Source organism: Bidens hawaiensis, unplaced genomic scaffold, assembly GCF_021521415.1.
Source record: "Bidens hawaiensis isolate Kalapana, Puna unplaced genomic scaffold, B.hawaiensis_p1.1 tig00002477_1, whole genome shotgun sequence".
In the NCBI taxonomy this organism is placed as follows: Eukaryota; Viridiplantae; Streptophyta; class Magnoliopsida; order Asterales; family Asteraceae; genus Bidens; species Bidens hawaiensis.
This window is the reverse complement of record NW_027491136.1, coordinates 724,366-838,646: the sequence shown is the minus strand read 5'-3', so window position 1 is coordinate 838,646 and position 114,281 is coordinate 724,366. Positions and strand designations below refer to the sequence as shown.

The 114,281-nt window shown below is 36.8% G+C and overlaps 6 protein-coding genes and 2 pseudogenes across 8 annotated transcripts; 4 read left to right on the top strand and 4 right to left on the bottom strand.

Annotated features, from left to right (window-relative positions):
- The first annotated feature begins 11,586 nt into the window (after positions 1 to 11,586).
- Positions 11,587 to 15,768, top strand: LOC143619580 (M phase phosphoprotein 10-like). The gene is made up of 12 exons (XM_077091471.1): positions 11,587 to 12,282; positions 12,415 to 12,473; positions 13,229 to 13,403; positions 13,512 to 13,625; positions 13,721 to 13,927; positions 14,018 to 14,059; positions 14,209 to 14,277; positions 14,379 to 14,450; positions 14,537 to 14,590; positions 14,698 to 14,839; positions 15,099 to 15,158; positions 15,558 to 15,768. Exons 1-12 carry the CDS (start codon positions 11,653 to 11,655, stop codon positions 15,572 to 15,574), a joined length of 1,641 nt encoding a protein of 546 aa, XP_076947586.1. The 5' UTR covers positions 11,587 to 11,652; the 3' UTR covers positions 15,575 to 15,768.
- A 435-nt stretch (positions 15,769 to 16,203) lies between these two features.
- On the bottom strand, positions 16,204 to 18,415 carry LOC143619579 (glutaredoxin-like). The gene is made up of 4 exons (XM_077091470.1): positions 18,299 to 18,415; positions 17,682 to 17,770; positions 16,445 to 16,543; positions 16,204 to 16,359 (listed from the first exon to the last, which is right to left on the bottom strand). The coding sequence occupies exons 1-4, from the start codon at positions 18,403 to 18,405 to the stop codon at positions 16,265 to 16,267; spliced, it is 390 nt and encodes a 129-aa protein (XP_076947585.1). The 5' UTR covers positions 18,406 to 18,415; the 3' UTR covers positions 16,204 to 16,264.
- Positions 18,416 to 21,694: 3,279 nt separating this feature from the next.
- LOC143619508 (zinc finger BED domain-containing protein RICESLEEPER 1-like) lies at positions 21,695 to 24,579 on the top strand (annotated as a pseudogene). The gene is made up of 4 exons (XR_013151196.1): positions 21,695 to 22,513; positions 22,601 to 22,932; positions 23,349 to 23,488; positions 23,565 to 24,579. The product of XR_013151196.1 is annotated as a zinc finger BED domain-containing protein RICESLEEPER 1-like (transcript).
- Positions 24,580 to 29,227: 4,648 nt separating this feature from the next.
- Positions 29,228 to 38,014, bottom strand: LOC143619662 (uncharacterized). Its single transcript, XM_077091542.1, has 12 exons — positions 37,700 to 38,014; positions 35,707 to 35,842; positions 35,460 to 35,602; positions 35,170 to 35,371; positions 34,580 to 34,936; positions 34,332 to 34,476; positions 33,369 to 33,511; positions 33,122 to 33,291; positions 32,125 to 32,418; positions 31,420 to 31,475; positions 31,124 to 31,335; positions 29,228 to 30,530 (listed from the first exon to the last, which is right to left on the bottom strand). The coding sequence occupies exons 1-12, from the start codon at positions 37,970 to 37,972 to the stop codon at positions 29,332 to 29,334; spliced, it is 3,330 nt and encodes a 1,109-aa protein (XP_076947657.1). The 5' UTR covers positions 37,973 to 38,014; the 3' UTR covers positions 29,228 to 29,331.
- Positions 38,015 to 43,566: 5,552 nt separating this feature from the next.
- Positions 43,567 to 43,932, bottom strand: LOC143619507 (uncharacterized). The gene has a single exon (XM_077091418.1). The coding sequence runs from the start codon at positions 43,930 to 43,932 to the stop codon at positions 43,567 to 43,569; it is 366 nt and encodes a 121-aa protein (XP_076947533.1).
- Positions 43,933 to 71,367: 27,435 nt separating this feature from the next.
- On the top strand, positions 71,368 to 76,707 carry LOC143619661 (protein MICRORCHIDIA 6-like). Its single transcript, XM_077091541.1, has 19 exons — positions 71,368 to 71,667; positions 71,749 to 71,823; positions 71,925 to 71,959; positions 72,071 to 72,149; positions 72,608 to 72,697; positions 72,789 to 72,864; positions 72,960 to 73,038; positions 73,137 to 73,271; positions 73,353 to 73,451; positions 73,918 to 74,010; positions 74,098 to 74,244; positions 74,333 to 74,424; positions 74,849 to 74,901; positions 75,000 to 75,111; positions 75,188 to 75,477; positions 75,573 to 75,625; positions 75,717 to 75,772; positions 75,917 to 75,959; positions 76,490 to 76,707. The coding sequence occupies exons 1-19, from the start codon at positions 71,391 to 71,393 to the stop codon at positions 76,586 to 76,588; spliced, it is 1,983 nt and encodes a 660-aa protein (XP_076947656.1). The 5' UTR covers positions 71,368 to 71,390; the 3' UTR covers positions 76,589 to 76,707.
- A 1,932-nt stretch (positions 76,708 to 78,639) lies between these two features.
- LOC143619660 (protein MODIFIER OF SNC1 1-like) lies at positions 78,640 to 86,578 on the bottom strand. The gene is made up of 10 exons (XM_077091540.1): positions 86,496 to 86,578; positions 84,330 to 84,406; positions 84,141 to 84,221; positions 84,005 to 84,049; positions 83,564 to 83,918; positions 83,360 to 83,459; positions 82,637 to 82,717; positions 81,413 to 82,520; positions 81,142 to 81,337; positions 78,640 to 81,051 (listed from the first exon to the last, which is right to left on the bottom strand). Exons 2-10 carry the CDS (start codon positions 84,359 to 84,361, stop codon positions 79,051 to 79,053), a joined length of 3,999 nt encoding a protein of 1,332 aa, XP_076947655.1. The 5' UTR covers positions 84,362 to 84,406; positions 86,496 to 86,578; the 3' UTR covers positions 78,640 to 79,050.
- A 2,838-nt stretch (positions 86,579 to 89,416) lies between these two features.
- Positions 89,417 to 91,513, top strand: LOC143619578 (putative apyrase 7; annotated as a pseudogene). Its single transcript, XR_013151205.1, has 2 exons — positions 89,417 to 90,560; positions 90,965 to 91,513. The product of XR_013151205.1 is annotated as a putative apyrase 7 (transcript).
- The last annotated feature ends 22,768 nt before the right edge of the window (positions 91,514 to 114,281 follow it).

The following is a 114,281-nucleotide window of genomic DNA, read 5'->3' as shown; positions in this document are numbered from 1 at the left end:
AGAACACATGCCCGGTGGTGCTTCTACCATCATCCTCATCTATGTTGTGACTACTATCACTATACCCGACAAGTCGTCTTGGCCCGTTCTTCCCATACTTGATCCCGTAACTTGTAGTTTTCTTCAAATATCTCAAAATGTGTCGTATTGCTGTACCATGAGATTCACGTGGACTTTGCATGTATCAATTAACAATACCCACAGAGTACGCCATATCCGGACGAGTGTGTAATAAATACCGTAAGCAACCCACCATCTTTCGATACTCGGTTGCATCGAGTTCGACTTCATTCTCGGCTTTTGAATATTTCACACCATGATCCATTGGGACTTGAGCCGGATTACAGTTTTGCATGCCGGTCTCCTTCAAAATTCGCTTGGCATATCCTTCTTGTGAAATTACTATCCCGTCCTCTAGTTGGAATACTTTGATTCCAAGATAGTAGGTTAACTTCCCGAGATCCGACATTTCAAACTTGGTCGACCTACCCTTCTTGAACTCGGAAATAATACTCGAGCTTGTACCTGTCACAAATAGATCATCAACATAAACGACTACAATTAAAAAATGTTTCCCGCTCGAATTTCGATAAACCGACTGTTCGTTGGAACATTTTTTAAACTTCATGTCTCTTAGGATGTTATCGAGCTTTGTGTTCCAAGCTCGAGGAGCTTGCCTCAACCCGTACAAGGCCTTTGACAACTTGTAAACTTTTGCCTCCTCGCCTTTCTTTTCGTATCCTTCGGGTTGTGAAATGAACACAACTTCTTTCAGTTCACCATGCAGAAAAGCCATTTTCACATCAAGATGGTGGATTTCCCACCCATTAGATGCAGCTAATGCGATTAGTAGCTGAACAGTCTCGATTCGGGCTACCAGAGCGAAAACATCATCAAAATCGATCCGGGTTGTTGCACGTAACCCTTTGCAACCAACCGAGCTTTGTACTTGTTTATCGTTCCATCCGCATTTCTTTTAATTTTGAATACCCACTTCAACCCGATACATTTAGCACCCTTTGGAAGTTCAACTAACTTCCACGTCTCATTTTTATTTATCGAATCGATCTCGGCATTCATGGCACGGACCCATTCTTGGTTCGACTTAGCCTCAAAATAGTTACTCGGTTCACCACTTGTCGCTAAGAGTATTTGCTCATAATCAGAACTAACCTGTAGCACGTGATCTTCTTGCAACCTTCTTGGTAAAACCGAAACTCGGGTTTTAACGCCTTAGACCCGTTTGGACCTCGGTTTCACCCGAATGGACTTGCGACCCATTACTCATCGACTGAACTTGCGAGTTAGCTGAGGAAGCAGGCTCGTTATGACTCGGCTCAACTGAACCGCTGAACTCGGGTTGAACCGATGATGGAGTTTCGGAGCTTGGGCTATTCGGGTTGCTTCCAAACGTGTCTTCAAAAGTGGGTTCGATTTGACCATTTCCATTGTCAACCGCACCCCCCCAAACCATAGTGAACATACCCGGCTCGTAGTCATTCGTCTCGACTTTCTTTACCCAATTCCACCCTCTATTTTCATCAAACACAACATCCCAGCTAACAACATTTTTTCGAGTGTTCGGGTCGTAAAGACGGTAAGCTTTTGAACCCGTCTCCGACCCGAGATAAACGAGTTGTCTCGACCTGTTGATGCTAGACTGACGCTCTCTAGTCAAAAACAATATAAATCAGTGTCCTAATCACCTTAAACTAGTCAGGGTAAGTAGGGTGTCCAACCACGAGGAGTATGTGGTCAGTGTAAAGTGTAAACGATTCCTAACATTATGAAGTGAATTCTATCAAAGTGCTGATCACACTAGCAAACAATTTAGTTGTATAAGAAACGAGCAAGTACTCAAGATTCAGTCAATCAAATAAAACAAATCACACCCGGGAATCCAAGTAAACAATCAAACAACAATCTCATGCAACTTAACAGATTAACTATCTTGTGTCAACTATAGACTGACTAACCGGTTAAACCTTAGGCATCCACACTCGCTAACACACGACACTGTTATCAAACGGTCCCTGCCATTGTGACTCAACTCAGGGCAAACGTATGCTTTATTGCAATTAACAGGTCAAACAATCCTATGAGCAATTATTATAGCAATCGACAAACTAATCGTTCTGATCGAAATAAACCTAAACCAACTGATTGTACGAACATACTAAACATCAATACTCATAGATTAACATCAAAACAATTACAATTAGTTGTTCTAGTACATGAGAAATAAACTGAAAAATTACAAACTATACATCCCGGGTATGACTTGAAGGAACTAGCCGCGCATCGGCATCTCTCGGGCTTCGGTTATAATCTGGTAGGCCATGTATGATGCTTAGAGATGATTGGAAGTGAAGGGGGCTCTCCTTGCTGCTCTGAAAATCGCCTGGAAGGTCAAGAATGGCGTCTACAGTCGTCAAAACGAATATAACATGCAAACCCTAACTTTCCTGTCTACGCGATGGTCCCCTCCTCTAGTCCATCGCGCTACGCGATGGACCAAAAGTCAAAGCATCATTAAATCAAGGGCATCGCGTAGCATGATGCCCTGCCTCCCACACCCATCGCGCTACGCGATGGGTCACTTCAGTCAGCAAGTCCACATAAGTGCCTCGGTAAGCGTGCTGGACATCGCGGGTCTTCATTCCATGCTCGTACAGGTCCAAATTAAGCGCGTTAAGTACCTGTGACCTGAAACACAATAAACATGTATGAAGTACCATAGTTCCTAAACTAAACGAGTAAAACGGGTAAGTTAACACATATAAATATTAACAAATAAACCGAACATCACCTGTCATCATGTTTCTTTAGGTGTACACTATCAACCTTAGCATACGCCACACACCCAAATACTCGAACGTGCTCAATAATCGGTTTCTTTTTCTTGAAACGTTCATAGGGCGTTTGATCGACTAGTGCTCGGGTTGGGACCCGATTAATTAAGAATGTCGAATGTCGGGCCGATTCTCCCCACATATAATTCGGAACCTGCATCGCCTTTAGAATACTCCGCACCATCCCCATTAAAGTTCAGTTTCATCTTTCTACCACGCCATTTTGTTGTGGCGTGTACAGAGCGGTTAAATGCTGAATAATTCCACTTTCATCGCAGAACCGATTAAAATCATGTGAAGTGAATTCTCCTACCCTATCGGTTCGGAGAGTTTTCATTGGTAAACCCGCCTCCATCTCGATTAGGGATTTAAACCTCTTAAAACTTTCAAACACTTCACCTTTCTCCTTCAATAAAAATGTCCACATATATCATGAGTAATCCTCTATAATAACAAAGACATACCTATTACTGGAGATAGTGGATGGGGTTATTGGACTGCACAAATCACCATGAACCAACTCCAAAGGTCGGGATGCTCTAAACGAGGTTGTGGTGGAAACGAACGCCTCGTTTGTTTACCCACCAAACACGATTCACACAACTGATTTTCGTGGTCAACATGTGGTAAACCTCGTACTAGATCCTTCTTAGCCATCGATTTCATTAACTCGAAATTTATGTGCCCAAGTCTTGCATGCCAACGCCATGCGTCATCTTCGATCTTTGATTGCAAACACACGGGAGTTCCAATCTTCATTCGTATCTTATAGAGCCGGTTTGCGGATCTCGTGACCTTAATGAGTAACCTCTCGTTCTCATCGTGCATGGTCAAAAGATCATGTTTCATCCGAATGTCACCTCCGGACTTTGTTGCTTGACCGAGACTCATTATATTATTTTTTAACTCCGGAATGTAATAAATCTCGGTTAGCAAATCTTGTTCGCCCGATTTTCCTTGAAAAAGAATCGACCCTTTTCCCTTGATTTTAACGTATGACCCATCTCCGAACTTAACCCTCCCGGTTATGTTCTCGTTCAATTACAAAAAGTATGACCGGTTTCCCGTCATATTATTACTCGCCCCATTATCCAAATACGATACATCATCTTCGACCGGTTCAGTCTCATATTTCTTCGGTATTAGGTTTTGTTCATTTAAGAACACAACTTGATGCATATACGCTGCATCATCATTATTTTCACGGGCTTCGGTTTTGTTTGCTTCTTGAATCTTACAAACTCGATCTGGGCAACTAGATGCAAAGTGACCCAAGTTGTCACATCGGTAACATAGAATCTTTGGTCGATCCTTTTTCACCTTTTCTTTTCCCCGACTTGATGACCCTTGTTCGGTGCTAGGGGTGCGGTCTTGATCATTAGTTCGGCCTCGACCACGACCTTAACTTCCTCGTCCTCGCCCCCCCACCCGATTCAAAATTCCTATATTTAGATGACTCATAATTACCGAATAAAAGTTTACCTTGGTCACCCCCTTGAATATCTTCTTCTCGGATTCGCTCCTCATAGTCCCGGAGTCGGCCTACAACATCTTCAAATCCCGTCTTATTGAGATCTAACATTTGCTCAAGCGAAGTAACCATCTGAATATACTTCGATCTCGGGAGGCTTTTGAGAAACTTCTTTACCAACCTCGCTTCATCTATAACTTCGCCAAGAGCCGCGGATTTCGAGGCAATGCTCGATAACTTGCTCGCAAAGTTATCTATGGAATCCGACTCGTTCATCTTCATGTTATCAAATTCCATCGACAAGGTTTGGAGACGTGCTTCCCTAACCCATTCGGCACCTAAGTGTCGGGTTTTAATTGAATCCCACATGGCTTTAGCAGTTTGTTGATCTCCAATTTGCATAATCAAGGCTTCGGGTACGGATTGAAACAACAAGGCTGTAGCTATGTCATTTTTTTCTTCATCGGAGACACCCGGGTCGATGGTGTCCCAAACTTTGTGAACTCTTAGGACTACTTTCATCCTCATAGCCCACACGGTATAGTTTGTTGAAGTTAGCATCGGACACTGAATAGAAGACGACCCGTTCTCTTTTCCCTTTGGAGGCGGTGGAGTCACATATGAACTAGACATGTTTCTTATCTTTTCTTTTTTTTGTTCTTGAACTTAAAAGAAAACAACCAAAAGAAACTTCCTTGCAAACTTTTTTTTATGGCCACACAAAAATAAAGAAACACTCCAACCTTATGCTTCCTGGACACGAAACAGGACCCACAAAAGTCAAACCTTCACCATTTTTTTTGTTTTCTTCCTTGTTCAACCAATCACCGCAAGCAGACAACACCTCCAGAAAATCTTTCATTCGGATGTAGATACGGACAACGGAGATCGAACCTGACTCATTCAATCGAAAGCAACGACAACTCGGTTTCTCTCCTTCTTGACGGCGACGGACTCGCGATCGACCCGGATGCTCGGTCGATGATCGTAGGTCGGCCGGCGGCGGCAGCTTGGATCGAAACACCTTCTTCGTTGACTGATTCGTTAATTATCGCGATCTTGAACCGGGCTCTGATACCAATTCAAGATTGATAAACGATAATTAACGAAAAATATAGAGTAATCTAGCTTTTATTATAACCAGGAAAATATAACTCAAGAAACCTGTTTACAATAACTTTCATAATTCATAACCCTAACTTGGTTGATGTATTTATAGTGCTAACCCAACTTGGCTATCAAGACATCTTAATTAAACCCTAAAGCCCCTTAACCCCATACAACTTAATGAGATACTTAGGCCCGACTCGGTTAATTAATTTCCAACAACAACGATAATTGCATGCCACCAATGTCTTTTATTTCCCAGTGAGTCGTAACTATATATTCTTCATGTGTAACTTACTTCACCAACATAGAGGTGGAAACATGACAAGTTGCTCATGTGCTACTTGGGATTGGCTCGTTATAAACTTAAATCAAGCTAAGCTTAAACGACCTTGAGGTTGAGCTCAAGCTTTTATAAAATGCATTTAATAAATGAGCTCAAGCCCTAGCTTCACACATATTGAGCACAAGCTAGCTCGTGAGCCTAAACAAATTTTTTTTATTTATATAGCTTTTATTTAATTATATTATAACTATTGTTATATACGTACATTTGATAAAAATAATTAAATAATATATATTTTATTATATATAAAGTTGTAACTATTAATATATACACACACACTAGCTAATATCCCGTGTGACACACAGATCGAAATAAAACATTTTTGAACGTATTAATAAACATGATGTATGTACTTTTATTAATCAAATTAACATATAACCAAGTTAAAGTACAATGTTTGGAAATGTGTCGGTTCTATTTTATATATGATATTTTGTGAACACCAGTTTCAATTTAGTATAATGTTCAGCAAATAAAAATCCACATCTACCGTTTTAGTATAATGTTCAACAAATAGAAATTCACGTAGTGTGATAAAATTTGTAAAAAATGAATTTGATATTTTGAATCGGTTAAGAGATGAGTTGAAAGTAAATTGCTATTAACAAACATAATAATAAATGTATTTAACAAATTGAGGAAAAATGAAAAAACAAAAAAATAAATATTAAGTGTTGCTTAAAATAATGAGAAAAATAATAGTTAAAGCAAATTAAAATCCCAATAAATTATTGATAAAACACATTTTTTATAACGTTGTTTCGTCTTCCATGAAATATGAATACATAAGGCGGTCTCAACTCTTAGATCGGATTCATCTTCTTTAAATCTTCATTATCCAGGTGAGTAACAGATTGTAAAGTGTGTTGTTGTGACATTCGTCAATTTCGGGTCTTGTTTGTATTCGTTTTTGTATTTGTTTATTATGCAAACCGACCCGATTTGTAAACCGAAGCTTATGTTATAATCAAAATGATGGATTTATGTTACAATATTGTTTCACACTTGTTGGGTCTTGAAAACATCCTATTTTTATTTTTATTTATTTATTTATTTTTTTTTGTTTTGTGTTTTTGTCTTGATCCATTTTGCATGAAAACTCTTGTGTCTCACACCCATATTTGACCACCAACATTACCCTATATATAAACCACATTTCCTCTTCATTTTCCCTTGCTACAACTCCAAAAAAAAAAAAAAACTCTCTCAAACATCAAAGATTCAATGTTATATTCTTAAGTGTTCTTGAAGGATTTTGGTCTTTCATCTTAATTAGTTTATGTAGCCTTATTAATACTTGTTTATGGTTGTGCAACATATATATAATATACACCCCTTGTTTACCTTTGGTAGTTACTTCTCCGATTCCGGTTGGTGAGGTTTCGGACCCCATAAGGCAAGGCTTCATGGAAGACTTCGTGTCCTTGATATATATACATCTATCTAACTTGTTCATACATATTAATCTTGCTTATTTTAGTTTGTTGGTCATGTTTACAAGTTCCATGGTTATAGGTTTTTAAGAGTCTATGCTTCGGTTTAACCGTAAATAGCTCTAAACCGTAAACCGAACTTTGTTACTAGTTTTGTTTGTTTAAACATACTTAGTGTTAGATCTAAGTTTCTAAAATCATTTTTACAAATTTTATGGTTATGGGTTTGTAGAATCTTACCTCGGTCTTAACCCGAAACACGATCCGAACCGAAAACCGAACTTTTGTTTAAAGACTTTATTGTTAACTTTTGGTATTTTTTTATTTGTACATTATTATACAAGTTCTTTAGTGTTTGGACATGTGGAAACCATCTATGAACTTGTTGTGAGATGGAAACCGAACCAAACCGATTCTTGCTCGCTTAAGACACACAAGTGTGTTTTTTTAGCCATCAAGACTTGTATATTTCTTTAAAAATAGTTACAAATTGATTTTTAAATATTTTCTTAAGTACTTGGAAATGTTGGATCCAACTTGATCTCATAACAAAGTTTGGACCGACAAAACCGAACACTCGCTTAACGTGCGTTGTTAGTTCTAAAATAATGGAACTACATACTTGGTTAAGTCTTATTAAATTTTATTGAGTTATCTCATAACATTCAATATTTTGGAAAGTTGACTTTGGGTTTGACCAATTATCAAGACCCGAACCGACAACCCGAACACTCGATAAAAAAAAACCCGTTTTAGTATCTTTATTCCAAAGGGATTTGCATTCTTGCATTTTACCCACCTTATTACTTAACATAGGTTGAGTAAATATTAAGGTTAGATACTTTAACCCGGTTTCGAGTAAACTTACATTTTTAAAGGGTTATTATTATAAATTCTTAAATAGTCACATTTTAAACCTTGAACTTTAATTATTTAAATTTCTCAACATTTATTTTGTTTAAAGACCTTCAAGACAACCTTTCTAAATTCAAGACTTCTTTTCTTTTTAGGCATTGTGCGTTAAACTCGTCGTTCCGACAAATCTCCAAATTATCATCTTTCAAGTTTACCACTTGAAGGTGAGTACTTCATACCCCATTTTCCATCTTTTATTTTGGGGGTGACATTTCATACTTATTCAACAAAATGCTTTATATTTGAATCTTAAACCACAAACGTAGTTGTATACTTTACCTAAATAATTGCTCGATTTGGTGTTCTATGCTTATATGCCTATGTGTTTATCGCTTTTGGTTGGTGGAACTATAAAATCCTATACTATTTGGCATCCCCTTATAGCAAGGTGTCGTTAACGTAATGCAATTAACGATAACTATAAAATCCTAGACTATTTGGCATCCCCTTATAGCTAAGTGTCGCTAATGTGTTTAGCGAAATCTATTTATCCAAATTACCACTTTTATTTATCGTTTCGTATGCAAGTTTTGTGGCTATCTTTATTATATACTACTATGATTAAACTTATGAATTGCTCACCGACCTTTGTGTTGACAAACTTTATTTTATGAAATGTTGCAGGTTTGCATCTTGGTTGATTTATGATTGTGAAGAAAACGACATCAAAGACCTTAGGATATTAGTAAAAATGAACAATATCAATTTGCCATATTTTGTGATATCTTGTTTATGGTTATTTTATGGATAATTGTTATGTGACATTTTCGATGTTGTGAAATGAAATGAGTTTATTAAATACTGTCACTTTAATTAGTGTCATGTGCTTATGAACAATCGTTACACCTCGGCATGTTCCGCCGCCTTTGGTCGGGGTGTGACAGTTGTTAATTTAGGCTAAATTATGTTGAAAGTTGTTGGTAAACATCATCATGATTAAGATTATTTAAGGTGTTTAAAGTTTAAGTATATGATATGTTTATGTAAATTATGGCTTACAAATAGTTGATTGTAGATTACATAAAATTTTTTGTTGATCAAGTATTTTTTCATTTTTGAATTAATGGATATATGGCTTCAACAACTATATCAAATCAGGGCATAAGAATATTTGTATTAATTTTATTGCATATGTGTTTCTTTTTTATATAAGTTGAAAATTAAATAAAGAATATATTTGTGTGTAAATAATTATAAAAATATACAAAGGATTAAAATCATAAATAAATAATAAGGGAGTCAAACTCAAGCTTTAGAAATACAACTCTAATCAAGTCAAGCTTTAGAAACCATTAGTCTATAGGTCTTTGCATATGTTATCAACAAATTCATTTACTTAACAAATTTTTCTAACATAGGATAAGATACATCTATGTTATGACGAGAGAAAATTATAAAATTAAGTTTCTTTTGGCCTCTTACATGATCAAAAACTAAAGTAATTTTTCTTTGTCGGTTCTTATCTGTACTTGACCGTGTCAAAAATCTTTTAACTCTAAAAATGTACTAAGAATATATTTTCAAGTCAACTAGACTCTAGTACCAACCAGACACATCTTAGTTGGTGGCACAATGTCATTCTTTTAAATGTTTCGTGAATCACTTATTATACGTAAATAACACATAAAAAACAAGTGTTAAATACTATATAATATAAATAGGTGTTCTATATGTCCCCCCCGCCCCCCCCCCCCCCCCCTTTTCCTAATTCTAGCTTTAGAAACACAACAGTTCAATTTGATTTTGTTTTAATTTTCAATGGTTTGATTTTGGTTTTTGATGATAAAAACCATTGCGTATTTACGGGTTGGCAAAAGACCCTAAAACCGAATCTCGAACATCCTAACATGAATGCAGTTAATTAGTTACCAAGAGGGTGTTTGGGATTGAGTTTAAAAAATGCTTATTGGCTTTTTCAAGAAGCCAATAAGCAAAAAAGGTGTTTGGCAAATGTAAAAGCCCCTTTTGTTTTGGCTTTTTTATTGGCTTGAAAAAGCACTTTTCCAAAAGCCCCAATTTGGGGCTTTTCGAAAATGCTTTTGGTTTTTTGATTGGATTTTTACTAATCTACCCACCCTTTACCCTTTTTGGTCATTTTATGTAAATAAGCTAAGCCAAACATTTTTTAAAAAGTGCTTATGGCTTTTCCAATCACATAAGCTAATCCAAACACTTTTTTAAAAACCCCTTTTCAAAAAGCCAGAAGCTAATAAACACTTTGACAAAAAAACACTTTTAAAGTTAAATAAGCAATCCCAAACACCCTCTAAAGGTCTTTGCAAAAGAATTATTCTTACCTTTGGTTTGGTACAAAATTAGCGTCATACAAACTATAACATTATAAGACCACCATTGACCTGGTTGTAGGGGTGCCACTTTTACCCGACACCTAACTCGAAAAAAACCGTACAGAACCCGAACTAATCCAACCCGAAAAACCCAAACCTGAACCAAAGTAATTCGAGTTGGTTAATGGGGTTGATTTATAAGTTTCGTGTCAACCGAAAAACCCGAATAAACTTTTAGTTTGGAAACTAAATATATTTTTAGGTATAATAAGCCACTTCTTAGCCACTAAAGCTGCCATAATTGACAGTTGTTATTCCAAGTATTATCTATCGATTGTTTATTGTTAATTTATGTTTTTCGTTTATTACTAATAGTAGCAACCGTAATCGAAAAACTAAATCACGATGATTGAAGACGATTATGGTTCGAGTTTGTTTTACTCTTCGTTTGAATTGTTTTATCAAGTTATGTTGGTTTATTATTTGATTATTTACGTTACGAGCAAAGAAAAATATGTTGTTTCAACTTTCGCATAATTTTGAATTTTTTTTCTAGGATACTCGAAACCCAATTAACCCAACCCGAATTACCCGTACCCAAAAAACTCGTGAGAGATTTAGGTTGAGTTTCGGGTGAAGATTTAAAAATTTGAAACCCGAACAACCCAAAAAACGTCCCTACCTGGTTATGTGAGGAAAACGGGCTTTAAAACTAACCCAAGTTATGTTTTGGTGTTAACCACAAATAAACAAATTGCATTTACCTCTTAAATTAACCATTAGCTATTAATTATTAAATAAAGCCGGAATTGTTACGTATTTTTATCATATCGCCGTCCATAACCCATTTTAACCCCTTTGTCACAAACATAAAAACCGGTTAACCTAAAAACCGGTTATTAAAAAAAAAAAAAACCGGTTAACCTAAAAACCGGTTATTAAAAAACCGGTTAATAAAAAAACCGGTTTATTAACCGGTTCTAACCGGTTTCTAAACCGGTCCTAACCGGTTAGACCGGTTAGGGTTTTGACAGAAAAAAACCGGTTATTAACCGGTCCGGTTATTAACCGAACCGGTTTTTTCCGGGCCAAAAAAAAACCGGTCCGGTTAATAACCGAACCGGTTTTTTTAAAAAAACCGGTTTGTGCACCTCTACCTTTGTGTACTAAAACCCTAACATCTGGTCAAAACCCCTCTTTTGCTCTGCTCAATCAAATAACCACCACCGGCCGATTAGCTATGGCGGCGACATCTTCCGCCGGAGTAGAAGCACTCCACCGGCTGAAACAAACCGAGCCGACGATGTACCTAACGCCGTCGTCCGACATTGCAACCATCGCTCGTACCGCTTCCAAGCACCTATTCGCTTTACTCAAACCCTACACTCCCAAATCACCGTTCGAACGCCTCCTAGTGGACGACAAGTTCGACGCCGAGCAGATTTGGCAGCAGATGGACCTCCAATCTCAGCCGTTGATCTCCGCCTTACGCCGTCAGGTTAATAAGCTCGAGAAGGATCCGAAGGAGGTTAGAAATATGTTTAAAAGTGATGAGAATGAGAAGGAGGTAGTTTTAGAGGAAGAGAGTGAAGAATATGATGATATGGAAGAAGAAGAAGAAGATGATGATGATGAAATTGAAAATGGAGAGAAGGAAGAAGTTACAGAGAGAAAGAAAAGTGGAATTGAGGATGAGTTTTTTGATTTGAAAGAGATGGAGTTGATGCATGATCATGAGGATGGAAATTTTGGAATTAATAAAAAGGAAATAGTGGCGAAGAAAGCCGGTAGAAAGTACGAGGACGACGATGAAGAAGAAGAAGAAGATGATGATGAGGAAGATGAAGATGAAGATGAAGATGATGATGAGGTAGAATGATTACTTTTTAACTAAAGTTTGTTAAGAAGTTAATTTAGTTTGTTTAATTATGGTTTGAAGTTGGAATTAACAGTTTGCGTTAATTATGTTGAATAATTTGATTGTTTATTTGTGTTACTGCAGTTTGGAATTCTGGATATGGCAGGGGATGATGCTGATGATTCAGAAGCTAAAGAGATGATGTAATCTTTTCTATGCATTAAAGTCTCTGTTTTTTACCAGCAATCCATAAATAAAATATAAGACCAGTTTTCACAACTCAGCCAGGAGCTGAAACGAACCAACATATATTACATAGTAGCTAGCTTATACAAACCTTTGGCATGAATCTACTGCCATCACTCAAGGAGACGAGTCGAGGAGTGCATTACTCCAACACCTATCTGAGTTAGCATTTGTATATGAAACGCGTGCCATCAATAAACAATCCTTTTTCTTAGCATTGGCACACTGTTCCTTTTCCTTTATTTTAGTCATCTTGAAAACTTCCAAGCTAAGGTGTTAAATGGCATTCTCTTTTGTTATTCTATTAGATATCAGCTCTTCCTCCATTTTGAATTTTCTTTTCCACCTTCTGTCTTTTATTTTGAATTTATTGTGTAGAATGCTTAACTGAATCCAGAATCATACCCCCCCCCCCACCACAGAGAAACACACACCACACGAAGAGATGCCCTTCACTAAAAACGTAACGTAAGATCGAATATTTAAAGTTTTAAATGCATCACGCTTCCAGAACCCCTAACACACAGCAAACGCGTGCACACTTTTACTCACTTGTTTGTGCAATACTCACACACATCAATTTGAAGTCTTGTAAATGATGATAAATTTACATGTTTTTTTCTACCTATTCCTTTTGTATATGCATTCCAGGTTTTTCTTTGCATCAACTGCTAACATTGAGTTCTGAATATTGTTGCTTTTTTTTTGGCAGGTACCATGACTTTTTCACATCCAATAAGAAAAATGACCAAAACAAGAAACCTAAAGTGAACAAGGAAGTTGAAGATTTGAACATGAGTGATGAAGAAGAATATGAGGATTCAGATACAGGTGATGAAGACAGCGATAAAGAAGAAGATGACGCTGATGTGACATCTGATGAGGAGGTATTGTTTATATATTTCTAACACACTTTTATACAGTATTGTTTTACTGTTAGATACTAGAAAGATTTGAGTTAGGCAAATTTGTTTATATATTTCTAACTTTTGTAGCCAAAGAAAGAAAATCTTTCTACATACGAGAAGCAGCTTTTAGAACAACGTGCCAAAATAGAGCAAGTGGAGAAGCAAAGTTTAGAAGCAAAGGAATGGACTATGCAAGGAGAGGTACATAATCTTAATTATTAATTATTATTTGTGTAACTTTGGGACAGGTAGTTTTTAGTAGCAATTTGTTTGTTTACTTGGGTGTATTGTGACAGGTAACTGCTACTAAAAGACCTAAAAATAGTGCGTTAGAAGTTGATTTGGATTGGGAACGCAATGCAAAGCCGCCACCTGTCATCACAGAGGAGGTTTCTCAGTCGATTGAAGAACTAATCATGAAACGTATAGCCGAGGGGCACTTTGATGATGTTCAGAAAGTTAATAAGTTACCTTCTAAAGCACCGAGGGAAATGAAGGAATTGGTAAAACATCATACTGGTTTTTAATTTATTATGTTTTGTTGGTTTTATGTATGCCTGTGAGGATATAAATCTTGAATGTTAACTTTGCAGGATGAGAATCAGAGTAAGAAGGGCCTTGGTGAACTATATGCGGTTAGTATCGTCTGCTTTAAACGTCTTTTGGCTGCTTTGTTTAATACTCATGCTCTATTTTGTATTGCATAGATATCACATAAAGAAAATTACATTTGTATATGTGATGTCATATATTAATGTTTTGTTTACTTGTTATCTAATTGCAGGATGAGTATGCACAAAAAACTGGACTGGTTTCACAAGCATTGTCTTTCTCTGATGAGCAAAAGAAGGAGGTGCTTCTTTTTCTCATATTATGTGTAGTTACTGTTATATTTTTATTATTTTTATAATTTTAACATACGTTTCATATGGATATTTCATTTAATGTTGTTAGGCGAGTCTTCTTTTCAAGAAACTATGCTTAAAGTTGGACGCGCTCTCACATTTCCACTTCACTCCCAAACCAGTATGAATCCATTATCCGTACACATCTTTGCTTTTTGCCCCCCTTAAGTTTTAATACTAACACATAAATGAAATATTTGTAAATAGGTGATTGAAGACATGTCTATTCAAACAAATGTACCTGCTCTAGCAATGGAAGAGGTATTCATTTCTCTACATTTTATTTGCCTCATCATGCTTAATCTATGCTCTTCATATTTTGTGTTGGTTATATTAATTAAATATATGATGCTTTTCTATGGATGCAGATTGCCCCGCTGGCGGTGTCGGATGCTGCCATGCTGGCACCTGAGGAGGTATTTTCTGGTAAAGGTGACATTAAGGAAGAATCAGAGTTAACACAGGCAGATAGAAAGAGAAGGAGAGCTAGCATTAAAAGGAAATTTAAAGGTAACCCTATTTATATGAATCTGTGAAAAGTTTAACCGATGTATATGAAAATCAGTTGATTTGCTTTATTATAACTAGAAAAAACTTGGCTAAATGGATTACGGGTTGAATGTAGTCCATATCATAGTCAAGTGTTTATAACCTCTGAAAATCCTTCCACTAAAAACAAGCTTGATCAATATTCTAATGATGGTTTGTTTTAGTCATATTTAATATGTTAAATGATTATCTCATTGTTTGATCTGAATGATGATGACAGCTGAGAACGCGAAGAAGGCGGCGAAGAAGCCACGAGAAAACACGCAAACAGCCATTGATGGTGAGGACCTTAGTTTTCTTATATATCCTTTTAAAAGTTACATATTTTAATATATATGATATATCATAATTTCATAGCACCTTGTCAACAAGTCTTCAATAACATTTTTCATTACACAGCAAATAAAATGAAAAAAATGAAGTTAGCTTAGTAGTTATGAAAATACATTTCACTGAATAATGGACATGGTACAGAACAAATCATGTGAATCATTTTGACTGATAATGTTCTCTTGGTTTATAGACTTTACTCTGGTAAGTAACCGATTTTGTTTTATTTAGTAAAAATGATAGTTTTAGTATTATCAAATTTGGAAGGACATATATGAAACTGACCTGAAACATCAACTCTGTGTTGCATAGATATTTATTAATTAGTTTTGTTCCCTATAATACACAGGAAAGGTAGAATCCTAATTTCAGGCTCATGTTTGTCTGAGAATTGACATACGATGGTTTTGATTCTGTGCGTATGGGGAAGATGCAGTGCTCAGAAGACCAAACAGTTTTGTTATAAGTGTTATTTTATGATTGCCATTAGTCAGTTGGAGAAGTTTTGTTTTGAATGTTACTATAGATGTAAAAAAAATGAATATATGATTTGGGTATTGATTTTGAAGATGAGAAACTGATTTTGAAGATGAATCTGTTTTCTAAATGCACACATACTGCAATTGAATTGAGTTATAATGTGTGATCATTTTGCAATTAGTAATTGCACATAATCGTTAAAACTCAAATGCAGGTTGTGGTTTTAAAAAAATATTTATATTAGGAACTATCAATCAAATTACGTTGTGGTTCTAAAAATATTATATTATTAGACCGTCTTTGAACGAATAAGAAACAAGGGGTTAGATGAACCTGTTAATGGGTGAAAGCGACTCGTGAATAACATATGGTAAGAAATTTGTCAAGTGAAAGTGAATAGTAAATAAACAAAGACCAACTGTGATGTGAAGTAATAGAAGATCACACATGATTAAATGTCATATCATATTTAAAATTCTATCATTATATCATATGAAATATGATCAACACACTAAACAAAACATTCATCCAAATCACAACCACTTCATATTATTACAACACACCAATCTTTAACATTCATATGCTGGAAATCTGAGCAGACTTACTAGCAATTGCACCTGCTTCAGTCAGCAACGGCACCAGCTTCCCGGCTCGATGCTTCTCCATACAAGCTGCAAACAAAGACCATATCATAAAACTTAATCCACCATTAACAAAAAATCGAAAACGGACATAAAATGGTTAAAAAGAACTCACCATCTGAGCCACCAATATGCTTCCCACCGATGAACACATTAGGAACAGTACTCTGACCAGTCCACTCCTTTAGAGCAGATTGAATTTCACCACCATCACCTTCAACATCCATAAATAATGTCATATTTCTAAAAGCTTTCAGTAGAGGTGGCAATCTTGACCCAAACCATTTCAAATGGGTCAATTTGGGTTATTTTAAAAATCATATGATTGGTTTGGGTCATAGATTTTAATAAGATGGGTCAAAATGGGTCACTTAAAATTCCATCTTCTTATTTTCGGGTTGAAATGGGTTTTGGATTGGAATGAGTTCGGTTTAGGTTTCGAGCCGACACGAGTTTTCGCACTGGACGGGTTGGATTTCGGTTTCCTTTGTTTCTTTTTGGTCGGTTTCGGAGCACTGGACGGGTTGGTTTTCGGTTTCGTTTGTTTGTTTTTTGTCAGTTTTGGATTTGTTTTCAGCCTTTTGTTTCGTTGTGGTCATTTTTTTCAGTTTCATTTCTTTTCGGTTTCAGTTTTTTAGTTTCGTTTTGATTGATTTTTTCAGTTTCGATCAATTCGGTTCAGTTTTGGTTTATGTTTCGTTTTTGCCGACTTACGGTTTTAGTTCATTTCTCTCTTTTTTTCTTTTTTTAAGAACGAGGCCAACGGCGGAAACGTTTTTCCCTCAACCAAAATTCAAAAAAATTAATAAAAAAATCATAACTCAAAATATAAATCAAAAACGAAAAATGTAAAAAAAAAACTAAAACGTTTCCGCCGTTGTCCTCGTTCTTAAAAAAAAAGAATCCGAAACCCTTTTTGACCCGTTCCAACCTTGACCCATTCCGACCCGGACCCGTGCTGACCCGAACCCGTTCCGACCCGAACCAAAACAACCCTTTTTTAGTTGACTCATTCCGACCCTAACCCGTTCCAACCCATGACCCGTTTCGACCCAACCCAACCCACCCCTAGCTTTCAGGTATGTGGTAATATTATTATCATTAGTGTGTAAAGATGATGACAATATAAACCTTAAGCAAGATCAATACATTATTATTATTTTTTTGTTACTATGTTTATTTCGAAAGGTTCGGCAGGTAATTGGACAACAAGTTGTGCCGCAAACCCAACCCAACCTTTTTGAATGGTAAAACCAATCCTTTTGAAAAGTAGGAGTGCTATAACTAACTAACAAAACAAACTGTAGACTATATGGATCACGGAGCAATTAATGAAAGGATTCAGAACTTACTTTCTTCATCCAATTCGATAACCTTGTATGTCACGTTAAGCTCCGAGAACAGTTTCTTCACGCCCTTGCAATATCCGCACCAGGTTTTGCTGCCAAAATCAAGTCAAATTTCTTAATTACTGATCAGAGAGATTAGCGATGACGAACACAGCATTATTCAGCGAGAAAACCGATTGTATTGATAAACAACAACAAAATTAAGCGATTAGGTTTAAGCTAGCAGCAAACCTAAACAATTAGGCTCAATCTAGCAGCAAAACTAAGCCATTAGGTTCAAATTAGCAGCAAAATTAAACTAGGTTCAGTGTAGCAGTAAAACTAGCAATTAGGTTCAGTCCAGCAGCAAATTTAAGCAATAAGATTCATATTAGTAGCAAAATAAAGCAATTAGGTTCAATTAATTAAGCAATTAGGTTTGAATGTAGCAGCAAAAGTAAGCGATTAGGTTTAAGAGTTGAATAAGTCGAAGATGAACGAACAATAGCAAAACGAGAAATACGATAGGGCAATAGACGATGAAATCTTCAAATAAATTATTATATGCGAAAATAAATAAAAAAATCTCAGAACGAACAAATCAAACAATCTGATAAGATATAGTGAATTTGTAATCGGACCTGAAGACGACGACAGGATTATCGGAAACGAGTTGCTTAGCTTTGGAAAGAGCCATTTCTGTTTCTTCTTTCGATGCCTGTCTTCCTCCGCTCCACACGGTTCCCATTTATATAATTGTTGTCCAACCTAACCTAACCTAACCATGTGGATGCAGCCGGCGTATGCTCAGTGTATTCACACCGCGTGTACAAAATGACTCTGACTTCATCTGGAACGCCGTTACTCAACCGTTAGTTTGATAGATAAGAATCGATGACGCAAGGAAAGTTGTAGAAACTTCTTTTACAAAGTAAATAAACTTTTTGTTTGTTATAAGATAGTCCGTTCACATTGTATGGATGGAGTCGTCTGGAATATCGACTTCTAGAACAACTGATTTATTTAGTAAAGTAATACGACTCCTCGAAAGCGACCTCGAATTAGTTTAGTTGTAGTAAACCTTTTCGTACGGTTCATAACACCTTTGACAAATCAAACATTCTTTTGTTTTAGTAACATGAGAGATAATGGGTTATAAGAAATTTACCATCTCAAATAATACGTTTTTGGTGCAATGATTGTGGATGAGTTGAGAACCCCATGGTTAAGTGTGTTCAAGTAGAGATGATCTATAGATGAGTGACGTCATTAGAAGTCTCCACCCACAACCAGGCAATTAAAAATAAATTTCCATGCTTCTCATGAGCAAAATGGACAATATATGTGGTAAGTGAGACTAGATATTAAAGAATCAGTCTAATCTACTATTATAATAAACAAAAACCTTTGTTGTACCACATGACATCTAATTGTCCCATTTTATGTCAAGTGACATCATTATTGTTCAATTTTGAAAGTTATAACTATCTAATTAAAACAATTAATAAATATTCTAAACATTCCATATTAATGATATATTTATAATTTTTTAATACTAAATAAAGTAAAAAAAAGAAATAAAAAAATGTATGTATAACTTCTGAAACTCATTTTTGTGTGTGTAAATTTGTGTTGTATGTTTTTGGTTTGTTAGTGACCGGTTTAGAATGTGCCACGATTCGTCTTTACTCTAAGCAATACGAAAATGGTTCATCGCATTTGATTATTTTTTACTATTAATTCTATATATTAAATTTTTTTATTTGTATTGATAACTTTTGCTAAAGTGACATAATTTAGCACCCACGGATAATAGATTGATCATGGTGCATATAAGCACTCTTTCTTTTAAATCTAATAATTATGTGCATTTTTTTGTCACATGTTAATGAATAGTGAGATTTATTATGCTTATTCATTGTCACAAACTTGCATCAAATATAGTTTTGGACCAAAGTGATATAGAAAACGACTTGTTTTGATTCCTAAAATAGAGTGGTGTCATGGTGTATTTTGTTTCCTTGATATGTTTATATCCATTTGTTTTCATGAAGCAAGACATTGTGTTGTCAGTTATTGACACAACACTCATTTTTTTTTAATTTCAAATATTGCAAGTTAAAGCCATAAAGTATACTTGAATATTGTAAATGATAAGAAAAATGGTTGTAATTATGGGTGTTGCAAAACGATTTTGTACAAAATCATTGTAAGAAGTAAAATCATGAGCAGGGTGCTAAAAATACTAATTTGTTTATTTTAAGTTGGTTGTTTGTTATTATGATTTGCTTGTGTTCTATCTTTATATGAGAGTCTAAAAATTGTTTGATATATGAGAGAAATGATAGTTTGGTTTTCAGTGAGATACTTATTTGTTATAAATAAAACATTTCCAACTGTTTTTTTTACTCTAATTTACGTAATGGGTCACAACAAGTTCCACTTGAAACAGACCCACTTTTAGTATGACTTGGAACATTTCGGGCAGTTCAACTTTATTCGACCTTTAAGTAAATGGGTCAAATTTGCTACCTGTGTTCTCTTATAACTGGCAAAACGGACGGGTCGTGCCAATAGGCGCAACACATAAGAACCGGTTTGGTCGCTACAAGCTAGGGTCAAAACTGGCCATTTTAAGAAAAATATTACTTTTGGTTCAGAACATATGTTCTTTACTCTTTTTTGTTTTTACTTTTACACGCAAATATAAAATTCACTATAAATGTTTAGCAAAATGTGTCAAGATCATCTAAAATTAAAAGTTCAGTAAAATGGCATGTTTGAAACAAAAAAAAAATTGTAATAAAATGCCAATAACTTTATTATTATTACACTTTCTTTACTGATATTACCAAATATGCAGCTGCACTTGCTTCTAATTTTATAACCTAAGGTATGAGTTAGAAAAAAAGACATGAAGTAAGCCACACAAGTTTATTATTTGTTGGCTGTGGATGGTTAATAATTTAATATCATTAAACCCTCAATTTGAATCCTTTGGAAATTTACTAAATTTTTTTTATTGATAGAAACTCCTGCAGTTGTTAGTTCAGTAACAAGATATGTTGAAACTAACACAACAATATACTTAGAAGCAGTTTGTTTACATTTTTCAGCTCTTGTAATTTTTCAAGAGTTTCGATGTGTTTTTTGTATATGATTATTACAACTAGGGGTGTAAACAAGCCCAGTGGCTCACAAGCTACTCGAACTCGACTCGGTTAAAAGCTCGAACGAGCCGAGCCTAATCAAGCTCGAGCCCGAGCTCGAGCCTGAGTTATGGCTCGTTTAATTACCGAGCTTGAGCTCGAGCTTTTTAGACAAAGCTCGTTTGAGCTCGCGAGCCTTATCGAGCCCAACGATATTATATTATTTTTTATTTATTTATTATGCTTTAGCCCATATGTAGTCACTCCAGCCCAAAGCCCAATATATTTCTTTTACAGTTTTACTCCTTAAGCCTTTAACCATAATTTCTTACCAACTGCCGCTGCAGGGTAAGGCGATTCAGATCAATTCTAGGGTTCATCCCCACCACTCATCAATTCATCATCCCTCATCTCTGTACGTTGGCTCATGACAAGTAAAAAGTAAGTGGAAAATCAATTTAGTGTAATATAGTTAATAGTTGATTGCTCTCACTGTAAAACTTAATAATAGTTAACATCTCAATTGGTTGTTTTATAATAAACAAATCATGTTGGGCTTCATGGGTATATAATATGAGCATATCTTATCAATAATTAAATTCTTTAAACAACTAGAAGAGGAGATGCTTGGAATCTCTACATGTTTTATGAATAATATTGAGTATTGCTAAAACTATGTTCAACTTTGGCTTAATACTTAAATGTTCAATATATGGCTTGTTTCCAACTGATGTTGCTAAAGTGCACATTTACTTCATTTTAAATATCTTACTTGCAGCAATACTGTTTATATGAATAAAAAGGGTGGATGTCATTTTTAAGTAGTATTGTTTATATGTTATAAGTAATATTGTTTATATGTTTATATGTAATACTGTTTATATGTTTCTTTGTTAGGTCATTTTTAATGAATAAAAAGGGTGGAAAAAATCCAGTTAGTCCAATGCAAGGCTCAACGTCAAATATGGGTCAACAAGGAGGTGAACACGAGTCACCTCAACCACATGAGCACATTGACGTTGACATTGAAGAAAATAATGATGAAACAAATGATCAAAATATGAACGAAGCGGGAAGTGTGGAAGAGAAAAATACTCAGAATGTGAATGAAGATGGCGATGAAGATGACGTGGAGCTAAATAGTAAACGACAAAATACCTCTATTGTGTGGGGTGACTTTAAAGAAGTCACTCTAAAAGATGGAACAAAAAAGGTTCAATGTCTTCATTGCAATAAACGTTTGGCTATACAAAAAAGCAAGTCGACAACAATTTATAAGCGACACAGAAATAGTTGCACTAAACGCAAAGAATACTTGAGAACTCAACGATTGCTAAATTTTCAACCAGTCGATGTAGACAATGGATTTAAGTCACCTCCATTGATCAGACCCGATGCAAAGTATGATGCCAACAAGATGTGGGAATCAATGGCTCATTGGGTGATGGCAACTGAGCAACCGTTTACTATCGTGGAAGATGACATGTTTGTATACATGATGAAGACAGCAAATCCTATGTTTGAGAGGATAAGTAGAGCGACATTAAAGTCAGATTGCTTTAAGGTGTTTGAAAACGAGAAGAAAAAACTAAAAGCTCTCATAAATAATGCTTCAAATATTAGTTTGACAACTGATTGTTGGAAGTCATCTCATCAAAGAGTTGAGTATATGGTCATCACCGGACATTTCATTGATCAAAACTGGAGGTTAACTTGTATTTTATTTTTTTAGTCATGTTTATTTTTCTAATATTTTATTTGACTAAATTTGAAATTTGTATTTGTCTAACACAGATTGCAAAAACGTGTGCTGAGTTTTGTTCATGTTCCTCCTCCACGTACCGGGCTTGATATTGCTGATGGCATTTACAAATGTCTAAAGGATTGGGAAATTGAGCGGAAAATCTTCTCTATCTCAGTCGATAATGCCTTGTATAATGATAGGGCCCGTGAGTTCGTTGAAAGACAACTTTTCTAGGGTGAAGAAACTTCCTTGTGGTGGAAGACTATTTCATGTTCGGTGTTGTGCACACATACTTAACTTGCTGGTCAAAGATGGCCTTTCGAACATTGAGAATGTAATTGAAAATGTTCGTGAAGCTGTAAAATATATTAATCATTCGGAGGCAAGGCGATTAGCCCTGCTTGTGGTGCGCACATATGATGTATATATGTGTGAACCCTCGGGTGGGCAAAAGTGAAATTGCACTAATTTTGACGTTATTTTACTAATCTCGTGAAAATAACGTTAAAAGTGACGGACGGTTAATCAGGCATCATGTAGTGGCGTTGATAGCTGAAAGACAAGGGTACATGCACCGATCAGCCGGTGTCCCGATGATTGAGTGCTATGTGCCTTATGTCCAAGGCTTGATGCAAAACTACTATCGAGCCGGGGGTCTCACCGAAAGCAGCCTCTCTATCCTTATAGGGTAGAGGTAAGGCTGTCTACATCTTACCCTCCTCAGACCCTACCATAGCTTTGCTATTGGTGGGATATACTGAGTACGATGATGATGATGATGATGATGATGATTCGGAGGCAAGGCGACAATCATTTTCTAAAGTTGCACATCAACTTCAAGTACGTGATAGAAAGTTGTTGATTGATGTTCCAACAATATGGAATTCAACATACGATATGTTGTCTTTGGCTAAAAAGTTTAAAGATGTTTTTCCAAGGTATATGTTTCTTTCTTGTGCATCAATTAATATTAAAAAAAAGTCATTTTTTAATAACATTTAATTGTTTTTTTAGATATGCAGAGTATGAACCACATTTCAAACATCTGCCAACCGAGTAAGACTGGGAAAATGTGGAAAGTGTTTGTGAATATCAGAAGGTTTTTAAGGTGTGCACAAATGTCATAACTGGAAGTGATTATCCAACATCAAATTTGTATCTTATAGAAGTGTACAAGATCAAAGAAACATTAGACAAAGGTGTAACATCTGAAAAGAAGTTTATTCGTGATATGATCGCAAAGATGAAGATAAAGTTTGACAAGTATTGGGGGGGGGGATGCCACCTATTGATGTCCATAGCTGCGGTTTTAGATCCTAGATTAAAAAAGTCGATCATTGAATTCTGCTACCCACAAATATACTCACCAGACGTAGCTACAATCAATATTCAAGATGTCTTAAATGCACTTGAACTCTTGTATAATGAGTATTTGGAGATGCATGATGCGTCGATCAAGGAAAGTGCAAGCTATAAAACTGGATCTTCTAGAGGGAGCACTAGTTCAAGAGCTAATGAAGACTCGGCTGGATCAGGATGGGACGCATTTGGAGAATATCTTAAAGAATCAGATGTTGTTACCCCAAATAAATCTGAACTACAAATGCATTTGGAAGAAGGTGTACTTACAGGCCATGGAGGAATGAATTTTAATGTCTTAGATTGGTGGAACGTTCACAAGCTCAAATATCGTGTTTTGTCAAAGATGGCAATAGATATACTTGCGGTTCCGATTTCAACTGTTGCATCTGAATCAACATTTAGCGCCAGGGGAAGAGTTATTGATCCATATCGATCTACATTGGCGCCTAACACGGTAGAAATGTTGATTTGTGGAGGGGATTGGATTAAACAGATTTATGGATTGAAGAAGAAACTCAAGGTCCACTTAATTTTTTTTAAAGATTATTGTGAATTTGTATTTCATTGTTTAAAAATATTAAGTTTGTTTTCGCAGAAGGATGAGATGCCATTTGGGGTTTTATTACCTGACGGGGATCAAAGCTAAAGTGAAGGTGCACATCTTTATTAAAATTGAATCAAATCTTTATTAAAATTGAATCACTTTGATTAAAAGTATTTGCATCACATTGACTTTAATCATGCCATTGATGTTTCAGGTCTACTTACTTTTGTGGAAATTGGCTTATGTTGCTAACTGTGGAAATTGGGTTATGTTAGAAGACGAGATATTTTGGCTATGATATTTTTTTGTATGGTTAAACTTATTATATTCTCGTCTCGTGACTTTGTCTGTTTTAAGCATACTTTTGTCAGTTTTTATTTGCGCTATGGACTACAGACCCATGATGAATATTTTGTGTTATTTATGTATGGCTTATAATTCACCAATTTGTATCAGTATGATAGTTTTGTATTTAGTAGACTATTTGAAATTTGTGTACCTTTTAAAGAGGTATAACACAAGGGCACTGTTGGGCTGAGCCTTTTCTCATTGACAACTCATCATATTATCGAGCTCGAGTCGAGCTTTGGCTCAAACTAGGCTTGCTTCATACTAACTCGAGCTAGTTCGAGCCGAGCTCGAGCTTTAAGATTTTATTGCGAGCCGAGCTCGAGCCTAACAAAGATGAACTCGACCGAGCCGAGCTCGAGCTCGAGCTTCAGTAATATTAGCCGAGCCGAGCTTTTACATTGCAAAGCTCGGGCTCGGCTCGGCTCGTTTACACCCCTAATTACAACTTGAAAAACCAAAATCATATAATAAAATAATGAATGAGATTTAATTTTTCAAACCCGTGTAATACACGGGTTTATAACCTAGTAACATTTTATATAAGAATGCATCGCAATACTAGTGATGCGTGTTGATTGTGAAATATATATTTGACCACAATCTAATGTCTCTTAGGTGGGTCTCGAGACAAACAAAAAAACTAAACTAAAAAGACTTCACTAACAATATAAACAATCTTGAGCTGAGTTAACACAAAATACTATAGAGTTCAAAGTGTCTCAACTAACAAAATCTTGAGATCATGCTAGGGATAAAGGAGATAGATCATCCGTAGGAACCATACGGTCCATACCACTTTAAATTTTTATGAATTTTACTCCCTGAAAATTAGTGAAACCTTAATTTCTCTGGCGTTGAACTCTCCGTCCTATTCTTGTAACGAGTGATACGAAGTATATCACTAAATTAACTTGGCTCAACGGTTTTGGGCCTCACACCCATGTAATTATGTAAATCCAAACATATATGTTTCCCATATACAGACATTTCACCTTCTCAAAATGATCATCTTCTCTCTTAACGCAACACTTGTATTATCTATAAATCTATGGTAGAGGATATAGATATACGTATCAATTATTTGTGTGTTCGTTAGAAGGGTGGTCAAAGACTCCGGTCTCTGACCCCTTCTAACTACATGTTTTGCATATCTAGAATAAGATAGAGAAGACAAAGTGTGGCTATTTCGTCTTTTTAGTTATCGTAGAGGTCTGGAGCTCTATCAGTCCATCCTGGCGAATCCGTGTAGCAACACAATGCATCCTAAATGTCTCTAGCGCCGAACACCCTCTCTCTCTTCAATTCTTTTAACGAGTAACAAGACAACCCGCAGTCGATGGCATGTCATTTGTGACAAGGATGCAACATTATTACTGTTTGTCTTTGACGATAGAGACTTGAATGGTTCGTCCCAACGACCGTTATCCGTTATCCATTCATTTTGAAATAGCCAATATATATATATATTTGTATATATAAAAAAAATATAACCAACATGGTTTTTCCTAAATTAGTTACGAAAAGAAAAATATAGATAATAAAAGAAAATGAGAAACAATGATAACTACAACTTGACTGAAAATCTCTCTCTATCCAGATGTCAAATACATTTTCCTCAGAAGTTACTATCAGATGTTCACTCATTTTCTATCATAAACAAATTAATAAATAAAAGAAAGAAAATCTTTTACCATCTCATTAAACAAAACATCATCATCATCATCATCATCATCATCATCATCATCATCATCATCATCATCATCATCATCATGCGTCAGACAATATCTTGAGATCATAGGCTGAACATTAGACCATATATTGAGAGCATAGCTTGAACAGTTCGCAAGGTATTTTCAAAGACTTCCTACAATACGTAAAGGAATACCTATTATAAAAAGAACCAAACACACCTCGCTCGTAACTCCGGAACTCTTGAGCCATACCCAAATGCTTCCGGAAATACTTTTAATTACCTCCTCCGACAAAACCCTCTTGGTAAAATAAACACCAAACTAAACCCACCTCAGTCGTTCTCCACTCCGAGTTGTTGCTCGCTGGCCAAGGAACAACACCACGCATCCTCTCGTCGTCGCTTCACACATTTCACCGGTGACCGTGACGAGCCCTCCAGCCATTACCTTTTTATACAAAACCGACACAACCACTAATCATCTCCACAGCGTGCCACCTCAGCCGACAATCGGAAGCACAACAGACGCCGCCGACTTCATTGCATATTCCCACTGCCGCTGCACACCGTTGCTACTGTAGCCACCACCATCGCCAACATCTACCAAAGGTAGCCGAAACCCTCCGCGTGTCTTCATATTACAAACTACTTCTAGTTCGAATACGATTTAATTCGGACTTGGAAAGTCGTTCTCTAATGATAGAAAATAAACAGAACGATGGTCTGGAGTCTGTAAGAGGATTGATTTGTTAGCTCATGTTTTTAGATTTTACTAAATCCATTTTGAATACCACCCAGTTCGGTTTTCTTTTATATATTGTTGCTCATGTTACATAACTTGGTCAACATTTTCGTGATCTACCCCACATAACTAACCCAAGTGTATGACTGTTTATTAACTAAGTTAATATGTTTACACGTAGATCTATAATAGTTATTTCAGTTTGGTATTTTTTAAATATAGAAATAAAATAAAAATGTATAAACTTATGGTTCAATCTTCAATACAATATATGGAAAACTAAACAAACCTTATGTTCGTGTAATATTGACAACATGTATAAATATGAAGTGTCAATTTAATTAAAATGAAGAAATTATATAAGTTGAGTTTGGGGATATCATATTTATTTAAGACAAACAATTCTTTAAGTTAAAAAAATTTTAAAAGTCAAAGATATGCCAATAAATAATATTTCATAACTAACAAACCATCATATATATTATATACAACTATATAAGTAAATAAATAAATTATTAAACTCTGTTTACTTACTGAACATTTGATCACACATAAATAATAATCACGCATATTAGTTAACATTTACACGAAATTAAACGATACTTATAAGCGAACATAAATCACCGAAGGATAAAAGTACATATCTCATAAAATCTGATTTACATGTAGGCCATCACGACTCCCTAAAAGAAAACGAGTCCGATGTTGTTGAGAAATTATCATTTAAGGTACGGATCCTTACCCCCCTCCTTTGATTATATGTTTCGATTGTGATAAACCCTATTGACTAACACCTGGAACTCTTAACATCATTGGCTCTCCGTTCGTTTCATGTTTCTTACGATTATTTGTTTCACTACAATAAGATCTTTGAAACCTATATGTTCCAGGAAGGTAATATGAACTCCGAACATCTTAGAAAACGGAACTTTGATAATGTATCCGGGTGTGGTGGATACGCTGCGGTACATCCTATATATAAACACTCGGCTATATTATTAGGGTATCGTTAACCAAGATGTGCGGGTTTCATGTTACGTTTTGTTTTTTTTTATCCGTTATACGCTGGTCCATAATATATATTAGCTGCCTGTTCATTCATATTCAGATTATATTTCTTGTTATTGATATTTAATTTGCCATTGATAGCATGCGATAGAATTATGACTATGTTGTACTCATTATCACATCTTCCGATATTAAAATATGATTATGTGTTTGATTTGACGTTGTGAGAGCGTGCTTAAGATATGTTATTGAAGTACCATTTCAGTTGTTGTATTCTGTTACCCGAGCATGTTCCTACTTGTGGGGGCGACCACAAGCATGGCATTGTGGCATCAATGGTGTGGCACCGGCCGCGACGGTGAGCCTAAATCGCAGCATCTCTTAAGGGCAGGTGTGGCCCATAGCTATTAGGAGGCGTATGGATCGATCCTAGGTTATATGGATATGTATGGTATGTTGGTGGATGGTTGAGTGTATGCCAACACCGCCATCGCACTATTGGGTGCATAGTTTCTGCAGTACTATGTAGCCCCATTGGTATGTTATATGTTTCGGCTTTGGGTAGCATTCATATGATACGATTTATTTGATTGACTTGCTTTACTTTGCATCGTATCATTTTATGTTATGTTATAACTTCATCTATTTATACTTGTTGTAACTTAAGCCTTTTATCCGTACTGGGCATTCTGCTCATTCTGTAATTTTTCCCTCATCCAGGTTCACAGGTTACTTTGGGCGGGATGGAGAGACGAATAAACTTAGGATGCTTATAAAGATCACTATCTAGTGAAATTATGTCTTCTGTCTCCGTATACCTTCGTAAATCGTGACACGTCAGCTCATTACGAGTTGGGGTGTTACACATTTCTTACTCGTAATGGTTTTGATAAATATAACTTCTATTAAAATGTATGAATAATATTTTCTTTTAACAAATTAATATAGTGATTTGTTATTACAGCTTAAATCCGATGGGACATAAACTGATAAGCTTATAACTAAAGTTTTATCAAAAATCATATTTACAAGCTAGTTAAACTCCAAAACATTATCGTCAAAATTCATAAAACAATGCATAAGATCACTTTTTATTTAACCCAAAAATGGCTTCAAATTCTTTATACATTCCTTTTGGCTCCGTTTTCGAATCCGACGACGACGTCTTCTGTGAAGAACTCCCGGTCCCACTTCTCATCCCAGTCCAAAACCCGCTCCATTTTGTCCGACTACTAGAGGGATCAGACGGATCCGTCTGGGTCCCACCACACCCGCGCCCGCTCCCTTGTCTACTAAAACTAGACTTGGCCAAATCTCTCAATTGTTTCATCCATGTCTGCTCTGGTGTAGAGCTTCTAAATCTCCCTATCGGCACGGTGGCACCATCACGCTGCCGCCCCTTCAACGGGAACTGACTCTCGACGCTTTTCATAAATTTACTTGGGACAAAAAGCAGAAGAATGCCCCATGATGCTATTTTCAAACCCGTAAACAAAGATTCATCATTGGGATCAAGTTGTTTCATTTGGCAAAGCAAAGAGTTCCATTCATTCAAGATTTGAGCAACAAATGCAAACAAGAACAAACCAACCATTGTGATCCCAATCTTGGTCTGATCATGGGTAGAAAGATTCTTCCTTAAAAGAACCAAACATATCGCAAATATTGCAACTTGACTCGACACCGATATTATCTCCACCAATTGAACCTTCTTCTTGATAAACGGTTTCTTGAGTACCATGAAAAACAGTTGAAACGAAGTGACACATAATAACGTTTTCGCAGGTGTTTCAGAGTACCCATTTCTTGAAAAAGTACCCACCAAGATTCCTAAAGTAACCCGCTTAACCGACTCGATGAAAATATAGTAGATTCTTAGAATTCCAAATACTCTTTGAACAAAGGGTGCTTCTGCATCTTCGTTTTCATCATCCGATGCGATTATACTGCCTCTGGAAATGTTGTAATCCAATCCTGATGTGATTTGCGAGAGCATGTATTTTGGCGGGCCTCGTAGGTCTTCAAAAAGTGGGCCCAATATGGTTAGCCATTTGGAGTTTGAGGTGTTGATCCAGGTCCACTGGCCTCGTTTTCCAGGGCCTAACGTGACCTTGACCAGTGCTTGATACCAGTGCATTTTTTGATCTTCATGGTGGACTTCTTTGTATTGAAGTAGCTTCCCCATTGATATACCAATAGAAAGAAACATCAACAATGCTAGTATTAAGAACATTAGGGCTCCTAAAATTAGAATCCCGACTGCAATCCCTGAACCCGATCCACCTGAAAAGAACAAAATACAAGATTGACTTTAGGAGTCAAACAGACGAGTATTCAAATCTAAGGGTATGGTCTCATGTTCCAAGACATTGTAGAATACTGTAAATAACATAGTTTACTAAACGAACGAACTTGAACAAAGTTTGTTGATTTTATTAAAAAGAATGAACATATACACATATCCAGTTCGTCTATGTTCGATTACGTGTTAACTTAATAGTTATTAACTTATTATTAATACTAATTGGCCCATCATTTTATTATTTGTAAATTAATCTTCATCTGAAGCTTGTATTTGAGTTAATTTTTTATCATCTATTTAGACTTTAATTTGTATATTGTTGCTTATTTTAAAGTACTGTATATTGTTGAATCAAATATTATTCGCTTGTGTTTGGTCTAGAATATTAATGAACAAGTATAAATAAACACATTCAACTTCTTTAACAGATGAATAAGAACAAAAGAATCAGTTCGTTAAAAGTTCAACGGACGAACACAAACTAACCCCGCTTGTGTTTGTTCGAATTGCTTATTGGGTTGGAACTTTGAAAAGTTAAGCGTTTGACCTAGAAAGTCAAAAGCAAAAAGTTTACCTTTAAGTAGAGAGGCTGAGGCTGCAGAAACACAAGGAACTGCAAGAATAACCAAAAAGATTTCAAATCTAGGAAAAATGAGAGAGACATAAGTGTTTTCTTTCTCTCTTTTCTTTCTTAATTTGAGTATTAAGATGAACAAGATATGCAGAATGATCAAGCCGCCGCTCATCACTGCCAGCCAAAACATACTCCGATTGAAATCCGTCCACCTGAATAAAAAAAAAAATGCAGGTTCAACTGAAATCATCGAATACCTGTAATTTGCAATCAATTTATCAAAATTCAGAACGTACCCGCGTGAATCATTCATATCTGTGATATATTCAGCCTCCGGCGCTGCATTTTGGCTCTGCGCACACAAACCGCGATCAGAAACTAACGTGGACAGAAGCAACAAAAGTGCTAGATGCATTATAGCAAATGTATAGAGATAAAAAAAAACACACAAATGGGATAACTATTACAAATGATCTTTCATAGGTTTTGTTTATCCGCTATACTACTAGCATACATATTAAACTCGGTCAAAATAATCAACATATTAACTGAAGACATAAACGAAACCAAAAGAATAATTATTAGGCACGTAAGCGAACGGAAAGTTCGTTTAATTAAACGAACGAACATGAACACGTGTTTTGTTTGCTCATTTATGTTCGTGAACGTTCGTTTATTTATGTTCATTTATGTATTAATAGAAAATAATTAAATATTAGTTGACTAAGTAAATGTTTTATATTTGTTCATTTTAGTGTGATCATTTACATTTGTTCATATATATATATTCATTTATGTTTGTTTATCTTTCTTCACTTATGTTCGAGAATTGTTCGTTTAGATTTAAATAAACAAACAAAAACAAACATGAACATGCTATTTTTTTAAATAAACGAACATGAACAAAAATATTTGTTCGATTAAGCATTCGTTTTCATGTTCATATTCATTCGGTTCGTTTACGGGCCTAGTAATGATTAAAAAGGGATTGCAAATGACACCTCAAAAAACGATTTATACTCCATAGCGGTGAGTGGCAATCCATAGACCGAGTCAACTCTTTCTGGATTCATGGCTTCAATTAGCATATTTTGAGCTCCAGGATCATCATCAATTTTGAAACCGTATGAATGTGGATTCACAGGCCGCGTAGGCTTCGTGTAACCAGATTCCCACGGGAGTTTGAAATAAGGGATGCTCCATCTCAAACCCTTAACGAATTCACTGTACTCAATCGGCAATGGAAACGCTAACCATCCAGATAACGCGAATACTTGAATGTGGCATACGATTCGCTGATTACACAACGCAAAATAAAACAATTAGGATTTTTCGGTTCCAATTCGATACCCACTTTTTGAGTTTTTCGGGATGGTACTTTCGGTAACGGTACCGGTATTTTGGGTTGATTTACCTTAGATACGTACCCGTGCCCGTACACAGTTTCTGGCGATTTTTGGGATTGGTATTTTCAGTATCGATACTGTATTTGAACCGAGCTCATTTCTAGTAAAGGGTGTCTATGGGTCACTGCGGCCCAAATCAAAAACCGAAGTTTTAGTTTTTTGGTTTTTCGAAACTGTTTAGTAATGGTTTTCCAGTTTTCAGTTGAGTTCGGTTTTGTTTTTTCATTTAAGCTTGAAATCTTGACCGAATAAAAAAATTGACTCAAATAATGAATTTGAGAATAATATTTTTATTCGTTAATAAATAATAATTGATTATTATAATATTTAAGCTTAAATTTTTTCTTTACACTAATTATTAAATTATAAATTACTTAAAATAAAAAATTAAAATCTATAAATTCCGTCGGTTTGGATTTCGGTTTTTTTTACATGCAAAATTAAAAACAAACTTCTGGTTTGGTTTTTGCAAAAACATAAAACCAAACTGTCAGTTTTTACTTTTCTTTCTTTTCGTTTTGAATTGCTTTTTTTTTTCTGTTTCATGCACATCATTGTCTGTACAATACATAAAATTTAAAATCCGTCTTACAAAAAGGATTCTGGCTGGACTGGAAGTTAACAATGGCGATGATGTGGCAAATGCTCCACAATTCTGGAGGGAGGCGGTGGAGACTGTGAGCAGGGTTGCAACGATGGCAGTCAATGCGAAAGCAGCTGTCACGGAGGTGGAAAGTACTAAGGATGCAGCTGGTATGGAATCTGTAAGAGGTTTATTTGAGTCATGTAGATTTGTGATTTGGAAGATGTGTATTGAGTTTAAAGAAACAAATTCTTACAATGAAATAACCGTAGCGTGTTTGATGCTAGATTTCTGTTTCCGGCTACATCTGTGGTTACGTTTTCAGGAACATGCATGATCACCCAATCTTCGGTTAGTTGAACCTCGACAACATAGATAATCTTACTTATGTCACGAAATCTGCACAAAAGGGTGTTATAGTTATCATTTTTAATAAAAATGCTAGTATGTAGGCTAGTTGTTAAACTCTTTTAATTAAGCAATTTACCATGTTAACCCCTTTACAACCCGTTTAACCATTTGCAACAACCAGTCAAACCATTAATGACCCATTTGACATTTTTATAACTTGATTGCAATCCATTTATTAGCTGTCAACTCTCTTACATAGATGGGTTGATATCTTTGACATGAATAAATATATGAATCATGTTCTGGTTTAACGATTCAACCTGAAAACCAACTGAATTGACGACCTGAGGACTCGACCCGTTTTGGCCCATAAGACCCAAGCCCAAAAAGGCAAAAACTAAACCCAAACCACCTAATCAAAATGAAAAAGCATTTGATCATTTGATGTAACTATTATAAAATTAATTATCAAAAATGCTACATAAATGTTCCGCTGTCCAGTTTGGCCGGTTTTGGCGAAAATTTTGTTTTGAACTGCTAAGTACGATTTTGGGAAAAGACCCACTGAAACCAATCTGTTTTCAGGGTCTATCGGGTTGAACGCTCGGTTTTGGGCCAAAAATATTACTTTTCTTTTTAAAAGCATAATTTATACTAGATTAAAAAATGATAAGAATTTTTCATAGTTATATTTCTAAATTGAAAATAAAAAAGTTCGATAATAAAACATTAAACGACCTGTTTGCTTTACAAAGTTGGTTCCAAGTTAAAACCGTTAAAACCGAATTGTGAATCAGAGATGCATAATAAATCAAGTAAACGGATAATCGGTTTCAGAACACAATTCGAATATGAGAAAAACACAAACCTTAACATTTGACCTCCCGAAATAGATAAGTGAGACGAATTAAACCTAAAAACAGGCTTCATAAACTTTATTGTCACAAATATACGCTCCTCTTGTGTCCTCATACGGCTAGTAGTGCTTAATCTCACATAAGGTCGTTGCGAATCTACACAGGTTTCCAACAAGGTCAACAAATTAATAAAAACAAGCTACACTTTGACTTTTTAAGTCAAATTCACTATGTTCTAAATTCCAAGTGTTCAATGTACCAAAAAGAAATGTGACCGGTGCAACGGGTGAAACGGGTGAGCCTTGTCTACTTAGAAGTGATCCTGAATCGAGTCTCGTGGTGACAATGGCAATATTGGAAATATCCACAAATTGAAACCCGAATCTTCGGTTTCCAAGGCTATCTTTGTTGCTAGTGGTTGAAACAAGTGACCCTTGACTAACTTTAAGAGATTTCAATACTTCACTTGATGTGTTGACTATAGGCTGTGTAAAATATAGATACAACTTCAAGTTCTTGTATTTGTTAGTCGCTTGAACCGATCTAACGTTATTATCGAGTTGGAGTAGCTGTTCGGGTATATGAGTCCTCAAGTCTACATATACATTTCTTCTATCTGTAAAGTCAATTAACAAGTGAGTTCAGTTTGACTTTTTGAGTCAAATCACCTGCTTTTTACTAACTAAACTGATATCGGTTGTTATTCAATTTAAACTCAAACTTACTTGATTCAATATAAATTTATAAAACACTCCACATAAATTGTAGATTTTTCAAGAAACTTTTTATATCTAAGTCAACTTTTGGATTTTAAGATTACTATGTTTGACCTCAAAGAGCTCTTCTCACCAAAATGAACGAAGAAACTAGAACCCGTTGTTCGTGTAAATTGATTCCCGGCTGCATCTTTACAAAACCCCTTATCGGTTACCAACACTATTCTTCCATACTCATCATTTGTAGACAAATTAACTGAAATAGAATATTGAAGATTCGGTTTGATAGTCTTTAGAGTGCTTGGAATAACCAGCCCTGGGCCATAAACTATAAGCTGCAAGTGAAAAACTTGACTTATTCAGATTAAAGTTCAAAACCTATAGATACACTCTTAGCAAAACCGCTAGGAAGCACCTACTTACGCTGCAATCATTTGCAGATAAACACCTAAAACCACCACCGCCACCACCACTGCAGGGTTCAGTAAATGTTATATTAACAGAAATGCTTGAACTATTTGTAAAAGATGTCGGTGCTGTCATGTATGCTGTAGGGGGGACAGTGTCTGCATAACCAATGAGTAATTAAATATGTTATAATCCAGTATTTTATAAAAATGGTGCATTTTTAACTAAATTAAACTAATAGGGTGAGGAATGGTTAGTTAACCAATGGTCCAGTTGTATGTAGCACAGCAGGTTGGATGGGGCCCGTTGGCGCACACTTCAAACGTGTGGTTACCGTCTTGCAGTTTAGTGTAAGAAACTTCACCGGATGAACAATTTGATGGCTTGAGATCATCCAGCTGCATTAATAGTTAGTGTCAGTTATGATACAAAAAAGGATATTGTCATACCAGTAATACAAATCCATGAATAAAACAACTCAGAAGGTTGTAAAGATTAGAAAATAGAAATACAGTGTGAAGGATTATAACAGGTTTGACTTTTTTATTTTTAGTTGCCATTGATTTGAAATAGAACGGTTTAAATTGCAATTTTTTTACCACAATCTTATTCAGTTTGTGACCTGTTATGCAAATCGAGTTCTTTTGAACTGGTTCTCTTCATTTCAAAGCTAGATCTAACTTTTGGCTTTTGTGGTCAAACGTGTTCGACCAAGAAATCAAATAGATTTTTTTTTTAAACGGCTAACTTACACACCCTATAAACCTACTACTAAATTTGCATCTTATCCACGATGGGACTAGAACACTTAACCGGTTCTAAAGGAACATCTTTTGACATAGTTTAGTACCGCTAGGCAAAATAGATAGGATTTCTTTGTACATGAAAGGAAAGTAAAAGACGATACGAGTAAATTACTCTTTTCGTGCTTAATGACTATCAACTTGCACCTTTCAACATTTACATTTTTGTTAACTTATAAAATTACTATTTTACCCTTAGCTGATTTCGTCCTTTCTCATTAGCTGATTTTAAAATTTTTGTTAACTTATAAAATTACTATTTTACCCTTATTATTAAAATACAAAATTTTCAATTTTTATAATTAATTTTTCTTTTTGCTCTCTTTTTATTTTCTTTCATTTCCTTTCTTTCCGTTTATTATTATTTTTTTTAGCGATGAATTTCTTTTAATCTTTGTCGTTTGCGGCCTGTGGGACTTGAACTCGTTCATTTTCTTTTAATATAATATATGCCACTTTTATTATATAAAATGTTTTTAAACTTTATTATTAAATATTTAGCTTATTTATTTTATAAAATATAATTTTCTTTAAGCTTTTTTTTATTATATTGGATATTTATTTCCATTTGTTTAGTTTGGTTATTTACATTTCAAATTTACTATTTTTATATTTCAAACAAATTAATTAATCATGTATTTGTGTAAACGAAAATAAGGCTAAAATAATTATAAAAAAATTGCACATTTTGTCCTTAACAATAAAATTGCAAAATAGTCGTATTGTAAAAAATTAACATAATATTAACACTACTTGGTAAAAAGGACGAAATGACATATCCTAAACGTGAAGGATTATCAATGTGAAAATTAAGGACGAAATATGCAAGTCGTAGCTATCTAAAAGACAAAAGTTATAATTTACTTGAAAGATAATAAATTAAAAAGATGTTATATTAAAATCTATAAAAAGTACAAACACTAGATTGATCCAGTAATAAAGGTGTGTGGCTTACAACCACATGATTATGGTATCTAGTCCCACTTGCGATATTGGATAAAATAGGTGAACTTAAACTTTGATTGTTCAAAAAAAAAAAATAATGTAAAAATAGCACCAAATTAAACCAAAAGTTTTAACTTAGCATTAATTATGGATTTGATAAATTTCATGTTTTTGACTGTGAGATTTGGAAAACATCTCGAAATCGGGAATTGAGTCATTGACCATGCAAGAACTAACATCATAGCATGGATTACATGATTTGTGATTCTAAACAAAGCAAATTGGTCATAAAATTGTGGATTTAGATCATGTAATCTTCATGATAATGCATGCCGATTTCCTTGACCAAAAGCATAAATCATGAAGCATCTTCAATTTATTTATAAACAACACACTACAAAACAAATAAGTATCACTGACTGTAAAATTCGTTTGTATTGTCTAAGATCCACCAAGTTTCAATCTTTTTTACATTTTCAAGTTAAAAAAAAAGTGGAATGTACAAACCTTGCAGGTGGAGGTACAATTGGTGCATGGTATATCAGCATTACCAACATGGAAAGCAAAATTAGGTGAGTCAAGATTGGATATTGGTTCAGGTTTCTTGATTAACTTAACAGAAATCTTTGAACTATGACACTCTACTTGCATACACAAGAATCCAACAATGAGCACCCAAGTAAGTATAAGCCATGAATATTTGGTTAGACCGGTTTTGTTGGTTTGGGTTGGAGGCTGGTATTTGAGTAGAGCAGCCATTGGAGTATGGGTTGAGGTCATGGGTTGTTAAAGAAGAAGATGATGCATGTGTGTAGTGTAGTGTAGATAATAATAATAATAATAATAATAATAATAATAATAATAATAATAATAATAATAATAATAATAATAATAAAATCAATAATTAGACAGACAAAAGTTGGAAATTGAAGGTTTCGTGGGGGGAAAAGCACGTGAAACTGTGTCACTCCATACCTAATTCTGAGTTGTTTTTTAAGAAGCTAGAGAGAGACTAAATGTTTTGTAACATTAGACTTTATCATCTAGAAAAAGGTTCGGTATCGGTATCATAGCAAAAAAAACTCGGTAAATACCGGTATCGAAATACTTGTTTCGGTATTAAGCCCGGTTCCATTTGTTCATTCTTATTGCTGATCATCCTGAATAAAATACCAAGACACGTGGCTGGGATCAAAGAGGACCTGCTAATCATCTGTTAACCGAGAATCGCTAATTTTTTTGTTATAAGATATCTATCAATGCAACACAATGTAATTAGTTGAATGATAGAGGTAGTAGTATTATGTAAATATGGGTTAAGTACCGCATATCTTGTACAAACCTTAACTACAATTATCAATATATAAAACAAAGTTTTCACGCATTTAACAATTATCTAAATCTATGAGTTTTAATGACGATATAACTTTTGAGTTTTGATTCTTCCTTACAGAAATGATTTTAGTTTTTTAAAGGCAAAGTTTCGATACTTCTAAATGTCTTCTAATACCCTCAAAAACTTCTATAGATACGTCTCTTGAATTAAGAGACAAAAACCTTTAGCAAATGAGTTAGTCCTACGTTAGCAATATCTTAATTATAATGTCTCAATTCATAAACATTATAAACAATTTAGTGCATTTGTTTATGCTAAATTGAGAAATCAAAAAGAACAGCTTTAGATTTAAACTCGTATAATGGTGAAACAAATAATTGTAAAAACATTTTTATAATTTGGATTTCAGGACATGAATAAATACAAAAGATTACATAAAATATGACTTGGAACACATGTTGGTTGAGAGGACAAAATGGAAAAAGTAATATAATATTAATATACTTCGACAGCAACTTGTATGATTGTATGAAAGACAGAGCAAGAATATTTATTTTTCCTAGAAACTATGTTCAAATATTATAAATTTGAGCCTCTTTAGATTTATTTAAAATAATTGTTAAAAGGTACATTAGTGCAAGTATAATACGATAAAACTATCATAAGAACATAAATTCAATAGTACAATAGAATGAATATAAACCATTGAGTGAAAACGTTAAAGATAGTAAAAGGTGAATATGTAAGAGATATAATTTAATTTCTAAAACAAACAATAAATTTATAATCTTTCCGTGATCACATTCCAGTGAGTTAGACTATCCGATGTGGATCACGGATAGTCATTAGAGATGCTGAGGTGTCATACATGAGTCGCGTGACATCATTGAAACACCATGCCCCTCTCTGAAATCAGAGAAAGTAAAGAACAAGATGAAAAGAGAAAATGACTTTCTATTATGGATGTTATTACAAAATGAAAGCCCTAATCTTTTTATCAATCTGTCTCACTCCTAACTAACTGTTCTTAACAACACTTATTAACAAACTAATGACACATCAACTAACAGACTAATGACAAGTCAGGCGAGCTCCATATCAACATAACACGTCGTTAATCATAGTGCCAACACCCCCCCTCAAGTTGGAGGTATAGAAAGCCCTAACTTGGATAATAAGGAATAATGTTGAGGACCTGGTAAATTTTTAGTAAATATATCAGCCAACCGAGTCTTGGTAGGAACATGAGAAATATCAATAATACCGTCTTGTAATTTTTCCCTAACAAAATGGCAATTCAACTCAATGTGTTTTGTTCTTTCATGATAAACTGGATTCTTTGCAATGTGAATAGCAGCTTGACTGTCACATTTGAGAGGTATAGGAGTGATAAAGGGAATGGATAGATCATGAAGAAGTCTGGTTAGCCATGCTAATTCAGCAGTGACTCTGCGCATAGAGCGATATTCAGCCTCAGCTGAACTGAGAGAAACAGTTGGTTGTTTCTTGGACTTCCAAGAAATTGGGATGCCACCAAGAAGAATGAAATAACCACTGATTGATCTTCGTGTGTTAGGACAAGAAGCCCAATCCGAATCACAAAAAGCCTCAACCTTTAAATCTGAAGACTTGTTAAACAACAAACCATAAGAAGTAGTTCCTTTAACATACCGAAGTGTATGCATAGCAGCATCCCAATGATGAGATCGAGGATCCTCATAAATTGGCTTAGAAACTGAACTGCAAAAGCTAAATCAGGACGTGTGTGAGTTAAGTAATTAAGTTTGCCCACAAGCTGTCTATACTGCAAAGGATCAGAATAAACCATCCCTTCATTGGTAAGAAATTTTAATTAAGAAGGTAACGGACAATGAGAACAAGGAGCATCAGAAGTGTCAAATTCGTGCACAAGATCTTTAGCAAACTTCCTTTGAGACATGACAAGACCTTGTGAAGTGTTTAGAACCTCAAGTCCCAAAAAATAATTAAGAAAGCCAAGGTCTTTAATTTAAAATGTATCATGTAGAAAAGACTTGATGGCCTGCATTTCTTCTGAATTATTACCGGTAAGCAATATATCATCAACATAAATTGCTAAATGAACTATGGAGGAACCCATAGTCTTAGTGAACAAAGAATAATCATTGTTTGACATGACATATCCTTTGGATTTTAGAGCATCTGAGAGCTTCCCATACCATTGGCGAGAAGCTTGTTTGAGGCTATATAAAGATTTTTGTAACTTTAAAACTTGATCAGATTTATCTAAAACCATACCAGGAGGTGGAAGCATGTAAATATCCTCATCTAAATCCCCATGTAGGAATGCATTATTAACATCCAATTGTTGTAAATCCCAATTGAGTTTAGCAGCAGTAGCAATTAAAGCACGAATGGTTGTCATCTTTACCATAGGGGAAAAAGTTTCATTGAAGTCTATACTCTATACCAGCCTTTTAAGTATCACCCCGAACAACTAATCTGGCTTTATATCTGTCAATATGTCCATTTGCATGAAATTTGACTTTTTAAACCCATTTACATCGAATTGGCTTCTTTCCTAAAGGAAGATCTACAACAGACCAGGTTTTATTGGCTTCTAAAGCATCAAATTCTTTTGCATAGCAGTTTGCCAATGAGTATTTAAAGAGGCTTCAACATAAGAATTTGGTTCTTTAGTAGTGTCCAAAATATTGAGAAAAGACTGATGTTGTGGGGATAATTGATCAATAGAGACATGATGGACTGCAGAACAAGTAGTAACAGTGTGATAACAAGGAATAGATGAGGCTGAATTACAAATATAATCAGCAAGATAAGGAGGACGATGAGATCTAGATGAAGCATGGGTAGGAGGAATAGATGGAACATAAAATGAAGAAGGAATGGAATCAGAAAAAGAAGAATGAGGTGAAGAAGGAGAAGGAATAGGATCAGAAAAAGGAGGAGTAATGGGAGCAGAAGGGGAAGACATAACAGGTGAGTCATAGTCAAAGAACTGAGATATGTCATTTAAGGTAGGAAAGATAGATGAAGGAGAAGAAGGAATGGACGGAAATAAATGTTCAAAGAACACTACATCCCTGGAAATAAAAATGTTTTTAGATTGTAGATCATAAAGTTTGTAGGCTTTCTTTCCAAAAGGATAACCTATGAATATGCAAGGAATAACTCTAGATTGAAATTTGTCTCGTCCTTGTTTAAGTGTAGAGGCATAACACAAACAACCAAAACTTTTTAAATGACTATAAGAAGGTGTTTTGCCAAATAAGCATTCATAGGGTGTTTTCCCATTCAAAATTGAAGTTGGAAAGAGATTGATGAGATAAGTTGATGTGAGAACACATTCTCCCCAAAATCGTAAAGGTAATTTAGATTGAAACAATAATGCTCTTGCGGTTTCTAAAAGGTGTTTATGTTTTCTCTCAACCACCCCGTTTTGTTGAGGAGTTGCAACACAACATGTTTGATGTACAGTGCCTTTACTGAGTAAATATTCTGATTGTTTGTTACCAGAACCAAGTTCAAAAGCATTATCTGTTCTAAGGCATTTAACATGTGTATTGAATTGCACTTGGACCATTTCAATGAAGTTTTGGAGAATTGGAAAAGGCATTGCTTTTAGTAGTGAGCAAATATGTCCAAGTAATTCTAGTGAAATCATCAACAATGGTTAAGAAATAATTATAACCATTGTAAGTTGGTGTATTATAGGGACCCCATACATCAACATGAATCATATCAAAAGCTTTAACAGTTTTAATATGGCTTTGAGGAAAAGATAATCTATGTTGTCTAGCCCGAGGACATACATCACAAGTTGCAATCTCATCAATATGTGTATGTGGGAAAACACTCAAAGTTTTTAATTTGTAAAGAGGCAAATGTCCAAGTCTGGCATGCCAAGTATGACCAAAAACAACATTACAACTTTTAAGAGAAGAAACAACATTATTATGTGAAGATAGTATATCAGAATGTTGCTTAAGAAGGTATAAACCATTCAGGAGTTTACCAAGAACCAGTAGCTTGCTCATGGAAGGGGCCTGCAAGATACACGAATGATTATTAAAAACACTAATCCATTTGTATCATTGCAAAGCTTAGGAATGGAAATCAAGTTACGGTGGAATTGAGGAACCAAAAGCACATGATATATTGAAAAAGTAGGAGTAAGATTGATTGTGCCAAATTTGTTGGCAACAATCAGATTTCCGTTAGGTAGAGTGATATAAAATGGTTTTGAAAGAGTTTGAAGGTTGCTAAACAAACTTTCATCAAAACACATGTGATCTGTAGCACCAGTATCAATGATCCATGTAGTGTGATCATGAACTGAAGAATTTAAAGACGAATTGCAAGATATTATACCTGCAAAATTCTCAGAATTGATTGTGGAACCAGAAGTAACAGCAGAGGAAGCAGGCCCCATTTGCACATTGTTTAACAGATTCATAAGTCCATTGTATTGTTCTTGAGTACGATTACAAGAACTCACCATTGCTTTGTTATCACTTTCAGCAGAAATGTTCCCAGGTTCCTCAGATGAAACAGATGCTGCAAAACGCTTAGGCTTGGTAACATTTGCATTTGTAAACTTGAAATCTTTTAGGAAACCAATGAGTCTATAGAATGTATCTATAGTGTGTCCGTTCTTCTTACAATTGGTACAAGATAAACCTTTCTTTCCATTATTTTTCTCATACTGAACTCCTTTAGATGAATTATATGCATTCATTGCAGCAGAATCTTAGTTAAATTGAGTAGTAGCATGTATTTCCCTTTGATTTTCATCTTGAACTAGAAGAGAATATGCTTGATTAATGGATGGCATTGGTTGCATCATCAAGATACTACTTCTCATTGCATAATATGTAGGATTCAATCCCATAAGAAACTGAATTAGTTTTTGATCCTCATCTCTTTTAGCCAGAATTTGAGCATTACCACATGAACACATATGAATAGTATGTGGCTGTCATTATTTCCTTGTGAAATGTCACACAAACGCTTCTGTAGTTGATATAATTTGGCACCGTTAGGTTTTCCAGCTATCATTAAGTTCTTTCCATATCTGATTAGCAGTTTGAGCATACAATACACTTTCACTAATATCTTTTGATAGAGCATTCAATAGCCAAGATATTACCATATTATTGCATCTTTGCCAGGTTTGACGTTGAATTGGAACGGTAGCAGCTTCAATTTCACCATTAACAAACCCTAACTTGTTCTTGGCAGACAGAGCGATTGAAATAGCTCTCTTCCAAGCTCCAAATCCAGATCCATCAAATACCTTTGAAACTAACAACATGCCAGGATGATCTGAAGGATGAATGTATAATGGATTTGAAGAATCAATTTGATTATTGATTGAGTTTTCTGGAACGAACGCAGTAGTCATGATTTTTAGGGCACGAAACTGAATTGGTAAGTTTGAACGAATTGATGATATAAAAAATGAATTGAAGTAGAACAGAACATAATTTGTTAATCAAATGAATTGCGAATTTGCTATAAGGATGAACAGAACAGAATTTGAGTTGAAGTTTAAAGAAGACGGAAGATCAAAAGCGTGAAAATTAATCGGAAAGATGACCGGAAACGAGCAGATGACCGGAATCCTGCTCTGATACCATGAAATCAGAGAAAGTAAAGAACAAGATGAAGAGAGAAAATGACTTTATATTATGGATGTTATTACAAAATGAAAGCCCTAATCTTTTTATCAATCTGTCTCACTCCTAACTAACTGTCATAACAACACTTATTAACGAACTAATGACACATCAACTAACAAACTAATGACAAGTCAGGCGAGCTCCATATCAACATAACACGTCATTAATCATAGTGCCAACACTCTCCCATGGCCACTAGTGACGTGAGGGAAATAACAATTCTCATGCTGGTCATTTCCACTTCTTCCATTGTATGACACCGGCACTTACAACCTCACCCAATCACATTATTTTCCTTTTCTTTTTAAACTTTTTTTTTATGTATTTCAATAATATAAATTATTGGAATGATGGAGAATGAGGTCTAATATGGGTTCAATGGCTAGATTGAATTATGAAGGAAAAGCTAAGGTAGCGCAGACATAAATGATGGAAAATAAGAAGAATGGCCATAACGAATGACGCTAGTATATACTTAAAATTCAAAGTGAAAATTAAAAAAAAAGTTCAAAATAAAAAAAAGACAGCCTATAGTAATTTTCCTGTTGCACCCCTTTTAAAGTGATTTCCATATGTTTTATTTCAGCTGGCAGCCATACTTGGTGGAACCTTTATCTCTGTGTGTATGGGTTGGAGGATATGGGGAGAGGAATGGGGATTGCAACTTGCAAGTAGCATAGGAAGTGATGAATGATAATGTTTATGAGGACAAAAGGAAGAAGATCCAAGACATCAAAACCATCAAAATATAGCAAGCTTCAAGCTTGCCAACATGCAATACATAAGATCACGCGGTGAAAGAATTGTAATTTAGCGAAACAATAGATGCAATTTTTGGTTGGGATACTGGACATACACAAAAAGTGTCACAAGAGCCATATTGTAACTAAGTGAAACATAAAAAATTTAATGTGGTGACACTATATACTTTAGTGCATTCATTAGTGAATACAATATACGCATTTTAAGAATAGTATAATGCATTAACCAATGATTATAATACTTATTGATATTGATAATATTTTAGTGTACTCATTAGTAATACACTACTTATGAATACTAATATACTTATTGTATTCATGAATATATGAGTGACCCTACATCATTTATTTAGTGATAGAGTAGTAACTTAAAATTCTCTCACTGTTCAAGTCACTAGGGACCACTAGTGGGTAAAGCTGGTGCATCAAGGTGTTTCAATCAAAATGTAGACTTCTCAGAAAGAATATAAACTTTAAAGAGACAACAATGGGAATTTTTGAATGCTCCCAAAATCAATGGCAAGTCCAGCTGATTAATGACAGTGATTTTGAAAACCTACATTAAAGGATATTTTGAATGCTTCCAAACATATATCCAGCTAGTGTTTTCACTACATATTATCCAAAACATTAGGTTATAACCACATAAAATGGAAAAATTATCAACTTCACCAATCATGAAAGCTCTAAGTTTTCTACACCCTGTCTATCTATCATTTTATAACTTGACACCAGTTTCATGTAGAGGGATGGTCTAGTCGAGCACAAACTCGACTCGTTTAACTTAAAAATTTCGAATTTGGATCGTCTAACTTAAATAGCTCGAACTGGAATTGATTCGAGCTTTGTACCGGGAAGCTCGAGCGCTTGTGAATAAGTTTAAAACTTGACTTAGCTCATTTATTATTTATACGCGTTTCAACATGTATGCTAACTACAATAAGAAAACTCACCTAGTCAGTCACCTTTAATATTTATCCAAAAGAAAATTTTGAGTGAAGTGCGAATATGCACAAATCAATTGTAGTTGAGACTTAGAGAAGTTGAGATTAGAGGTGCACAAATCGGGTTTTTAAAATACCCGGGTTCGAGTATGGAATCGGGTTAGGGTATGGCCGGGTATTGGAAATCGGGTATTGGCAATACCCGGATCGGGTTCGGGTCCCGGTATTGTCTCTAAAAACCATACTCTATGTGTCGAGTTCGGGTCGGGTATACAACCGGGTTCTCTAAAACCGGGTATTTGAATACCCTATTTCCAGATATTGAAAAAAACCCTATTTTTTTACCTGGTATTTTCCGGGTATGGATTGGATTTTTTAAGGGAGTTGCACTTTTTAGGGGTATTTATCGGATATCTTTAAAGTATTTTTCGATTATAGATCGGGTATTTAAAAACCCGGTTTCGGGTATTGGAAAAAACCGATTTCGGGCATTGGAAAAACCCGGTTCCAGTTTTCGGGTATTACCGGGGACAAATCGAGTCCGGTTCGGGTACGGGGTTTGGTACTGAAATTTATACCCTATACGTACCCTACGGTAGGGTAAGGTACGGATTCGGGTATTAAAAACACGGGTATAAAAAACCGGTTTTGAGTTTTTTTTTCGGGTCCGGTTCTGGGTTCGCGTTTTTTTTTTTGCACCTCTAGTTGGGATAATTAAACTTTTGGACCAATAATAAATGGTGGGCTTCAATTAGAAGATTTTCCTTGGGCCGTTGGTCTATTAGAAACGCAAAACCCAATTAGAAAAAAAGGGTTGCAATATTGGGATGGGAATTAATTCAAAATGATGCCCGTAAAGACAATGTTTTCATAACCGGTTTTCATAACCAGATCGGATACTGAACCGGTCGGGTTACCAGTTCACCGGTTCAACCGGTTGAACCTGTCGGACCGGCCGAACTAAAAAAACTATGAAAAAATGTTAAATCAAAAAATATATGAAAATTCCATAATAAACCGGTTGAACCGGTCCGGTTTTACGGTCGGACCGGTGAACCGGATCAGACCGGCCGGTCTTTTGATAAGCGAGCGAACTATATCGAATCGGACCGGTCGAGTGACCGAATCCCCGGTTGGCCGAACCAGTCCGGTTTTAAAAACATTGCGTAAAGAAGTCAGTCGGTTGAGAGAGATTTAAAAAAAATAATAAAAAAAGACGATGCGGCAGCAGTTCGAAACTCGAGAGTGGGCAGCCGACGGTTAATAGAGGGATACCCTTTGAATACTGTACAGAAATAAAGGCAAGCAAGTTTTAATTATTTAATTTTATACTAGGAGTCTTGCTTTTCGATAATGAAGGCTTTGGCCTCACGATATAAGTGTCCCCTGTCTGTCCTAAGGCAGTTCGCTATGGCGGAGTTGGGCCGTTTTTGGAGAGTAACACCGCCGAGGGGCGCCCGCCTAAGGGACGTTCAAGGGGGCGGCCTCACGAAGACTGGCGCAATGGGTGGAAATTTGGCTGGGCCTCCTCATCCAACGGTATCACGACCGTTTGAATTTAAAAAAAAATTGACCTATTTTACTAAAACAACTTTCTATTAATTCTCAAACAAACACCATCATTTTACTCAAACAAATCTCACAACTTTCTACAACCATAAATCCGAGCTCAAACCCAATCCCAAAATCGAACCCGAACCAGAACCCAAGATCGAGCTCAAACCCGAATCCATGGGATCCGGCTCAATTGTGGTGGGCTCTCAAATAACGACCCTGATAACCCTTTCTTTGCCAACCAACACGGTCATCGACCCGTATTGCCTCCACCCATGCAATCGTTCACCGATATGTTCTTTCAACCGCCAGTACCGTATATGTCTTCGCAAGTACCCGAAACCCAAGTACCCCAAACCCAAGTATCCAAAGCGCAACTTCGTCATAAACAAAGTCATAAAAAGAAACCAGACGGTCAAACAACTAGGGAAAATGTTGAAAGATTAAAGTGGAAACGGATGAGGAGATGACATTGGCACGTGCATGGATTGACTCATCCGAAGACTCAATTCAAGGTAAACTATATATATATATATATATATATATATATATATCATGTTTTATTTTTTTTGTTGACTAATATTAAGTTTTTATTTCTATCGAATGCGAAGGTAAGCATACCCCCTGAGTTTAAATACGTACTAAATTCTTTGCTACAATGGTCGAGGTTTTTACCGCGTGGAGAATTCCGTCTACAACAAATGGAAGGCAATGCGCAAAAAGTAACCAACTTCTCCAACATTTACTCTCGCGTTGCAAACAATGGAGAAAAGACAGCATGAGCGATACCAACGTGATGGAGTTTGTCTTAAAACAATACAGGGTCGAATATAAAGGAGATTTCAATATGTTGGAAGCTTGGAGACAATGCACGAGCTCACCAAAGTGGCATCCTGTCCCGTCATCTTCATCGCGGCCGTCCAAACAGTCAAAGACAACGTCTACTTCGGCCGATCAATTGCCGTCTCTAGCCACGTCGGATGGTCGTTGTCAATTTAATCTAAACGACTTTGATCCCGATTTTGTTTTTGATGAACTGGAAGAGTTACCACGTCCGATATGAAGAGATAAAGCCCAGGCGGCGGCTAGAGGTGGAGAATCTTCGTCTAGAACGGCATCTTCGATGAGGTCCAAAGTGAGCTTGCGTTTTAACAACTTGGAGCTTAAACTATCCGAGATTGCCAAGGTTAAAAAAGACTCAAAAGATGACATCACAAGAATGCGTGAAGAAAGAAAATCGATGCATGCGGAATACGGAGCCATGCATGATGAAAGAGAAAAAAGTTAATCAGGGCGGCAACGAGACAAGGATTTCAAGTTCCTCGCAAAGGATCTATCGCATCTAGATCCGCCCACACGGGCTTTTTTGGAGGAAAAAAACAAAGATATTGACCAAATATACAAACGAGGACAATGACGACGACGAATATTTGTTATATGTTGGTTAATTTAAATTGTTATGTTTTCATTATTTTTTTTTGTGTTTTTTATTTGTATGTTTTCTATTTTTATTTTTTTATTTTATGTTTTTTATTTTTATTTAAATTTTAATTTTAATATTATTATATTATTATTTAGTTTGTATTGTATGTGTTTGTTGAAAAATATATAAATAAATAAATAAAAGGTTTAAAGCCCTTGGGTCGTTAAACTATAGAGAGGCATTATAGTTTGGGGCTTAGCCGCCAATGCCCAAGTGGTGATAACGTGGCATTGTGAAAGGGCTTTAAAGCTCCCCACTATATAGGTAGGGTAGCAAAACGACCCAAGAAATTAGGAAGATTTCGCGGGTCACCCATAGTACCCGCGAGAGTCATCCGCTAAGAAATAAAGGGTCCAAACATTCTTCCAGAAGCAATGGAAGCCGTCTGCAGGACAAAGAACATAAGAGTCGCAGGAGAGACCCACAGGCGGAAGAACAGAAAGGAAGAATGACTTCATATCTTTAGAGGAAAAACAGTTATAACAATCCTTCTAGAAGCTTACCAAAATATTCTCTAATAGTGACATATACCTCATTCATAGAGAGCACGTGATGGCACACCCAATCGGGAGAAGCCAGCTAGACGTCCCCTAACGACCTAGCACATGGCTAGCTATCATCTCCTATCAAATTAAGTCACGTGTCCATTCAGGCGAAAGGAAGAATCTTATGGATAGTGACAACTCCACCAGTTATATTCCCTCACCCCCGGCTATAAATACTATCTCAATCATCATAAGGTTATTCATTCACAACTCTCATATTACATTAGTCACTTTAATTAAGTACTTTCTCTCTCTACGAAGAATGATTTGTAACACCCCGGCTTAAGCGAAAACGCCCGAGTGTGACATACAGATTGTTCAAAACACATGTGGCACTATTAAGTGACAATATTATCATTAATTAATTTACAAGTCAAGTACACGAGTTTGAAACAATAATACAAGGAAAATAGATACAACTAAGCAGTTTGCTAATTGGTTTAAATAACCTAAGTCTAGTATCTTCTCCATGTGCCATCTTCTACTAATTGTACCTGTAACATATATATAAAATACGGTCAACTAATTGAATAGTTTGTGAGTTCACACAAGTTTTATATAAGTACATAAAAATCATGCAATTCCATGAAACTTGTGAAAATTATAACTACTTCATATCCAGGCGGTAACAGCCAACGTACTCGGATCGGGGGTCCCTTTTCCACTCATAACAAAGTGGTCCTAAGTGCAAAGGGGGACGTATGATCATACTTATTGAGGCAACCACTTGAAATTGAAATTAACGCGCATAAGCAAGTAAACACACAAGTCCATGATATGAATCGCAGTTTTGTAAATGTCTCGATAAACCATTGAGTAGATAAGATATATATAATACCCCCAAAAGTAATAAAAACGTTAAAAGGGGGTGTAAGAAACTCACATTGAAAACGAAGATAAACTTGGAAATGAAAACCGAAATCATGATAACGAAACCAAAGCAACCGAAAGTGCGTTAAAAAATCCGAAACGATTGAACTTCTCGAACTATAATTAAAACAAAAACAAAATCTAACTATCGGGATTGAAAAAGTTATATATAATTGGTCAACGGGATATTGCATTATCTCAATATATTTATTAACATTTGATGGCATTTTATAATATAATATTAGTTTTAGGTTTTAACGAAACTTAACGATTTGTTAACATTCTAACTAAATACTAGAACGAAAGTTACAGTATTTACGGGTCATCTCTCGGAAAAATACTTATGTTGTTGAACCAAAGTTATCGACTTAAAGTTTAACATTTAACGAATTAAATAGTAACGGAATTATAAACTAATTTTAACGGTCTAACGAAATATATTATTTAAATATTGTTTAATTAATAATTTATTATTATGAGAACTTAAATAATTATGGCATACGAATTTTAACGGTATAAGATTTATCCCGAAAATCATTATTTTAGCGGGTTATCAAGTTAACGAAAAGGTAATAATAAAATATTATAATATTAACAGTTTAGCGAAACGAATAATATAATATTACGGGTTTTACGGGACTTAACGAAATATTAAAAGTTTGTTTTTGAGGGATAATGATAAATTTAATTTAATAATAATTTTATTTAATTTAAAATAATTTTATTTGATTTAAAAAGATTTTTAATAATTTTTAACGATTAATATATATATAAGAAAAAGGTTTTTCAAAAAATATAAACCAAAAAAAGCCTGACCCGGGTTCGAACCCTGGTCCTTCTGTCCATTCACCAGAGAACAAATCATTAGACCAAGCTACTTGGATGTTAAAAGATCAGATGGAAAACTACTTAAACTAGTATCAAAAGTTCATCTTCTTCATCTATAAACCCTAAAATCAAATTCTCCAAATCGGTTCCATGTATGGTAAATCAAGTTTAGGGGTTTTGTTTGTTACTGAAAAATGATTCAAAATCATATAATTATCACCTGGTGTTGTATTGATTTGACAAAGAACGACGGCTTGCCGGAGACGGTCTTGGATGAACGATTATGATTTACAGAGAGTGATTTATGTTATTTTGATGTTGGTTACAAGTTTAGTTTGATTTTTAAGATCTATTTATAGTGCCAATTGAGACATAATAGATTAAATTCGTTATTGTTATTTAAAACGGATTCCGGTAGTTAAAGGAAATTACGGATCAATTAGCTCATTTTTTTGAATGTTAAAACATGTTATGGACGAGGATTAAGGGTTCATGCTAAGGTCTAATTCCGTTATGAATAATTAATTATTAAAAGTGGATAAATTGAGCCGTTTAAGCCTCGCAGGCGCCGGAAATCCAGCCACAGGAGGGCTGTCGTGAAAACGAAAGAGGGGGGATCTGGGTTAGGGAAAAAGAATATTATTATTTTGAATTAATTACAATTTTGGTCCTCCAAGTTTGAAGTTATTTTGAAATAGGTTAAAATATAAATTACAATATAAACCTTGAAGTTATTTTGAAATAGGTTAAAATATAAATTACAATATAAACCTTGAACTTTGAAATGTAATTAAAATAAGAAATAAAATATAGATTATAGATATTTAATTATGTTATACGCTCATAGTTCGTAATCGTTTAAAAAGAAGAACTTTAAATCTTGTAGTTTGATTTTTTGAGCAAAACGAAAGAAAGAAACGAACGAACATAATTCCTCGTGGGTATTATATTAATACTAAACGATGAACAGAATATATTGAAACGACTCTTGAGAATATAATAATATATAATATATATTTATAAATAAAATAACCGAAATTTAAAATAGGTCAGGCTTTCGGGTTTGAAAAGTAACGAATGTTACATGATTACTTATTCTCACGCTAGATGGTGGTTACAAGAAGCCCCCAGCCCACCCATCTTGTTCTTCCCGTAACGAGCTCACATAAATGACAAACGACATCCGTAGCCAAACACTTTTACTAACGAAACATAGTTCTTGTGAAGTTTGCACACACTCAAGTTCACGTACTAAATTCGATGACAATTGACGCATTAATGTTCGTGGCAGCTGTTAAGGAACTCAATGTGATCTTGTAACATCAAGTTTTTTTTTTATACAAATAAAATATTTGTGGTTTCATTATAGGGATATTGGATTTTAGTAATCCATATTTTGATCTTTTGACCGACATTAATCACAACTTATTAAATTCCCTATGTTAATCCCAACTCTCACCACATTGGCTTTCACCGAGCCATTTTCTAATAGAGACTAACTCAGTTAGCTTTGGGGTGTTGATGTGGGTGCAAGTGAGCCGAGCTGAGTCCGAGGTCTACTAGGCTCGAGCTAGGCTCGTTTAACTCAGACAGAGCTTTTGTTCAAGCTCGGCTCCTCTATTTCCAACGCTCGAGCGAGGCGCGTGAGTATTTTTTTTCAAGCCATCCCATCATAAACCTGTAATCTTATTGGTGGTGGTGGTGGTGGGTAAGTTTAATTATCTGTTTTCATTTGCCCCATCGACTTGGAGAAATGATATATTTTGCTCTAAAACTAAGTGTGCTAGTTCTAGTTCGGAAAAGGCTCGGTGGAGGCCAAGAGGATGAAAGTTGGAACTAACCTAGGGAATTTCTTTAGTTAGAGTTAATACCAACTAATGGACCAAAAATTTAGATTATTAAAATCCAATATCGTTTCATTAAATTATAATCTTAAGGATTTTGAAATGGGTGTTTAACTGTAACATCCCGGCTAGAGCGGAAACTCCCAAATGTGACGTACAGATTGTTCAAAACACATGTGACACTATTAAGTGACAATATTATCATTAATTAATTTACTAGGCAAGTACATGTAACAACTCGGGTTTTTCAAAGAATGAACTTATACCTATTACCCGACCCGTCTTACGTTCGGGAAAAATTTAACAACGAAAAATAAACACGTTTATCGAGACATTATTATAAAATTATAATTGTTTATATATTTATATATAACTTTAGAAAATGAACGTTTTTAACCCGAATATAAACTTTAACCCACTATTGTTTCCATCTCAAATCCTTAAGGACTAAGAATACAATTTCTATATAATCTTTATGATCCATTTACCAAACCCATACCTATGACCCGTTAACCCAAATCCGTGACCCGTTTAGTTATCTTAAGCCATAATTGTCGATCTAAACTTAGAATCAAATCGTGTTTGTGATTTCTATTACCATTTTCGGCCTAAACGATTTCATTAATTAGGAAACAAGATTAAACATGATGCGTATTTACGTATTCTGTGAACCGACCTAACATATAACTGATTATATAACTTAGGGTTTATCAAAATTCAATTACTTGCGTCTACACCTCCTTTATAACCCGACGAACAAAACCCCTAAACTTAATTGCTTTGATTTTGGCCATAAACCTCTGTTCGAAACCTGTTCTTGCCGCCGCAATGGGATGATCGTTCTCCCTGGTTTCATTGCTATTTCAGGTAATTAAAGCTTGCAGGTTGTTCATCTAACATCATTTGACATTAGCCCTAACAGCAATTAAGCAAACATTTAACGGATTGATCAATTGCTCGTTTAGGGTTTATGTCCAATCTGGTTTAATCAACTTTTATATATATTAATTAGTTTACAAACCTTAATCAACTACCGGCTGGTGTGTGTGTGTGTGTGTTAATGAGAGAACCGGCCACTGGCGCGGGTTCGAGTCCCGGCCAGCCTATAGTTTTTGGATATTTTTATTTCTATTATTTTTAACTTATTTTAAGGATATATATTATATTATAATTAATATTAATTATTAAATAAACAATATTTTAGTTAAACCAACATCATAAGTTAGCGTTTGTGTCAAGTAATCTCGTTACAAGTTTTCGTGTATGTATGTGTGTGTGTGTATATATATATGTATATATCTTATTAATAATGAACCAACAAGTATTTTAATAAAATCTAACGCCAATATTGATGTACTTGTCGTTGAACGTTTTCATAAGTTTAGCTATTTATTATATATATATATATATATATATATATATATATATATATAACAAAACGTATTAAACGTGTTAGATTATATCATTAGAATTTCGTTAACGATTTTAAGATATAAATTTTACTATAAACTATATATTTAAACGATTATTATAATAGATCTCAACTTATATTTATTCAAATTAATTATCTGTAAGTTTGATTATGTGTTAAACAATAACTTGTTATAATTAAATAATAATAATAATAATTCGTAGAGATCAATCGTTCAATCCATAACATACAAATCATAATTGTAGCTCAATTCACATCGAAATCCTAAATTTATCATACGTATTATATCATTAATAAATCACTCATAACATTATTTAAATTAGGATTATTGTCGGTAATTCTCGAGGAGTGTGATTATCGTTCTTGTTGTAAACATTCCCGTCTAGCTTATTCGATCAGGTGAGTTTGATCATTCCCCTCTTTATCTACTGTTTTCAAACGTTTTGGGGACATATGCGTACTTATTCATATTTTCTATCTATATATATACACAAAATCGCAAATATAATCATTGTGTGAATATCAGTTGAATGTTATTTGCTAGTTGCTACATGTTTAATTGTTTACTTGATAACGTTTCGGAGAGGTCCAACATATCCCCTTGTAGAGGGTTCTCATTAGTATGATCATACGACCATCTTAGTAACCGGAGCCCGATTCGCTTGGCAAAGGTAAAACGACAACCTTAGTCATTGTAATCAATGCCCGATTTGCTTGGCAACGATTTCATTGGCACACACGATTTGGTTATATGCATGTTTGTTATGATTCGATTGATTATTATCACATGGTTGGTTTGCGCATTTATCATTTATCAACTATATATATATATATATATGCTATTATTTAATGATTCAAAATTGGTGATCATCTCACTCAACAAGTGTTGTTGACAAACTCCATTTTCTACGCATATGCAGGTTGCTTAGGTTGAAGTATGGATATTTAGTCAAGACCATAGGTTATATTGAAGACAAACTTAAAATTAATTGATTGTATTTATTTATTTGAATTGTTTTGTTGTATTTGATTATTGTGTGTACATTTAAATTAAAATAATTAATTAGATATTGTCACATTTTATTTATGATAGTATCTTTGAGCCGTGAGCAATCGGATCACGCCCCGGCATTTCCGCCTTAGGTTGGGGTGTGACAGTACACAAGTTTACAATAAGGAATACAAATAACACTCTGCCCATTTGTAAGTAACCTAAGTCTAGTGTATTCTCCGTGTGTCATCTTCTACTAACGGTACCTGTAGCATATACATAAAATACGGTCAACTAACTTAATAGTTGGTGGGTTCACGCAAGTTTTTTTTATATAAGTACATAAAAATCCTGCAATTCCATGATACTTTTGAAAATTATAACTACTTCGCATGCAATGTCCTTTCCAGTCGATAACAACCAATGTACTTGGATCGGGGGTCCCTTTTTGTCACACCCTCAAAATCCACTAACGGAGTTTTACCGTCAGAGGGTGTGAACTAACAGGATCGGAATCATTAGTTATAATCAAACCATAAAAATAAAGTTTCAAAACCATGAAAACGTTTACGGTAATTAAATGCGGAAGCGTAAAAACCATAAAATAAATGTTGCGTCACGCAGGATGACTTAAACCCAATGATAATAGTTTTAAAATAGTTTGCATAACAAAAACGTTTTCAAGCAATGCATGATCCTATACCGCGCGCCCGCCTCGGCTACCTGAGAATAACATACTAAAAGTGTCAACACAAGGTTGGTGAGTTCACAAGTTTATATAAAATAAAGCGTTCAGCGTTTTGCGTTAAGCGTTTTGCGTTACAGCGTTTTGCGTTACAGCGTTTTGCGTTACCAGATAGTGTTATGTCAATTATATATCTATAGGTAGCTAGCCTATAAAACAAGTATCACTAAGTGTTCGACACCGAAGCTGACTGTTTATCATTTGCCTTGCCACAGGTCATCCAGACCATGGTATGTGTTTAGCCAAGATTACACCCACTCGACCTCCAGTCGAGTTTAGCGTTGGGTGGGGTTTGTCAAACCCAGTAGTACTACTCAACAGTGACTCGCTATTATCCAAATATTAACCGGTTCGATGTGAATGAAGGACTTTAGTTAACGCGTTTGCCACTTAGTCTTTACAAGTGATATATAATCTATATTAACAAAATCTTAAATGCGTTTTCGGAGTATGTTATCTCCCCCAAGTGAAAATCGTTTAAAAAGTTTAAAAAGGGGAAAGTGAAACTCACTGTTTGCGAAGTATTCCCAAAATAATTCACCAAGATGCGCGTCACAGAAAAACTCTCTCTAGCGTTCTAAAACAACAAAGAGATTTTTCTAAGTGTCGGAATATTATCGAGTCTCTAGACCCGGCACATAATACCTATGCACATAACATGTTTTGTGTTTCGTTTGTGAATCGTGTGTGACTTTAACAAATGTATTTGTGATACGTTACATGTGTAAGCAATTAATTACGTGTCATGTATTCATAAAGTACATCACTAGCAATTACTCCCCGTAAGGGCAATTTGGTCAACACATAACAATTAACTAGCCATTATTCCCCACGAGGGCAATTTGGTCAAATCATGACAATCAATTAGCAATTATTCCCCGCAAGGGCAATTTGGTCAAAACATAACAATTATATAGCAAGTATCATGTTTCATGCATTTTCACAAAATTCAGCAGCTAGTTTCACCGAGACAGAAATTCTACTTGAAAGATTGTACTATCTCACCGAATATTTTCTTATATTTTTATTCCACATAGGTTTCTCACAATCATCAAATCATTACAGCAAACTCATAACAGTCAAATTCATGCGCAACAGAATGTTATTTGAAATTCCCGTTAAACGAAAAATCCAATAAATGCAAGACCACTTGGGTTAGGTTTCTAACTCAATAAGTCAACTTCCAGAAGTGGAACCAACCCAATTGGTCTCGTAGTTCATGGGATATAATATTTACAAAACAACCTAACAGCAGGTCTAACAGCTCAGCTTTGCACAACGTTTTTGTAAAATCATAAAAGTTAACTTTTACATGTCCAAAAATTGCAAATTTATATTATTTAGAAACTAGACTCAACCTAGTTCACTGTAGTATCAATAATCTCAACCAATTCTCATATTTACACCCCGTTACAGTCAATCAAACATCAACAACACAATCTGTCCAGAAACTGTTTGCATCCAAACTCAACAATTTAACTATCTATGGACCACAAATCATTCATATAACACTCTAGACTCCACAATCACTATCCATGCACATCAATTACACATTACATACATGATTAGGGTTTTTGTTTGAACTCAAATCAAAGACACAACAATTAACATGTAACAATATCAATTCTAGTTATCAAATCATCATCAATACATCATCAAATCAAACAAAATCATATGAACACACTAACATATAAAAATCGGAATCTAGGGTTTGTAATTAACCCAATAAAAGTCAAGATTAAGTATAAAGGATGCATAGGATAGTCGATTATACCTTCCTAGCACCTTAATCTTCAATCAAAAGTTGAAATTGATGGTATGTATGTGTGTGTATGTCGACGGCAGCCAAGGAGCCAAGGGGGGTTCCGATCGGGGTTGTGTAGGGAATGGGGTAGAGGTTAGGGTTAACATATTATAAATAATAATATGTTACACTTTGGCCCATCAACTTCTAAGTATTACTTATCTAGCTTAAACTATCTTGTTTACATCTTGAGTTAGTGTTTTAACCAATATTATCACATAACACATAAGTCTAACACCTAATTATCACATAATTATTGTTTTAACGTTTTTCGTTTATTCACCAATCATTTGCGTCAACTCGTTTGCGTTTCGGTGCAATTCCCGAAAGACTACACATGTAGTAAGTGTTAAGCGTCATTTAAACCCTAGTTTAAATGTAATGAAGTGTGCATTATAGATTCAGTGATCTTAAGTTTGAATTGACGGAGTTGAGTTAACGGAGTTAACCTGAAATTGACGATTGTCACACTTTTCCACTCATAACAAAATTGTACTGAGTGCAAATGGGTGCGTATAATCATACTTATCAAGGCAACCATGAGCTAAGAAAATAATCAAGTAAGCACGTAAACACGCAAGTCCATGATATGAATCGCAGTTTTGTAAACGAATATAATAAAAAGTTGGGTTGGATATGATATATATGCTACCCCCAAAATGTAAAAATAGTAAAAAGAGGGTGTGAGAAACTCACCTTGAAATCGAAGATAAACATGCAATGAAAGCTGAAAACGAAACCGAAGCAATCGAACTTCACGAACTATAAATAAAATAAATACGAAAATTTAAAGTCTAACTAACAGGATAAAACGGGTTAATTATTTGTTGGGAAAAAGTAGTATTTTATTATACTTTACTATTTTATGGCATAGATTATTTCAATGTTATTTTTAAGCTTAACGGAATTTTAATGATTAAATATTATAACTAATGCTAATATGAAATTTATGGTATTTACGGTTCATATCTCGAAAATAATTATGCTAATGAATTATAATGGCTAACGAAATCAAATAAAGTTAACTTTAATGGTTTAACGAATTATAAGCTAATGTAACATTCGTTACTTTTCAAACCCGAAAACCCGACTCATTTTAAATTTTCGGTTTTGTTTTATATATATATATATCAAGTCTCGTTTCGAGTATATTATGTGACAGCCGTCATTATTATTCGTATTCGTATTAGTTAAACCAACTATTTCGTCATTTCATTGTATTCGTGTTTCACGTGCGTCGTTAATATAATATTCACGAGGATTTAGGTTTATTGTTCGTTTGCTTTTTTTTAAGTTTGTTTAATAAATGTAACTCCGATATTTAAAGTTTTTGTTTAAAGATTTAACGAGTCGCAAACTATACGGGTATAGTACGGAAAATATCCAATCTATTATAACTTTCAATGCCTTTTTGTAGCATTTCATAGTTTAAGGTCTAATATGTAAATATACTTTAAATTTCATCTTCATATAACTTAAAGTTGAAGGGCCATATTGCAAATAATTTAAAATATATTAAATAATAATATAATATAATAATAGTATAAGAAAACCCCACCCAGCCCCATGCCCACGTTTTTCCGGCCAAGAAATTCCGGCACCGGCTACGGCTCCGGCCAAGCTAATAACACCCGCAAATGTCGTTCTTTTGACCAGTTTATTTTTGTAAAGACTTTAGATTTCAACGAATTACATAAATTATCAATCTTTATGTGTTTTAACGGCCGAATATTACCGAATCAATCCCGTGAGAACCGCCGGAATTCCGGCAAAATAAATTACGAGCATTTAACAACCCACACTCCAATTAGGACTATATATAGGACGCAACTCACCATCTAAACTCATCCCAAACTTCAACTTAAACCAATATACCCGCTGTAATCTACAAATAATCCGTCAATATTCATTTTTCCGGTCACCATGGTTCACCATCATTCCGTCTCCATTACGGGTAATTGTTATATGATTTTGAATAGTTTTAAACCGATTAACTAAACCCCTAACACAATTTACTCAAACATGAAACCAGTTTGAAGAATTGAATCCTAGGGTTTGTGAAGAAGATGAACCTGTATCTTTTGTATATAAATTGTTATTTCTGTTAACATATCAAATACATGGTTTAGTCTAGTGGTTAAGCAATCATTCTATCAAGCTGCCAACCCGGGTTCGAACTCGGGCAGAGCGAAATTGTTTGTTTTTGGTATTTTTTTAACCCATTTTATTTATATCAAAAACCAATTAAATTATTTAAAAATCATAATAAATCATTAAAAATTATTTTAAATAAATAAAATTATTTGTTAGTTAATAAAAGTAATTACATAAATTTATTATAGATAAATCTTACAATTTTTCATCCCAAAACCAACTATTCCTTTTGTGAAAACCCGTCAATATTAACTTATATTTTTCCGTTAACTTTATAGCTTTAAAACCCGTTAGTTTTAATCCGGCTTTGTAAAGACAAATAAAATCCCCATGTTAATAACAAATTGTTAGATGAAATAATATTTACGCTAATTCTCTTTAAATCGTTAATATTAGTTCATTAACTTTAATTTATTAATTCCTTCACTTTAACTCGTCCGCTTTTATATCGTAAACATTAATTCGTTAGCTTTAATTTTACTTCGGTAACATACTAATAATTATTCGAGATAAAATTCCCATTTAAAATCCTATATTATAATATCGTTACCCTCATATAAGTTATAATATTAAAATAATAAACCGTTAACTCGTTAATAAAAATTCGTTCTCTTTTAGTCGTTACACTTTAAATCATTTGTTAGATGACTTATATTGTTAATTTATAATTCATTAACCTCATTTTGTTAACTTAAATTCGTTATCTTTTAATTCATTAAACTATAGTTCGTTAAGATTCCGTTAAAGCTCAAATATAATATTATAATATAAAATACCATAAGATGCTAATAAACGTTATAGTAAAATTATACATATTAAAATGGTGCAACATATCTAAAACCAAAGTTAATTTAATCCCGTTAGTTGGTCTTTAAATTTTTGTATTTTATTCTCATTTATGGTTCAATCGTTTTGGATCCTTTAACACATTTTTTGGTTACTTCGGTTTCGTCATCGTGCCTTCGAGTTATATTGCAATATTTGTCTTCGATTTCGAGGTGAGTTTCTCATAACCCCCTTTTAAATGTTTTCATATTTTGGGGTAGCATATGTATCTATTACAAATTCAAGTATTACGATTTCGATTACAAACTACAATTCACTATATGGACTTGTGTGTTACTTGATTACTTGCTCGAATTTACTTGCACGTGGTAGCCTCAATAAGTATGATCATACGCCCCCCTTTGCACTCAGGTCCATTTGTATCGAGTGGAAAAGGGCCTCATTATCCGAGTACGTTGGTTGTTACCAACTGGAAAGGACCTTACTTGCGCGATTACCCGAGTACGTTGGTTGATACCAACTGGAAAGGACTTTACTTGCTCGTTTATCACTTGTCCATGAATTGTATGATTTTTACGTATTATATCAAACTGTGGGACTCTCACCAGCTATGTTCATAGCTAACTTTATTTTATACATATGTTACAGGTGTAAAGATACACGGATGAAAGTTAGAAGACACATAACATGCTTATAGGATATTCAAAGAAACAACTTATCATTTGTTTATTTATTGTTTCAACTTGTATTATTTGATAAACTTGTGTTACATGATGATTTAAATGAAATAATGTTATTATGGTCACCTAATAGTGTCACGTGTGTTTGAGCAATCTGTACGTCACACTCAGGCGTTTCTGCTTTAGCCGGGGTGTTACAGCTAACGAAATAAAGTTTTAACAAATCAAAGTTTAAAGAATTAATATTACCGATTTAAAGTTAACGAACTATATTTTTTAGATATTATTTCAACTAATAATTTATTATTAATATGATAATGCTATTATATTTACGAAGCACATGTTTTAAACTATAATTTTATTTCCGAATTATGTTAGCGTATTAATGAAAGAAAAAGTTTGGGCAAAAGAATTATGATATAATATTATATTTAACGAGTTTTACGAAAACTTTAACGGTTATGAAAAGGTTGGTTTTTGGAAGAAAGTTGGTAAAATAAATTTATTATTATTTTTATTTAATTTAAAGAAATCTTAATTGTTTTAATAAGATTTTTATAATTTATTACAATTTAGTTTGATTAACATAATAAAGGAAAAGAATAAATGCATAAGCGAGCCAAGTTCATTTTTGATTAACTAACACTAATCTTAAATAAATTTTAATATAACATTAGGTTCTAAACGACCCGAACAAGCAGAAACTATAAACATGACATACCCGGAAAAAGAACTTAGATAATAAAAGAAGAAATCTTAAACTTCACGGTTTGACTTAATAAATCAAAGTAGATGAAAATCACCAAAATGAGATAATAACAATAATCTTTTGTAAAATGAGTCGTGAGAAAATGAGAAGGAATGAAGCTCTATTTATAAGTGAATTGAGCTAAAGGTGTTTCGATTGAATTAAATTGGTCAAAATACTTAATGGATCATAAATATCATTCAAAGCATTTAATTGATCATAAAAATTAAGTTGTAACCTACAAATTATATTCAAACACATTTATTATCGTCATAAAGAATTTTTGACCAAAATTTTAGTGTAGTAAGAATGTATTTTCCTTAATCTTTTAAACTAAGTAAAAACAATGTAACATAATTAAATAATAAAAAAATGTACTTTGGTTATGCATAAGTAATGTTATCTATGCGACATTTGAATAAAGAAAAATAATGTGTTATAAATTTTGTTTATATATATTAGTAATGGTTAATATATTTAAATAACTTTCGGAAAAGCTATTATATACGAAAATAGCATATGATTGTATGGATAACTAAATAGATCATATTGACTATTAAAATGGATCAGTTTTCAAAATATATTTACTCTTTAGTCCTTGAACTTTGAGGTGTGATCTAAATGAAATACAATTTATATAACTTGGATATTTTTATATTTTACCCGCATAGTTTACAAATTGTTTTAACTTTAAGACGTTAAACTTTCGTTGATCACACAAAATGAATTGAAAACGAAAAACGATAATCGTAAATTCTCATAATTTAATACGAATAGAAAATGAACGTACGATAAACGTAAATCATCGGAAATATAATGTTAACGATAAAGATGACAAGAATACATTAAAACGACAAACCGGGTCGGTTTAACGAATGCAAATGCAAATTTAAATTCAAATAAAATAAAAATTAACGAACGTTACATGAAACGAAACTTGAGAATATTATAATATATATGTGTGTGTGTGTGTGTGTGTATACTAGACGGGTGCCCGCACGATGCAGCGGGAAATACAGACTTTGATAATCGCGTAATACATTTATGGGTGTTTGTTGTTTTATTTGAAACCGTAAAATCGTTTGTTAGTATATTTAGATTATTCTTATTTTAAACTCAATTTATTATCAACGAACAAACCAAATCAGAACCAAATCGTTGGTAATGATTCGGTTTGGTTGGTTTCAATTTTCAACGATTCGGTTTCAGTTTTCGACGACAAAAATACCATTATTAATAATTTGGCTCACGGCTTAATTCAAAACCATCAAAACTGGACCACAAACAACTATAAATGTTATTTTTATAACTTAAAATGACAATACAATACTCAAATTAAGAGAATAAAACGCTTGTTTTTATGGTGCAATTATTTAAAAAAAAAAATATATTATCATACGAAAAAGTTATAAGCGTTTAAAAATCGTGGGGGAAGTTGGGTTAAAAGTGAAGGGACTAAGATTGTAACTATCATAGAGAAATATGTAAGACACGTAACCATCATGGAGAATATTCTCTAAATTTACATGGAGAAAAAGTTATGACATATAACAATCTTTGTAACTATTCTCTAAATTTACAAAAACTTGATTAAAGTAAAGGGACTAAGATTGTAACTATCATGGAGAAATATGTAAGACACGTGATATTTAAATGTTGAATGACCACTTTGCCCCTTTTAAGAGTTGTACCATATGCTTAAACAATTGTAAAACCCTTAAAATCCACCGTCTTAATTTGCCCATAAGTTTTATATCATATATAGTATAGATATATATATTTATAAACAAAAGCCGAAAATTCGAAATGGATCGGGTTTTCGGGTTTGAAAAATAACGAATGTTACATTAACCAGGAAAAGGCCAATTAATTTATAAGATATTTTAATGAACTTTTAAATTTATCAACGCCGTTCAAGATGTTAAGATAAGTTAATAATCGGTTGTTATAATAACATGTGTTTTGAGTCCCTCGTGTTACGGGGGTTTATTTAGGGTTTTGTTGTTTAATCGTTTTGCTATTTTATATTTTATAATAATTTGTTTTATTTTTTAACGTAGTTTTCTTTTGATTTAATAAGCATATATTAGTTTGTTACCTTAGTTGTTTTTTTTAACGTTTGGGCTCTTTCGATTGAGATGTGCATGTTTTTTAGATGTTTAATGAACAAACATAAACGAACATGAATATGTTGATTTTTTAAAACAAATAAACATGAACACATATATTTGTTTTATGAAAAAGGGGCGGTTGATGTAGGTGACCATGGTGTTTGATGCATAAGAGGGGAGGTTGACGATGGTAGGTGGTAGAGAAGAGAAATTAAATTAGGTTTTGATGATAAAGAGTTTCACAAATAAATAAGATGTTTAACCGGTTTAAAGGCTATCAGAGTTTGGTGAGACCCATGACCCATGAAAATTATTGTTTGATGATTAATGGATCATTTCACAAGTAAATGAGATGATATAACCAGTTTAAGAGCTATCTAGGTTTGGTGAGACCCATGGCCCGTCAAAAATTATTGTCTGATTATAAAAAAGTTCACAAATAAATAAGATGTTATAACCTATTTGAGGATTATCTGGGTTTGGTGAAACACATACCTGTGAATTCAGATCAAATGTATAAAAAGACTCGAGAAAAATCATGGCTTGAGAGAGTATGAGGAACAATCCAAAAGTGACACGTATGATTCTTTTTGATAAAAATTTTTATAAACAAATAATAGGTAAGTGTTGTATAATAATGTAGTGTTTATTTCAAATTACTACGTCATAAAATTAATGGGATTTACACGTTTATAGTTTCTGCCACTAGTGTAAGGTACTATGTTGTCACAATTCATAATGGGTTGGCATGTGTCGAGAGAGAAGATGCCATCAAATATATTATATAAAATAGCACATATATAATTCTCAAATCCCCTTAACGAATACGGGTGTCAAATGATACTTGAGAAAAAGAAGCAAATACAAGCAGTGAGAATTATATACTTCGATGGTGATCCATTAACTTTGGTGTTATCCTACTATATTTCCAACCGGTGGTAAACGGTGATCTCAATGGGCGGTGAGCACGAGTTACATATAGTCGAGTCAAGTCACTGGTATTAATAGGTAAAACATTTGATCCGAATTTATTAGGTATTATGTTATTCTTGAAATCGGTCTCATGCAACACCGGCCCTTAGGGGGCTGGGTGGTCGACAGCCCCTGGCCGATAACTCTCTAGGCCCAAATTGTTTTTTAAAAAATACGTATATGTATTTTTATGAAAAACAATATCTAATGTTTAAAACATAACAACTAGCTTAGCATAGTGGCAAAAGGTGTGACTTTCAACCAAAGAGTTATGGGTTTTAGTTTCATTTTAAACATATTTTATACAAAAGGGTTTTTCACAACCTAAATCATGACTAAGCATGCCTATTTAAAAATTAAATTGCTTAAACCCAACAAAATACTCATTTTAATACCAAAACATTTTTCGCCTTCGGCCCAAAAATATTTGCCTTCTCATAGCTGGTCTTTTGTTGTTCTTAATATTACTATTAACCGGCTGGTAGCCGGGAATTGACGAGGTATAAATATACGATTAATTATACCAAAGATGTTGATAAGCTTTATATATAAATATAGCGGTTATAGGACATAAAAAGCAATTGAGAACGGATTCACCATAGAAATTCTCTAGACTTCCAGTGAATTCATACGACTTCGAAACATAACTTTATGATTGTAGTTGCTAAATTTGTACAATAAATCTATATGAACTATATATAAAGTTTAAATGTCATGGGTTATGGGTTAGTACCAAGGAGACAATCACATATATATGATTGTAGTTGCTAAATTTATATGATAAAACCTATAATAACTATATATAAGTTTAATTTTTCTTACCGTCCAATTCGTGTTGGTTCACTGTCGGTCTCGATACCGTCGATATTGATCGTATCTGCGTTGGTACACCGCCGCTAGGCACACGTTTCTTTTTGTTACCGTTGATACCATCCGGTTCGTGTTGGTTTACCGCCATAACACGCGGATTTTTTATTTTTAAACTAGGTATATGTTGTGTATGGGTGATGCCATTTTTTCTGGATCCGTAACCCGAGTCCACATCGATGGTGCAACGCATGGGTTTTTTTTTTTTTTTTTTTTGTGTTGACTATTTTTTTGTTTAGTTATGGTATTGTAACCAGATGTGAATCTAATCCGCTTTAATTCATCGCCGCAACACGCAAACACAAACTGTATTCACTACATATAACAGTCAAACAACACTAGCGACGCACCCTAATTGTATAGGGACATAGGTAGCAAGTATCACTTGGTTAATTAGTTAACTAGTTGTTAAATCACTGACAGTGGTTACAAAAGAATATAGATATCTTCTACAGTGGCATTATCTTCATTAACCTAAGTTTTTTAATTTGTCACCGAGTTGGAGGGCACGCACAATTTGATTGTCGTGGAAGACATTTTTAAGGGTTTCCCAAGCAAGGCAAGCCGCGCTCCCGGGTTTCATGATGGTGTTTAATAAGTCATTCGAGATCGTTCCATAGATCCATTGTAAGACAATGGCGGCTAGCCGTTCCCAGTCATCCACGGCATGTGAGGTCTATACAATGGAGTCCACCCTTTGTGTGACGACATTCTTACTATACCTATCCATTTTGACCAGCCCAGGGGACGATTGTACACACACGCACACACACATATATTAAATTTTATCCCATCCTTTCTTATAACCATAGTCACGGCTCTTATTTTCGTACTCTCATGTCACCATAGCTTTGTTGCCACGCATCTTGTCACCACTTCTATGGCTTTCTATTCGTCTTCGTTTCTTGCCGTCACAAAGTTTCTTAATATTTAAGTTTTGTAGTTTTTTCTTCAATATTTTATATTCTTCGTATACTTTACTTATTTTTTTAGTCTGGAGAGGAGTATCAGATAAAACAACACTAGTTAAGGTTTATTGTAATTATCTACGCTAGAATATATGATTTGATTATGTTTCATTGAAATGATCTTTGATGTATAAATACACAAAACCACACACACATACATAAGGATGGAATTTAAAGAGAACTTCTCTTAAAGAAAGTGAACTAAGAGAATAAATAAAAATTATTTTTAACTTAAAAAAAAATATTTTCTAGTTTCTTTTTCTTTCATCGTCTCATCCTCTAATATGTTGATATTGCTCCTTAAAAAAAATGTCGATGTAAAGAAAAACTGTCGATGTAGTGCATATGTGCAATAATGCGTATTGCATATATAAAATAGTGTTTTATTGCATCTAATACGACACAATTTCATTATGCAATTCACATTATTGAATATATGCAAATAAAACACTTTTTCTTGCATGCAATGCACACTAATGCATATATGTAATACAACACTAGTGCACATATGTGTTATATAATATAACAATATTGCACATATACAATACAAAAAATTTCATATATGTTATTGAACACTATTGCACACATAAAATACGCACTATTGCACATATGCAATAAAAAATGTCGATGTATTGCATCTGTGCACTGCAACGAGTTTTTTTATTATTATTTTATTTTTTATTTTTATTATTTTTATAGTGAAGAATAATAACATATAAGAATGGTAAAAGAAAAAAAAAATAAAAATATTTTTTAATTAAATTAAAAATATTTCTTTAGTAGTTTTATAGTTCTCTCTCTAAATATGAGTTCTCTCTTGATCCTCTTCACACACATACACACACACACATATGTATATTAGAGCATTCTCAATACATCCATCAAAATATGAGAGGAATGTTTTTATAATTTAGATAGTGGTTTTGGGTGTTGTGAATGAAGAAGAGAGAAAGTGTTGCGATTTTTCTGTATATTTGAAAAGTTCATGTATCACCCTATAAATTTTTTAATATTTTTGAAAATGACTGTGAGTGAAGGAGAGAGAAAAAATAATGATAATTGAAAAAAGAGTATTGCTTAATTGAAAAAAATATAAAAAAAGTAGTGAATTTTAGTGTAATTTAGAGATAGGGATGGTGAAGAGAATGAGAATGCTTTAAAAGGTTTTATTTACTTTTATTTATTAGGCAATTACTATACTGTTACATTCTAGCTCCTATCATAATGCCATATTGTAGTTCATGCTACTGAAGTCGTAACTTCTATCACCATAGGCTTGAGGTCACACCTCTTGCTGCCATATCTATTATCCAATGTTGATGTTTGCCGCCATAAGTATTCTTTTTGTACAATGGGTTTGTTTTCTACGTATGTTTTTATTATTATACTTAAATACTAGTTGTTTTCAGCTTCAATCTAAATATTCGATTATTCGATCTTTCCTCGTTAGAGTGTTATGAAATATTAGAAAGATTATATTATATTAGTTAAGAGTTTAAGTTTATTGTTATATCATTTCTATGGTTAGAAATTCCAACATAATTATGTTTCCTTGGTAATTATTATCATCGTACCACAATAAATAGTTGATAAATTATGTATAATCCTCTATGAAATCTCTATTGATTTATACTTTACTAGTTGGGGGCCATGCAATACGGTGGGGTGTGCGCGAAACACCACATTGAACGCATAATTGGTGTCACTACATATGTCACCTGATGAGAGGTTGCACGTAACCTGAAAATGAACGCACAACTCATGTAAAGACAGTATGCGTGTAAGCGAAGATTGGACACGCGTAAGTAGTGCTGGAATGCATGTCATCGGCATTAAACATGCTTAACCAACACCGTACACGCAATTCAAGCCGATTACTAGTGTGGGGCGCTTACCAAGATTGAGTTGCGCATGTTACTTATTGTTGAACACACGTTTATCAGCCTCGGTGCATATAAACAATGGCATCGTGTAACCAATAACGAAAATCAAGAAGTAAAGCTATAATATACAGTAATTTCAAATAAATCATTTTTAAACCAACTCATTTTGGCACGAAACCCATTATGACTCAACACCGTTCTAACCTGATCCCTTTCGTCTCGGACCCGTACCGACCCGAACCAAATTAACCTTTTTTTTGTATTAACCTGTTCTAACTGGAAATCACGTGACATGTTAACTTTTTAAAATTAAAAAAAGTATGACAATATCATACTCAAATTAAAGAGAATAAAATGCTCGTTTTTATGGTATAATTTTTTTAGAAAATATTAACGTATGAAAAAGTTATAGCCGTTAAAAAATCATGGTATGATTGGCATTGAATAGAAAGTATATACATAACTATTTTTTAAATTAAAAAAAAACGGTTAGATTTAGAGACCAATATTATAACTATATTTTAAAAAATACGAAAAGATTGGGCCGAAACCCTAATGGGCCTGACTAACATGAATTGAAAAATCTATCGAAGTGAACGTATAACCGGGTATATAAACTTTTAGAGATTGCATTTCCCACGATCTCTAAAAGTGACATCATATTTGCCTCCATCTTATGCATGCCTTTACCTTTTCTCCATGACACACTCTTCCGCCGGTGGTTAGTTGACCGGTTGCAATCGACAATCAGACCTTTGGTTTCCATTGCATGCATCCGTTGATTTGAAACCCTAATTTTGCGTTTCCCCCATTTTGCAGTGCTTACGTCATCTCTCACATAAGCATATCATATATTGGTATCTGATCTTTCTTTATTGGTGTTTTGTTGAATTGAATATATAATTCGGTTTGAACTTGATTATTTCTTTCAATTTTTGCGATTCAAAAAGGGGTAGCGGCCGCCAGCTTGTTGCCCGCTTGCCTTCTGTTTCGATGTAATCCAATAAACAATCAATAAATTTTAAATATGAAAGAATTTTAATTAATTTGTGATTTTTCTAATTGTTAATTAATTATTGATTGAGACAATCATTTTTTTAGGAAGGTATTATTTCCATAATAAGATCATAATTATATGAATTATGATTATCCCTGGGCTTATGGCTTAGTGGTAGCCAGGTTGCTTTTTACTCGAGGGGTTTTCGAGTCAGACTTAAGAGTATTCCTAGCAGGTCCTTCATATATTGTCTTCGTAATACTGTGAGTGGATTCTCTGTATTATATAGTGTAGTTGTAAGTGGTTGTGAGTGGAGCAGAAAGATAAACTTTTGATGATGTGTAAATTTGGAGAAGCACTATTCGCTCTATAATTTTTTAATGTTTATCGAAAGTGGTTGTGAGTGGAGAAAAGAGAAAAAGTAATGATAAAATCATAAAAAAATATTATTTTAATTGAAAAGATGAGAGAAAGGTGGTGTTTTTAGCGTAATTATAGACATGAAGATAGAGATTCTGCTGGGAATGCTCTAAAGCGTCAAATAAATAAGTGAGGACGGGTGAAATCCCGTAAGGCACTCTTGGGAAAAAAAACAGTTTGCATTATGGTTATAAAATCAAGTGAAATAGTAGAATATTTTCAAGACTTGGGGTCTTATGGTCTCAAATTCGAAACCTGACTCAAAAGGAGTTTTGCTTTCCTTCTTGATGGTGTTTCTGAGTGAGTCAGGTCTAAAACGTCAAAATTAGCATGGACGGTGAGACGTGAAGTAAAAATAAGTATGGACGGTTGACATCACGTCTCTGGAAGACTCACTCGGGTATTGGGGGTAGTTCCAAACGCTGCCAGACCAAAATTCTTTCATCTTTGACCATGATTTTGACTTTTACGGCTTTTACCCAAATTTAGTCATTTTGATTGATTTTGTTTCTTCTGGGCGCTACCAATAGCTTATGTAGACATTTTAGCTTTTATCGACATTTCTATTGGGTACGTTTGTTTGTTTGATTATGTTGTTTTCTTTGTAAAACGCGTGAATTATGAATTTCATTAATTTACGCGTTAATTTAGTTATTTCATATCAGTTACATGCTGGTAATTTCAGTTTCCAAGATTTGACAATACCTTCCAAATTCAAATTTTTCTATAAAAGGATGTATTTCATCATTTGTGCTTTCTCTCTTTGTTGGTTTGCAGTGTATGAAATAATATAGATGGACGTTGGTGCGTTTTTTAGTGATTATGGTCAAGTTGAAGGGGATACAACCGCGGTTAAGTTGGAAACTGATCCACATGGGGCCCGATATACCCAACAAAAATCTAAGCATTATGAAGAAAACAGTGGCACTAGTGTGTTGGATCAAGAACAATCACCACTAGATGATGCAAATCTTTGTTCCACATCACCAATTTGTGCAGCACCGCTTTGTAGACAGTTTTGGAAAGCCGGGGCTTACAATGACGATCTTACCCCTAAGTCCACAACCAAATGTATTGATTTTTTAGTAATATTATTTAAGCTTATTATTTTGTGTATTGCAGCATTTTAGTTTAATGGTTGTTGCATTTCAGTGGGTTCTAGTTATCTACATATACACCCGAAGTTCCTTCACACGAATGCTACTTCTCACAAATGGGTGTTTGGTGGTATGTTGTATTTTGATGATCTTTTAATACTGTCTTTTGTTTTATTTAATTGCAAGTTTTTACATGTTTAATAATTAAATTCTGTTAATTTGCATCTGCAGCAATAGCAGAGCTTATTGACAATGCTGTGGATGAGGTATTGGTCTTTATTATTCCTATTGTTATTATTATTGTTATTATTATTATTTTGGGAATTGTATTATGATGATCTTTGATTCTATGTTTTGCCGTGCTTTGTGTCTTGTAGATACAAAAGAATGCAAAATTTGTATATATAGACAAAACAATTAACCCAAGAAATGGATGCACAGCCTTGCTAATTCAAGGTAGCATTTCAATTAAAATGCATATATAATATATAAAATGCTTCAAGGGTTTGAATCTCTTCTTAACTCTAAAAAGTTTTAAGAACTTCAAGAACCCCTAATAACCAATCATTTTATTTGTTTGTTTTATATATTTAATATTACTTGAGGATAGTTTTGTCATTTTGTAATATTATGATTCGTATCTGTGATTTTATGATTACATATATGTAATTAAAAAGTTAGCGTATGTGTAACAGTTAATTTACATATATTTAATAATCATATAGCACAAATAATACATGACAAACTATCCTCAAATAATATTAAATATTTAAATAAATAGATAATAAATAAAATGATGGTAAGACTTTTCAAAGTTCTTAAATTATTTGGAAGTTCTGAATAGATTCAAACCCTATATATATGTATATTAAATATAGGGTTGTGACGCTAGGCTTTATTATTGCTTAATTTAGATGATGGGAGTGGGATGGACCCCGAAGCAATGCGCCATTGTTTGAGTTTTGGTTTTTCAGATAAGAAGTCACAATTTGCAATTGGGAAGTGTATGTTTTCTTGATATCCGATCTTTTTTGTTATCTTTTGTTGTTTATTTTGTCCGTTCATTTTGATTGGTTGACTTGTAGACGCGTTCAGATGGAAATGGTTTCAAGACCAGCACAATGAGGCTTGGAGCAGATGTGATAGTTTTCAGCCGTCACTTAACCGACACGTTTGACTTTCAACACCAATAATACTTCAATTTATTTATTATTTATCAATGTGCATTATAATTATATTGTAGTGCTTTGTTTTTGTTATTGTCAGGACATTAACCCAAAGTATTGGTCTTTTATCATATACATTTTTAACCCGAGAAGGTTATGACAGGATTGTAGTACCAATGGTGGGAATTCATTTCTTTTAATAGGTTTTTTTTGCTTACAAATGAAATGTATTTGAAATAACACATGATAATCAATCTAAAGTGTTCGTAAACTGCAGGTTCACTATGAGTATAATCTTGTGACTAAAACTTTTGATCCTCTACATGCTCAAAATAATGAAAACCCTAATTCAAACCTATCTGTCATATTGAAATGGTCTCCATATTCTACAGAGGAGGAGCTACTGAACCAAGTAAGTATGATTTAGTTGACATTTGATTTTGTTGAGAAATTTTAATAATTACTGAAACATAACAAGAATTTTGATGTGTAGTTCGAAAATGTTGGTTATACTGGCACGAAAATCATCGTATACAATTTATGGCTTGATGATGATGGTAATATGGAGCTTGATTTTGAGTCAGATCCTGAGGTTTAAATCCTATTTATTCTCTTTAATAATTCCAAACTACACACACATGTTTTGTAGGGACTAGGGAGGGTTCTAAGCTTAAGACATTTTTTTCGAGAACAGAAACAACATAATGAATCATTCCTCTTGTCAATTCAAAATACAAGAAAATGGTTGAAATGCAATGTTTATTCATCTTTTCGAACACCCTAAAAATATAATTCGTTTATTTATAAAACCTCCATATTTGAAAATCATGTGTATGTATATTTCCTACACTTGTAAAATCAAAGAAAGAATGGGTAGAGGTATATAAATATTAGTTTCCAGTTTTACCTTTTTCGTTGAAGCAAAATGAATATGTCAAACGGTTATCGCGGTTCTCTACATACTAATGGTATCGGAAAGAACACTCCCTATACGTATATGTATATGCATGTATGCATACGCGTATATCTATTTACATAATTACATAATTTTGCTTCAGGACATTCGTATTACATGGGACGGAAATGGTAAAGCAAAACGTATGGCAGCAACTGATCAACACATTGCTAATCGCCTTCGTTATTCTCTCCGTGTAAGGTTTTACAATTATATTATGCATATATATTCTCATTTTTATTTTATTCACATAATATTTCTAGACTTGTTGATCCGATGTCAGGCCTACCTATCCGTTTTGTACTTAAAATTACCCAGCAGTTTCGCAATCGTATTGCGAGGCAAAGTCATCCTTTATCATAATATTGCTACAGACCTAAAGCACCAAGAATTTATCATGTATAAACCCCAAAGTGACGGGTGTGCTGAGGTTGTTTTAAGTTAACATATAGTTCAATATTTCATTTTCTTTTATAAATTTTTTATTTTAACATGGTTGAATTTAATTATCATTTTAGGGTTCAGTGGTTACAACGATAGGATTTGACAAAGATGCCCCAAATGTAAACGTTCATGGTTTTAACATCTACCACAAAAACCGTTTGATACTGGTAAATGAGTCTCATCCTTTTTCACCTAATTCCAAATTTGCATTTCCTTTCTTTAGATGTATAGCAAGTTTTAGGTTTCTTCCTTAAACCTAGGAAACAACCAACATTGTCCTTTATGTTCAAATCTGTTTACACTTTTTGTCCTTTTCCATTGATGGGTATTAGTTTTTTCCGTTAAACGGCCAAAATTCCCGCATGTGCAAAGCATGTAATTGGATTTCGCAGGGAAACTAACGCCCATTAGTAGAAAGGATGAAACATGCAAATAAGTTTGAACATAAAGGATGGTGTCTATTATTTCCTTAATTTAAGGACGAAACCTTAAATTTGCTATACCTGAAGGACATAAAACGTATTTTACTCTTTTATCTTAGTTCAAAATTTGAATTGAAAATTTGGTTACTTTTTGCCTTTTTTTTAATAACCATTTCAGCAAGTTGTAGTTATAGGTGGCAGCCGAGGCAGAGGTGTTATTGGTAAGATTTTGTAGTTTATACACTTTTTTTTAATTAAAGAAAATAAAAATTTATAACATTATATATTTATAGGTAACAAACCAAGTTGTTTGTTGTAGGTGTTCTCGAAGCAAATTTTATTGAACCGACTCACAATAAACAAGATTTTGAGAAAACCTCTCTTTTCCAAAAACTCATGACCCGTTTGAAAGAAATGACGTTGGAATACTGGTAAGTGGTAAAACAATTCCTTAGTTATTTAAAAAAAAGGTTTCTTGATTCTAAATTAATATAAAAAAAACTTCAGGCAGTATCATTGCGGGCTGATTGGGTATCAACAGGGGTACGAGCATTATCAACAGGGGTATCAAGCCAAGAAAAAAGCTCGCCCCCCATCAGTTACCCCAGGATCGTTTAATTCTGTTCATCAGCATGTTGAAAGTCAACCTAGCTTTAGGAAAGGTTCTTCTGATGGCGGGCCTGCTAAACAAGCACCGTTTATAGCTACAGTTAATAGCAAGGCTGCTTTTTATTCTAGTTCCTCGATTTTTAAACCGGTAGAATTAAAAAAAAGCTTCCTACCGGGTTTCAAAGAAGGTAAGAAGTGAATAAGAAATAAATAAATAATATAAAAGATACAGTTTTTTAGCTTGTTTTATTTTATCACTTACGGTTTGTGATTGTTTTTAAAGGATCGAATTTGAAAAGGAGGTTGGGAGACGAAGATGCCCAGATGGGGACCCGTGTGGTAAAATATTGAAATTTGTTTTATTTGATGCAAAAACGTTGAAAGCTATTTGTTGGGTTTATAATATTGTGTGGTTATTCATGTGTAGGCTGATCTGGGAAAGAATGGAGCGGTGATAGATGAAAACAAAAGGCTCAAAACTCGGTGGGTATTCTTATATATTCATCTACTTATTTATCTGTGTATATTTCACCATTTTTTTTTCTTCAAGAATCATAGTGATATTTTGATTTTTCTAGTTGCAATAACAACTTTGATGTTTCTTAGTGTTTTTCTTTCCTTTTTTAGATGCTTGGAGTTTGAGAAGGCAGAAGAAGAACTTAAGCACAAGGTATCATATGGGATTGAACTATACAAACACCACTGATATGTCATATGGGCCATGTGGTCCGTTTGACATGGAAAAAATGGTCATACAGGTTGCATAAAGGGCAAATCAACGGCCTGTATGATGTTTTTACTAACAAAGAAATTACTGATGTGACCATGACAAAGTCATGACCCGTATGACCATTTTTTGCCCTATCAAGTGACCCGCATGATGTGACAGTGTGCAGACTTGATTTGACATCATACGGCTTGTATGCTGTCTTCGTTAGCCCAATACAAAAGTGCATACGGTGTTTGTTTTGACCCAATGGGTCAATTTGGGTTGGGTTTTATCACTTACAGGTCTAGTGGGTGATCTTATAAAAAGATGTTAAAAACTGGGCTGTGTTTAGGCTTACCAATGACCAACCTATTTACCCCCTTTGACCAGTTACCCGAGTTTGCATCGTCTGGGCTTCCAGCTATGTCTGCCTTTGTTACCAATGAAAATATGAGAGTTGATTGATGGTTCATGTTATGTTTGAATGACAGGTTGAGCGGCTTAAAGTGGAACTACGAGATGCCAAATCAGAGTATGCTCGGTTGTTGAATGAATTGCAGGTCTTGGAGATTATGAAGCGGGAAAACTAACTAGCCAGTTTTTTGATTAGATGTTACTAGATGTAAAGTTGTGTGCTTTATCATGGCTGTTAATTGTTTTAGGCCTTTTAGGAAATTTCTTTTGTTATCTGTTTCCATGCTGCATTTTGTGGATCAGGAAATATTGAATCTCAGATCTTGAAGGTGTGGCACTAATGGTACCAGATGGCGTCCAAACTGTAACTTTTGACGTTTGCAAGGCTCATAACTTAACTATGACGATGCCGGGTAATTTTGATCGTTTTGAACGCATTTCAAAAAAATTCACTTAGTAGTAACCAAGTTTACTAAGTGCCGATTAAAGTCACTTGAAAGTTTTATCTCATTACTCTATTCGTATATGTGAAGATCTTATGTATATGATAAGATCTTATAAATGTTAAAAAATTTTATAACTAATAGGTGGTACATATTTGGATGTTCCATGAATTTTTATTTAAGACTTAGCCTGCATCTTCCCTTCTGCCTCTAGAATTACTTATGGATGTTCAACTTCAATTTACACAAATATTGATGCAACGCAATCGCTGTTCTTGAGATAGACGGATCATTAGGCTTGAGGATCTTCCTGTTCCGAATGGGGAAAGTCTAGAATTCCAAGTACTTGATTGTGATGATGTTGCTATGAACTATGCGAACAATTTTGACAGCAGAGTAGCATGGACATTAGCTTTCACCATGGACGCACAATTCTCTGCACGCCATAATAGTTGAAACTGAAGTTATACTTTTGCACCCCAGAATTAAGTTTATAGGGGTGATCAACTTGAACCAACCAGCAGCAACATACTTGAAGTATTTGATCCCGCCTAAGTTGTTAAATTTAAGAAAAAATAGCATAATCAAAGTTTAAGTGGCTTAAGTGAAGAAGACTCCATTTCATTTGTAGTGTACCACCTTACGGAGAAGAAAGATAAGAACCTTGGTCTTGATGGTAAAAGTTAAAACAAACATTTGTATTTGAGAAGTAAATATAAAGTAAAATGCTTTGAATTTGATTGAGAATCAGGAAATAAAGTGATAAAAGCTTTGTTTTTATATAGTTTAAACAAATTAAAACAAAATAAACATATTTTATTTGATGATATGTAAATCAGTGTATATAAACTTTATTAAATGATTTTCTATTAATTTAATATATTGATAAGTTAACAGAAAATGTAAAATAAATTAAAATATAACTAATAAATTAAAATAAAAGCCCTGTAAAAATTTGACATTTTAGTTTTTCTATGGTAAAATGATGAGCACGTGTCAAAAAAGACACAAGATTACTTATTTAGTAAACCAAAAAAGTAAAGGCACATGGTCTTCATCTTCTCCGTGTCCTTGGCCGGATCTCGGCGCTGCTGCACACCTAAAATTTTCAAACATACCAACTCTGCTTTTCTCCATTCGCTTTAATTACTCTGCGGAAACAAACTTTATACGGGTCAGTTCGGGTTTTATTCAGGGTCTCTGGTTCAAAACCAAACTCGAACCCGTAACCGAAAGTTTCTTAGACTTGGAACCGATAAACAACCGAATGTAGAGGGTCAGGTCCGGTTTCGGTCTTTTTTCGGGTTCTACCCAAAAATTGCACACCTTTAGTCTTTAGATGTGTTTGGTTTAAAGGTGTTTTATCTCGATACATTGCTATAATGTCTTAAAAGAAGTTCAACAATATCATACAGTGGTGTTCTATACTCTTATAGGTGATTCATGTGGTGTTAAAATGTCCGTCAAATTTCATGTACACAATAAATTGTATTGACATTTAAAATAACGAACATTACAAAACACAACTGAAATTTAGTCAGACGACGCTTACAACTCATCAGCCATTTCTGGGTTACCCAACGCATCTTGTGTCATTGTCAGTAAAACCATCTTTTATTTTCTGTTCTTTTTTTAACTCACTCTCTAACTATACTCCTAAATTAAACCAATTTTTCTTTTAACAGGACTATAACCATCTAACATACATTTTTCTCAAGTAAAAACTAATTAATCCACAATATGCCATCATTTATCACACCAAATTTTCACCAAGTCACACGAAACTGAATAGAACCAATGAAGAAATCTGTTGGCATTATCAAAATTCAAATCCAACCACCAACAATATTTAGTTTAAGAGACGCAAGTTCAAACTTCTCCACTTCTCCACTTAACCAATATCAAGAACAGGCGCGCATCTAAACAACAATTTACCAACAAACAAATACAACTTTCAAAACAAATATATCTTTTCTAAACCAAACCGCCACCCATTTTCGATCGCCGTTCCCATGACAACCTGACTATGCCTGATCAATGCACCTGACATGTCGATAACAAATTTAACCTCAGAATGTTAAATCAATAATATTTTAACTTGTAAAGCGTACCTGACACCATGGATCTAATTTCTGACTAAAAAGAAAGGAAGCTCAAGCTCATCTGGATTTCTTAACCTTCCGCCACATGACTGACTACTGCCGCCCATAACAGTTACCGCTGCCTCGTCCGGATTGACCTTGACCTTGACCGGAACCTGAACTCCTTTCTTTGTACCTTGAACCTGCATTGCCAGATCCATCTGCAGATGCATCAAGACTGCTGAATTTATTACTGTTACTGTTATTGTTTGATCCAACTGGTTGGTACTCATAATGCAAATTCTGCCTCTGCCTGTCCCTGTTTGTATTTGCATTGTTTTGGTTATGCCTTGGTTTATCATCTTGACCACCAGATCGGTTATTTTGACCTCCATACTTTCTAAAACCATGATGCTGCGGGTCAAACTGGCGAGCCTGGGACTGAGCTTGGGCTTCATTTTCCATGTTTGGAGAGTAGGCCCGTGCCTTGAATGAAGACGGCTTTCTCTCTCTCCGACCCTCTTGATTCCCATCAACAGGTTCTTCTGGCTGAACTTGAGAAGAGAATCTTCTGGATTCCTTTCTGACTTCTGAGTTAGAAGTTTGATTGCCGCCAGACCAACCGCCTTTATATTGTTGAGGTTTCGGGTGCCAGTGAGAACGATTCTCTTTAGAAGAAGGCAGCCGGTCAATTTGATCAACTTCCATTTCCGCACCAGTAATATCCTTATGATTTTTCACATTGTTCCTTTGACCTTTGTAAGCTGGTCTTTTTTCTTTACCTGTAACTCCACCTTCATCTTTCACAACAGCAGTTGTTGGGTATTCATCAGGCATAAACCACCCATCAGATGGATCCCACTCATGTGTAACATTAGTTTCGGTCAGGACAGGGTTTACTTCTTCATGTTGGCTCGTAGATTTAAGATAACTTTTCTTCAAATCTTGATCACGTTGGCGCCAAGCTCCATGAGATTTCACCTGCTTATTTTGCTTATTATCACCACTTTTGGACTCCAAGGTGGGCCCCATAGTCACAGATACAGGCACCGTTGGTTGAGTATCTGCCATATCTTCTAATGTTGTTTTCTTGGGTGAAGATGGTGATGCTGATTTATTAACATTCCCTTGCTGATCGAGCTCTTTGGCCACTGAGTTTGGTACATATCTTTCCATTTCTGCCCTTTTGCTTTTCAGATTAGTCTGAGTTGAAGTACTGCTCTTTTCTGGCAAATCCACATCATCCTGTGTGACCTCTTCTTTGCTGTGGGCCCGTACAGGGGCCCACACAGCAACATCACCAACATGAAATCTATTAGCTTGCGGGTTTCTTGGCATCCTTCTCGGGTGCTGAGGTTTATGCTGGTTACTTGGTAATGAAGAAACCTGTTCTAGATTAGATTGCTTTGTATCCTTGCTATCAGTCACCATCATGGTGCTTGGGTTTGGTTCTAAAAGATCAACTTCTCTTGACACAGAAGCATCATCAGGCTTATGCTTATTCTTGCCACTCTTGTTATTTCTCTTTTTCTGCTGAGTTGACTCGGTTATGATATTTGAGCTGTTTGGTAGCGTTGGCTCTTGACTTGATATAGCTTCACCTGATACGGTCAGGTAATTTCCTGGATTATTAATAACCGCATCACCTGTCACAGTCAGAGTTGACTTGTCACCCAAAGTCAAGGTCTCTACCGTTTGTACACTCAGCTTTTGTTTATGACTAGCACGCTTCTGCCTGTGAACACCACCATCATTACCAAGTGAAGGAGCTTTGCTTTCAGCATCAGTTGCATTAGCAACACCTTGTTTCACCAGCAAAGACTGGTCAACAGGCTCTTGTTGACTTTTCTCACTGATCTGGACAACAGGCTCTTGTTTGCTATCATCAAAAGCTAGTCCGGTTAGTTTTTGGGATCCATCAACATCCACTTGCTCAGGAACAGTAGTAGAGGTTTTTTCTGCAGTCTGAATTGTACCATCTGCTGGTGCAAGTGTACGTCTATTCAACTCTTCCAATTTTGCATGAGCTTTTGTTTTCTGCTCCTTAAGTCTTTCTTCCTCTTCCTTCTGTCGTTCAATTGCCCGTTGTTTTGCCAACTCCCTCATCTTAGTTCGCTGGTGATGCACAAAAATGTTCAATACTTAATAAATGACCAAATGTATGATAAGAAAAACCAAAATAAATTTCATACATGAAGATTTTACCTGTGCTTGACTATCAGCAGGATCAACCATTTGAGTCAATGAGTCACCTGTATTCTTAATTTCAGGGTTCTCAGCAGGTGCAGATATCTCTGAGCCTAGAAATGATGGTTTCTTTCGCCGCCCATCATTTTCTTGATTACTTAACCTTCCTCTGTTATGGTGATCTGCTTGATTTCGCACGCCATGATGCACTTGCCTGTAATAACCAAATATAGTTAAAACAAACTGTTTTAAATAGAAAGGATGACATCAACAAATACAAATTACAGACCTTGAGTTGTCATAGTGATGGGAAAGATCTCCAGTGATGGGGATGCTACCGAATGCAATTGTAGAGTTGCCCTTAGGGTTAGTTAATAATTCATTACTTTGTTCTGCATCCATCTGAACATCAGAAGAAGCCCGACCTTTTGAGTTCAAACCTTCAATATTCTGTATCGAACTTGAATCTTTTGAGTCTTCTTGAAAAGATGACTTGTTTTCCCAACTCTCATTGGATGCCTTAGACTTGTGTGGGCCCTCAGAAGGATATTGGTTGGTTAATGTGCTTCTTCTTGAAGGCATATCTTCATTCCTTCTGGTGTTAGTTTTGTACAATGATGGTCTTGGTTGGTCAACCTTTTCTATATTCTGCTCCCAGTTGTCTTCAATTTCAGCATCCTTTTCATTTTCACACTTTCTAAGAACTTTGTAGGGCCCATGAGATTCCTCAGGTGGAATAGAATCCAACTTTTCCGAAACAAACATGTTACTAACTGGTCCACGTGCACCGCCTCTAAAGTGGGGATCGTTGAGTTCTGGAGGGTTTGGAGGTTGGCACATGTTGTAGACAAGTGGTCCATGAGGTCCAGGTGGCCCACATGGTGGTCCAGGTGGCATTCCCATAAATGACATATCACGATCATTGGGATTGTAGCTCATTGGAGGACCAAAATAACCATCATAAGGGACTGGACCAGGGTAAAATCCAGGCCTAACTGGCATACCAGAACGAATAAAAGCATCAGGCATTTGAGGTCTGTAGAAGTCTCCATTTCTTGGATGCTGACCTCGTGGGCCGAGGCCGGGTGGAGGGCCCGATTGTGAATTTGGTAATGGAGAGGGCATCTGAGGGCGATAGTAAGGAAAAGGTTCCATTGGAAACCCACCGTGAGGAACAGGTGGAAATGGTGGACCTGCAGGTGGTGGTCCTCTGTACCAAACACCAGGAGGTGCATTCATTGGTGGGCCACGCCAGGCATCATAGTGTTGAGGGGGGACATTAGAATTGAAGTATTGGTGTGGGTCCCCCTGCCACTTGTCAGCATTAGGGTGAATCCCATCTTCAAAATTTGGAGAAATGTCTCTCGTCCAAGTATCAACAGTTCCACTCTTGTGATCTGCATTTTAGAAAATGTAACACTTATTTTGTTAGCTAGCTAGCTGACATGAGACACTTTAACTTGAACAGCTAAGAAAAAATTAAGGCTGAACAGACAGAGAAAAAAACACTAACCAGCTCGAGCCGACTCGTTTCTCTCTTTAGCAGGTGCGGTTCTGCCAGAGCTTGAACCTGGACAAACATAAGAGGCATGATCTGCCACATATGGAAGTTCAGATTTAGAAGATTGTGTATGGTAAATATTTCTTACAATAAAAAGATATATACATACAAAGCAACATATGATATTTATTAGATGCCCTAGTAGTAAAAAGGAATCTAGTTATTTGGCCTATTATTAGAAAGCAAGATCTACCTCCCGAATGCTGCTAACATTACAAATATATCGAATGGCTAGTCAACAGCCGTGCATGCATTGATTCGAAAAATCTTTTGTTAACTCGGAAAATTTGCAGTTCAGCAAAAGCTGGCATGGAACATAATCAGCACAACTAACTGGTTGCTATAACCGGTAGAAAAGACAAGTTGGTTGCTAGTAAGAAAAGAGTCAGTACTTGTTGCTATAATCATAAAAAGTGGCAAAGTTGGTTGCTAACTTGCTACTAAATGCAAGTTGCCCTTTTAGTATCAGCAGCGGCTATTCGTTTTTAAACTCGCTTGCAACAACTTAAATGAACTTATGCCATTTTCTGCAGTGGCCAGAGAACAAACTTCCATACATAGATTATAAAGCACAAGGAACTAAAAACCTTTTAATATGATCGAAAAAGTAGCAAGATTTAAACAAAAGAATGAAGTTAACATATGATAAATAGTGCCATAATAAGTAGAAACTACCATGTGGTTCACTACTCTTAGAAGTATTATCTTTTTCTGAACCCAGGGTTGGAAAGTCCCCAGAACTCAGAGAAAAATCATTGACTTTGGAGGATATTGACTGCACAAAAAACAAATAAAAAATAATTAAAAGCGAGTTTTTGGTTCACTGCAGTACTTGTTAAAGAGTTTAGAACTTTAAATAACATCAAACTAATAACTTACCAAGTTATCTGCAGTACCATTAGGACCCCACGCTCCTGAATTCTCATATACAGGCTCTGCAAAACGGGATAAATGCGAGCTGCCCGGTCTTTTTTCTGAACTGAGTGGGCGTGAAGATGCTAATGCTGATTGGTTAGATGCCAGCACCCCAGAAGCTGAAGATGGCCTAGAATTTGGGCCTCTCATAGTAGCAGAAGACTCGTGTCTGTCACTGCCAGCGGTGGATGGTCGACTAAGACCACCTCCTGATGAAGGGCGGCCACTAGGATGATGTGGAGAAGCAGTAGTGCCATCAGATGAACCCCAAGGATTTGATGTCGATGAAGATGATCGACTTCCCCAGCTAAGGCTACCCCTGATAATAACATGAGATGAAAGGTAAATTTGGCATATATAAAAATGGAAGGAAAAAGTTTCCAAGAATGAATAAGCAAGGCTCACTTGGGAACAATTTCCACATTTGGATCCAGACCATGGTTTTCTAACCTTGAAACGGCAGCAAAAGAATAATAGATTATAAATTTATAATTATATAAACCGTAACACAATATATCATAATTCAACTGTAAGAGCTTACTTTTGGCTAGGTAAATTAATAGGTTTCGGAACAGCAACTTTGCCCAAGACAGTCATACCACCTCTTCTTGAAGAGCCCCACCTAAATGAAAAACGATGCTTGTAATAAATGTGTTCTTTTGCAAAATATTTGTAAACATGACTGAGATCAAATGAGATGAGTATGAGTGAAACTATGAAAGAAATGTACCTCCGCTCTCCAACCAACATACTTGATGTCATTGTTCAAATGTAGTCCCAAGGTCATCCAAGAATAATCTATGAAGCCTGAAGATTAAATAAAAGTATTAATTTCTTACTATAAATAAATGGAGACATTAATTCAGTATGGCTACTCTGCAAGATAATTTAAAAGTGAGCTCTGAATAGGAAAAAAAACACCAAAAACTCTACAGAGTTATAAGTAATAAAAGTACCAAATTAAAACAAATGAGACACCTTTTTGTCTTTTCCCTACACTACTTCATGTAATAATTGTTTTAGGGCCTTTAGGCAGTCCAAAATAAATGAAGAAATTAACCGAAGATGTCAGAATGCAGTATGAGCTCAGCTAGTTCAGTCTCATAGAATGATAAGAGTCCTTATCACAAAGAACTAAATTAGGCCTTTAAGAGCATTGAAACTTCTCAGTTCTTACTTTATTTTGCTTCATATGCCCAGCTAGTACCCTGAGCAATATGAAGCAAAATAATTAATACATTATACATCTAGAAATCTAATGGAATGTAGCTTCCTAGTTATGCCACTCAAAAGTAAGATAAGACTAGAAATCGGGGTATTATACCCCCGCCAATTAAAACTGTATAGAAGTGGATTAACGAAGTGCTCGACTATAGTTCCGGGGTCTATAATACCATGCATCATGCTGAAAACAGAGAGTGCATTTTAAGATTAATTTTCAGTTCTCAAACAGAGACCAGCTTTCCATACAATATCAATCTATTATCATCACAACCAAAGGTTCCGTGAATTACCTGGAGTAACCGCCTAGCTAGCTAATATCTCAAAAATAAAGGTGTAACAGCCTCAAAGAAAGGTGATATAACCAAATATCCCAAGATTAAAACAAGAGGGTACACGCATTAGTAAAAGGGAGCTTTTTAGAATACTAGTGATCATGGAGGTGGTAATGAATATCATTGTTGTATATGTCCTGTTATCGTCCACAAGATAGGCTTAAATGAATACATCGTACGACATTTTGGGTGGACCAGAGAGAGCTTTTGAAAATACCTATTATCCGCAAGACTGTTCAAGCAAATTTGTTACTATTTAAGTAGAAAAAAAAAACAGAGATTCCAAAAGAAGCCATAGATTATCTACACATGGAATAAAAATCAAGTACATGAGGAAATCTAAAAAAACCTAAAAATTTGTAGCATCTCAAAATCTGATGACTGTAACAACGCTCTAGAAACACACGATAACGATCACGTCACTCGTACAGAACTTGACAACACATTTTGCCCTCATGCCCTTATACGAGCCAAGAACTTGTGTTTATGTAAACCCGCAATCTAACATATATTGAACTTCTCATGCATAGTTTGGTTCATCATACAGGGGTGTAGGCAGCTTTTGGGGAATGGGTTCAGCCGAACCCATACAAATTTCTTTTTAGTGTTATATATTCATGTATTTGACATCAAATCTGTAGAAATTTCAACATCAAATCCGGAGAAAACCCAAACTTAAGTGATAAGACAATCGGTCCTTCATCCATTGAAATTTTCCGAACCCGTAGAAAATAATTCCTAGCTACGCCACTGTCATCATAAACATCAGTAAAGACTAAAACTTGTATACACTGCTGATCAAAAACATTCTAAATGCTAAACCTAACTGACTAGAAAAAAAATTGCAACTTTCCCTGGTATTTGAAAACCTAATCAACAAAACTCTATAATAATAATAAACTCAGCTGTGACAGCCGACATGATCCACCATCGACTCAAAAGACGAAAAATGTAAAATTCCAACTTTTTACGAACGAAAACATGTCTTTAGTTTCAACATACAGGGAGCAGACATATAATAAATTTTTAAACATGTGCATCCCATTCAATATGCATCCTGTATTAAATTAAATAAAATATGTATATAAACAAATAAAAATCCACCATGAGCACGTATGCCAGTACCACAACATAGCCTCCGTATCAGCCTATCGATCGATTCACATACGAACACGGATGCCTTACGCTAAAACAAATAAATAAATAATAAAAAAGCACTTCCTCTATAAACATAACATTTCCAAGCCCTAATTTGAACTCTAATTCAACAACAGCTGAAATAAAACAACAACAACAATTAAAAATAATTTATAATTCAACAAACGCGAAATCGGACATACGTAAGGATAGAAATTGATGACCGGAGATGAATAATTCGGATCTACGACCACGAGTCCGATCTGCGATGTTCGAAAGCGATAGCGAACGATGGTGATGGTGGCGTTAGCAACTCCGGTGGTGGTTTATGGTGTCCTTGCGTGCGATAAGTGATGATGCGAATCGAAGGCTCGAGGAGGTTGGGTCCAACACCAGCCAGCCCAAAATACGTAACAAAGAAAAGAAAAAGAAAACTGGTTATTATGACCCACCCGATGGTGCTTAAGCTTAAGTTAAATGACGAGGTCAACCTTCCAGTCAAACCTTTGTTTGTTAGCGTCGTTATCCGTTACATTGCGTGCCTGTTTTATCCTCTTTTTATTAATAAACATATGATGAATTGTTATGATACAGGTTAAGGTTGTGATTTATTTGTTTAATTAATAGTATGTTATTTTGACTTGTAGATTCGTATAAAATATTAAAATACATATGTAAGATATGACGTGTTTTGAGGCTATCAACGCAACGAAGCACACAACTTTGTATAGAATTACTATTCATCTCTTAAGTAGTTAAGTTGTCGCTATTAATCTAAATTATTTCTTTTTTTCTATCTATTATCTTACCTTTCAAGTGCTAAACTTGGGTTTTGTAAAATTAAGCCCCGTGCTTTTCACTCCAATTAGTTTTTGAGTTTTCGAAAATTGACTTTATAATAACACTTTAAATCAACATAAATATATGAGAATTTCATCTCTTATATAGCACAATATCAACCTTAAATATAAAAAATTGTTATGATATTAACTTAACTTTTCATCATTAGTTTTGGAGATGATGAACTCTAATACTGAATTGATATGAACATGGTAAATTGGTAATGATGATTGATATGAGCATGCTAAACCTCACTGAATTGATCCTTCCGCACTCAAATTTAGTCTCGTGTATTAAATTTTGTTCGAAACAAAACCAACACTTGTCATTCTAAATTAATATGAAGATATATTCATAGGTTAACTAATAAATGAGTTCCTATAGACATTGAAACTGAAACATATAAGTTGCATATTGCAACATGATTATGCATACTTGCATGTAAATGTGTGATCGCTCGACATTTAATATCATTCAAGCAAATTTTATAACTTGAATTTAGCATCCGAAGGTGATGACAAAATCCTCACACACAAGGCCAACGACTTTTCTGGACTCAATGATGGGATAACAATCACCACACACTTAGACCCTTCGATATGATTCACAGAGGCTCTCGGAACTGGCTGGCGTGGCTCACACCCTGTCATGCAAACACTGCGCCGCTAGCGTTCATGTCATGCATGATGGGGGTGGCCTGATGGTGGTCATGCATCTCACACAACTTATTTTCCAGTTTATTATTATTTTTATTTGTGATTTTTTTACAGGAATGGTTGAGACTTGAGAAGAAGAAGGGATTAGGGTTGGATGCTTTGATCTAGATTGAATTTGGGGATTTGAATTGGGGCGGGTATCGAATTGGTATCAGTACCGAATCGGTATCAAGTTTTGAGTTTTTGGTACCGGTACGGTCCCACTATTTCCCAAATTTTTGCACGAAATATTGATACTGTACCTGTATCGAACCAAACATTTCGATACCGGCATCAAATATTTATGAATTTCGGATCGATACCGGCATAATCCCGAGCTCATCCCTAAATGGTGTATACACATAGCCTAACTAGAGTCTAGTATTGGCTCATTTTGGTAGTATTAAGATAGAACAATAAATGTAATCTTACCTTACACGAATCCTCCTTACCTTTTCAATAAATATCATGGCATGTGTATTAATTGTCATTTAACAGAATTTAATTAATTAAAAAATATATAAATTTGGTTAGGATGCTAAACAAAATTTGAATTCGCTATTCCTTTCGTGATTTGATTTTTTTTTAACTATGTTTGAATTATTAACCTTAAAAACAAATTAAAACAACGTCATTTTAGCCACAATAAGTGATAAACCCATTGTTTTAAAAATGGTTCAATCCTATCGCTATTCTCGGCTACTGAAGACATCAATAAAGCTCGGTCCAATTAGGGTGTTGATAAAGTTTTCAAACCATCAAAAAATCCGGTACTACCGGTGCATATTGATGAACTAGTCTTTGCCTGTGTTCAATCATGAGTTTTAATTTTAGAATCCTTATTATAACCTAGCGGCTTTTCACTTTCCATTGCTCAATTTAGTATATTATCATCATTGATAATTAAAACTTCGTATCTTATATTGTAGGAAACAAAAATGGTTATGTTATTGTCTTGTTAGACCATCCTCTCCGGAGCAACAAAGCCCCTCCGCAATGCCACGTTACTGCCACATGGACATGGGGGCAATAAAACTTCTCCCAGCGTTGATCTCTCTGGTTTGCCCCGAAGGGCTTTAAACTCATTTTTTTAATAAAATTAAAAAAAGAAAATAACAATTATTTAACTAAAATATAAATAAAAAACATAGAACCCAATTAAAAACATAATAACCTACTTAATTAACTAAAATAAAGCTAATACTCATCCTCGCCGTCCTCATTCACGTCCTCGTCCTCCTCTTCGTCCTCGTCCTCGTCCTCTTCCCCATTCGTGTATTTGGCTAGGATTATTTCTCTTTTCTTCTTTAAAAAAGCCCGCATCTTCGGTTCTAGACGAGATAGATCCTTTGCTCGAGGAACTTGAAAACCGGTTCAAGCTTCAAATCGACGTGCCTTACCTTTCTGAGCCGGCCCGATACGATATAAAAATCGCTGCAGCTGGATTTCCGATCATCAGATCTACACAACCGGAGTGATCGCCGGCAGTAGGGCCATCCCCTGCACCACTTAATTCCGGATCTGGGTTTTATTTTACATAACGCAAAGGTACGCGGTTCACAAATTGATAATAAAATTGTCATCCACCAATGGAACCCAAATCACCTTCTAAAGCTAAGCTTCCAATCTCCCCAGTTTTTCATCATTTTAGACCGTTGAAATCGGCTACCACCATAGTAATAATCGCACTGTTTATATTAATTGGTTACTACTTTATTCATAATCCCGTGTTTCCCACAAACAGTTCATATTTCACTGTTGTGTTGGACTGCGGAAGCAGTGGAACAAGAGTAAATGTATATGAATGGATGCGCAAAAATAAAGTCACAAATAATAATGATATTAATTCAGAATTCCCAATTTTGTTACATACTTTTCCTGATAATTTAACAAAAATCAATGACTGTAAAGACGGCTGTGCGTACCATTGTATGCAAACCGAGCCCGGTTTGGATAAGTTTGTAGGAAATGCATCTGGGGTTAAGGATTCTTTAGAGCCGTTGATTCGTCGGGCCGAGAAATGGGTACCTTTAGAAAAACATAAACGTACACCTATATTTGTGTTGGCGACAGCCGGGTTAAGAAGATTAGATCAAGAATCTGCTAAGCGGGTTTTGGATGATATCGAGGCGGTTGTTAAGTTACATGAGTTTAAGTTTAGGAAAGATTGGATTCGGGTTTTGAGTGGGGAAGAAGAAGGTTATTATGGCTGGATTGCGTTAAACCATCATATGGGTGTGTTTGGGAATTTATCAAGATTGCCTACTTTAGGGCTTCTTGATCTTGGTGGTTCTTCGCTGCAGGTAGCAACGGAAATTAATCAACCGATGGTGAATAATCATGGTGTTTTTGGGTCAAAGATTGGGTCTTTTGACCGCCAGATTGTTGCAGCCTCGTTACCGGCTTTTGGGTTGAATGAAGCGTTTGATAGAACTGTTGTTATGCTTAGTTATTCACAAGGTTTTATAGAGCATGATTTTGGAAGTTTTGAGATTCGGCATCCGTGTCTTGGTTATGAGTGTACACAAAACTATTCTTGTCACGGGTGCTTTGAAGGGAATTCAACGAAAAAAATGACGAAAAACAACAATTTTGTTATTAATTTAGTTGGAGAGCCGAATTGGGAGAAGTGCAAGTTGCTAGCAAGAGCTGCAGCAGTTAATTTAAGCCGTTCATTGGACTGGTCAAAGTTATCAGTTGACTCATACTGCACAGGACTTTCTTCAATAAATGGTCAGTTTTCAAACTATTTTGTTTTGTTCTTTACTGTTATTTGTTGTTTAACATTTTCATTCTATGCTGACGTGGCAAAATGGGTTCTTTAAACGGGTCGGGTTGTGTTGACCAATAACGCCATTTTGTTCTTTGTTAACATTTTTAATAAAAACTTAGCGTGCTTATTTATGTTTACAAAAATTATAATAACAAAATAATATTTTTTGAAGTTAAACCATTTAAGAGGTTGTATTTGATTGAAAATAAACCCATTAAGTTTATGGGTCAAAATCGACCCATTTATAGGTATACTCTATACGGGTCAAAATCGTTACCTCTAGTTTTATGGGCTCAATAAACCGATATGAGGAATGCGATTGAAGATGGGACCAGTGTAAACTCACTACCAAATTCTATTGCAGGTGAAAACATGCTCAACTTGGTCGGAAAAACTCACTCATCTGCACGTTTCCATGCCTTATCCGGATTCTTTGCTGTTTACAACCTGTTAAACATGAATCCATCAACAAATCTATCAATAGTTTGGGAAAAAGGCCAAGAACTATGTTCAAGATCATTATCTGGTTTGACCAAAATGCCAATAAGTCAAAAGTATGCTGATTTTCTCTGTTTTCGGGTTCCGTATGTGGTTTCACTTCTTGAAAACACCCTTTGTGTTGGTGATAAAGAGATTATATTTGGTCCAAGTGACGTTTCTTGGACCTTAGGAGCTGCATTGGTTGAAGGAAAAGACTTATGGCTTAGTGATCCTAATACTTATAAAGACAGTTTAATTTCTTATTTAAAATTTAAGAGGCTGATATTTTCACCTCATTTTCTGTTTATTGTTCTTGCTTTCCTGTTGTTTGTTGTGTATTACAGCCAGATTAAGTTGCCATGTTAGGAAGGAAGGTGGCATCTTTGCCGTCTTATATCGGGCCCAAACGTCGGCCCACCTAGGGTTAGGGCTCGTGGAGGTTCACTTATATAGTCATTATTTTGTAAGTTGTAAAGCTTCTTTTTTATTTATTATTATTTTTTTAAATGCAAATTGTGAGTAATGATGGAGTTGTTCTGTTGTTTAGTAACCTTTGTGTTAGAGGTGACAAAATAAGCAGGTTGGGCGGGCGGGCTGGGTAACTAGTCAAGAAGAATATTCCTTTTGTTATGGCAAAAACATGCGTGTAAAGTGTGATTATATATTTCAGTAATAGTGAACAAGGTAATTTAGAAGGTTGTATGACTAGTTAGTAATTACACTTTGGGTGACTTTCAACATGTTTTGTTCACAATCAATTTTTCTTAATTCAGTTTACCGGAACCACGATATGAGAGTTCAAATAACCAAGGACATAGGTTGGGATTGCAAGTTTTGTTTAAATCATTGTGTCCACCACTATGGTAGCATTACAATTTTGGTCCTAACTTTTTGGAAATTACATCTTTGGTGCTCATTGGTTATTCGCTGGTAGCACCTTTGGTCCTTCGAACTAACACAGTTGAGTTAATTACACGTCAGAACTTGTAAACTACAAGCTTTTGTTAATTTTTCTTATTAGTTGTACCATAGGCCATTGGATACTTGAGATTTAGAAACGGGCTAAACTTAGGTAAGCCCATAAAAAAAGGTCATCTGAACTTTTAGAATAAAAGCCCAACACTTCTTCAGTTTTCTCCGCTCTTCAAATATCAGGCTTTATCTTCTTCATATATATACCTCTAATGTAGCGTTTGGTATGCAAAAATGATAGGGGGAATGGAATGATTCATTGCGTGGGAATGAAAAATATGATGTTTGGTTTGATCAATGAAATGAATCATCCATTACACATGGATCCCATTCCATCAAAACCATTCCTTCTCATCCCCCCCCCCCATCATTTTTTTCCATTTCATTCCTCTTTCACCCTACTTTCTCAACATCACCAGTTAACAACAACCACCACCACCATCGCCGCCACCACCACCTGAGCGCCAACACCAACATCGCCGTTGCCGCCACCACCGCTACCACCGCCGTTGCTGCCACCACCGCCACCATTGTTGCAGTAACCACCACAACCACTGTCTTCGCCTCCACTTGGACATCACTGCCACCACCACTGTCGTTGCCTGACCACCACCACCTGACCGCCACCGCCACCACCATTTTCGTCACCGAAGCTACCACCACCACCGTCGCCAATGTAGTTTTTTTTTGGTAAAAAAAATTATTTTGAGATATGAGTATTTTTATTATTTCTATTTCATTTCTACATTTTTTTGGATACCAAACAACATAAAGTAATAATTCATTTCATTCATATTGGTTAACCAAACAAGACAAAGGAATGCTAATGATCCATTTCATTCCGTTATCAATTCCATTTCTTCTCTCATTCCATTATCCCTTTTATTTCATTACCTCCAACCAAACATACTCTCTAATTAATCATGTTTCTACTGGCAAGCAGAATCGTCTCTCTTAAAATAAATGAGCCAAGATCGAGCTCGGGCTCGACTCAGCTCAACTCATTTGCATCTCCAAAATATTTGTTATATAATAATAATAATAATAATAATAATAATAATAAAGTAAACACATTAATCAAACAAGCTAAATAAATAAATCATAAAAATATATAACTTTTAAAATATACTAGTTGGTTAATTAATTAATTATTTAAAAGACTTTATAAAAGTGATAAGAAGGATAAAACAAAAAAAAAGGAAATGAAAAGAAATTAAAAGACAAATAGAAAGAATTATGATTTAAAAAAAATTGTTCTTAGTTGTAACGGCAAAATAGTTATATTGTAAAATGTAGCAAAATTTTTTACACCGGCCAGTATAAAAGAATAAAAAAATACGAGAACATATTAAATGTAAAGACGTTTGTGGGGTGGTAAGATATTTAGGGTGTAGAACAGTAGACCAAATGTTCAATCTTCTGTAGTATAATATTTAGCTGCTCAAAAACAAAAAGGCACAAAATTGCAATTTACCTTATTCACAAAAGAGGAAAAACTTATACTTACCCTATATTATATAATATATAAAAGAAATTGCACATTTGAAGGTTGATTTAATTTAGTGGGAACTTTTGTATAAAGCAATTCAGCCTTTATAAACCTTAGAGAACAATTCATCCAACAGCAGCATGAAGATGACCACCCATTTCAAATCCATAAAGCAGACACAATCTGCAGGTGGAGCACATTCATCTGGGCATGGTAAATTTTATGCTTGATGCTTTTATGAATTTTCAAATTTTAAATTCAAACATTTAAGATAGACGATGACACTAAGATCACCGATAGAAGTTAGCGCCTAGTGTGAGATTAAATACAAACAAATGAAGGAGTTGCTAGGTTTTGAATGACAGCCTTAGCAAGACGAAGAAACCCATTTATGTGGAAAAATTAAGTTAAAAAATGTAACATCTAACCCTTAATATTAACGAACATTGTTTGATTTACACATAAATAGGGCATATGTATGCTTTTAGTTACTTGGTAAAACAATTGAATTGCTTTCACCAAAGCACGCTTAATCATTGAGCAATTCTCTAATTCACAACTAATGCGCTCAAAATGCATTGATGATATTTGAGGTTCGGTTACGTGAGATTGCCCTAATGTGCCACAAACACCTTCATTGCGACTCTTCATCCTCGATAAGGCATGCCATGTCATCATAAGCATGCCATGAGTGGTTTGGATATTGTTTGTAACATCCGACCACTCATAGCAATCATCATTGTGTTTTTTGTATACAAGATGCTAATGAATTTGCTTTGTTTACCCGAGTGAAAAACTTCAATATCTCTCTTGTAGACAAAACTATATGAGACTTGTCTAAGGTGTCACATACAGATAACGGATCAATAATTTTTGTTTAGTTTAGTTTTTTTTTTTTTTGTTTATTAACTTCTTAAGCAGAAGAATTCAAGAACACCAAATAATTCTTGAAGATGAGGCCAATTGAAAATAAGAACGAGATAATATAAAAGATTAGACAGTAAATTAATTTATCATATTCTATAAATGTATTTGCTTGTTAAAAAACATGCTAAACTAAGTGGATTAGTGGGGAGCCTTTCTTGCCTAAAACCTTTTAGAGAAAAGAACTTCAATGGCCCATACACATTTGTCCTCTTTTTAAGCTAGTGGCAAACCACTGCCACATGGTTTTCTCAAGGGGTCCAAAATGACCAAAAAGAAAGATAAGATCATAAGAGTATTCTATTATTTGCTTTAAAAAGTTAGTTTCTTTTGACAATGTAATGTACAAATAACTATGCATAACGTGTAACTGTTAGAATAAGCATTTCTCTTGGAAAAAGCTACCACGCAATAATGGGCACCTTCATTTTGCTATACAAAGGGTAAAGGTGTTTTGTGAAAGATACAACCATGGACGTACAAAGTACAACTATGAGAAGCATGATGTTCGAAATAAGAGTAAACAACAGGATGACAAGTGAAGAAACACTAATCGACCCCGGGCAGATTACGGATAATCTGGGGGTTAAATAGATGTTTCCCACGAGGGGTTAGACTCGGCAAAGATGGTTCTTCTGATAACCTGCAAAACAGACACCGTGAGCTCGTCACTGAGAATGGGGGGGGGTACCTCCTTGTGACCACCCTCCGGCGTGAGAATCAGACTAGATTGCTCTTGAATATAAGTGTATATTAAAAGATTGCTAGAGCAGATATCAGGTATAAGATGTAAGATACAAGATAAGATGAGATGATCATACCATTTGGGGTATTTATAGCCGAAGGTAGGTTTCCAATAGGGTATAGCCGGTTGAATAGTATTCCTGTTCTACCAACTGTGGCCTACGCACGTGCCATGCTGGTAGTTGGTGGGTAGGCAGCGGCTGACAGTGACCAGGCCTGCTGTGTACTATTCCTTTTCCACCAACCGCAGGCTATGCACGTGGTATGACAGGAGTTGGTGAGTAGGTAGCGGCTAATAGTGACATACAGTACAAGAGCATGCTGCTCGCCATACTGTTGTCAATGGGCTGTCGTATCTCTGGTCAGATCTTTTGCCCATACCTCGTCAGGTACAGTACAAAAGATCTTCCAGTATCGTACGGACTGGCTCATTTGGGCGGGAGTATTCCCCCTCCCGCCTTTGTGCGGGATTGTTCCCGGCTTTGCTCATTCCTTCAGGTGACTACTGAATTATTGAGAGCTAAGTGCTTTGTGCGTGTAGCCTTGCTGCGCGGGTGGCCTTCTCTGGTGGCTTGTATCCGCAGCTGCGGGAACAGGCGGAGTACTTCACCATTGGGAGGCATTTCCTGCGGGAACAGCTTGCGTACTGCGCGTAAGGACGTCTCGTCTCTGAGCATGGTGGGTCCTGCGGATCCAGTTGGTTTCTGCGCAGACGTCTCTTCAAGGTGAGTCCTGTGGGTCCAACTGGGCTCTGCTGGGACCTACCTCTTCAAGTCCCCCCAGTCCAATGTTCTTCTCTTGAGTGTTTAATAAGTGAGGTGAACTTTTGGACTTAAGCAAAGGGTTTTTGAAAAGGGTTTAGTTTTAAGGTTTTCCATGGGGATTCTTCCCGCGGAAGTCCTTATGTCACTTGCAGAAATTCCCGACTTTCCTGCTTGATCTTTGGGTATGATGCGGGTAGGTCTGTAACCTCCTCACAAGTCAGGAGCGTTGAGTCCCACTTGTGTGGATTCTCCATGAGGTTTTGGTAGTTTTGAACATAGTGATCAATTATGTTAAAACCACCAATTCCATCTTGGAGCTTCAAACAATGTAGTTCTCGACGTTCCCGCTATGCGGGGATGTTATTCCCGTTTCCGAAAGCATTGCCCAGAAGATCCTTCTTGGTTTCAATTCCCTGCGGAGCGCTAGGTATGTGAAGGGTTTTGCCTTGACACTGTACCCGCACTCGTCTTACGGTTACTTTACTTCCAAGGTATTCCTGGCGTCAATTCCCTGCGGGTGCTAAGTATGTGAAGGGTTTTGCCTTAACACTGTTCCCGCACCCGTCCTATAGTTACTTGGTCGCCGAGGTATTCTTGGCTTCAATTCCCTGCAGGTGCTAACTATGTGAAGGGTTTTGCCTTAACACTGTACTCGCACCTGTCTTACAGTTACTTGGTTGCCAAGGTAAGGGGTATTTTCCCGCTTACTTTTGAATCTTTTTGAAATTTTGAAATTCGAAGAGTTGGTGAAAGTATAAGAACAGTCCAAACTGTTGAAACGTTGTCCGACGGTTTCTTCTGACTGTGTCAGGACGTGCAGGAAGTTATGGTGACGTGACAGTACATGGTCATTCCAGACGCTTTTTCAGACGCGTGGGCGCGATTTTTCGGGCGCGTGGCCGCGAAATTAATGGCACGCGTCCTTTCAACAGCTGTTGCCAGCTTGCACTTTGCCACGTGTCATAGTTTCATTGCAACTGCGATTTCTCTCTTTTCCGCATTAAATTCAATCCATTAATTGCGATGAGTATATAAAGGGGGAGAGGGTCTCTTGTAATTCACACTTTCACTCCTCTTCTTGTAAACGATTTCCGGCGAATACTTTCTACCAAGCATTCTCCTGAAATCACTCTTCTTTACCTCCAAACCATGTCTTCTACCTACGATTTTGAAGCTGCCGCCGAAGAATCTGACGTGCACGTCGAGATCCCGACGTCTACGTCTGATAAAGACGATAAGAGCACTGCTGGCGAATGCCAGTGTGCTCTTCCGGCCGACCTCTATCGGTACGTCGTCCGGAAGTTCATGCTCGAGTCGTTCGAGCCTGAGTTTCCGGAGCCACACCAGACGGTGTACGATGCCCCCCAGGGCAAGATAGGGGTGTACGCTGCATTCTTCGTTTATGGGAATCTCAGGTTCCCATTGACGAAGTTTGTATACCGTGTCTTGGAGAGGCACGGCGTGCATCTGACGGAGGTACACCCGATGGCGATCGCCAAGATCCGCCACTTTGAGTGGGTGTGCCTCATTCTGGGCGTGGAGCCCCATGCTGACCGGTTGATGACGTTCTATTCTTGGAGGTGCATCCAGGGGTGGTACACCTTGGTCAATCGGATCAAGGGGTTGAAGATCTGCGCTACCGAGCGCAGTCTTCGGTCGTGGAAGCGTGAGTTTTTTTATATCTCCGCTCGCGTCATCCCCCTTGCGATGACCTTTAAGAATGGGAGAGCACTCCCCGCCCTTCACGCCCTCAACTACCAGGAGGCGGAGTGGTTCGCCAAGATCTCCCGGGTCCAGAATCCGGTATACCGCTTTGCGGAGTCTGGGATGGTGATGCTTGGGATGAGCCGGGCGTGGAAGGAGGCGTCACAGGTTCCCATCGTCCTCGAATACGGTTTGAACTCTGTCCCTTACGGTATGCTCTGTCTTATTTGTTTATATAGGTTTGTCTTCTAACTGTTTTTCTTTTATTTCAGAGGGGAACGACTTGCAGTCGCTCCTGCATCCGCGGGAGGCTGATAGTCCCGCTCGGATGGGTACTCGTGCTCTAGATGAGAACGAGTTGCCCATCCTTGAACAGACGGCGGATCGGTTCGTGGAGGTCTACCCGCCAGGCCACGAGATCCTGAGCGCCAGGCGGCCAGGTAAGGAGTTATTCAACCCTCGACCCCTCAATGCTGAAACATCTGCTGGAATTCCTCTAATCTTGTGTTCTGATGAGGAATCCGCAGATGGTCCTCCGTTGGTGCGGAAGAAGAAGGCTGCCGGCGGGAAGGGGAAGGCGAAGGTTGCCACCACTGCCGATCCGGTGCCTCGGTCTGATTCAGAGACCGAGAGCGAGGAGGTGGCGGGGAACCCTGGTGGTGATAAGACCACTGCTCCGGAGGCTGAGACGACCGTCACCTCCGAGCAGCCCAGGACAACGACGGTGAGCGGCGTGAAGAGGCCGGCTCCATCGGGTTCGTCCCCGCCTGTTCGCACTTTTAGGCTCAAGAAAACCCGTAAGTACAAACTTTACTTTTTAACTTCATATCTTTCCGCCATTATACTTATATCTTCTTTGTGCAGGCGTGGATGCTACCGCATTCCAGGGTGGAGCGGGGAGGAGCACCTCTGGACCCATGACGGTAGGCTTGGTCAACCTACCTGAGGCGATGACCCAGGCGGCTGCGCCTGCTTCAGTTGGTTCAGTTGCTCACCCAGTTGAGCCAACTGTTCCAATTGTGATGACATCTCCGCCGGCTGTCAGTGCCATATTTACTGAATCTTTCACTGAGCCGGCGGTGACTATTTCTGCGGGTACTTCCGCAGCGGCGACCACGGTTGTGAGTTCACCTCCGGTGAGTTCACCTCCGTTGGTTTCTACCGCGGCGGCCTCCATGCCTCCGACGTCGGCATCTACAGCCGATCCTTCAGGTATGCTTGGGGCTTCTCGCCAACCTCTGCCTCCTTCCCATCTGCCTGACCTCTTGGATGGATTTCCCTTGGGTTCAGGTGATGGGTTTGGCGGCTATCGGCCTGTTGTCGACCCTACAGGTGCGTAGGGTTCTTTTGGCCTTTTTTTTTTATATATATATATCATCTTTTCCTAACTGCTTTTTGTTTTTTGCAATGTCGGATTCCAATGAAGTGTATGTTCCACGCTGGAACATCCGCCGAGGAACAACCCTTCGCACGCCTGTGGAGTGCGTGGAGTGGGCTCGTCACGCAGCTCCCAGTGGTGCGTTGGGGGAAGCAATGGCTAGCTACCAGGAGGGTAGGCTAACCAATGAGCTGCGGATTCTCCTGGCCCGGATGCAGCCGCGCGTCGAGCTGCTTTGTCGTGAAAACGACAAGTTAAAAGCAGCTCGCATCCAAGAAGTAGCTCAGGCGCGGGCTGTCCGGGAGGAGAACAAGAGGCTTACCGCAGTGGCTGCGGAAAAGGAGAAGGCCTTCAAGGCCCTCGAGGTTGAAGTTCAGGCCCGTCTCGAGGCCCGTTCCAAGGCTGCCCAAGCTGTTAACGAACAGCTTCGGCTGGCTAAGGAAACTGCACGGAACGCAACTGAGAGGGCCACCAAGGCTGAAGCTGTTGCTGAGCCTCTACGCCTCGAGAATGAGGAACTTAAAGCCAAACTAGAGGTGCTCCAACAGGCTCATGATGCCTTGGCGATGGAAGACGCCAAGAAGCTCCAAGAGATCTTGGACCAGAGGGGGGTGCTTGACCTCACTGAGCGGAAGCTAAAGGGCGTTGAAGAGGCTGCGGCTAAAGAAGTGTTGCTTGCCAACCTCAACAAAAGTGAAGCCGAACGCGCCCGTAACCAAGCTCAAGCTGCCCTCCAGGAAGCTCTGGTTACCAAGGAATAGCTTCTTCGAGAAGCGTTGTCTCAGGTAAGCTTAGCTTCATAATGTCTTCACGCTTTTCTTTGTAAATAGAAAAGGTTTTGATACTTGTATATTTTTTTTGTAGGTTGTGCATCGAGTCTTCACGGACACATCATACGACGATGCCATGAGCGCAGCCCTCAACGCTTCTCATGAGGATGGGGAAAAGGCCGGCTTCCTGCTTGGTCTAGGGTTCGTTGAGAAAGGCATCCCGCCTTCCAACTTCCCTTTGTATGATGTGGATACTGAAGCTGTTTATGACCAAGCAGTGAATCAGTATGCCGCCTTCCCGCATCCGGTGGTGGAGAAGGTGAACGAAGTTGCTGCTGCTGATGATGGGCTAGCTATCCTTAAAGCTTTCCTTGAACCGCCACGCTCTACTGATGGTGCTGGTCCAAGTGGAAGTGGTCCTAAAGCTTGATCCTGAAGATCCCTTCCCACTGTTAGGATAGGTTTAGCTTGTATAGATTTATATTCTTGTAGGCGGGTAGTTACCCGACCATTCTTGTAATGAATATTATGAAATATAAATCTTTGTGCGGGTAAGACCGCTACTTTCACTGGATGACTTGCTTTATAAACGTTATATGACTTGCTCATGCATACTTTAGTTTAAATTAGCAATTTTCCAAGTGTTTAGAATAAGTTAACCTTTGAACGTGGTAGATAATAGGTTGAAGTTTTGCTTCCTCCTTCGTGATTGTGCGGGTAGGACCGTCACTTGCACTTAGTAGGATGGCTAAACTTTACCTATATCTGACCTGCGTGGAGGTTTTCCTCATCTTTCTAGAAATTTTCTAAGTGTTTAGAATAAGTTAACCTTTGAACGTGGTAGATAATAGGTTGAAGTTTTGCTTCCTCTTTCGTGATTGTGCGGGTAGGACCGTCACTTGCACTTAGTAGGATGGCTAAACTTTACCTACATCTAACCTGCGTGGAGGTTTTCCTCATCCTTCTGTTAGAAATTTTCTAAAGTATTTTGAATAAGTTAACCGTTCGACGCGCGGTTGTCAATAGGTTAGTGTTCAGTTTACTCTATCATGATTCGTGCGGATAGACCGGCACTTTCATTTAGTGGGATGACTGAACTTTACCTTTAACTGACCTGCGTGAAGGTTTGCCGTTTTTTGGGTTTATGCGGGTTTTGCCGCCTTCCCCACGCAACGACTTTCCACGTAATTATGCGGTGAAAACCGGCATCAGTGTTGAATAAATTAACCGTTCGACGCGCGGTTGTTAATAGGTTAGTGTTCAGTTTCCTCTATCATGATTCGTGCGGATAGACCGGCACTTTCATTTAGTGGGATGACTGAACTTTACCTTTAACTGACCTGCGTGAAGGTTTGCCGTTTTTTGGGTTTATGCGGGTTTTGCCGCCTTCCCCACGCAACGACTTTCCACTTAATTATGCGGTGAATACCGGCATCAGTGTTGAATAAATTAACCGTTCGACGCGCGGTTGTTAATAGGTTAGTGTTCAGTTTACTCTATCATGATTTGTACGGATAGATCGGCACATTCATTTAGTGGGATGACTGAACTTTACCTTTAACTGACCTGCGTGAAGGTTTGCCGTTTTTTGGGTTTATGCGGGTTTTGTCGCCTTCCCCACGCAACGACTTCTTTCACACTTATGTATGCGGTGAAGACCGGCATATCCGTGTGGAAAGTTCATAAGTATAAATGTAAAATCATCAGCGTCGATGTTCTAAGGAGAATCATTTCTATTAGAAGTGGCTCTGGGCCTTTTCTTTACAAATTTGGAATTGATCTACATGCAAACTGTGTAATTGAGCTCCCTTCCATGTTGTTGGGATGGGAGTGCCATCGAGCCGATATGCACCTGGTTCGGGATCTCGTTGTTTACGCAGTATGTAGTCTCCGGCATTGAAGCTGCAATTTTATTCGTGTTTTTCCCCAGCTGGGGTTCTACACGCATCAGCCTGCTCAGCGTTCGTTACGCCACGAGGTGTGCGAGCGTCCCTTCTCTGACAAATGCTTCGACGATGTCCTTTACGTCTGTGCATTCTTCAATGTTGTGGCCTTTTGTCCTGTGAAAGTCACAGTATTTGCTCCGATCAGCATTGTGACGATGTCGGATTATTGGAGCCTTTGGCCATGGGAGCTCCTCAGTGGCGTATATCTCGGTGACGCTTTTGGTGAGTGGCGTCCATCTGGAGTTCTGGTTCGACTGTACGTTATCCCTTCCGCCTAACCGATGTTGCAAGCCGGATGAGGTGTCAAAGTTTACCCTTGACTGCCAAATGCCTAGCTTCCGCTTTTTGTTTAGTCGGGCGGTAAGGACGTTGTCTTCTCTTGTTTTCTGGGTGTAGAGGTTTGTGCTCTGGGGGAGATCTCTACCCAGTTGCTTCTCCGTTTCCGCAAAGCGTTTAGCTGCTGTCATGATGGCATCCCATGTGGATGGCATGCCATCTTTACCCGTTAAGGTGCGGATGAGCTCTGGGTCGTTCGCGCCCTGGATGAAAGCAGCGCGAACAAGATCTTCGCTAATATTACCCAGACTTAGCTTCTTTGAGTTGAAGCGAGTGATGAAGTCTGGCAAAGATTCATCTTCCTCTCGAATGCATTTGAGGATTGTCCATTGCTCTTCGGTATACTTTCTTTGTTGGCTGAAGTGTTGGCTAAATTTCTGCTGGAAGTCTTCCCAATCGTAGATGTGGTGGACCGGTAGACGATCGAACCACGCTCTAGCTGCCCCAACAAGCGTCATTTGAAACATGTAACACCACGTAGGTTCCGTCCAACTACTGACGGTTGCCCCCTGTGACAACAGCCCAAATCCGACCCGACCCAGGTACCCGTTTCCGGATCCGTTTTTAAGATTTAAAATTTGATTATAATCTTTATAAATTTAATATATATATATATTACTAATAATAATAATTCCTTTCCGCCGTCCCGCCCCTTTCTCTCTCTTGTCGCCGTCCCGCCCCTTTCTCTCTTGTCGCCGTCCCGCCCCTCTGCTTAACCCTTAAGCCTTGAACCCCTTTTTCTCTTAACTCTTTGCTTGTCCTTTGGTTCTTCCCGCCTAAGGATGTCTGCGCAGCTCCACGCGCCAGACTCCTTACAAGGAAGCCTGCGTGAAGACCAGCTGTTCCTGCGATACGCGAGACGAACTGTTCCCGCGGCGCGCAAGGGATTGTAGTTCTTCCCGCGGCGCGCTAAGGATTGTAGTTCTTCCCGCGGCGCGCTAAGGATTGTAGTTCTTCCCGCGGCGCGCTAAGGATTGTAGGTCTTCCCGCGGCGCGCTAAGGATTGTAGCTCTTCCCGCGGCGCGCTAAGGATTGTAGCTCTTCCCGCGGCGCGCTAAGGTTTGTAGCTCTTCCCGCGGCGCGCTAAGGTTTGTTCTGTCTGCCTTCGCCCTCGCGCGCTCAAGCCTTCTCGCGCTAGACATTTAAGTCTTTTCTCCAGTTTAAGCCAGCCTGTATGCTTTTGAAATATCTTATCTTCTGTGCTATACCTGCCAAGGTATGGGCACAGTAGTCCAGATCTGACATCTGTCCGAAAAGTCACTTTCGGCGTAGCTTGCTTACCAACCCTCTTGGTTGTCAGAAAAAGTAACTGACATAATCTTTTAAAATCTTCTTTTGCATGTCTCGTACAGTACCTTTATCTGACCCCTCCCATGCAATGAACAGTAACCTGTCAGCCTTCCCCATCCCCTGCAGCTGCCACCACATCTTTTGCTTGTGATATCTTTTGCTTTTAAGATCTTTTGCTTTGATTTGATAAGATCTTCTTCCCCTTTTTCCAGAGATGTGTTCCCTAGGGTTTTCCTATAAATAAAACTAATATCTTTGATAATTAAACACAAACACTTAAACACTTAAACTCTCCCCAAATCTTTCTCCCTTACTCTCTGCAGAAGATCTTCAGCGACGCCTCCACTCCCCTCTTTGCATCCGTCTTCTCTTCTTTTCTGCCCAGAAATCTCGGTAAATATATATTTTGTTTAAGTAACTTGCATATATTCAAGACATAAAAACCAATCGTTAAACCAATAACCTCTTATTTATAGGTTAACTTTCGCTTGTTTAAAAGTTGGATCTTACGTTATCTTTCAACACACCTCTTACAAGTGAGTAATCTCGTACCTAATCCCCTTTTATTTCTAACGTTTTGGGATGTTCATGTGTTCTTACAACTTGAGTCTTAAACTTGTTTATGAAATTATGTGCGCAAAACCCATGTGTTATGGACGTTTACTAGTGTTGTATATTTGTATGTGTTGATCATTAACCGCTTTGTTCGGCCTATTCCGAAGTTTTCATGGATCCATTAGATGAACACGGGAGACCTATCGTTACGATTTTTCTTGGTTTCTTTGCACATACACGAATGATTATTTGTTTTTGCTCGATTTGGAGCACGTTATGAACTATGAGCTATGATCTATTTAGGCTTGATCACAATCTGTTTACACGCTATGTTGAACACCAGTTATACACATGTTGCGCGCAGTGCTTTATTATCTATTTATATCTATTTAACTTGATTTCTCACCGACACGCAAGTGTTGACGTTTTATTTTAACACATGTTCAGGTTTGCTGTAGCTGCTTTTGGAAACTCGAGGACACGTAGGATGTTTTCTTTTACTTTGGACCTAGTTTAAAATATAAAGACAAATTTATGTATTTGAATATTATGATTTATGTTATGTGATTTATGTTACTTTATGTGTGTTATGCGCATGCGCAATGAAATGTATTTATTAAATATTGACACCCAAATAGTGTCACGAGTAATGAAACAATTGGTAGCGCCCCGATGTATAATCCGCCATCGGTCGGGGTGTTACAGATTGGTATCAGAGCTCCGTGACTTTAGGATTAGGTGGTTAGACGTAACGACATAGAATACCTAAGAGTCCCTTCTCGCGCATGAGAAAATCTCATGATTGCGCGCTAATTGTTAATTACTTGATATTTATAAAATATGCTTGCGCATACGCAGCACATGATTTCATGTTTTATCCGCGATCTTTCGATTTTTATTGTTAAATTTCAGTTCGTTCTTTACTTACATATTCGTTTGTTGTTGGGACTTAACATTGAAAATCCGAAAAGTCATGGTGATCATGAATAGTTGATTTTCAATCTCCATTAACTTTATGTTCTAAAATTGAAGATTTGAAAAGTCATGGTGATACATGAATTGTCAACCTCCAATATTCATTTACTCGTATATTTTAAATTGAAGATTTGAAAAGTCATGGTGATACATGAATTGTCAATCTCCAATACTCATTTACTCGTATATTTTAAATTGAAGATTTGAAAAGTCATGGTGATGCATGAATTGTCGATTTTCAATTCGAATTCATTACCTGTATTAAGTTTGCATTTAAATTCATATTTTACTTCAAAATTTGATAGCATTTAACTCCGCGAAACAAGCTTTATAATGATATACTTTGCGCTAAAACGATTTCCCATACCAAGATATTAACAAAAACTAAAACTTTTATAGAATGCCTCAGATATCAGCTCGCCGTCATCAGAGGAGAGAAGCCTCGCGCAGACGTATGCAGCGTCGTTCCCAGGAAATGGCCGCCGCAATAGCCCAAGCCTTAAATCAAAATAATACCAACCCCTCCGGATACAATATTAAGTCCTTTAATGCGGGTAACCCTCCGAAATTCACAGGGCTCGAAGGAGACACCGTAATGCTCCAATGGCTCGAGAAAATTGAGAACACCTTCCTCCATACCCATTGCCCTCCAGACCGACGAACCTTATACGCCTCAAGTGTCCTGGAATCAAGGGCGCTTACGTGGTGGAACGGAGTAGCTCATGCGCGTGGCGCAGAGGCTGCTTCTAGCATGCTCTGGGAGGAATTCAAGGATCTTTTGACTCGAGAATTCTGCCCTCCCAACGAAGTAAAGCGCATTGAGGAGGAATTTTGGAACTTGAAACAGTACAGTGGCGAAGCGCGCGAGTACGCTACGCGCTTTCACGAACTAAGTTTGCTTGTCCCGCACCTAGTTACCCCTTCCCGCCGCGCCATCGAAAAGTTTCTTGGGGGTCTCCCCATGGAAATTCAAGATTCTGTATGGGCCAGGAACCCAGTAACCCTCTCTGACGCCATCGAGTTGGCCGCTGTGCTCAGCGACAACCATGTCAGGGCAGGAACCCTGTTCCTGCGGGGAGCCGAGAAGACCAAACTCACCAAGACTGTCCCAGAACCAACAGAAACCAAGCCAGAACCCTCAAACCGTAACAACCTCAAACGCAGGCGCAAACCCAATCATCAAGCCTACGCGCTTACCAACCCGCTCATCGTCCAGCAACCCGCCTACCAACCTCCAGTATACGCTCCTAACCCACTGTCAACCTACCCAACACCCCCTGTAGTCCATAACTATGCCTTAACCAATGCCGCACTCCCTGCCCCGTCAACTAAGAAACCTTACACAGGAAACCAACCCTTTTGCCCAACCTGTAAACTTCATCACCCAACTCAAACCCCGTGTCGTCAATGCAACCAATGTGGCCGTAGTGGTCACACTGCTGAGTACTGTAGAGTCCTTCCCGCCAACCCAATCGCGCAAACACCACCAACCTACCCGCAAAACCCACAATCAACATACCATAACCCACGACCCAGGTCGTGCTATAACTGCGGTGACCCCAGTCATTTCCGGAACGCGTGCCCGAGACTGCAAGTACAAATTACACAAGCTAATCCGGTTAACCAAATTTCAAACCAAGTGGCGCGCGGACGAGCTTTTAATATAACCGCGCACCAAGTGCAAGCGAATAATGACGTGGTTAATGGTACATTTTTACTTAACGGACAATATGCATCTATACTTTTTGATACTGGCGCCGATAGGAGTTTTATTTCTCGCGCATTTGAACAAAAACTTGCGCGACCGCGAATAAACTTAAACGAAAACTTTACAGTTGAAATGGCTAACGGTGAAACTATTATATTAAACTCCGTGATCAAAGATTGCACGCTTAACCTTAATGAACACGATTTTCTAATCAACCTCATTCCCATGCCTCTTGGAAGTTTTGATGTTATTATTGGTATGGACTGGCTCTCGCAAAATCGCGCCGAAGTAATCTGCGCCAAGAAATTGATTCGCATTCCTTGGGAAAATGGTCAAGATCTTCATATCTACGGCGAGAAACCATCTAACGGTCTTAAACTTATGTCATGCACTGAAGCCCGAAGACTTTTGCGAAAGAAATGTGTCGCGTTCTTAGCTCATGTGGTCAAACCCGATGAAGGAAAGAAGAAACTTCATGAAATCCCCATCGTGCGCGACTTTCCTGAAGTCTTTCCCGAAGATCTTTCTGGTTTACCTCCCGCTCGAGAAGTCGAGTTTCGTGTTGATCTTGTTCCTGGTGCATCCCCCGTAGCCAAATCTCCTTATCGACTTGCACCCACTGAAATGCAAGAATTAGCAAGTCAACTTCAAGAGTTGACCGATAAAGGATTCATTCGCCCTAGCTCTTCGCCGTGGGGTGCTCCGGTTTTGTTCGTTAAAAAGAAAGACGGTTCGTTTCGCATGTGTATCGATTACCGCGAGCTGAACAAGCTCACCATTAAGAACCGGTACCCCTTACCGCGTATTGACGACCTCTTTGACCAACTCCAAGGTGCCTCTTGTTTCTCCAAAATCGATCTCCGTTCTGGCTATCACCAGTTGCGTATCCGTGAAGAAGATATTCCCAAAACTGCCTTTCGAACCCGCTACGGTCATTTTGAATTCTTGGTCATGCCCTTCGGTTTAACCAACGCACCCGCTGTCTTCATGGATCTAATGAACCGGGTGTGTAGGCCTTTCTTGGACCAATTCGTGATCGTGTTTATCGATGACGTTCTGATATATTCCAAAACCAAGGCCGAGCATGAACAACATCTTCTGTTGGTGTTGCAAAAGCTTCGAACCGAACAACTCTACGCCAAACTCTCCAAGTGTGAGTTTTGGTCTGACGAAGTACAGTTTCTTGGTCATGTTGTAAACGAGATGGGTATTCATGTCGACCCATCCAAAATTGAAGCAATCAAGCACTGGATTGCACCGACCACTCCTACCGAAATCCGTTCCTTTTTGGGCTTAGCTGGTTACTACCGGCGATTCATTTCGAACTTCTCAAAAATCGCCTTGCCTTTAACAGCATTAACGCGCAAAGGCAAACCGTATATTTGGGGCTCGATGCAAGAAGAAGCCTTTCAAACGCTCAAGCGAAAGTTGTGCGAAGCTCCTGTTCTAACATTACCAGAGGGTACTGACGACCTTGTCGTTTATTGTGATGCCTCCAACCAAGGTCTCGGTTGTGTACTTATGCAACGAGGCAAGGTTATCGCTTACGCGTCAAGGCAACTCAAAATTCATGAAAAGAATTATGCGACTCACGACCTCGAACTTGGTGCAGTTGTATTTGCCTTAAAAATCTGGAGACACTACCTCTATGGTACTAAGTGCATCATTTACACCGACCATAAAAGCCTTCAGCACATTTTTGATCAAAAGGAACTTAACATGAGACATTGCCGATGGAACGAACTCATCAGCGATTACGATTGTGAGATCCGATATCACCCTGGAAAGGCTAATGTGGTAGCCGATGCGCTCAGCCATAAACCCAGTCAACTCAACTGTATTTTGCCGCGCACGCAGCTTCACTTCGCGCCGATCCAAAGCAATCTTGAATCGCGCATTCGCGACGCGCAGCGCGCATCGATCAGCCAAGGCAACCTACACGCCGAGTTAGCGTGTGGTGCGGAAGCGCATCTAGTCCCTAACCTGAATGGAATTCTCTGTTATCTCAATCGCATCTGGATTCCCAATGATGAGATTCTTCGCACTGACATACTGTGTGAAGCGCACAAAACCCGGTATTCCATTCATCCTGGCGCTGACAAAATGTACAAGGATTTGCGCCTTACTTATTGGTGGCCCGGTATGAAAAAGGATATTGCTGTGTTCGTAGCTAAATGCCTAACTTGTTCTAAGGTAAAAGCTGAACATCAACGCCCATCTGGTTTGCTCGAACAACCAGAAATTCCTACGTGGAAATGGGAAAGTATAGCAATGGACTTTATCACCAAGTTACCCTTGACCGCAAGCAAACATGATAGCATATGGGTAATAGTGGATCGATTGACCAAGTCTGCCCACTTTCTGCCCATTCGTGAAACCTACCGTGTTGAACAACTTGCGCATCTATATGTCAAAGAAATTGTCTGCCGTCATGGCACTCCCTTGAGCATTATATCCGATCGCGATGGCCGTTTTATATCTCACTTTTGGAAATCTCTCCAATCTGCGTTAGGAACTCGTTTGGACATGAGTACTGCATATCACCCTCAGACTGACGGACAGTCTGAGCGAACCATCCAAACCCTGGAGGATATGCTTCGATCTTGTGTTCTTGATTTTGGAGGTAATTGGGATTCACACCTACCTCTGATCGAGTTCTCTTATAATAACAGCTATCATTCCAGCATCGGTATGGCCCCATTTGAAGCACTTTACGGTCGAAAGTGCCGCTCACCGATTTGTTGGAACGAAGTGGGTGAAGTTCAAATCACAGGACCCGAACTAGTTCAAGTGACAACCGATAAAATCGCCAAGGTCCGTGATCATCTGCTGACTGCCAGAAGCCGGCAGAAGAGTTACGCAGATCGCAGGCGGAAGCCTCTCGAATTTCTAGTTGGTGATCTTGTTCTCCTCAAAGTGTCGCCCTGGAAGGGTGTTGTTCGCTTTGGGAAGAAAGGTAAGCTTGCACCTCGTTATGTTGGTCCGTTCAAGATTCTCGCGAGAGTGGGAAAAGTTGCCTACAGACTGGACCTGCCGCCCGCGCTCAGCAATGTGCATCCAACGTTCCATGTATCCAATCTCAAGAAATGTTTAGCTGACGAGAACCTCCACATACCACTTGATGAAGTTCAAGTTGATGAGTCTATGCATTTCGTTGAGAAGCCTGTTGAGATTATGGATCGCGAGGTGAAGAAAACCAAGCGCAGTCGCATCCCTATTGTCAAAGTTCGCTGGGAGTCTAAGCGCGGAGCCGAGTTCACTTGGGAAAGGGAAGATCAATTGAAAATCAATTACCCGCACCTTTTCTCTGCGCATCCTACTTCGAGATAAATTTCGGGACGAAATTTCTTAAAGTAGGGGAGACTGTGACAACTGCCCAAATCCGACCCGACCCAGGTACCCGTTTCCGGATCCGTTTTTAAGATTTAAAATTTGAATATAATCTTTATAAATTTAATATATATATATATATATATATTACTAATAATAATAATTCCTTTCCGCCGTCCCGCCCCTTTCTCTCTCTTGTCGCCGTCCCGCCCCTTTCTCTCTTGTCGCCGTCCCGCCCCTCTGCTTAACCCTTAAGCCTTGAACCCCTTTTTCTCTTAACTCTTTGCTTGTCTTTTGGTTCTTCCCGCCTAAGGATGTCTGTGCAGCTCCACGCGCCAGACTCCTTACAAGGAAGCCTACGTGAAGACCAGCTGTTCCTGCGATAAGCGAGACGAACTGTTCCCGCGGCGCGCAAGGGATTGTAGTTCTTCCCGCGGCGCGCTAAGAATTGTAGTTCTTCCCGCGGCGCGCTAAGGATTATAGTTCTTCCCGCGGCGCGCTAAGGATTGTAGCTCTTCCCGCGGCGCGCTAAGGATTGTAGCTCTTCCCGCGGCGCGCTAAGGTTTGTAGCTCTTCCCGCGGCGCGCTAAGGATTGTAGCTCTTCCCGCGGCGCGCTAAGGATTGTAGCTCTTCCCGCGGCGCGCTAAGGTTTGTAGCTCTTCCCGCGGCGCGCTAAGGTTTGTTCTGTCTGCCTTCGCCCTCGCGCGCTCAAGCCTTCTCGCGCTAGACATTTAAGTCTTTTCTCCAGTTTAAGCCAGCCTGTATGCTTTTGAAATATCTTATCTTCTGTGCTATACCTGCCAAGGTATGGGCACAGTAGTCCAGATCTGACATCTGTCTGAAAAGTCACTTTCGGCGCAGCTTGCTTACCAACCCTCTTGGTTGTCAGAAAAAGTAACTGACATAATCTTTTAAAATCTTCTTTTGCATGTCTCATACAGTACCTTTATCTGACCCCTCCCATGCAATGAACAGTAACCTGTCAGCCTTCCCCATCCCCTGCAGCTGCCACCATATCTTTTGCTTGTGATATCTTTTGCTTTTAAGATCTTTTGCTTTGATTTGATAAGATCTTCTTCCCCTTTTTCCAGAGATGTGTTCCCTAGGGTTTTCCTATAAATAAAACTAATATCTTTGATAATTAAACACAAACACTTAAACACTTAAACTCTCCCCAAATCTTTCTCCCTTACTCTCTGCAGAAGATCTTCAGCGACGCCTCCACTCCCCTCTTTGCATCCGTCTTCTCTTCTTTTCTGCCCAGAAATCTCGGTAAATATATATTTTGTTTAAGTAACTTGCATATATTCAAGACATAAAAACCAATCGTTAAACCAATAACCTCTTATTTATAGGTTAACTTTCGCTTGTTTAAAAGTTGGATCTTACGTTATCTTTCAACACACCTCTTACAAGTGAGTAATCTGTACCTAATCCCCTTTTATTTCTAACGTTTTGGGATGTTCATGTGTTCTTACAACTTGATTCTTAAACTTGTTTATGAAATTATGTGCCCAAAACCCATGTGTTATGGACGTTTACTAGTGTTGTATATTTGTATGTGTTGATCATTAACCGCTTTGTTCGGCCTATTCTGAAGTTTTCATGGATCCATTAGATGAACACGGGAGACCTATCGTTACGATTTTTCTTGGTTTCTTTGCACATACACGAATGATTATTTGTTTTTGCTCGATTTGGAGCACGTTATGAACTATGAGCTATGATCTATTTAGGCTTGATCACAATCTGTTTACACGCTATGTTGAACACCAGTTATACACATGTTGCGCGCAGTGCTTTATTATCTATTTATATCTATTTAACTTGATTTCTCACCGACACGCAAGTGTTGACGTTTTATTTTAACACATGTTCAGGTTTGCTGTAGCTGCTTTTGGAAACTCGAGGACACGTAGGATGTTTTCTTTTACTTTGGACCTAGTTTAAAATATAAAGACAAATTTATGTATTTGAATATTATGATTTATGTTATGTGATTTATGTTACTTTATGTGTGTTATGCGCATGCGCAATGAAATGTATTTATTAAATATTGACACCCAAATAGTGTCACGAGTAATGAAACAATTGGTAGTGCCCCGATGTATAATCCGCCATCGGTCGGGGTGTTACACCCCCGCTATGAACCTGTTCAAATGATCGTCTGGATCAGATATACCATCATAAGTGCCGATGTTGGACATCTGTTTGGCACTTTTCGGGACGATTGCTTCCGCAATGTCCCTTGCAAATTTGGACGTTCCCGCCTTTGCAGCAGTTGGTGTAAATGTTTTGAAGTCACGTGGGTTTCCACCCGCGTTTTTTGGTTTGAAGGTTTCTCCAAAACGCTTTCTCGGTTGGGAGTCCGTTTCCTTACGCTTCCCTTTCGCCCTATGACGAGGGTTTGCGTCACTATCGGATTCCTCCGAATCATCGTCAAAGTACTCTACGAAATCATCAGCCTGTTGGAGTAAACGTAAGCGTTCATCCAACTCAGCTTGGAATTCTTTTTGACGTGCTTCCGCCCACGCTTTAACTTCATCGAGTGTTTGGCGGGGGAGTCTCGTTCGTTGTCTTTCTAACTGGGTATCGGTGAATCCCAGTGAGCGATTATTTACTGCACTTGCCCCAGCTTGGGTAACTGGGGTAGTGTTCGTAAAATTTATGCACTTGCCCCGGCTTGGGTAACCGGGGTAGTGTTCGTAAAAACTGTGTAGTCGCCGGTATTCCCCCCAGTAGCTGGGGTTGTGGTTACTGGAGTTTCTTTAACCATCTTTCCAGAAGTTTGAAAAAACTGAAAAGAAATGAAGTTCTAGCTTTTATGCACGGATGGCGCCAATGAAGAAACACTAATCGACCCCGGGCAGATTACGGATAATCTGGGGGTTAAATAGATGTTTCCCACGAGGGGTTAGACTCGGCAAAGATGGTTCTTCTGATAACCTGCAAAACAGACACCGTGAGCTCGTCACTGAGAAGGGGGGGTACCTCCTTGTGACCACCCTCCGGCGTGAGAATCAGACTAGATTGCTCTTGAATATAAGTGTATATTAAGAGATTGCTAGAGCAGATATCAGGTATAAGATGTAAGATACAAGATAAGATGAGATGATCATACCATTTGGGGTATTTATAGCCGAAAGTAGGTTTCCAAGAGGGTATAGCCGGTTGAATAGTATTCCTGTTCTACCAACTGTGGCCTACGCACGTGCCATGCTGGTAGTTGGTGGGTAGGCAGCGGCTGACAGTGACCAGGCCTGCTGTGTACTATTCCTTTTCCACCAACTGCAGGCTATGCACGTGGTATGACAGGAGTTGGTGAGTAGGTAGCGGCTAATAGTGACATACAGTACAAGAGCATGCTGCTCGCCATACTGTTGTCAATGGGCTGTCGTATCTCTGGTCAGATCTTTTGCCCATACCTCGTCAGGTACAGTACAAAAGATCTTCCAGTATCGTACGGACTGGCTCATTTGGGCGGGAGTATTCCCCCTCCCGCCTTTGTGCAGGATTATTCTCGGCTTTGCTCATTCCTTCAGGTGACTACTGAATTATTGAGAGCTAAGTGCCTTGTGCGTGTAGCCTTGCTGCGCGGGTGGCCTTCCCTGATGGCTTGTATCCGCAGCTGCGGGAACAGGCGGAGTACTTCACCATTGGGAGGCATTTCCTGCGGGAACAGCTTGCGTACTGCGCGTAAGGACGTCACGTCTCTGAGCATGGTGGGTCCTGCGGATCCAGTTGGTTTCTGCGCAGACGTCTCTTCAAGGTGAGTCCTGTGGGTCCAACTGGGCTCTGCTGGGACCTACCTCTTCAACAAGCCAACACAAACTTGAATAGTAAGCGGTAGTACCATGTGGGATTGTGGGTACCCTGGTGATTCCGGGAACACCGCCCGGCACCCCCCATATTATTTGAATTCGACAACTCGCAACAAGCTATAGAACTTATAAATGCTTAATGTGGGAAAGTGAATTGGGTACTACTTTAAAACCATTCTCTATAATTTTGATACCTTTTTACGAAATTGGGTAAATATGAGATGTTTGCTATTTATTAGCTAGTTGCATTTGGGTAGTTTGATAAATTTGGTTGTGAGCTCACCTCCTTAACTCGAAACCTGAAACATTTAGGATGGATAATAAGATGGGCATTCAAGTATAGATTATTTCAAAACTTTTATGGGTATGATTTAGATGATACCGAACCCTATTACCTGAGGTATATGATCTTTTTAGCCGAACCATAAACGTGGAAGTTAGCCCACTTGGTAGAGTCTCCAGTTCGATTGAAGGCGTCCCTGTTTTACCACCAG

Coding starts and splice junctions, on each gene's coding strand:
- LOC143619580 (XM_077091471.1), top strand. CDS start 11,653: ATGGCGGCGACATCTTCCGCCGGAGTAGAAGCACTCCACCGGCTGAAA. Junction 12,283..12,414: donor AAGATGAAGATGATGATGAG/GTAGAATGATTA, acceptor GTGTTACTGCAG/TTTGGAATTCTGGATATGGC. Junction 12,474..13,228: donor TCAGAAGCTAAAGAGATGAT/GTAATCTTTTCT, acceptor TTTTTTTGGCAG/GTACCATGACTTTTTCACAT.
- LOC143619579 (XM_077091470.1), bottom strand. CDS start 18,405: ATGGGAACCGTGTGGAGCGGAGGAAGACAGGCATCGAAAGAAGAAACA. Junction 16,544..17,681: donor TATCGAATTGGATGAAGAAA/GTAAGTTCTGAA, acceptor TGGATGTTGAAG/GTGATGGTGGTGAAATTCAA. Junction 16,360..16,444: donor GCATATTGGTGGCTCAGATG/GTGAGTTCTTTT, acceptor CTTTGTTTGCAG/CTTGTATGGAGAAGCATCGA.
- LOC143619662 (XM_077091542.1), bottom strand. CDS start 37,972: ATGACCTCAACCCATACTCCAATGGCTGCTCTACTCAAATACCAGCCT. Junction 34,937..35,169: donor TAGTTTCTTCGTTCATTTTG/GTGAGAAGAGCT, acceptor TTGACTTTACAG/ATAGAAGAAATGTATATGTA. Junction 34,477..34,579: donor ACCGGTCACATTTCTTTTTG/GTACATTGAACA, acceptor AAACCTGTGTAG/ATTCGCAACGACCTTATGTG.
- LOC143619507 (XM_077091418.1), bottom strand. CDS start 43,932: ATGACTACTGCGTTCGTTCCAGAAAACTCAATCAATAATCAAATTGAT.
- LOC143619661 (XM_077091541.1), top strand. CDS start 71,391: ATGGACGTTGGTGCGTTTTTTAGTGATTATGGTCAAGTTGAAGGGGAT. Junction 75,112..75,187: donor GAAATGACGTTGGAATACTG/GTAAGTGGTAAA, acceptor AAAAAACTTCAG/GCAGTATCATTGCGGGCTGA. Junction 75,960..76,489: donor AAGAAGAACTTAAGCACAAG/GTATCATATGGG, acceptor TTTGAATGACAG/GTTGAGCGGCTTAAAGTGGA.
- LOC143619660 (XM_077091540.1), bottom strand. CDS start 84,361: ATGACATCAAGTATGTTGGTTGGAGAGCGGAG. Junction 84,050..84,140: donor ATTAATTTACCTAGCCAAAA/GTAAGCTCTTAC, acceptor TGCCGTTTCAAG/GTTAGAAAACCATGGTCTGG. Junction 82,718..83,359: donor TAAGAGTAGTGAACCACATG/GTAGTTTCTACT, acceptor CATATGTGGCAG/ATCATGCCTCTTATGTTTGT.